Here is a 121,896-nt window from a genome sequence, read left to right as displayed (position 1 = left end):
TAAAATCTCCAAATCTATTTGCTCAGCATTTCAAAATCAATGTGTCCAGGAAAATATAATCAGTTACATTAGAATTCTGGCATATTAACTTATTTTGCACTCTTAGCTAATTAGTGATATATCAGTGTCACCATGTTGATGCTGGTGAACGTTAACATCGATATGAATTGATAAAATTTGTATCACTTAGCAAATTGTTTCATAGTATAGCAATTTTCAAAGAATAAAGTATGTACTAATATCCTGGATAAATAAGTTTTAGTTCAGAGAGCATTCATTTAAAATATGGTATCTCATCAGTCCAAGAATAAAATGGTGAGAACAAAACAATGTAACTCAGGTACCAGAATGGTAAGCCAAACAGTAGGACATATTTTTGCAATTAAGTCCTCATACAATTACCAGATAACCTACTGGATCATCTCGTTTTTTTTTTTAAAGATACTGTGGTTTCTGCCTCTCTCTCTCTCTCCCTTTTCTTTTCTTAAAATTTATTTATTTTTTGGCTGCGTTGGGCCTTCGTTGCTGTGTACGGGCTTTCTCTAGTTGCGGTGAGCAGGGGCTACTCTTCATTGTGGTGAATGGGCTTCTCATTGCGGTGCATGGGCTTCTCATTGCGGTGGCTTCTCTTGTTTCAGAGCACAAGCTCTAGGCACGCGGGTTTCAGTAGTTGTGGCTTGCGAGCTCTAGAGCTCAGGCTCAGTAGTTGTGGCGCCCGGGCTTAGTTGCTCTGCGGCATGTGGGATCTTTCTGGACCAGGGCTCAAAACTGTGTCCCCTGCATTGGCAGGTGGATTCTTAACCACTGCGCCACCAGGGAAGCCCTGGATCATCTTGATTTGAAGATAATTTCAGGAGCAGCATTTTAAGGAAAATCCCAGCTAAAACATTTTAGCAATAACAAAGCTTTGGCTCAACATGATAATGCAACATTCAGTTATAATAGAAATATGTTTTATTATGGACAGTGAAACAGAAATAAACAGAGAGTAGAGGTATCAACCATGTATTTCATGTCCTTTTCTAGAATAAACAATGTTTATTAGGAAGCTGTACCCCCATTTACAATAAGTATCAACAATATCATGAAATAGTGGAACAATTACTGTCCAAATACTGAACTCCTGTAACCAAAACACATTTTATGTTCAAGAAAACACAGTATCACACACCAAAAATCACCCCATACACACCAAAACCAAAAATCAGCTCCAGTTTAGGACTGTACTGGCTGGAAAACACTTATTGTGTTACTGCTTTAAGAACCCCACGGAGCACCTTGTAACTCATCAACTGCACATTTTCCTTCGTAGGGAAACAAGGTCCTCTCTCAGTCACGTAGGCATATGGAAATCTCAAAACCCAGAGGCCATCAGGTGGGAGAGTGATTTCTTGTTTTTCTGGGTAGAATACTGGACATGGTGGTGGGCCTGGCTGAACCTGAAAAACACAGGTTATATGATTAATATATTTCAATAAGAAACACCTGAAAGATAAGTGCCTAAACAAAGGATAAGTTCACAGAGCACATAAGATTAAGCAGGTAATATGTACATTCTTAACTCCAATCATATCTGATATTACATTAAATAATCTCAAATACTATCCTGCTTTTCTACAGATTTTTAACTTCAAGTTCTGCCTCTAACCAGATGACGTGAATTGATGGTGTGAACTGATTAACACACCTACAATCTATTTTTCAAGAAACACAATGTTAGGTATAAGAGGTATTTAAAATTAAGACCTGTTTAATTAGTTTGACACCCTGTACTTTTTTCATATAATCAAAACAAGCATCGGCATTTTTTGTTTGTCTGAGGACAAAAAGGGTTATATTTCTTACCTGAGGCATTAGTATTATCTGCAAAGGAGCATCAGGAACCACAACGAAAAGCCTCATAAGTTGAGCATAATGTGGTTTTAGCCCTCTACCCTGAGATGATGACAGAATATATAAGGGCATATCACTATTCAGGGCTTTTAAAGCTGATTCCTTGGGCCCACTTCCCATTACTTTCATTACTTTGTCAGGTCCTGAGCACATAAATCTTCGTCCTCGAGAGTCTTCATATTCAAAGCCCACAAATGCTCGCGCTATGTCATCTCGCCGTCTTCCTCTTCCCATTACAACTGCACTTCTCTTTCCAGGAACAGCTTTATTTGGAGCAGGCCAAGAATTTGTGTCTAAGTCTCCTTCATCTTCAGCCCTAGTCCTGATGACAATGTCCCAAGGCATAAGATAGTTTGTTCCTGGAATGAAGCCCTGTTGGTCCAAACCAGTATGAAAGTTATAAGACTTAGCAGGGCCTAGTTTAATCAAAGACCAGCTGGAGAATTTAGGTAGGAGACCTTTGGGGCAATTTGAGTGTAGCATGCCCGGGAGATATTCAACTGTGGATGCCTGCCGATCAACCAAGTTTGGTCTCTTCTCAGTTTTTACTTCTCCTTGACCATGAACTTCTGGATTATCTCCTCCTGCTTGTGGGTCAGCTGGATAGGTACCTAAGCTATCTGTGGATTGGCCTAAGCTCAAAGCTAAACTCAGGCTTGTGCTCTCTCCTTGGGTTTGAGGTTCTTTTTCTTTAAGTTTATCAGCATCTGCATCTGGAGGGGCAGGAGATGATTCGTTTTTGGCAGGAGCAGGATCTGGAGTACTTGGTTCAAATACTGGGAAATTGATGTGATCCAATTTTCCACAACATTTTTCTTCCAGAAGCTATGGAGGAAGGAAAAAAACAAACAAACTAATCCTGTGAACCTTTCACTGAAAACAACACATGCTTCACTTTAAAAAGCAAGATCAACAGTTAATGGGTAAGCAAATAAGTACATATAAAGAAATTTCCCTTGTTAGATATCACACTGCAAGTCACATTTACTTATCTAGATATTTTGCTCCTGAAAAAGTATATTTTTACTCAGATGGTCGTTAGCAAAAAAAAAAAAAAAAAAAAGAGAGAGAGAGAGAAGAGGAGGAAAAAATGTAGAGTCTACCTGATAAAAGTCATAGTTAGCTGCCTTGATATCAAAGGGATCATCTCGAGGTGCCTGTTTCCTTCCACAGTTACAGGCACCAGTGGATCGAGCTCGGCTATTGTGATACAGCACAGGAGGATTTCTATCAGGCTCTGGTTTTTCTCCTGGAAAATATAAGTCACTATTAATTTTACACACAATGCAGACCCAAATTTATTTTGCATTCAATTGCACCTTAACCCCCAAATTTCTCCAACCAGTTCTTTGGAAATGAGAAGTAAAAAACCACCCAAAACACAAAAACTTGACTAAACACATCTAACAGAAGCAAGTGAAAATACATGACATAATACATATTTTTAATCTAAACTTTTAGGGTCTCTAAGTAAATTTTATCATCATCATAGTGCCCATACATTTCACTATATTCATTTCAGTTAAACAAAAGGTAAAAATGTTAATATGAAATTCCTGAAACTTTGTATTATTTAATAGTTCTCATTTACTAATCCCCTAGGGTTCATTCTTTAAATACAAGAACATAATTAGTAGTCATAGCTGATTTTTCTTTTTACAGCAGGAGAAAAAACTTAAATCTGATGTACCTAAATTTCTGCAGGGCCCTCTTTTTAAAAACATAATGAACAAACTCTCTTAAAACAAGAATAAAAACACAGCTCAAAGTTTTGATTTCAAAATACTGAGAAAATTTTGGCCACCTGATTTAGGTAAGGAGTGAAATTTATGTACACAGTGTTGATCAGTTAAACTCCTCTCCTCACAGAGCTGATGGCCATTGCTCCAAAACTTGTAGCAGTCCTCGTGTAACTGCATGGCATATTTGTGAAAGGCTGGACCCCTAGCATGTTGACTGTACACTCGAAGAGCCTGGGCAAGCTGATTCTTATGGACAGTCATTGTGTAATTATGAGGCAAATTTGACTGGTAGGCACTATGGGCCATGGGTAAAGCTTTTTGGCACCGGTTCTCTGAGAATTTTGTGTCAATATCCAAAAACCCTTCCAAGACTTTAATACTGCTTAAAATCTTAGACGTTAGCTCCCCAGTGGGAGAGCCCGGGTCCTCCTCTTTCCCATCGATAGCTACTTCATACAGTTTTGAAGCTGCTGAGATCCACTTCTGATAAGTAGGAAGTTCAAAATGCGAAGGCTGTGGGTTCCTGCCCACACTGTCATCAAAACCTTTCTTGCTTAGTACTAGCTCTACATGCTGCCATAGGAATTCCCGAAGAGTGAAATCCACTAGCTGCCCAGAAGAACTGGAACTGCTAGTGTCAGTGTGGAAAGACAGCTGTTGTCGGCTGTGCTGCCTCATCACCTGGTATCGCCTGGACCCAGAAAGGGGTGCAGGGACCAGCAAAGATTCAGGGTCTTTCACAGTACAATGACTCCTAAGTTGGTCCAGCAACATGCCTACTGGGTCCTCCTCCTGGCTTCCAGGAACTATGTACACAAACGCCTGATTGGCCGGCACAGTAAAGAGGCAGTTGATACTCTGATTAGTCAAGACACGACTCTTCCGGAAGATTCTATAAATCTGGTCTTCCAGGGCATGCTGCAGTCTCCTTTTGGGAGAATGCTTCTTGGGCTTCTCTGGATGAGCTGGGTCTTGATTCCGAGGGGGTTCCACTTTGAGTGCTCCATTGAGTTGAAAGAGGAAAAGGAGTCTAGGTGGGCAAGGTCTGCAGTTTAGCTTCCAGTCTTTGCCAACTGGACAATCCTTAATGGCTGTTTTGAGGAGGGGCAGTACTTTCTGTCTCAGTCCATCCAGGGCTCTGAATACTCGATCATAAGTGATGTCAAAGGAACAAGTGGGATGGACCAGAAGCAAGATGTGACAGACGGAGAAAAGGTAAAGGAGACTGAGGCACTGCAGTTTCTCTTGATGCTTCCAGAACTCGTGCGCTTCCGCATGAGGTAAAGGGAGGCCACCTCCAGCTTCCCCGCTCTGAAGGGCCCGACAAGCCCGGAGAAGCTGGGAATTGTCACAGATGGAAGTTAAAAGAAGATACAGAACTTTGCTTTCCTGGTTGTAATAGGCTTGCAGAAGGCTGTAGTCCTGGGAACCTGGCTCAGTTCGGTTCCCTTCCGCGACAGCTACACCTCCCCGAACTGGATCCCCGGACCCGGCGCCAGGGACCCCGGCTCCACCAGCCTCCCCGATGACCGCAGCCTCGGTCCTGATTCCAGGCCCCGAGTCTCCAGGATCTTGGCGGCGAAATAGGGGAAAAACCTGTCGGTCGCACACTGTGTTCACAAGTGAAAACTTCTCGGAATTCAGGCGCAGAGCCGTCTTGCCGAAGATTCCCACCACGCAGATCTCATCCTCCCGCCAAGGAGGCTCCGGTCCGCCAGCCGCGCTCCCACCACCCTCTGTAGGGGACCCCTCGGGACTTTCAGAGCCTGTCCAGGCTGAAGCGCCCATTAAAAGCTCTCTCAAACTGACAGGACCCGCCATGGTGCGGAGACTACTCTAGCGTTCTTCCGGTCCCTCCGGTAAACAGAACCGGCTCTCGTCCAAGTTTGAAATCCCTCCTCCGCTTCTTCAGTTCCTGCTTTCCTCTCACTTTAGGTTCCGCCTCTCGCTTCTCCTGTCATAGTTTTTCACCAAGGTTTTACCTAGTCCTACAGCACAGCTGATTTAAGATTTTCCTTAACCGGAGACTGTAGGAATTGAAATATCAGAAAGACATTTAGAAGCAGTTAGGGTTTTTTTTGTTTGTTCTTCTTGATAGACAAAACGTTTAATGAATGTTAAAAGTTACAAAATCATTTTAGTGAAAAGGAGAGCTGTGTTTGTGACAATCTAAAATGACATTACATGCAAGATAAAGGCAGAAGTAAGTAGTTTTGAAAAGGAATTATATTCACACTATGCTAGATTTAATTCTTGTCAAATATTTATAGAGCATCTACAACAGGTTTATTGTCCTCACCACATTAACCTCTTAATCCTTTCTACATCGTATTTTCTTTCTGACAACTACTCACCCACCCACTCATCTCACCTCCAACTTTTTTTTCACTACCAGTAGTGATTTTATTTTATTTTTATTGAAGTATAGTTGATTTACAATGTTGCGTTAGTTTCAGGTGTACATCAAAGTGATTCAGTTATACATATTTTTTCCTGATGCTTTTCCATAATAGGTTATTACAAGATATTGAGTATAGTTCTCTGTGCTATACAGTAAATCCTTGTTATTTATCTATCTTATATATATTGCTGTGTATCTCTTAATCCCATACTCCTAATTTACCCCCCCTCCTTTTTCCCCTTTGGTAATCATAAGTTTGTTGTCTATGTCTGAGAGTCTATTTCTGTTTTCTAAATAAGTTCATTTGTGGTTTTTTTTTGGATTCCACATATAAGTGATATAATATTTGTCTTTCTCTATGTGGCTTACTTCACTCAGTATGATAATCTCTAGGTCCATCCATGTTGCTGCAAATGGCAATATTTTATTCTTTTTTATAGCCAAGTAATATTCCATTATGTGTGTATGTGTATGTCATATATATGTCACATATATATGATATTATATATGCCTCATCTTCTTTATTCATTCATCTGTTGATGGACACTTAGGTTGCTTTCATGTCCTGGCTATTGTAAATAGTGCAATTGGGGTGCATGTATCTTTTCAAATTAGAGTTTTCGTCTTTTCTGGGTATGTGCCCAGGAGTGGGATTGCTGGATCATATGGTAACTCTATTTTTAGTTTTTTTTAAGGAACCTCCATACTATTTTCCATAATGGCTGCACCAATTTACATTTCGACCAACAGTGTAGGAGTGTTTCCTTTTCCCCACATCCTCTGTAGCATTTATTATTTGTAGACTTTTTGATGATGGCCATTCTGACCGGTGAGAGGTGATAACCTCATTGTAGTTTTGGGTTTGCATTTCTCTAATAATTAGCAATGTCGAGCATCTTGGAAGCAGTTAGTTTGCAGTTCAAGGAATAAAAAAATTCCACAAAAAAGAGTGTCAAATCACTCTTCTAAAAGTAGGAAACTGTTTCACTTTAAGCTCCAGAACCTTGCTGTAGAAGGATTAGTCTGCAGCCCAAAGAAGGAGCTTGTTAGAAATGCAGAATCTTAGTCCCCACCCCAGACCTACTAATCAGAACATGAATTTCAATAAATCCTAATGATTTGTACACACTTTATAGTTTGAGAAGCACCACTTTAAAAACATCTTTCAAAGCAAGGTGAACAGATTTCTTTCTTGACTCGTATCAATGGAAAAAAAAAGGCAGGGATTTTGAAAGGTTTATGGAATACAACAACAATAAAATATTATCAAACTCAGAAGAATATATACCAAAATGTTTAAAACGTGTTAGGATTTGTTTAGTTTTTTTTCTTTACTCCTTTTTTCCCTGCTTTTTAAAAAAATGGATTTTTTTTAGAGCAGTTTTAGGGTCATAGTGAGATTGAGCACAAAGTACAGAGTTCCCATATACCCTTTGCCCCTACACAGTCATAGGTCCCTTTACTATCAACACTGGGCTGCAGAGTGGTACATCTGTTACAATCTCTGAAACTACTTTGACAAATGATTATCACTCCCAAATTCATAGTTTCCATTAGGGTTTATTCTTGGTGCTGTGCATTCTGGGTTTGGATATGTATCCACCATTAACGTGTCATATAGAATAGTTTCACTGCGCTAAAAATCCTATGCATTCTACCTATTCATTTCTCCCTTCCCCCAAACTCCTGGCTACCACTGATCTTTTACTGTCTCCACAGTTTTGTCTTTACCAGAACGTCATACAGTTGGAATCATACATACAGTGCATAGCCTTTTCAGATTGGCTCCCTTCACTTGGTAATATGCATTTAAGTTTCTTCCGTGTATTTTATGATTTGCTAGCTCATTTCTTTTTTGTGCTGAATAATATTCCATTATCTGGATGTACCACAGTTTATTTACCTATTCACCTACTGAAAGACATCTTAATTGCTTTCAAGTTTTGGAAATTATGAATAAAGCTCCTATAAATGTCTGTAGGCAGGTTTTTGGGTGGACATACTCTTATTTTTATATCTCTATTTTCTAATTTTTCTACAATGAACACTTTCTTCAATGTGTAATATTAAAAAAATTCTTCCTTGAAGAAATGTGGAAAGCCTTAATTCAATGTTTGATTTGGCTGGCTGGAAGTTCAAATAGTTAAGATTTATTACTTTAAGAAAAATACTCTGGCTTTAAAGTAGAGATGAGATTAATTTGTGTTTAATGAGCCCTTACTTGGATGTCAAAAAATGATCACAATAAAAATCAAACAGATTAGTTACTCTGTGTATGGCTCTGTGCTAAGTCCTTACCAAGAATTATCTCATTTATGCATGATCTCACTTATCTGTGGAATCTAAAAAAAAAAAACCTAACAGAAACAGAGAACAAAGTGGTGGTTGTCAGATGAGGAGGTGGGTGGGGTAGTGGGGTGGATGATGGGTAGGAGGGGAATGGATGAAGGTGGTCAAAAAGTACATACTTCCAGTTATAAGGTAAATAAGTTCTGGGGATGTGATGTACTTCGTGGTGACTCTACACAGTGAACAATATTGTATATTTGAAAGTTGCTAAGAGATACATCTTAAAAGTTCTCACCACAGGAAAAATATTATAACTATATAAGGTGACCAAGGTTAACTAAATTTATTGTGGAAATCAGTTTGTAATAGATACATATATCAAACCATTATGTTGTATACCTTAAACAAATACATTATATGTCAATTATATCGCAAGAAAAGTGGTTAGGGAGAAGAATTATCATTTAATTCTCAAAGGAAGGGAGGGGCCCTAAGTCCTGGTGATGGTGTTTTTAATATATTAAGCTGTGTTGGGCTTCCATAAATTCTTCTCAATCAACACTTATTTACTAACAAGAATTTAGAAAGGAGTAGAGGTGGGCTTTCAAATGTATTTTTAAAAATTTTGTTTGTCTATTTGGTTTTTACTTGTTCGCTTCTCTACTTCTATATGTCCAGATTCTATCTCTCTTCTAAAAGCCAACTAAGATAAGAAATTGTACATGTTTATCCACATAAATTATATTGTGATCCTCATCATGTAGATTATTTGCTATGTTTAGTATGTGACGTTGCTACTATAATTTTAACAATTCTTTGACTTACAAATCCAGGAAAAAGTGTATATTAACCACATCCATTTGTATAGATTTCCCAAGTAAACAAAATGTTGAGAAACCAAATTGAAAATACTCTCTATGCAGCTGCTTCCCACTAGCTATCTATTTTACATTTGGTAGTATATATATGTCAATGCTACTCTCTCACTTCGTCCCAGCTTACCCCTCCCCCCTCCCCGTATCCTCAAGTCCATTCTGTAGTGGGTCTGTGTCTCCAATAGATGTAAAAAAAAAAAAAAAAAGAATCTCTAGAAGAAAACAAGAGTAACAACTCTCATACTTTGCTGAAGGGACCACAGATTGATTGGTACAACCACTTGGAAAACCAGTTTGACAGTATCTAGAAAATAGGCACGCTTTATAACCTAGCAGTTCCACTCCTAGATATACACACTAAAGTAACACTTGCATAAATGTACATGTTCAAGAATGTTCAAAATGGCATGCATAGCTCATGATAGCCAAAAACTAGAAACAACCTTAATGTCCATTGACAACAAAATCAATTAATAACTATATTCATACATCAAAAATAAATTATCTATAGCATTGCACAATAATATGGTTGTGCAATCTAAATGTAGATTGAAAGAAGCTAAAAACAAAAGAATATATAATGTATGATTCTATTTATAGAGTTCAAAAGTGAGCAAAATAAACCATAGCATTTAGGGGTGCATACTTAGAGGGCAAAGCAAAAAAAAAAGCAAGCAGATCAGTAGTTACTGGGTTTTTGTTTGTTTTTTAATTAATTATTTAATTTTTGGCCGCATTGGGTCTTCATTGCTGCTTACGGGCTTTCTCTAGTTGCGGCAAGCTGGGGCTACTCTTCCTTGCCGTACGCAGACTTCTCATTGTGGTGGGCTCTAGGCGTGTGGGCTTCAGTAGTTGTGAGCTCAGTAGTTGTGGCTCGCGGGCTCTAGAGCACAGGCTCAGTAGTTGTGGCACACAAGCTTAGTTGCTCCACAGCATGTGAGATCTTCCCAGGCCAGGGCTTGAACCCGTGTGCCCTGAGTTGGCGGGTGGATTCTTAACCACTGCGCCACCAGGGAAGTCCTTCATAGTTACTTCTTAAGGAAAGGTATTAAGATAAGGGAGGGACACAGGCAGGATTTCTAGGCACTTAAAATGTCCCTTTTTTGGTGTTTATATGAGTGTTTTATGATTTAATTTATATATTTATATTTTATGCACTTTTCTGTATGTGTAATATTTCTAGTAAAAAAATGTTAAAGAAGAGAAAGACCAAAGGCTCAGTCTCAAAATAAACACTGAAAGCATATGATCAGCAACAATTTAATGAGGCCATAGCAGTTACAGGATTCTCAAATGGGTACAGTATAAAACCTGTCATAAAATTAGTAAGAGATGTAAGACAGAACACACTTCAATACTGGTACAACGGTAATAGCAGCTTTACAAATGTTTATCTATAGGATTTCTATAGTTTTTTTTTTAAATGAACCTTTATCTCACAAGAATGATCAAATCATTTAAAATAAATTGATACAGTACACAGTGGTTTATTAATATTATAAACATTATAAATGTCCCAGAAAATATTTACAAATACTCACTGGCTTTATTCTCAGTGATTATTCCCTTTAATTTCACTTAATATAAACATAGTAGCAGGTTTAAAAAAATTATTAGAAACAGACATTTTTTTAATATAAATTTATTTTTGGCTGCATTGGGTCTTCGTTGCTGTGCACAGGCTTTCTCTAGTTGTGGCGAGTGGGGGCTACTCTTCATTGCACTGCGTGGCTTCTCGCTGCGGAGCACGGGCTCTAGGCACGCGGGCTTCAGTAGTTGTGGCTCGCGGGCTCTAGAGCGCAGGCTCAGTAGTTGTGGCACATGGGCTTAGTTGCTCCGTGGCATGTGGGATCTTCCCGGACCAGGGCTCGAACCCGTGACCCTTGCATTGGCAGGCGGATTCTTAACCACTGAACCACCAGGGAATCCCAGAAACAGATATATTTCTTAACTTCCATTATCTGTTTAATTTGCATCCATAAATGTAAATATAAATGTGGGTCTCATGAAAAAAAGAACACTGTCCCCACGTCTGCCTTCCAGTTTGGTGACTTTCCACAACACTGTATTTGGCATCTCAAAGCTATATTTTTCTGAGGAAATATAGGCATTTTGGGGAAATTGCTAAAATATCTTTCTAGCCTGAGATAACCAGGGGATATTTCAGAGATATCATCTTATGTAGCTGTTTCCTGTTGGGCTAGAAAGTTCAGTGAAAAACTGCCACTCCTTGTTTCCCCTCCATGAGGAGCTGCTATCCTTATTCTTGGAACTGCAGCAGAAGTTATCAGCATCAAAGCTGATCCTGTGCCTTCAGAGTCACACTTACCCTAATGAGAGCTCCTCTTCTTCCATATTTATCGCATCAGTGATTAGGGGTCCTGGCTGAAGCTAGAGTAGTGTCTACTGCTAAGTAGACATGTCTGACAAACTGGGGGCTCCCAGAAATTGGCAACTTTGTAGAAGACTGACTGATAGGGTTGCCAAATAAAATATAGGATGTTCAGTTGAATTTGAATTTCAGATAAACAACGAATAATTTTTTAGTATAAATATGTCCTATGCAATATTGGGGACATATTTAAACTTCAAAAAATTATTCATTGTTTAATGGGACATATTTATACTTAAAAGTTATTTGTTGTTTATCTGAAATTAGACTTTGATGGGGTGTCATGTGTTTATATTTGCTAAATCTGTCAACCCTGTACTGTCAGGAAAAAGCAAAATCCAGTGAGGTGCGCATGATCACTGTTATTGAATCAATAGGTGGCTGAGGACAGGGAATCAGATCTCACAGTGAACCTGCTATGGACTTCAGAGAATCCTTGGTGGGGCACTGTGGAAAACACAAGGTTCCTGTTGAGGTCTTCATGAAATTTATATTTAGCGTCATGAATGTGGATAGCAGATATCAAAGTGAGGAATATCTCAGACTTCAGTAAGCCAAATATAACTACCTACCTAAGATGCTAGAAATGATATTCTAATTTTTTAAAAAACCATTTATTTATTGTTTTGGTTACACTGGGTCTTAGTTGCAGCAGGCAGGCTCCTTAGCTGTGGCTCCAGGGCTCCTTAGTCGCAGCTTGCCAGCTCCTTAGTTACAGCATGTAGGCTCCTTAGTTGCAGTATGCAAACTCTCAGTTGCAGCATGTATGCAGGATCTAGTTCCCTGACCAGGGATTGAACCCAGGCCCCCTGCATTGGGAGAGCGGAGTCCCATCCACTGCACCACCAGGGAAGTCCCATGATATTCTAATTTTTAAGGTCACACTGGAGTTTTTGTTTCAAATTCTTTTGGAACAGTTAGGTTTGAATGGGGGATGGTTTTACTTCTTAATTGATTATAGGGAACAGAAATAAAATCTAGAGGGTCTGTTTTTTATGGTTAAGTTTGTAGCACTTAATGAATGCATGAACTTTACAGGCTGAAATACTTTGCTTTTCAATTACCTGAGACTACCCAAGATGAATGGGCACCAGGTTATTTTCTTAATGTCATAACTGCACCTATAGAGTAAAAATTAGAGTTATCCAGTTAAACTTGAATAACCTCCCCAACCTAAATTTGGTAATTCCAGGATAAACATCACTTTGGGGATTGCATTTTCCCATCTGTTCTATTATTGATCATGTAAACTAGAAAATATCCTAATACTTGCTTTATACTACAGTATGTATGGGCTCCATACATATTTTAATTCTTCGAATGAATGATATATTAATATAATTATTTATACATACTACATTAAAAAAAGGATTGGGATAATATTATCTGTATATTTTATGGATCATCGTATGGAGTCAGGCAGAGGTGGCATCATTTTGTTCATCAAAGCTGCTTGTAGAAAGTGGCAGAGTTTGAGTTGGGCTTCTAGGGTGAGCCAGCTATGAAAAAAAACAAAGGTCCCAAGTATAATATGAATGATGTTCTTGTGGCCAGCACAGCTCTTCTTCTTCCTCACTAACAAAACCCAGATTTTATGCAAGGCAGCAATGCATCTGGTTTCTAAAAACCACTTTTTCCCAGCTTCCCTGATATTATCAGAAGTTCCTGGATATCCCCTGTTTAAAGAGGTGAAGAGCAGCTTAGCTAGCACACCCTTTTGCCCTTTGCCCTTCTTATCTTGCCTACAGTGTGGACGTGAGGCTTCAGGAAGTGTTGATATTCTGCACCGTAAGGATAAAAGCCACATATTAAGGATGGAAGAGAGGTGATTACATGGGCAAGCTGCTGTACCCGTTATGCACTGCCTATTTCCCAAGGCAATATGCAGAAAAGAAAAATAAGGCCTTATTTGGTTAAGTCATTATAGTCAGATTTCTATTACGAGTAGGCAAACGCAAAGCCTAACTAATACAGTTGCTTCAGAATTAAACGAAAAAGGAAGTCTAAGGAGTGGGAAAAGTCATTCCATGTCTAATAACAGTTTTTACTAGATATCTTCTAGTAAGTGGATTTTGAGGAGCACAACATATGGCATAGGTCTTATGTGTGATTTTTGATGTCATTGCTCAATATATGGGTTTATCGTTCATTATATTTTTAATTGTTTCCACATTACGCAACCCACTATAGTAGTTATGGGGTAGGGCAGGGACAAAAAGGATCCTAGAGCTAAACAAAGAAAGGAAGTGAGGGTTCTTCCCTCTGCCCATCACAATTTGTGGTATTACCAAGGATCTGGGGGTGGACTCCTATTGGATGCTCCAAAAGGAGGAAAGAGGAATCCAGTCACACCTCCAAAGAAGGTCATATAGTGCCCAGGAGGACCAAGTTGATCGGCAAGAGGGAAACAAAGCTGTCCTGCAAAAGGCACTGATTCTCTCTTTTTTAAACGGTAGTTGATTTACAATGTTGTATTAGTTTCAGGTGTACAGCTTCAGATTCTTTTCCACTATAGGTTATTACAAGATAGTGAATATAGTTCCCTGAACTATACAGTAAATCCTTGTTGTTTACCTATTTTATATATAGTAGTGTGTATCTGTTAATCCCATGCTCCCAATTTATCCCTCCCCCACCCCCCCTTTGGTAACTGTAAGTTTATTTTCTATGTCTGTGAGTCTATTTCAGTTTTGTAAATAAGTTCATTTGCATTATTTTTTTTAGATTCCATATAAGTGATATATAATATTTGTCTTTCTCTGCCTAACTTCACTTAGTATGACAATCTCTAGGTCCATCTGTGTTGCTGCAAATGGCAGTATTTCATTCCTTCTTATGACTGAGTACTATTCCATTGTGTCTGTGTGTTTGCGTGTGTGTGTTTGCGTGTGTGTGTGTGTACCACATCTTCTTTATCCATTCATCTGTTGATGGACATTTAGGTTGCTTCCATGTCTTGGCTATTTATAAATAGTCCTGCTATGAACATTGGTGTACATATATCTCTTTTAATTAGAGTTTTTGTCTTTTCTGGATATATGCCCAGTAGTGGGATTGCTGGATAATATGGTAACTCTATTTTTAGTTTTTTAAGTAATCTCCATCCTGTTTTCCATAGTGGCTACACCAATTTACATTTCCACCGACAGTGTAGGAGTGTTCCCTTTTACCCACACCCTCTCTAGCATTTATTATTTGTAGACTTTTTGATGATGGCCATTCTGACCAGTGCATTTCTCCAATAATTAGCAATGTGGAGCATCTTTTCATGTTCCTGTTGCCCATCTGTATGTCTTCTTTGGAGAAATGTCTATTTAGGTCTTCTGCCCATTTTTTTGGATTGGGTTGTTTGTTTTTCTTGTTATTGAGTTGCATGAGCTGTCTGTATATTTTGGAAATTAAGCCCTTGTCAGTCACATTGTTTGCAAATATTTTCTCCCAGTCTGTATGTTGCCTTTTTTTTTTTTTTTAAAAATTCAGGTTGTATTCTGCTGTCTTTTTTGTTTTTTTAAGATTTTTTTGATGTGGACCATTTTTAAAGTCTTTATTGAATTTGTTACATTATTGCTTCTGTTTTATGTTTTGGTTTTTTGGTCTAGAGGCATGTGGGATCTTAGCTCCCTGACCAGGAATCGAACCCACACCCCCTGCATTGGTCGGTGAAGTATTAACCACTGTACTGCCAGGGAAGTCCCTGTAGGCTGTCTTTTTGTTTTGTTTATGGTTTCCTTTGCTGTGTATAAGCTTATAAGTTTGATTAGTTGTCATTTGTTTATTTTTGCTTTTATTTCTTTTGCAAAAGGCACTGATTCTTAACAAGGGGATGAAGGAAGGGAGGACAGTGCTGGGGTGGGAAGAGTGTCTGCAGTGGAGTTTGTGGTGTGTCTCTTGGCCCAGAGGGAGGTGGAAATATAAGCTTCATAGCCAAAGAGGCCAGCAGCCCTGTGCCCCAGCACTCTAGCAGGGGTGGTGGAAGGATGGCTCCTTCTCACAGATCTGATGATAGAGGTGATCAGGGAGATGAGACAAATAGGGTTTGGAAGAAATCACACAAGGGCCAGCTGATGCACTGGATTTTGGTGTATGGGTCATACATGTAGATGACAAAGAAGAAAGCTGGCAAGACCTTTTCTTATCAGCTCTGCATGATCTGACTCCTATCCCCATCTCTATTCCTATCTTTCTGTTACAGCCACACCGGCCACTTTTCAATTCCTCAGATAGACTGTGATCCCTCCCACCATGAGACCCTTGCACCTGCTGTTCTTTTTCCCTAGAGCTCTCCTTCCTGACATCCAAGGTGGGCTCACTCCACAGGTACCCTCTCCAGTTAATGCCTATTCATCTTTCAAGTCTTACCTCATTCCTCCCTAAGGGAATCTTTCCTAGATCATCCAGGCTAGATCAAGTTCCCCCCAAAAGAATCTTGTTCCTTTCCTTCACAGAAGTTACTTCAGTGCAAAATTATACAAATTGTGATCATATGATTAATATCTACTTTCCCCACTAGACCGAAAGATCCAAGACAGCAGATCTGTGTCTGTTTTTGCTTACCACTATACCCCTGGTACTCCAGCACAGTGCCTGGCATATAGGAAGTGCTTAATAAATACTTATTAATGAAATTAATAAAGCAGACATTCATTGCTAAAGTAGAGATGATAATCCTAGCTATCTCATACAATTTCTTGAAGCCTAAATATGGAAGTGCTTTATAAAGCATAAGGAACTGTTTTAAAATTACTATTATTAAGAAAGATGCTTTAGATTATGATTCTAAATAAATACATTTGAAGAAAAGGATCCAAAGTCTTTTTTTCCCTAAAGGCTTACCTGAAACTTTCTCTTCAAGGCCTGGGTCATTACTGGGGTCAGCCCAGTTCCTGTTTCCATATTTTCTTTATTGGTAAGTGGGGTTCCACCTGGGCTCCTGCAAAGGTATTGAAAATATTAGGAGCTGTGTTTTATGCTGAATTTTCAAATGAATTTAGAAAGCATAAAGAAAGGAGAGTGGATTACCTCTCTACATCGACTTTTCTGAGTAGTTTTCGCAGATCTAACTGGCTTTTACCAGGAGTACTGATAAAATACAGAAACAAAAGTTAGAGCTTGCCAGATTTTATAATTTTTCCAAAGCAAAGCAGTCATTTCTATAGGCAACATCCTAGAAAGTAGTTTGTTGCATTTGTTACATTTATTACATTTAAAAATAGCAGTAGATGCAGATAGGAGCATAAAGTGATATAGTGATTCTAATAAGTAATAGTTTTTGACTCAGTAATTACACATGTAAGAATCCATCTTAGGGCAAAACTCAGCTATGCATACAGATGATGGACAAGGATGTTTATTGAAGAGTTATAGAAAAAAAAAATCACAAACAACCTAAATGTCTCAAAACAGGATTTTTATCTATGAAATTCACATATTAAAAAACTGCATCTATTGAAGAAGTCAAAATGATGGTTTAAACTAATTTTTAATGAGATATGGGAAAGTTCATGACATATTAATGGGAAAATCCATATCTGTATGTATAATGATTATACACAGGTACACACATAAACATATCATATTTCATTGATTCCAAAACATAAACATATCATGTTTCATTAATTCCAAGAAAACTAGTTTTCTTATTTTATTATTTCTGAAATTGTGCTGCTTTGAAAATTCCTGATAATATTTCCCCCCCAAATCTGTTATTAAATCAATGGTGTATTTTGTAATAAACAGCATCATGAAATGGAAATAATAGAGTATATGTCCAGAGAAAGACTAGAATGATAAACAACAGTATGTTAACAGTATGTGGCTATCTCCAATGATAGGATTATTTGCATGATTTTTGTTTTCTTCTTGAAACGTTTCTGTAGATTTCAATTTTCAATGATCACATGTAACTTTTAAAGTTAGAAATAAGCAAAAAATCATTATTTTAAGTAGCAGTAGAGTGTAGTACTGTGTATTTCCTTACATTAAGACATTTGTAACTCGAGTTGATAACACTTTGGACTTCGGTTTCAGGGAAACGCACCGCAGGTCAGAGACAGTAACTAGTGGATTCTGTGCCTTTGGTGATGGTACAAGCTTTAATCACAAAATGAGACACTATTAAAAACACATTTAAAAATAGCATTCAAAATGTAAACATACTAAAACAATAAATATTTGAGTGCTGAATATGTGTAAGATATATCTATTCAATTTTTATTCCAAAGCTTCAAAGTATATCTCTACCTCTTCAAACTAATGGTTGGTAGATAAAACTGCCTAATTAAATAATTTGGGGATTTACCTATTTTGTTGAGGAGATCCAAAATTACTCAAGAAAAAAAAAATCAAATACTTACCTCAGAATGGTTTCTATATTTAAGACTTATGCTTATTTTCCATTAAGGGACAACCAGGTTAAAAGCCGAAAGACCACATGTTTGGTCAATGACATCTTACCTTCCTCCTTTCATCAAAACTCTGTGTCTTCTTTAATTTCACAGTCAGTAGATCTTTAACTGTTATATGCATGGGTACATTTTTTTTTAATGGTCCAGCCTTAAAATACATGGAGAGGTTAGAATTCAAATTGGAACCAGGACATCTAGTCAAATGCAAATCCAAATCTAATTTTTAAAGACTCTTTAAAAATTAACTTAAAAATTAACTCTTATTTCCCCTAGGAGCCTATCAAATTCTTTCCATTCAACCAAGAACAATTCTGTTTTCAGTATCCATGGATGCTAAGGCTATTGAAAAGTATTCACCAAAATGTAAGGCTTTGATAGTAAGAGATGGACTAGTTCCTTGTAACTATGCATCTTCCTTAGGAGTCATTGTAATAGGACAGGAGATGAAGGAGTTCCTTAAATCAAAGTGAAATTTTGGGGACTTCCCTGGTGGCTCAGTGGTTAAGAATCCACCTGCCAATGCAGGGGACATGGGTTCGAGCCCTGGTTCGGGAAGATCTCACATGCCATGGAGCAACGAAACCCGTGCGCCACAACTTCTGAGCCTGCGCTCTAGAGCCCGCGAGCCACAACTACTAAACCCGTGCGCCACAACTACTGAAGCCCGCGCGCCTAGAGCCCGTGCTGCGCAACAAGAGAAGCCACTGCAATGAGAAGCCCGTGCACCGCAACAAAGAGTAGCCCCCGCTCGCCACAACTAGAGGGAGCCCGCGCGCGGTAACGAAGACCCAACGTAGCCAAAAATAAAAATAAGTTAATTAATTTAAAAAAATTTTTTAAAGAGCAAGTTAAAAAAAAAAAAACAAAGTGAAGTTTTGCCTGATCTCCCTAAAAGGATGACTCAGTTCCCATAGAGGAAGGACGTATATTCAAAGAGGTATATATTAGGGCAAATATAACAATAGGCTCTGCATTTAATTCAGCCATTTTCAACCAAATATATCTGTAGTGAAAATTCAGCAGATTTTTAAATAGGGCAGGGCCAATCTTAGTGATTCACAAATACTCTGGTCCCCTTGGAAGATAAGTAACTCTAATGGAGACTGGTTCTCCAGCCTAATGGCATTATACTTTAGGATCCACAAATTCTTTTTATTCTGACTTCACTCACTAAGCTATCTTTGTTTTTAATTTGGTTTCCCAGAGAGATTTCCATTTTTGTAAAGAATCCAACAGGAATCTCCCACCTTGCTGGATTTCATTCATTTATCCTTGAAAAAAAATCACTTTCATTTCCAAATCCCACTTTCGTGATCTCTCAGAGGACTGTGTCTTTTTGTTTGTTTGTTTGTTTTTTTTTTTTGCTGTACGCGGGCCTCTCACTGTTGTGGCCTCTCCCGTTGTGGAGCACAGGCTCCGGACGCGCAGGCTCAGCGGCCATGGCTCACGGGCCCAGCCGCTCCGCGGCATGTGGGATCTTCCCGGACCGGGGCACGAACCCGTGTCCCCTGCATCGGCAGGCAGACTCTCAACCACTGCGCCACCAGGGAAGCCCAGGACTGTGTCTTTAAAAACAATAATTGACATAATTAAGATATGGAAACAGAACAAAATGCAGCCCTTCCTGTCAAAGCCCTTAGCCCAGCCTTAAAAGGACACCTGGCTGTACTCCTTCATTACACACTGACCAAAACACACCTTTACTAGATTGTTTTTTACCTGATGTGCCTTAGTGAGATCAGATTTTCTGAGCAGCAAAGGTGCTGTCAGTGGTGGAGGCGGAGGGAGCGGGGGCGGAGGGGGCGGGGGCGGGGGCGGGGGCGGAGGATGACGACTGGCTGGCTGTGGCAGTGAGGTGGGCAGTACAGCCTCGGAGTCTCCAGGGGTGGTTAGAGCACATGCAGGCACATTTGTAAGTTTACCACGCATGTGACACATCTGACCACAGCTTGGACAGGAAGAATTTTCTGAGACGGCCTGGAAGAAAACGTTACAGTTGGCAACTGAAGAACAGGTTTATTTGGTTCTTATGGTTGAGAGTCATCAAAACCATACCTACCATGTATTGAATGCTTTCTCAGTATACCATATGCTCCGTAATATTTTCTCATTTATCACAAGCTCATTCATTCATTCATATATTTGTTTTGTGTGTGCTATATGCCAGGCACTGTGGGTACAATATGAGCCCTGTCTGTCACCTCATCGAGCTGACGGTCCGGCGAGGAAGACAAGACATTAAACATACACAAAACACATTCAAAACAAACCAAAATGATACTTCAATAAGAGCCATGAAGTGTGCTGTGAGCATGAATAGTCAGAGGTCTGGGGAGTGATATTTAGCCATGATCTCAAAGATGAATTTAGCTTTAGCAGGTGAAGAAGGGAGAGAAAAACTGGGGGAAGAGTTCCTGGCAGAGGGAAAAACAATGCAACCAAGAATATAGTATGTTCAAGGAGCTGATAAAAAAGTTCAAGGGCCTGGAACATGACTGTTATGGGCTGAATTGTCCTCCCCCATTACAACTCATATATTGAACCCTCAACCCCCAGTACCTCAGAATGTGATTGTATTTGGAGATAGGGCCTTTAAAGAAGTGATTAAATTAAAAGGAGCCATTAGGGTGGGCTCTAATCCAATGTGACTGGTGTCCTTATATAAAGACGAAACTTGAACAAACAGGAGACACCAGGGATGCACGTGCACAGAGAAAAGACAATCTGAGGACATAGAAGGCAAGTCGAGGAGAAAGTCATTAGAAGAAGCCAACCCTACCAACACCTTGAGCCTAGACTTCTGGCCTCCAAAATTGTGAGAAAATAAATTTTTATTGTATAAGTCACCCAGTCTGTGCTACTTTGTCATGGCAGCCCTAGCAGATGAATACAACAACCCTAAGAAGTAAGGGGGCATACTACAGGCTGCTGTAACAAAGTATCACAAACTTGGTGGCTTAAAACAAAATTCATTCTCTCACAGTCCTGGAGGTTAGAAGACTGAAATCAAGGTGTCAGTAGGACTGCACTCCCTATGAAGGCTCCAGGGAAGAATCTGTTTCTTGTCTCTTCCAGCTTCTGGAATCTACTGGCATCCTTTGGTTTGAGGCCCCATGACTCCACTCTCTGCCTCTGTGGTCCCACTGCTTCTCCTCTTCTCTGTATGTTCTACTCTGCGTGTCTTTTATAAGGACACTTGTCACTGGATTGAGGGTCCACCCAGATAATAAAGTATGATCTCCTCACCTCAAAATCCTTAACTCAATTATGTATCTGCAAAGACCCTTTTCCCAAAAAAGGTAATATTTACAGGTTCCAGGGATTAGGACTTGGACATGTCTTTTGGGGGGCCATCATTCAGCTCACTACAGATGGCATCTTCCCACTTTATAGATGAAGAAACTGAGGTCCAGGTTGTGAAGTCCAGGTAATGAGGTGATTTGCCTTTCCTCCTCTGGTTAGCTCATCTTGAGGCACAAATTCTGGAAGTAGGGGTGTAATCCCAGAAGTGTCTCTCCAAACCAATGAGCACAATGTTTATTCTTTAGGTTTTAGACACTGAGAATAGGGGTCCTGCTTAGGGGAGTTCGGAGAGAGTGGATATTTATAGTTTTTTCCTGCCTACATCAGTCAAGAAAATAGAAACCACCCTGAGTATTTAGAAGAGGGGACATGTAATATAGTGAGTTGGTTATACTGCTGATGGAAGAGCTGAGAAGCATGCAGGGGACAGTGAGGCATCCCAGAGATTAGCAACGGCATAAAGCCATGAACACCCTGACACTGCATGGCCAAAGAGAAGGACAGTATAACCAGATCTCTGGAGCTGGGTTAACCCAGAGAATCTAGAAACATGGTTGACTTACCTAGTGGGAGCTGGAGTTAGGGAGGCAACAACTACAATTGCTGGAGAAATTGCCCAACACAGAGAACAAAGGGGAAAAATACCCCATCCTCTCTCTCCTTCTAATCTCTCATCAGTGTCTCCCATTAGTCCAGCACACCAGGAGCCAGATGACATGGAGCTTGGGAAATGTAGCCTGCAGGGGTGAGCCCCCCTCCAGCAGAGCCTCTGAAGTTTAAGGACTAGACCTGAGAGCAGACATGCCCAGAACTAGCACTAGCCTGTAGCCACTCCTCCTTCTAGTAAAAGCACACTGGGGTTCCAATGGGGGACAACCCCTTCCCTCCTTACCTAATTCTGGATTTGTTTTTCATTTGATAATACTAACCTTCAATGCTTCCTGGAGCTTGTGTAATTCACTTTCCAAAATGCGAAACCGTTGTTTTAGACTATGAAGTTCTTGGTGGCAGAAACGGGATGGAAAGATGGTGTCTTTCAATACTTCCAAACTCTGAAATTAAAAAATAATCAAGCCTGAATCCAATGAGCAATATGATAAGGACAAGAAAGTGGTTTGATGTATGTTTTATAGAAGTGAAGGCAATAACAAGGACCTACTGTATAGCACAGGAAACTATATTCAATATCTTATAATAATTTATAATGGAAAATACTATGAAAATATGTGCGTATGTGTGTGTGTAACTGAATCACTTTGCAGTATACCTGAAACTAACACATTGTAAATCAACTATATTTCAATTAAAAAATTTTTTTTATTGAAAAAAAACTTGGGCTTCCCTGGTGGCACAGTGGTTGAGAGTCTGCCTGCCGATGCAGGGGACACGGGTTCGTGCCCCGGTCCGGGAAGATCCCACATGTCGCGGAGTGGCTGGGCCCGTGAGCGATGACCGCTGAGCCTGCGCTCCGCAATGGGAGAGGCCACAACAGTGAGAGGCCTGCGTACAGCCAAAAAAAAAAAAAAAAAATTGAGGGCAGACATGACCACAAAATTTCATCTCATCTGAGTTTAGCCTGAGTGTCTGCTGACCTGAGCACACACACACATGAACACACACACCCAGTATGCAGAAAAACCGAAATGCTGAAAATATGTATGTCAAACCCATACCCAGGCCATGCAGTTCTGAAACCAGTTGTATATAGACCATACTCTATTTGTCCAAAGCTTTACTGCATCTTTAAAATTGGGAAATTTGAAGTTCCAGGACGGTCTTAGCCAGCTTCTGCTAAGGGGTGTATCTGTTGAAGGAATAACCACTCTGTAGGAAAAACAAAACCAAACAAAGCAAAAACTCCTAAGTTGGAATTAGAATTAACTCCTAAGTCTAATTAAATAACAAGCTAGTTTTATAGTATGACTCAGGAGCAGAGACTATCTAAAGCCAAATTCTTCATTTACTTCTAGAATTCCCAGATTAACTTATGCAACAAATATTTATTGAGTAAATAAATAGTAATAAATAAAACAACATATTAAACAAATAGGTATCTGAGATTTAGTAATGAACAAAATAGATAAAAATCCTGCCCTTATAGAATTTACAGTTTCATGGAGGAAAGGTAAAAATAACTAAATGAATAATATATGTGGGTTGTTAGGTAGTGAACAAATGCTAAGGAGCAAAAGATAAAGCAAGAGAGGGAATGTGAAACGTTGGGTGGAGGTGAAAATTTAGATAGGGTAGCAAGGGAATGTCTCACCGAAAAGGTGACTTTTGAGAACAAACGTCAAGGAAGTGAAGAAACTAGCAGAGCAAATATTGGGGATAAGAGCATTCCTGGCAAGAGCAATAGTAAGTGCAAAGGCCCTGAGGTGGGAGTTTGTCTGAGGTGTTTGAGGAATAGCAAGGAGGCCAGATGACTAGGGTGGAAAGATTGAAGGAAGAGGATTAACAGATAATGTGAGTCAGACCATAAAGGTCTTGTTGGTCATACAAAGGATTTTCATTTTTACTCTGATAGAGGAAGACCTTGGAGAATTTAAGCAGAGGAGCAATATGAAATGATTTTAACAGGCTCACTTTGGCTGTTATGTTGAAATACACTGCAGAGGCAGCAAGGGCAGAGCAGGAAGACCAGTTAGAAGGCTTTTGCAACATTCGGGAGAGAGAGGAGTCAAGGATGGTATCATGGTTACTGCTTTTTGAGGGTCTGTTTGTTTTAAATTTTTTTCTGTAAAGAGACCTTTAACAAAAAATGTATAAATATGTTATTGTGAAACCTACTGCCTTAGAGTTCTTAGATTTTAGAGTCTCTTTTAATAACACATTTAAGCCCTGAGTCCCAGAGAATAAATGATCAAACTTTACCAAAATAAAGATTTAAGTTTTAGTCATATACACCTCTTTCATCACTTAGTTACCAGGTTTATACAATTAAATCGACTAGGAAAGTAGAAAATAGTTACTGTGCACCTCAAACACAATTCCTTGTGATTTTTACTTCATTTGAACTCTTAAGCTATGATCGCTACATAAAATCAGGACGCTCAGTTAAAATTTAATTTCAGATAAAGAGTGAATAACTTTTTAGTATAAGTATGTTAGAAATGTTGCATGGGACAATACAAAAAACTCATTCATTGTTCATCTGAAATTCAAATTTAACTGGGTGTTCTGTATCTTTATTTGCTAAATCTGGTAACTTGTTCCTAAAATGATCAGATTTTTAATATTTTCTCTGTTCCATATTACGCCTTACCTTTCTGGTGAGGGTGGTGGAGCGGGAGGTGTAACTAGCTTAGACTGAAAGTGAGAGGCCTCTTTTCTTTTGAAAAATCTTTTCGCTTTGGCTTTTAGCTTTCTTCTTCGTTGCTTGAACTTGGGCATGGTTTCTGTAGAGAAAATTTGTTTTTACATTTTTTATTGAGGAATAATACATATACATAGAAAATACACAAGTTTTAACTACAGTTCAATGAATTATCAGAAAGTGAACACATCCTTGTAACCGCCACCTTGGTTAGGAAATAGGTCACCACCAGCAACCCAGAATCCCCTTGAGGCAGGAGATAGATGGGCCCCAGGCTGAGCAGCTGGAATCTGTCCCCTGTAGACAGATATTTCAAGATGAAGATAATGGCAGGAGCAAGAAGGAGATGAGTTCTGTTTGGATAAAAAGCTATAGAGACCACATATTTCTCATTCTTGAGGTCAAGGAGACCCCCAAGCGACACATGTGCAAAAAGGATCCTTGGGGAGGGGGAGCCAGACCATAATATGTTCTGCTAACTCCTCAGAGACCAAAGATGGAATCCATCTCGGCTAAAAGATGTGCATGCACACAGGGGAGGGCCCTGTACCAGACCAAACATGGACTCAAAGTCAGACAAAGCAAGATGATTGGCCAGAGGTAACCCAGAACTGCCCCCATATAAGTAACATAATCCACCCCAAAAGTGTGTGCCGCTCTCTCTCTTGCTCTCTGAGTTCACCCGTGCTTTCTCTGCATGTATCTTCTCTCCTAATAAGCATGTTACTTGCCTCACTACTTTTTGTCTCTTTGCTGAATTCTTTCTTCAAAGCAGACAAGCACCAGGGCAGTGCTGTGGTCAGGGTTCAATCCCTGGTCAGGGAACTGAGGTCCCACTTCAAGCCACCGCAGGCTGGAGCCACCTCACAGCCACCCAAGATCACCCTAAACTGGAGGAAAATTTAAACCCAGATTTAAACTATCTCTAGAGATACCTTGGCTTTGGCATTATATTACTCTCTAATTTTGTTTTTGTTTTGCTTGTTTTGCTTTTCTTCATTAAGTCAAGTGAATTTCCCTTTCTTTATAATGAAATCAAGCAGGACCTTTCAGGGCCTTCCCAGTACAAAAGCCCTTTTTGTTCCCTTTCTCTTGTTTGTAGAAAAAAGACTTCAGTCTCCTAAGCCTTCCTCAAGTTCCAAAGAGCAGACTCAAGCAGTTACTAATTAGAGAAGTGAGGGAATGCAGAAACAATGATAGGTTAAACAATAGTTCAGAGATAAAACAGAGTCACAGGACTCCTGGTTCCTCCTCAAGGGATATATATAATGATCTGATGCATATCTTTGTGTTGTCCTGCAGAATCTAAGACCACACCCCCCAGGTAAAAGATGGTTACCACATGCTGACCACCAGCACTTAGACCCCAGACTGGTTAGAACCATAAATGTTGATGATTAAGATTCCCCAGATATCACCCTGTTACCTTACCACCAACCAAAAAGTTGAAAGTCCGCCAGCTGATCAGGCATCCTATTACCCTCACCCCTAATGCTGCCTTTAAAAATCCTTGCCTGGGCTTCCCTGGTGGCTCAGTGGTTAAGAGTCCACGCTTCCACTGCAGGGGGTGTGGGTTCGATCCCTGTTCTGGGAACTCCCGCATGCTGTGTGATGCAGCCAAAAAAAATCCTTGCCTGAAAGCCATCTAGGACTTTGGCGCTTTTCAGCATCAGCTGCCCTTTCTCCTTGTTTGGTGCCCTGCAATAAACACTGTACTTTCCTTCACCACAACCTGGTGTCAGTTGATCAGCTTTGCTCTGAGTTGGGTAAGTGGACCTGAGTTTGGTTCGGTAACAATAACAGAGAAGATGGCTATAGTTGGGTTATGTCAGTTATTAAAAGGAAGTAAATTTCTTTGCTGGTAACATTTACTGAGATTCCAATGTACAAAGTTGAGTTGGTAGTGAAAGAAAAACAAAACTAACCATTTATATAATGCCCATTTACTTTTAGACACCTTCACATACATTTTTTCAGTGAACCTTCATTACCGTGCAAGGTATTTTTCCTGAGGAAGAGGATTTTTATTCCCATTTTTACATAAGAATAAATTGAGGCTTAGAAAGATGAGATGATTTATCCAATGTAATGCAATAAAGCATTAAGTCCAAAGACCACTTTCTTCCTAATATGCTGTGATGCAATAGTAGAATAGGTGATATACAACAACATAACAATTACCCCAAATCTAAGACATGGGTGTTTCAAAACATTTATTTTAAAGCACTTTTAAACACTAACTAGTATATTTAGATTTTAACCCAGAATCCTTTTCTGAAGAAAATTAAGTCAGAGCTGGTGTGATGTGAAGAAGTGCTTTTTGCCGGTTTCAGTTTTTGCTACCTGAGGAACAAAGATGTCCTTATTCAAGTAGCAGAACTAAAAATGGTCTCAAAGGCTGGGCCTCCTTCTCTTCAAACTTACATTTGAATAGGAACAATTGGTCTTTAAAATACACATTCATTCCACTTTTGTTCACCCTGTAACCCTCCAGCACTTGGTATGTAGCTTTATGCTTGCTCAGCTCTCAGATTCCAAGGGCTGAAGAACCTCCCCCAGCTCCAATGTGGATAGTAAAAACTAAGAAATGTTTTAGTTCCAAGAGCACTGGACTCGCAGAGGGCACCCTCCATGGCAATGGGTGACAGAACGTATGTCAACAACTGGTCTAGGAGTAAAGTTTCTTGATAGCATCTTATTTAACAAATTGCCAGACCTCAGATTAACAGCGTATTTCTTAACTCTTCTTACAGGCTTGGGAGACATACCCCAAGACACCTGATTTCACCTTTATTGCATCACTTTTCCTTTTTACTGAAATAATGAATAAAGGCTAAGTGGGGATTATTAAACACAAGGGATATCTACAGGATTAAAAAAAAACCCACAAAACAAAAATACTATGAATGAAGATATTTAGGAAAGCCTCAGGAAGCAACAAAAAACTTATGGTTGCTTGGAAAAGAAATTAAACCTCATCAAATCCATGGCCAAGACTACCTGTCAAGAAATGTCACTGGAAACCTCTATCCAAGGCCCAGAGTTCACTGGTTGGGATCCCCAGAATCTGAGATTTCCCCAGTAACCTCCCCTTCCTGTCTTCCATCTGCTCCTTCACAGCCCTCCCCCATTCTGTTCCTGTTCCCTCTCTCACCTGCCTTGATGTCTTTTGTTAGAGAGCAAACTGACACAGAGAACTGGCCTCCGGCCTCCCTTTTTCCTACATTCACCAATCAATCCCTCAGTTATGAAAACAGACTTTAGAAAGGAGCTGGATGTTCTGGTTAAACTCAGTGGATTGACTCTATACCTTAACCTCCACTCCAGTGGTGTGTTGGGATTAGCCCTGACTTTTACATTTTTAGGAAGTCTGTGAGCCAGTTGTTTAACAAATCTACCATTTAAATTAAGTTATATAAACTTACAATTAGGTAATTTATATTTTAAAAGATAATCAATACACAAAACTCACCACTCCCTAATGATCTTACTATTATGTATGCTCTTGAGGTTTTGGTTTGTTTTTTTTTTACCTGATTGTATCTATACAGTGAAAATGCTTTAGAATGGTGTATTATTGCTCATTTTTTCCCAACTGCACATTCAGTGACTTCATATTGGAAACTTGAAATTGCCCATGATGGGAGAATTTACACCACGGCTATTATAAAACACTACAAATTAAGGCTTGGTTTATTATTTTGTTGATTGTTAAGAAAGTGATGAAAAGAATGTTAATAGTGCAGATTAAACTTAAAAGTGTATCTTGTCTGTAGTTACATTGCGAATAGCACAAAAAAATTGAGGAGTATTATTCCAGTATTTGAAAATGATTATCTGATTCATCAGAGGTTGCTTACTGAAGTGAAGTTCCAAAATAAATCTTTGTGTTTTGCTTTTGTCTTACTTCACAGAGTAAATGAAAATATAAACCAACATTCATATCGGGACTAAGCTTGTTCATAAATTGCAACCACAGGTTGGTTACAAATAAAAGAAGTCTATAAAAATCAATAATAGCATTTTGTGAGAATCAATTGGCTATGAAATATATGAGTATTATATATTTTACCATTGCTTATAATAATTATGTTATATATCATAACACTATATAATATCAGTAATTTATAATAAAATTATGTATATATATTTATAAATATTTATTAGCACACCACTGGTGGAGCATCATGAAAACATCATGAAAAAGGCAGTAAAGGAATAAAAAAGGCATAAACCCACAGGACGAAGAATGGGAGTAGACCCTATAATAGATGATAGATGTGAACTAAATCATCTACAAGTAGTAGTAACTGACTTGGCAAAGCAGAGGAAAGCTGAGGCTTGCCTGCCTGGTAGGGAAGCCAACAGGAAGCAAGACCATTCCCAGAACTCTGAGAAGATTCGGGACTTGAAAGCACCTAGCTCCTTTGAAGGTTTGGGGTAGGGCTTAAATTGGATTGATTAAAAGTCTTTATAAGAATTGGATAGGCCTTTGACTTCTGCCCTCCCATCCTTACAGCCAGGCAGTGTCCTGGCTTTCATTTTATGGACAGGTTTATTCTCTGGAGAAGTTGAACCTAGAGGTGCTGAATTTGGGTCACCAAGCATAGCAGGGTCATGTCTCTGTCACTATACAGAAGATAGGGGATGATCCTAACTGAAAAGTGAGACTTTCAATCCCCTTCCTCAGCTCCGCTCCCAAAATACAGGCCACCAAGTTTTTTTTGTTTTTTTATTTTGGGCTGCGTTGGGTCTTCGTTGCTGCGCGCGGGCTTTCTCTAGTTGTGGCGAGTGGGGGCTCGCCACTTGTTGTGGTGCGCGGACTTCTTATTACAGTGGCTTCTCTTTGTTGTGGAGCACAGGCTCTAGCCGTGCAGGCTTCAGTAGTTGTGGCACATGGGCTTCAGTAGTTGTGGCTCACGGGTTCTAGGGCACAGGCTCAGTAGTTGTGGCGCAGGGGCTTAGTTGCTCCGCAGCATGTGGGATCCTACCAGACCAGGGTTTGATCCCGTGTCCCCTGCATTGGCAGGTGGATTCTTAACGACTGCGCCACCAGGGAAGTCCTACAGGCCACCAAGCTTAATTCTCAGCCTCAAACCCCCACATCTCTCATTCCTCCTGGAGGAGACTAGAAGATTCTTCTCCAGGGAAATTGACTGGCCCAAAAAAAAAAGACCTACAGATATTGACATTTGGGGTTCTAGCCAAAGTGGCCAAGTCCTTGATGATCAATTACCCACTGTGGTGCCCACAGGTTGACAATATCCACCTCCACTACTTTGAGCTGCCAATCAATTATCTTTTTTGTGTATTCCTTTGATAAATAACAGCCAAGGATCACCAATCATTTTAGGAAAAGTCTTTACCATGAAGAGCAGAGACCAAAATAAACAGGGAGAGAAAAAAAAGAAATGGATAAATTACCTAGAGTGTTTGATCATTCTGAGCAGAATTTGCTGTTTTTCTGTAAAGTTAGGGCCAAGTTACTGATAAGAGCTTGAAAAAGTAAGCATATTAAAAATGTCTGGGAGGGGGTGGGACTTCCCTGGTGGTCCAGTGGTGAAGAATCCGTCTTCCAATGCAGGGGATGCGGGTTCGATCCCTGGTCAGGGAACTAAGATCCCACATGCCGCGGGGCAACTAAGCCCACGCACCACTAGAGAGCCTGCCTGTTGCAACTACTGAACCCACGCCACAACTAGAGAGAAGCCTGTGTGCTGCAATGAAAGATACTGTGCGCCGCAACTGAGACCCAATGCAGACAAATAAATATTTTTAAACATTTGTGTTTAAAAATAATTAAATAAAAAAATAAAATATTAAGAAAAAAAAGTCTAGGAGGGGGAATTGCCTGGAGGTCCAGTGGTTAGGACCTGGTGCTTTCACTGCCATAGCCTGGGTTTGATCCCTGGCTGGGGAACTAAGAGTCCACAAGCTGCAGGGCGTGGCAAAAAAAAAAAAAAGTCTAGGAAAAAAGTTCTACAAGAAAAGAAGTGAAATCATAGTAATACTGTATGTTCAGCTGTTACACAATATTTTATAAAATATTTAATAAATATTTTATAGCATAAACACTGAATGTTTATTTAACTAAAAATTATGATATATTGGGAAGACAGAAGGAAAGAAGGCACGTGGCATGTGGGATCTTCCTGGACCAGGGATCGAACCCATGTCCCATGCACTGGCAGGCAGGTTCTTAACCACTGGACCACTAGGGAAGTCCAGAAATTATTTTTTAAATGAAAAAAAATCTGGGAACTAAATCATATTTTCTCCTCTTTCTTCTGTGTGTGTGTGTGTGGGGGGGGATGTCCTGGGCCCTGGGTCATTATTACTATTTAATAACCTTCTAATTCAATACAGTAATTGACACATGCAGAGAATTAAGAAAATATGTCAAATCTGTCAGGATAGAAAGATGCAGTCTGAGATAATTCCTAGATTAACGTTATATTAAAAAATAATCATAGCTCTTCCAAAAGTGAAAGATAATGAATTCCTACCTCAAACAGGACAGAGGACACAGCAAGCTAAGGTTTGTTCTATTATCACTGCTTTACAGTATCTAAAAGTACAGTATCTAAAAGCTTTAGATACTCTGCAGAGGATAACTGTCCAATTATAAAAAGAGTACAGAGCAATCTTTATCTAGGTGAGCCATGTAAAGTCCCCTTTCCAAAAGAGTAATGAGACATACAAATTCTTTTTGCTAGATTAGGTGGGATTCCAATTGCTAACACTAGACAGAAGCTCATTCTTTCATGATTACTCAAAGCATTTTTCCTATCTCTTAAATTGAAAAATATACTTCCTTTCTTTTTACTTGCCTTGTTTTGAAAAGAATCTAAGGCCAATTAAAAACAAAAACAAACCTGTACCACAACATTAAAAAAAAAAAAAGAAAAAGTGAGGAAATTAGAATACTCCATTATAGAATAGACTATACGGGCTTCCCTGGTGGTGCAGTGGTTGAGAATCTGCCTGCCAATGCAGGGGACACAGGTTCGAGCCCTGGTCTGGGAAGATCCCACATGCCACAGAGCAACTAGGCCCGTGAGCCACAACTACTGAGTCTGCGCATCTGGAGCGTGTGCTCTGCAACAAGAGAGGGCGCAATAGTGAGAGGCCCGCGCACCACGATGAAGAGTGGCCCCCGCTTGCTGCAACTAGAGAAAGCCCTTGCACAGAAACGAAGACCCAACACAGCCAAAAATAAATAAATAAATTAGAATAGACTATATTAAAATTATATATTATTCATAAACATGAATCAGAAATAATTCTCTGATTAATTCATCCTGTCCCTTCTCCTTACCATCCCTCCCCTTTCTGTCTTGTATCTTCAGTTGCCTTCACCATCTTTCCCTGGGCTCTCCCTAGTTTTCCATCTTTTTTTAATTTTTATTTTTTATTTTTTTTTATTTTTGGCCGCGTTGGGTCTTCATTGCTGTGCATGGGCTTTTTCTAGTTGCAGTGAGCGGGGGCTATTCTTCCTTGTGGTGCACGGGCTTCTCATTGCAGTGGCTTCTCTTGTTGCAGAGCACAGGCTCTAGGCACACAGGCTTCAGTAGTTGTGGCATGTGGGCTCAGTAGTTGTGACCTGCGGGCTCTAGAGTGCAGGCTCAGTAGTTGTGGCACATGGGCTTAGTTGCTCTGCGGCATGTGGGATTTGGACCAGGGCTCGAACTTGTGTCCCTTGCATCAGCAGGCGGATTCTTAACCACTGTGCCACCAGGGAAGCCCTGTCTTTTGATATAGTCTATTTTCCCCTACTCTTTTAATTTTGAAAAATTTCAAACCTTGAGAAAATTTATAAGAATAGTATAATTAACACTCATATATCATTTGCCTAGGTTCACCAACTGTTATCTGTTAATTATCTCTCTTCATAGGGGTATATATATATGTGTGTGCAATGTACAATATATATTATACATGATAATGTATAAAATATATAGCCACGTATTTATGTAATTTATATAATTTTTACATATCATATTACACAGACACACCCCTATACAGAAAGTTAACAGTTGGTGAATCTAGGTGCATGATATATGACTATTTATTATACTATTCCTGTAAATTTTCTCAAGGTTTGAAACTTTTCAAAGTAAAAAATATAATATATAATAAACGTACATAAATATAAAAAATACTTACACATGCATAAAAGTTTTTAGTTTTTGACTGAGCAGAGTTAGCTGCAGACATCATACTTCACTCCGAGATACTTTAGCTTCAGTTTCCTTACATGAACATGGACATTATTCTACAAAACCACAATCAGGAAATTTTACTTTTGAATATAGTCCATATTCAATTACTATTCAATAGCCTGAACAATATCCTTTACAGCTGCTTCCTTTCCCTCTCCACATTGCATTTATTTATTTATTTGTTTTTAAAGATTTAATTTTATTTATTTTTGGCTGCATTGGGTCTTCGTTGCTGCACGCGGGCTTTCTCTAATTGTGGTGAGCAGGGGGCTACTCTTCGTTCCACTGTGTGGACTTCTCCTTGTGGTGGTGTCTCTTGTTGCGTTGCACTGGCTCTAGGCATGCAGGCTTCAGTAGCTGTGGCTCATGTGCTCTAGAGCACAGGCACAGTAGTTGTGGCACAGGGGCTTAGTTGCTCTGCAGCATGTGGGATCTTCCTGGACCAGGAATCAAACCCATGTCCCCCGCACTGGCATGTGGATTTTTATCTACCACTCCACCAGGGAAGTCCCTCTCCACATTGCATTTAACTGTAGTATCTCTTCAGTCTCCTTTAATTTATAACAGTTCCTCAGCCTTTTTATATAAGTATTTGCCTTTCTTCATGTTTATATTCTTGAAGAATTCCAGCTAGTTGTTTTGGAAAATGTTCCTCAGTTTGGATTTGAGTGTTCCTCCAGTGATCTTCCTACCTTCAGTCCTTCTCCTTGCCAGTTTATTTTCTACAGTGTTCTGGAGTTAGTCTTTTTTTTTTAAATTATTTTTTAAATTGATGTATAGTTGATTTACAATGTTGTGTTAATCTCTGCTGTACAGCACAGTGATTCAGTTATACACATATATACATTCTTTTTCTTTTTAATATTCTTTTTCATTATGGTTTATCACAGGATATTGAATATAGTTCCCTGTGCTATACATTAGGATCTTGTTGTTTATCCATTCTAAATGTAATAGTTTGCATCTACCAACCCCAAACTCCCAGTCCATCACCCCCCCACCCCAACTCCCGCTCCACCACCCTTGGCAACCACAACTCTGTTCTCTATGTCTTTGAGTCTTGTTTCTGTTTTGTAGATAGGTTCATGTGTGCCATATTTTAGATTCCACATATAAGTGATATCATATGGTATTTGTCTTTCTCTTTCCGACTTACTTCACTTAGTATGATAATCTCTAGTTGCATCTGGAGTTAGTCTTTTAAAACAAAAATATGACCCTGATATTCCCTGTTTAAAAGCATTTGAAGGATACTTATCACCCACTGGATAAACCAAATTCCTTAACATACCTTTCAAAGTTTTTCACAATTTAGCTCTAACAGCCCTTTGCAGGCTCATCTCTTCTAATGATTAACAGTTTGTACTTCAGGCATACCAAACACCAGATACTTTCTATAGTGTTATCAGTCTTTCCCCCTGCTTGGGGTATCTTCCTTCAGGTCAATTTATGTAGCCTTCCAGATTCAGTTACTTATTTTTTTTGCCACGCCTTGCGACATGCAGGATCTTAGTCCCCCAGCCAGGGATTGAACCAGTGCCCTTGGCAAAGGAAGGGCAGAGTCTTAACCACTGGACTGCCAGGGAGGTCTCTCTTTGTCTTTTTTGGTGAGTGCTTATAATCCTCCAGGTACTATGGTAGGTGCTAGGATACAATATAGTCTCTGTCCTTATGGAATGTTTACTGGCTGATACGTCATCTCTTTTGTGCTTCTATAGCACTTTATACACACCCTTATTGTGACATTTATTATATTGCATTGTAATTTTTGTTTGCATGTTTGTCACCCCACTGGATTTGAGTTTTTCAAGGGTAGGATAAATTTTATTCATCTGTTTCCCCAGGACCTAGAGTATAGCAGGCATTAAATACCATTTCATTCAATAAATGAATGAAAGAATAGCAAGTGTTCTCTATTTTGATTAAGGAATATGCTTTAATACCATTCCAGAAAATCTCTTGGTGAGGGAGATTTTTAATTCTTCAAATCATACTGCACCTTCATATGGTTAAAGGATGGGTCCAAAACTATGTCCAGTAGGAAGATGCAATAAATAATAGAGTAAGAATTACACTCCTCTGCATGAGTTGGCACTGCTGCTTCTATTAAAACTCCACCCTGTGATACAAAAAAATGCTTTTGGTCAGGGGGTACTTACAAAGCTGTGGCAGCAACAGAAATTGAAACCAAGTCCTATGTCTAATTTATAATGAAAACTAATGCCCGGGTTTTTGTTCTTTTTCTTCTTCCTCTTTTGTTCCCTTTTGGCCTAGCCCATACCTGTTGGATCACGTTTGCATAATCAACAATAAGTAATGAAAGTCAGGTGCCTTAAGGCACAACTTTCAGATAAACATCACTGTTTATCTGCTGTTCTGAATTATCTTCCAGGGTAAGATGACCTTTATAGATTATGTTGACATAGATCCCGGGGGCCACAGACCACTGGACTAAAGACAGGGTAGACCGCAGATGACTAAGATGATTAACCTCAGCTCCTTTGTTCTTCCCTTTTAAAAACCCCTAACTCAGAGACCAAGTTGGAGTGACTTGTCTCCCACTTCCTCGCCTGGCTCCCTGCAATAAAATCTTTGCTGCAAGCTCCCGCTGTCAGTTTGGCTTTCTGCACTGCGGGCACAGGAGCCCTTTGTTCGGTTTAAAAACGACAATTGGATTTCTTTAATATTGTCCTAAAACACATTTTTATGGAAAAAATGTGTTTACACTCCCACAAACAGCTTTCTGTCAATTAATCACTTTCCATTACCAGTTCAACTGATTCCTCTTGAACATCCATAGGGCTATTGCTGGTACTTGCTTATATCTAAATTACATTTTATGTTGTGCAGCATTATTTTGTTAGCTCCTGTCTTGTTTCTCTAGAGATTGCGGTTCCCTAAAGCTTAATCCAGCACAGTAATAGTCACATAGAAAAAAGGACACACTTTTTAAACTGATACTCTCACAGAAAGTCGGACGATATTAAGACTATATTAAGGAACATAGTACTACTCCCTATCAAAAAGTGTATGTTCTCAAACTTAAAGTGCATAAGAATCACGGGGCGGGGGGAGGTCTTGTTAAAATGCATATTCTGATTCAGTAGGTCTGGGTGGAGCCAGATAATCTGTATTTTAAACAAGCAGCCAAGTAATGCCGATGCTGTTGGCCCGCGAACCACGTTTGGAACAGCAAATATGTAAAGGACTGTGCAAAAGGAAGGCGACTTTGCTCCAAAACATATTTTTGAAGAGGGTTAATTAAATAGAAGTATGATTAAAGTGGAGCCAGGCGGAGCACTTCTTACCCAGCCTTAAACCTCCTCTTTTCCGATCCGTCTCCCCTCCGAGTCCAGCGAAACTTCCCACCTCTGTAAACCGTAAGACCACAAGCAGCAACAGGCCCAGCTACGGAAGATGCGAGCCAAGGTAACGTAGAAAGATACCCCTGCACTTACTAGGCTAAGAGTCCGGGGATTCGATGGGGTCCCGGCAGTGGCCTCTCCCTCGCCATAAAGAAAAATTCAAAATTAAAACCTTATCGTGGAGGGACCAATCGTAGCCTTGGTCTTTCCACAATTCGCTCTGCGTGTAGTGTAGGATCACAGCTTGGCTTGTGATTGGCTGAGGTAGAGCCACACTCCGGCCAATCAGAGCTGAGGCGCTTCTTGTATGAATATGGAGGAAGGCGGGAGCGAAGTGGAGGGGAAGCTGGAGAGGAAAGGTGTGTCACGTCTTCTTTGCTGTTTCTGGAAGCTTTTGTGTAATTGGTTGGCTCTTCTTCCGATTACACCAATCGCAAGCTCTTCTCTGCTGAATTCTAACTGTGAAATTGAAAGTAGAGATGAGGGTGCAGCCAATGGAAAAAAAAAAGGGTACAGGAGCCAATCCTCCTGCGGCGTTTTGTGTCCTTGCCCAACAGGAAAAGGTGTTTCATGCGGAGGGGCGTTTCCCAGTCGCCAATGGGCGGGCGCCGGTGAAGCGGAGGAACCAATGAGCGCGAGACGTTGAATGACAGCTGTCCAATAGGGACCCTCAGTGCTAGTACGGTTTGCGGCTTAAGCGCCGCCGCGGTCTGAGGAATGTCAACTATTCAACATGGAGGCGGAGGTCGATAAGCTGGAACTGATGGTGAGTGTAAAATGAAGGAGATCTACTGGGTAGTTTATTCTTCCCCGATGGCCTCCAATGTGGAACGCAATTTGGAGTCGCCGGAAACCCTGGGCGGAGGAGGCTGGACTAGACTCGAGCTCCTCCTCCTGCACCAAAGGGAGTCGCCGCCGCCTGGTCTCTTAACCGCCGCGGGGGGGGAAGGGTTTACATCCGGGAAACTCGTGAAGGAAATGGCGGGAGATGTTGGGGGTCCGGGGCCTTTGGAATTCCTTGTTCCTCGCCCTCACCTTTCGCCTCTCAAGGAACTGTGGCTGGTGCAAACAGCGTTCTGTGTATTGCCACTAAAAAGACCTGACTGTAATGGTCTCTAAACGCCCCAAGAAGGGGAGAGGTTGTTCACAGTCCGAGAAAGGGGGATGGAGGGTGGGGAATAAACAGAGAAGGGGGGAGAGAAATCCCTTTAGGGCTGAAGCGTTCATATTCAGCCCAGGGCAGGCTGAGAAAGGATGCGAGAGTTGCGTGCACAACTTCCTAGCGGCCAAGGAAGCCCCTAGACCAGTTTGGCCCATCGGTGGGGGAGACGTGTGAGCCTTTGGAATCTCAACCACGAGCTTCTTTTCCTGGAGCGCGGGCGGGACCTGGGACGTAGGAGGCTCCGCTGCTCTGGAGTTGCCTAGTTTCATTCATTGTGAAAGTAGGGGGCGGGGGCGAATAATTGGGAAGGACTCCCGCGGCTGCTTGGCCTGCTCTAGGGCGCCAAACTGGAGGGCCGTACTAGTTTTTTCTTTGGATTCTTCCCTCACTTGTCCTCTTTATTCTCTCCCTCCCATCCCTAGACTACCGGCTGGATCGCCCGCGCTTTTTTCTTAGTTCCCTTGTTTTATCTTCAGTCCCTTTACCCCCAACGCATTACGAGTGTTTGGATTGGGCTGGCTTCCTTTAAAATGGGGAAGTTGGAGAACGCACCCATCATTGAACTCGTGTCCGTTTTTTTGTTAAAGAAAAACAACAAGATTAAGTAAAAAAGCCAAAATCTCCATCACAATCCTCTCCTCCCTGCCATTCCTTGGCGTTACTCCTTAAGTACCATTTGTGCCTGTGCTACTCTTCTCCAAGCGGAACCTTGGGTCTCTTTAATATCTGCAACATGTAGTGATCTTGGAAGACCCTCACCCCCAGAAAATGCGAGACCTTGATATATCTTATTACTGTTTTCTTCTGATGTATTAATGAATTGTAGTGGCTCTCATATACAAAATTGACTTTCATTTGCTTCTAACGTTTTGAATTTTGATTTTCTTTGTGGGGTGTGTGTGTGGGAATTGGGAAGGTGAGAAATGGCAGCAAAGAAGGAAGAATTTCCTGCAGCTTTCCAAACCCTAAATAATGAACTTTTAGTTCAAAGTTTTGTTATTCTTATCATTAACTGTCTTTCAAAAAACAAAACAAAAAAACAGTATTAAGTATTGTAATTTGATTCTACCAACAGGCACAGATACTAACATTGTCTTGCCCATCTCCTCCATTATGAATTCCTCCCTCCAGATGGATATTTCTGCCTAATTGTAAGATGCTAAATGATACTAATTCTGCTTTTAACAGTTTTTTTTTTTCCCTCTCAAGTTGGCTTTTAATTTTGAGGTACCAATGAAGCCTTTTTTGGAGTTTGCATTAGAGTCAATAGTCTCACAGGACATGTTTAAGATTGAACACATTTTATTTTAAGGGGAAAGCAATTACGTGTACATCTTGAAAAAAAAGTAGGTTTTAGAAAATTATGAGGTAGCCAGACTCGAACTTTTAGGTGTTTGAATGATGGGGTAGTTTTTAAAAATTCTTTTTATGAGAGGAAGAGAAGAAAACAGATCTTCTTAAATTCCTTTTAACTAACTTAGTCATAACTTTTTTTCTTCCTGTTCAAATTATTAGTTTCTTTCCATAATCATTAGGGTTTAAAAATTGTATTTGAACAATTACACTTTTATTATTACTGCTTTGTACTGGCTGGGTAGTATAAGACCATACATCTCACCTTTATATTTGCCATGTGCTTTTAGAAAAAAATGTTATATCTGTGAACTGGTTTATTTTCTAAGATTCCAAAGGTAAATGATTTCCTGTACAATCCTCTGAGTTTTGGTTTTATATTACTTGAATAAAGGATTTGTTGAGGAACCAATGTTGAATATTTAATAAGTGAAATAGAATACCTATTATCTAACTTTGAAAAGAAAGTACTTATCTTAATTTTTTAAGATATCAAATATCCTGATCCTCTTAAGTTTAAAATTTTCATATATTTTTCTAGTTTTAACCCGATTCAGAAAATTAAACATTTGTTTTTTTAAATTTTATTTATTTATTTTTCTTATTACTTATCTGTTTTATACATATTAGTATATATATGTCAATCCCAATCTGCCAATTTATCCCACCCCCCATTTTCCCCCTTGGTGTCCATATGTTTGTTCTCTACATGTGTCTCTATTTCTGCCTTGCAAACAGGTTCATCTGTACCATTTTTCTCGATTCCACATATATGCTTTAATGTATGATATTTTAAACAATGGAAAGTGTTTTTGCATCAGTCAACATTATTAATGGAGGAATAAACTCATTGTAGGGTAATCTTTGTTCTATAACTTTTTTCCCTTCACTTATTGACTGAGTGGTATTTGGCTAGTGTCTTTCTTTTGTGATACAGGTAGAGATTGTACACAAAAGGTAGTGCAATGTGATACTATGATACTATTTCTATTTCTGTGTTGACATCTGACTTCACAATGGTTTCTTACCAGTTAAAAGGTTAGAATGTTAATTGGCTTGAATCCAAGGAAACCTCTTAAATCTCAGAGCCGTCTCCTCCTCCCATTATTATTTTCTCTGATTTTTCTGCGCTTGAAGGAAATGGAGATGTTCCTCTTATATTTAAGATGTTTTAGGGGTTATCTGAAATTTTAAAATCCCCTTTCATAGCATTCAGTTAAGTAGCTCTAATGGTATCCTGTTTACGAGACATTGATTCCCTGGAAGTCTGTGAACTCTTGATATAAGATGGTAAGTGCTTTTTATATTGTAGTTTAGATTCGAGAGAGATAGGGTTTATAGAAATTGGGAAATATTATTTCACTTTTCATTTATTTTCTTTGGTAATCTTACTCAAAAGGCTAGTTTTATATGGCAGTTAATCGGTCAATTGCTATGGAGGAGCTAACCAACACATCTCAGCAGAACAGAAATATTTTCACAACTTTGCCTTAAGTAGTAATTATAACCTGTTAATACCAGTCCTGAGGTATTAACAATACCCATGTGAATAACTTATACAGCTTATAACATATTTACAAAATTCCTTTCTACATCTATGCATGTTTTCAGTTTGCATATTAATCATAGGTTAGTCGTCAAAAACCAATACCACTTTGATATTTAAATCCTAGTCTTCTTTTTTTTTTCTTTAACATTGATATAAATGTTCTTAGGTTTTGGATGTCTTCTGTTCAAAGAGGCAACCCTTCTTTGTATTCTTTTCACTCTGAAGCTTCAACTGATGCAAGATGCTCTTGTGTGTCTTTCCTACCTATTACTGCTAACGAATGCTCTGACTTTATTGCACTACTGTACTTTACAGCTAGCAGTGCAATAGTATTGTCAAAGCATCTGAAAGCAGAATGTACACCAGAATTTTGGTTCTTGCCTTACATCTTTCTTCAGTGTCTGTGAGTAATTTACCACAACCTTTGTTGCTGAAAGCTATATAATTTTATTACAAAGTATATGTTTTAGAAAGTTATAATTTGAAAAAAAAATGTTTTCAACTAATTAAAAATTCACCACTGTAATGCATTATGAAACACATTGAGAGGATACATTTTATAGCTAAAGTTGTTATGGCTTGTCTAAACAAGTAGTACTTTGTCATTTGCTTCTTTCTGTTACAGATTTGGATAGGTTCTGACAAATCTCAGGTTTTCTTTAATTGAGTTTGAAGATGAATTAGTATGTGATGAATACAATCTTTGCTGTATATTTCCTGTGGTAACCTGCCTCAAATCTTAAGTGGTGTTAATTTTGTGTATTGTATAGTAAATGCTTGAGTTTAAAACTTTAGAATGCATGTCTTAATATTCTTTTTGTAATTATGAGATATAATAAAATGTGACTCCATCACTTGTTTTTTTGTAATCAGTTTGAGATAATTTGCATAGAGTAAAACTCAACAGTTTTAGTTGTACAATTTCATGAGTTTTGATAAATGTGTACAGTCATGTAACCACCACCACCAGTCATGATATAGAACATTTCCCTCACCATAAAAAGTTCCCTTATGACCCTTTGCAGTAAACCTCCCAAACTCCCTGGCAGCCACAGACCTCTAGTTTTGCCTTTCCTAGAAGTTCATAAAAATGAAATCATATACAGAAACCTTCTAGTCTTTCGTGTCTGGCTTCTTGCACTTAGCATAATGCTTTTAAGATTCACCCATGTTGGGCTTCCCTGGTGGCGCAGTTGTTGAGGGTCCATCTGCCGATGCAGGGAACACGGGTTCGTGCCCCAGTCTGGGAAAATCCCACATGCCGTGGAGCAGCTGGGCCCGTGAGCCATGGCCGCTGAGCCTGCGCATCTGGAGCCTGTGCTCCGCAGCGGGAGAGGTCACAGCAGTGAGAGACCCGCGTACCGCAAAAAAAAAAAAAAAAAAGATTCACCCATGTTGTTGCATGTATTAGGAGTTGGACCATTTTTATTGACGAGTAGTATTCCATTGTCTAGAATATCACAAATTGTTGATCTTTTCACCAGATTATGGACATTGTTAATTCCAGATTTTGCCTATTATGAATAGTTGTTCTAAACATTATAATACAAGTCTTTATGTGGACATAATGTTTTCATTTCTCTTGGGCAGCATGATAAAAGTATGATTGATCTTAAAAGAAACTGCTAAAATCTTTTTCAAAGCTCTGTATTAGGGTTCCAGTTTCTCTAAGTCCTCACCAACACTTGGTACTATTGTCAGTCTTCTTCATTTTAGCCATTCTAGTAGGTGTGTAGTGGTATCTCATTATAGTTTCAATTTGCATTTCCTTAATGGCTAATGGTATTGAACATCTTTTCATGTGCTTATTTGAAGTTGGTATATCTTCTTTAGTGAATATCTGTTAAAATCTTTTGCCTATTTTCAAATTGAGTTGTCTGTCTTTTTATTATTACAGGAGTCCTTTAATTTTATCTATTTGCCTTCTCCCTTAAAATTTTTTGATGGAGTCCAGTTTATACATTTTATTCTTCTATGGTTTATGCCTTCTGTGTTCTATCTAAGAATTCTTTGCTTAACTCGAGGTCACAAATGTTTTCTTCTAGAAGATTTATAGTTTTAGTTTTTACATTTAGATCTCAGTCCATTTTGAGTTAACTTTTGTTAGGAAGCCTTGAAATCATCTAGTATAAGGCTTCACCCATTGCTCTTGTTTTCTAAAACTTTTAAATTAATTTACATTTCCACATAATTTTTCTGTCAATTTCTATAAAAAAAAGAGGTGTACTGGGATTTTGGTTGGGATTATGTTGACTCTAAAGAACAATTTGGGGAGAATCGCTATCTTAACAATATTGAGCCTTCTGATATGTGAACATTATCTCTCCATTAATTAGGTCTTTTAAAATTTCTCTCAACAGTGTTTTGCAGTTTTCAGTTTATAGGTCTTACTTACTTTTTTTTATAACCTGCTTAGTGTGATTTTTTTTTAATTAATTAATTAATTTTTGGCTGTGTTGGGTCTTCGTTGCTGCATGCGGGCTTTCTCTAGTTGCAGCAAGCTGGGGCTACTCTTCGTTGTGGTGCTCGGGCTTCTCATTGCAGTGGCTTCTCTTGTTGTGGAGCACGGGCTATGGGGGCACGGGCTTCAGTAGTTGTTGTTCCCTGGCTCAGTAGTTGTGGCACACGGGCTTAGTTGCTCCGCGGTATGTGGGATCTTCCTGGACCAGGGCTTGAACCTGTGTCCCCTGCATTGGCAGGCGGATTCTTAACCACTGCACCACCAGGGAAGTCCTAAATAAGTCAATTCTTGATTCTTTAATTCATTGTTTTTGTTCTCATTTTATAAATGAGGAAATAATCTCAGTTTTCACTTAAGATTTTCATGTAGTGATTAGTGACTGTAAAATAAATTTAGCTTTTCAGAACAATTTATTTTTGTTAGGAGATGTGAGAGTTGTAGTAGTTCTTATTAATTCCTCCTCTCCTCTCTTTAATTTCTCCAATTTTAGATGATAGTACTTCATACTTTCTTTTGGTAAGTGTTACTAGGGCAGGCTGGTACCAGAGGCTAGAGATATTAAGGAACTTATCTGGGAGACACGGCTAAATACATTGAGACAGATGCCATGATGGGATAAGTAAATGTCAGTTGTTGTGGGGGCACATTGGAAAGAGGCACCTAACCTGGGGAAGGATTCTTGTTAGAGGTGAGAGGTAATCTGAGACTGGAAGGATGAGTAGGGATTAGCCAGTGAAGGAAACAGAAAACTTTCCAGGCAAAGGAAACAGTGCGTGTGAAAGTCCAGAGGTGTTACACAAGTGGGGGAAACCGCAAGTTGTTCAGTACAGTTTTGAGATGGGGGGCCGGGGGGTTGAGATGAAGAACCAGTAAAATCAATTCTAGCTATTAAGTTGAAAACCTCCACCACACTTTTCCTTTATTACATTGTAAACGTTTAAAATTATTGTAAATATTCATGTTCTGTAGTAATTATGAACCTATGTTCCTTAATTAAAAAAAAAATCTTATAAACACCCAGTTAAGGTTTTGGATAAAATACAGGGAAATTTAATGACTTCTGATAAAATTATATATTGATTTCTGTGTTCAGAATATAAACACCCAGTTAAGGTTTTGGATAAAATATAAACATATTACATATAAACACCCAGTTAAGGTTTTAGATAAAATATAGGGAAATTTAATGACTTCTGATAAAATTATATATTGATTTCTGTGTTCTACACTCTTTATTGCCCTATTTATTTATAAGGCATAGGATACCATAAATAACAGAGAAGTCTTTAAAAAAAAATATTGAAAAGGTGGACTTCCCTGGTGGCACAGTGGTTAAGAATCCACCTGCCAACGCAGGAGACAAAGAGTTCGATCCCTGGTCCGGGAAGATCCCACATGCCATGGAGCAACTAAGCCTGTGTGCCACAACTACTGAGCCTGCGCTCTAGAGCCTGCAAGCCACAACTACTGAGCCCGCGTGCCACAACTACTGAAGCCTGCACGCCTAGAGCCCGTGCTCCGCAACAAGAGAAGCCACTGCAATGAGAAGCCTGCGCACTGCAACGAAGAGAAGTCCCCACTCAGCAATACAGCCCCAACGATGAAGACCCAAAGCAGCCAAAAATAAAATTTTTAATTAATTAAAAAAAAAAAGACTACGTTGTATAGTCTAGATTCTTTTTAAAAAAATGTATTTATTATTTATTTATTTAGTTTTGGCTGCGTTGGGTCTATGTTGCTGCGTGTGGGCTTTCTCTAGTTGTGGCGAGCAGGGGCTACTCTTCGTTGCGGTGCGCGGGCTTCTCGTGGCGGTGGCTTCTCTTGTGGAGCACGGGCTCTAGGTGTGTGGGCTTCAGTAGTTGTGGCACATGGGCTCAGTAGTTGTGGCTCGTGGACTCTAGAGCGCAGGCTCAGTAGTTGTGGCGCACGGGCTTAGTTGCTCTGCAACATGTGGGATCTTCCTGGACCAGGGATCGAGCCCTTTGTCCCCTGTGTTGGCAGGTGGATTCTTAACCACTGTGCCACCAGGGAAGTCCCTATTCTAGATTCTTTTGTAGGTATATTTTTATTTTTTCTAAACCAGGTTCATTCTATATATTATGAAAATCAAAATCTGTCCCTGTAGTCTAGTATGTGTCCATAGCACAGTTAACATAAATAACCTAAGATCCTGAAAGCTTAAAAAAAGTTAAGTAGACTACTTTAACTGATAAAGTCAGGCTCATGTGTACTACTCTCTTAATTGTTACATAAAAGTCTGCAGATTAGGAACTGATGAACCTGAAACTTCACACTTTCTTCTGCTTTGATGTTGTTACTTGCCTGAAATAACATGTCTGTAACTGGGTGCTTGTGCATATTGCTGCTTATCTGTTTCAGACAAGCGTAGACATGTGTTTGTTCTCTCTGGAAGAGAGTGGATAATAGTCAACTCTCTGGCAGAAATATACAAAAAGCCAATTTTGATTGTGTAGACATTAGAGGTGGCGCTCAACTGGTTAAGAGCTTGAAATATTTATTAAAACAGGCTTTAGAATGTTGTTGGATTCCCAGGCTGTTCTTTCAAATGAATAAATGTTCTTTAATCTATTCCCTTTTTTCACTGCATATTAAAAACCAGGGATATAGAAGTGAAAAGACAAGTCTCTTGCCAGCAAGAAACTTGAAATCAAATGGTGACACTACCATGCAAACAAATGATTGTAATATAAGACATGACTTGGTAAACTTTATCCATGAAAAAAATAAAATGAGAGTAGATAAAGGTGTTTCTAAACCTGTATTGGAGAGATGGGAATGTAAGGAAAGGGGTGCTTTAAGTAGTTTCTTTGGTTGATAATACAGCTAACCTAGATCTAGGAGTGTTAAGATACCAAATTTGCCCTTAAAACAATGTTTCTATGGAAAATGTATTTCTAAGCCTAGCCACTGAGTCCAGAACATACCTCTACCAACTCCTCTCACCAGAGGCAAGGCTGCCATATTTTCCCCCTTCATTTCCCTGTGTTTTGATGTTGAGACAGGCTCTCTCAGAAGACGATGTGTTTGGAGCTGGTCCTTTTGAAAGGGAGCATTTTTGTGGCAGTGGGAATCTATGGGTTTTTGTAAAGAGGAAATGTTTTTTTAAACTGTACTGCAATTATGTTCTTTTCTCCTTGCTGCCAAATACTTGAGTGGTATGTCATACAGTGTGCCTTTTATCTAAAGCCTTAAGCTTATCATAATAAAAACTAGTATGACGGAATGTTGTGTTTGTGAAATATGTGGCATGCTCTCTAAAACTCTAAATTATTTCCTGAAGTATTTTTTTCCCATTTGTATAGTATCGTCCTTACAATCCCAGTCTTCTTCCAAGGATGCCCAATTGGCAGAATGTAATTTGGTGGTCTTTGGGGCTTTAACTTTGATTTCCATGGACTTTTCCCAGCTAGCATATTTTATTTACCACTCTTAGGATTGATATAAAACTTTTCCCATTTATTTTTATTACTGATGTAGAGAAAAACTGTGAATATGAATGTCTTGGGCTTTAAAAAATTCACTAGTTTTATTTTAGATATTCTAATATGCCTAAAAATAAGACAGGTAGCTAAAACTAATTAAACAGCAACCTCATTGTTTACAAGGCTTCCAATGTGAATGAAGTTTAGCAATATCATTTTGTTCCATTAATCAGACACTAATGAGTTTTGGAGACTGTCATAATTGGTCAGTAAATTTCCTACCGTGTAACTAAAAATTTTCCTGTTTATCACCAGATCCTAGAACCCTATCGATATTGTCTCTGCTGTGTAAATAGTTCTGAGTAGTGCAATATTGCTTATAGGGTTTTGGTGTTTGGGAAGAACAATGGGCAGGTTGCAGAAATGATGCAGCTGAAACTGAAGCAACAGTCATCTTTGTTTAGGAAGAAAACAAATAGTGGAAGCTACTTTTCAATACATACATTAAAATCTGAAACTCAAAGGTCAGATTTTTTTTTTTTTAATTTATTTTTGGCTGCATTGGGTCTTCGTTGCTGCGCGCGGGCTTTCTCTAGCTGTGGCCAGTGGGGGCTACTCTTTGTTGTGGTGCACAGGCTTCTCATTGCGGTGGCTTCTCTTGTTGCAGAGCACGGGCTCGAGGCACGCAGCTTCAGTAGTTGTGGCACGCGGGCTTCAGTAGTTGTGGCTCGCAGGCTCTAGAGCGCAGGCTCAGTAGTTGTGGCGCACGGGCTTAGTTGCTCTGAGGCATGTGAGATCTTCCCAGACTAGGCCTCCAACCCATGTCCCCTGGATTGGCAGGCGGATTCTTAACTACTGCACCACCAGGGAAGCCCCAAGTTCTTATATATTAGAAAAAAGAAACACTTTCATTAATTTTAACATTTTGACAAATTAAACTTTGGTTTATTTGTGGTATAATGATATACTAGAAGTTTAGTGTTGAAAGGGACTAGATTTCCATCTCTCTCATTTAATAGGAGAGACTCAGAGGGAAGGTACTGGAGGCCACATAGCTGGTTAGTGAGACCAGAACTAGAACTTCTGCCACATATCTGAATCCTCTTATTTTTTTTTCTTCTGTACCAGACTACCAGGTTATATTCAGAGAGAATTTTTTAATGGACTAACTGCAGAGATATTAGATTTAAAACTTAAAAAAAAAACTGTTTAAATTTAATATTAGGTAAAGTCTTTACATTTTTCCCCCATCTATGTTATTCTTATTGGATTTAATGTCATGTATAACTTTGGTCTAACTACATAAAAACAGAGTAATGAAAATAGAACTAGAGGGAAGTCACTTAGACTATTTCTTCATTTATAAAATGAGGGGTTCAGATCAGAGAATCTTCATTGTTTTTCTCTTTCTCAACATTGCATTGGCACCCTTTTTCCTTTTTTGTCCCCTGCTTAATCCACAGCCCACTGACTTCGCTAATAAGTAAATACTTCCCCTAGGTTTTATCACAAAATGTTCTGTTCAGTTCTTCAAGGAGGATAACATTCTACTCTCAAACTGTTTTTCCTCTTTTAAAAATGTTTTAAAATTGTGGTTAAATACACATAAAATTTACCACTTTAGGCATTTAAAATGTAAAGAACTCAGCAGTATTAAGTACATTCTCATCATTGTGCAACCATCACCACCATCCATCCCCAGAACTTCATCTTTCCAAACTGAAACTCCACATGTTAAACAATAACTCCCTATTCCCTGTACCCCCTGTCTTTTAAAATCTGTTTAAAATTCTATTTGTTCTCTGAAATATTTTCCAAATAGAAGTGTGGGTATATTACTTAAAGGGGGGATGGAAATTTTTTTAAAAACCTTTTGAAAGCAGTGGTATACATATAAGTGCAGCTGTGGTGGGAAAGTGGGAAGTCCTGAATTTTAGCATTTGCCAGTTTCCCTGGTGTATGTATTTCCATCCTAGCCGAGTTTAAGCTATCAGCATGATGTCACTGAAAATGGAGTTGGAAAGACATGCAATAGTAGCATGTGATATATTTCTACTGTATAGATATGATAGACCTCAAGAGCATAGATAAGAGTAAAATATAGTAAAATAACTAGGAAGTTATGGTTTTTGTGTATATATTTGTTTTTAATTATTTAGTTGTAAATTTAATAATTTAATTTTTAGTGATGGCTGTGTTTAACAATTGGCTTGCAAAAATTCCTAAAAATTTAGCCGGCTCCATCATGCCATTGATTGGAAGCACACTCTTTGGTATCATTTATTTATTCATTCATTCATTCATTCATTCATTTAGCTGTGCTGGGTCTTAGTTGCAGAACGCGGGATTTTAGTTGCGGCATGTGGGATCTTGTAGTTGTGCAATGTGGGATCTAGTTCCCTAACCAGGGATTGAACATGGGCCCCCTGCACTGGGAGCGCAGAGTGATAACCACTGGACCACCAGGGAAGCCCCTGGTGTCTTATTAAAATATAAATTACTTAAGGGAAGGAACCACTTCTTTTTGGTACTATTGGTGATTTTAGTACGTTGTGGACCCCCAGGTATTACGTGAAGCCATAGCTGAAACCACTCTCTTGAAGAGAAGACATTGTTAAATGGACTGTGGGATTATACTAGATAAATTTAAGCAGAACTAAAATATCAAGTTAAAAAACATTGGGCTTCCTTGGTGGCGCAGTGGTTGAGAGTCCGCCTGCCGATGCAGGGGACACGGGTTCGTTCCCTGGTCAGGAAGATCCCACATGCCGCGGAGCGGCTGGGTCTGTGAGCCATGGCCGCTGAGCCTGTGTGTCCGGAGCCTGTGCTCCGCAACGGGAGAGGCCACAACAGTGAGAGGCCCGCATACCGCAAACAAACAAACAAACAAAAATATATAGGCTTGGGCCTTCCCTGGTGGCACAGTGTTAAGAATCCGCCTGCCAATGCAGGGGACATGGGTTCGAGCCCTGGTCCTGGAAGATCCCACATGCCGCAGAGCAACTAAGCCCGTGTGCCACAACTACTGAGCCTGCGCTCTAGAGCTCGTGAGGCACAACTACTTAGCCTGTGTGCCACAACTACTGAAGCCTGCTGCGCCTAGAGCCGGTGCTCCAAAACAGGAGAAACCACCGCAATGAGACACCCGCGCACCACAACGAAGAGTAGCCCCCGCTCACCGCAGCTAGAGAAAGCCCACGCGTAACGAAGACCCAACACAGCCAAAAATAAATAAATTAATTAAAAAACACAAAAACATAGGCTTAAGGATATCTGTTCCATAAACAAGGACTCCTAGAATAGAGATTCTATTTTAAGGTAACCCTGGAGCAACAAATCCCATAATCCTAAGAATTTTGTGGTAACTTATAAGTTTTAAAAACTTTGATTTAAAATTATGCTTTAGCATGTTATACAGGCCTTGAATTATACATAAAGCTACAGAATTGTGGTCTACTTCAATAATTAAAACAAATCAGGTCTTCAATGTGTGGAGCCTTTGCTTTATTTGATTTGTTCTACCCCATCCCCTCCCCCTACTTTCCATCCACATGTCATACAGGTTAGTGTACTTTTTTATATAAAAGGAAAAGACAATTCTTGAGCATATTTTAATGTGGGAATTATGCCAACAGGAATTTCTTTATATATACACACATACATATATAGTAATTACTAATATGCTTAAAGAAGTCTAATTATTGATAGATTTAATCATGGCAGCTAATAGAACAAGTATATATGACAAATGAAATGCCTCCGTTTTTGGAAAACATTATAAACACTTTTTAAATAGAGAACTTCTAGATTTGTTTTTCTGGCTCATAGCAACTCCTTGTTGTTAGAGATGCAAATCAGATACTGATTATTGGAAAATTTTTAAAAACAAAGACTGACTCTTTTCTTCAATTTCTACTCTAGAAGTTTTTGGTTATAAAGATAGAATTTTATTAATTGCAAAGTTTTCCAATCAAATTTAGGCCAATGATGAGAGAAATTATTAGTGATGGAAGCTTTAGTTTATCTCTTTCTGAAATTCTGTTCAATAGTGACAGCTTCTGACTTCAGAAGCATTTTAACTTCTGAGAGCCATTTTTTCTTCCTCACTCTACCTTCCAAAGTAGAATCCTTGGTTTACTTTTTGTATAATAAAAATATCTGTATACTGCTTCTCATTGGATCTGAGAACTACTTTTAACAGTTTTTGTTGGTTTATACTTTTTCCATTAAGGCTCCAAATTTTCAAGAAGCAATCTTTAGTCCAGAGCTTAAGTTGACAGAAAGGTCAGAAAATCTTCTCAGCTGTGGGCTATGAACAGGAGACCTTCCCTGAGGAAATCATGTTTTGCCTTTCACAGTAAACTCTAAGGATGGTGGTTGTTTCCCTGACAAATTCAAGGCAGTACATGCTTTAAGATCTAGTAAAAGATGTAGAATTCCCCCAAATTAAGAATAATTTGTAGATTATATCACATTCAGAAATAAACCACTTTTAACACCCTGATCTATATCCTTCCCAACGTTTCTCTGTGTACGCACAAGTATTTTACAGCCTATGGCAGTTTTCTGCTTTTTCTCTCTTAGAAGTTTACTGCAGATCAAGGTCTCACGCTAGGACCCAGGTTAAATAAATTGGAGTTATTCGGACTGCTACTCCTGTATTAATGTAGCTTTTTTTGTGTAATTTATGACTCTTTAAGCCTTCCAATTTTGGTCTGTGTGGCACATATTTGTAGTTCTTTGGTTAATGGGGTTGCAAATTATGTTAACAGCCGGAGTATCCCTGAAAATAAGTTTGTTCAGTGTTTTAATTTGAAACCACATATCCTACCAGAGGTAGAAAAACTGCCTATTTGATGAGAGTGTTAGTAACCTTAGGGAATTCTTGAAGCCATTGCTAGTTCTTAATAGAGCATGGGTATTCTAGATCAGGGGTCCCCAACCCCCTGTTAGGAACCAGGCTGCACAGTAGGTGAGCACAGTAGGAGGTGTGCGGTGGGCGAGCGAAGCTTCATCTGCGGATCCCTTGCATTACAGCCTGAACCATCCCCTATCCCCACCCCCGCCCACTCCCCCATTCCGTGGAAAAATCATCTTCCACAAAACCGGTCCCTGTGTCAAAAAGGTTGGGGACCAATGTTCTAGATGATGGAGGTTCTGTATACTTTTCTATTTCCATATTTTCAAAATCAGTGTATATCATATTAAAATATGTGAAAATATAAAGAAAAAAGAATACAGTATCATGTTTAGTAATACATCTTTTAATTCATGAAATAATTATTTCTGCTGATCTTTAGTTCCAGAAGGCTGACTCTGATCTGGATTACATTCAGTACAGGCTGGAATATGAAATCAAGACTAATTATCCTGATTCAGCAGGCAAGGTAATCTGAAAAAGAAATGTCTTTTTAACAGAATATTTTATTAAAAGATTTTCTGATAGTATTTCTAATAGTAGTAGATTATAACAATTACATTATTAAATTTATAGAATCTTTTTTGTGTTGGAAACTTGGTCACAGAATATTGGAGAGATTATACCCATAGTCAAGGAAATTTGTGGCTCCTCTTTTTTTTTTTAACCCATAAATAAGAATTATTGAGTCCAGAGGTGTAAACCACTATGGAAGCCTCTGAAATTCTGAGAGAATATAGATACCTCTAGGGCAGTGGTTAAATAAGAGGGGAGAAATCCTAGCAGTGATGATATTCTCTGAGGAAGATGATGATATACTATTAAATTCGTTACATGAACTGTGATTTTTGCATAAAATTATGTACTTAGTTATTTCTAAGTTTAGGTTGATTAGAAATATTATCTGTTTATATGCCATAAATTATAACTACATGTATACACGCCTATCTATAGAGATAAAGCAGACAATTTTTAAGCATTGTCTGCTAAAATTAATTTAGCATTTAAAATATTAATTTACCACTTAAATCATTAATGTTTATCTTTTATAGCATTTGCTAGCAGACAAGAAATATCGTATTTTACTGTTTCTCAAAAAATTTATACAATTAAAATTTGGGAGGAATTGAGTGGAAGTGCAAATTAAAATAACATTTTATATAAAATTGGGAAAGCATTGTGAATGTTCAGTTTTTACTGCTTTACATGAAATAATGGAATGCCAGGGTTCTATGGGAGTAGTTTTAACTGTTCCACCTCCTTAACTGACTTGACTTTTTCTTTGTCTTTTCCTCTTTTCTCTTTTACTGAAGAACAACCAACCAATTCTGGTCCAGTGGTACCACCTAATTGACTGGCCAAAGCACTCATCTGAGTCAGTATCTTTCGAGTACCATGTGGAAAACATTTCATGTGGGGCTTCCCCTTTTCTTCCACCTTCCATCTCTCATTTTAGTTACACTTCCAGTTGTTTTGCTCTTCTACAACTTTTTTTTTAAACAGCTTTATTGACCTATGATTCACATACCATGAAATTCACCCTTTTAAAGTATACAGTTCAGTGGTTTTTAGTATATTTAGTTCATTGGAATTTTTAGTAATTTAGTATACTGTACAGCCATCATCACAATAAATATTTGAATATTTTCATCACCTCAAAAAGAAACCCATACCCATTAGCTGTTTCTCCCCATTAACAACCACTTCTCCTGCCCCTGGCCAGCTCCCAACAACTACTAATCCACTTTCTGTCTCTGAAAACTCTACAGATTTGCTGTCTGAACATTTCATATAAATGGAATCATACAATATGTGGCCTTTTATGTCTGGTTTCTTTCACTTAGCATGTTATTTTTTTAAATTGACATACAGTTGATTTACAGTGTTTCAGGTGTACAGCAAAGTGATTCAGTTTTACATACACACACATATATATATATTCTTTTTCAGATTCTTTTCCATTATAGGTTATTACAAGATATTGAGTATAGTTCCCTGTGCTATACAGTAGGTCGTTGTTATCTATTTTATATACAGTAGTATATATCCGTTAATCCCAAATTTCCAATTTATCCCTCCCCTGCCTCTTCCCCTTTGGTAACCATAAGTTTGTTTCCCATGACTGTGAGTCTGTTTCTGTTTTGTAAATAAGTTGATTTGTATCATTTTTTCTTAGATTCCACATATAACTGGTATCATGATATGTCTTTCTCTTTCTGACTTCACTTAGTATGATAATCTCTAGATCCATCCATGTTGCTGCAAATGGCATTATTTCATTCTATTTTATGGATGAGTAGTATTCCATTGTATACATATACCACATCTTCTTTATCCATTCATCTGTCGATGGACATTTAGGTTGCTTTCATGTCGTGGCTATTGTAAATAGTCCTGCTATGAACATTGGGGTCCATGTATCTTATATATATATTTTTTGTGTGGTTCGCGGGCCTCTCACTGCCGTGGCCTCTCCCCTTGCGGAGCACAGGCTCCTGACGCGCAGGCTCAGCGGCCATGGCTTACGGGCCCAGCAGCTCCACGGCATGTGGGATCTTCCCGGACCGGGGCACGAACCCGTGTCCCCTGCATCGGCAGGTGGACTCTCAACCACTGTGCCACCAGGGAAGCCCTTTTTTTTTTTTTTAAAGAAGATGTTGGGGGTAGGAGTTTATTAATTAATTAATTAATTATTGCTATGTTGCGTCTTCGTTTCTGTGCGAGGGCTTTCTCGAGTTGTGGCAAGCGGGGGCCACTCTTCATCGCGGTGCGTGGGCCTCTTACTATCACGGCCTCTCTTGTTGCGGAGCACAAGGCTCCAGACATGCAGCCTTAGTAGTTGTGGCTCACGGGCCTAGTTGCTCTGCGGCATGTGGGATCTTCCTGGATCAGGGCACGAACCCGTGTCCCCTGCATCGGCAGGCGGACTCTCAACCACTGCGCCACCAGGGAAGCCCTCTTTTTTTTTTTTTTAAATTAATTAATTTATTTTTGGCTGTATTGGGTCTTTGTTGCTGCACGCGGGCTTTCTCTAGTTGTGGCGAGCAGGGGCTAGTCTTTGTTGCAGTGTGCGGGCTTCTCGTTGCAGTGACTTCTCTTGTTGCAGAGGGAGCATGGGCTCTAGGCGTGTGTGCTTCAGTAGTTGTGGCACGTGGGCTTAGTAGTTGTGGCACACGGGCTTATTGGCTCTGCGGCATGTGGGATCTTCCTGGACCAGGGCTCGAACCCGTGTCCCCCGCATTGGCAGGCGGATTCTTAACCACTGTGCCACCAGGGAAGTCCTGTAGGTTCTTTTAAATTTAGTAACACAATTAATGGCATGTTTCCTTTTGTTTCTTTCAAAAGACTTAGTTTTTTGCTCACATATTGGCTTTTCTTCTTCCTCATCACTAGCACTGTCATAACCAGAACACTTCTTGTATATTTTTGTGAGCTACCAAAAGTGATCACCCACTTATAATAAATAAAACCCTAAAACGAATTGAAATGTTATAGGCACAAAATTAAATAAAGTGCAGAATAGTTTGCAAACACTAATAAAAGAACACGGTGGCTCCCAAAAAGCCAGTCACTCAAAACAGGCTGTGTGCACAATAATGTTTTCCTCTGTGGTGTGGTGCTAAGTCCTAAAATCACGTTTCCTGAGTTAATCATTGCCATCTCAATTTTACTAGACCCAGTTACTGTCACAAAATACGTAGTATGGGTAATTGACTAACTACCCTACGTTAACTCTTAGCTCTATGGCTGTTTATTCCTTATACCTTATTCACCAATTCCTTCTTTTTTCCTAGTTTGGGAGATCATCAGGATTAGTTCTTAACACATTTCTTTCCCCTATAAATTTGTATCAATATTTGGGGAATTCGTTATTCTCATGGTTTATATGTACAGTTCTCTGATCAATTCACTACTGAGCTCCATTCTAAAGATCATTTATAATTGCTTGATCCCCTGCCATCTCACCGTTGATGTCCTCTACCCTCAAATCAATTTTCCTCCCAACCTGAAACTTTTATTTTTGTCAAATTAATTTTTATAAATAATTAGAAAAGTCACAGAAGTACATAGTTACAAATAGTAATTCCTTGTTTCACACTTTTATTTCAGCATCTTCTTGTATTTACCTCTATATTTCTAAGTAGTATGCTTGTATTGCTATTTTTCCTCTGATCTGAAAAATCGACTGATTTCCTGGATACAAACTATTCTAGTTCAAATCCCAGCTCTGCATTGTGATCTTAGGCAAGTCACTTAACCTCTCTGTACTTAGTTTCCTCATCTATAAAATGGTTTATTACTGCCTACTTTGTAGGTTAAGAGAGAATAAAATTATCTATATACATAATGTGTTTAGAACTGTTTGGTCCAGAATATGCGATATATTTTAGCTGTTATTATTAATAACTTCCTGTTATTGAAGATAAAGATTAAATACTTTACTATCCATAAGTATCCTCATCTTCACAATTTCTGGATATATCATTCAGTATTTGTTTATATTATTATGTCTTAGTCTGTTTTGGGGGCTGCTATAACAAAATAGTAGACTGGGTACTTTTTTTTTTTTTTTTTTTTTTTTTGCGGTACGCGGGCCTCTCACTGTTGTGGTCTCCCCCGTTGCGGAGCACAGGCTCCGGACGCGCAGGCCCAGCGGCCATGGCTCACGGGCCCAGCCACTCCGCGGCATCTTCCCAGACTGGGGCACGAACCCGTGTCCCCTGCATAGGCAGGCGGACTCTCACCACTGCGCCACCAGGGAAGCCCTGGGGCCTTCTTTTGGGTTGCAGACTTTTGGTTGTATCCTTAAATGGCAGAAGGGGAAGATCTCTCTGAGGCCTCTTCTATCAGAGCACTAATCCCATTCGTGATAGCTGTACCCTCATAACATAATCACCTCTCAAAGATCCCACCTCTTAATTCCATCACCTTGGGGGTTAGGTTTCAACAAATGAATTTTGCAGGGACACATTCAGATCACAGTAATTATGGCTCTGCAAACATTGCTTTTATCCAAGTCGCGCAATATACTATGTTTGCTTTTCCTTTCTTACACAACTTGTTTTTCTGGAGCTAATAATTGTTTTCTTTTTTTCCCCTTCAATTTTCTTAGTTTTTCTATGCATTTATCATTAATTCAGCCTCAGACTTTTCTACCAGAACTGTTAAACTCCTGTCAACATTGTCAGACACATCACATGATCCCTAAGTTTCATTTTCTACCACATCCCTTGTGTGCTGTCTGTCCTCTTGCTCCAATCTAACCTTCGGCTCTACAGGCTTCCTGCATGGCTGGGAATTTCTTTACCATAATTTTGGTAATTCCCTTTGTTTTACTCCCTTTAGTTTGGATCATATATTTCACTCTTTGAGATGTCAGATGTTTGAAAATGTATTTACTTAACCCTTATTTAATCCTTTAGTTGATGAATGGTTTGGTTGAGTATGGAATTCTAGGTTAGAAATTATTTTCTCTTAATTTTAAAATCATGGTTTTGTGGTTTCCTAGCTTCCAGTGTTCTTGTTGAGAAATAGATGCCATTCTAATTCCTGATCAGTTGTATTTGTCTTCCTTCTTATTTTATACCTTCCATCCCCCCCCACCCCGCCCCCAAATCCTGCAGCACACCTATCTGTCTTGGAACTTTAAGAATATTTTATCTATGCTGTGAAATTTTATAATTATTTTATGATTATGATATAGGTCTTTTCATTAACTGTGCTGTCACTTGGTGGGGCTCTTTAAATATGAAACACGTGAATCTAAAGTCATATCACTTTTCTTACCCATATATTCATAAGAAAAGAAATCCTCTTTTGTGGCCTTTCCCATTACTGAAATATTGGACTTACTGAATCTATCCTCTATTTTTCTTATCTTTCAATTTTGTCTATTTCCCCCCTCCTTTTTAGGATATTTTTTTGACTGTATTTTCCAGTTTTTCTACTGGCAATCTCTTAGAATGTCTAGATACATTATGAGAAATGAAGGGTTAGGGTACAGGTCTCAGTGTCATTGGGGTGTTTACTGAGTAGATATCCCAAAAGGCATCTTAATATACAGTATTTGCCAGACTATACATTTGGTGTCATCTATATTTCTTTGCCCATATCAAACATACTGTAAGTTTTCTTAACTTTTTTATGGTGTCTCTTTTGTCCTTTTCCTGCTTCTACTCTTCATGCCATAGGTCTTGGTCACTCTCTGCAGAGTTATTTTAACAGTCTTTAAGTTAGATTTTCTGTTCTTATTCATTCCTGTTAGAATCATCTTTATTTATCAATCTCCAAAGAAGAGGGGAGTAGAGGGCCATGAACTGAGCCTCTGACTATAGCCATGAGGTAGGGTCCACAAAGGAGATACTTGAAGAGTGGGAAGATAACCAAGATACTATAGTTTTGTGGAAATCAAGAGTTCATTTTAAGAAGATTAGAATAGGAAAGAAATAAGGAGAGGCAAAAAAGAGGGATATCAAAATTATAGAGCAAGTCTGACTTTTTGATTGTTTAAAATAATTTGGCAAAGGACTCTGGTCTATGGGGTCTTCTATTATTATTATTTATTTATTTATTTTTGGCTGCTTTGGGTCTTTGTTGCTGTGCGCAGAGCTTTCTCTAGTTGCGGCGAGCGGGGGCTACTCTTGGTTGTGGTGCGCAGGCTTCTCATTGCTGTGGCTTCTCTTGTTGCGAGGCACGGGCTCTAGGGGCACAGGCTTCAGTAGTTGCAGCACACAGGCTCAGTAGTTGTGGCTCTCGGGCTCTAGAGCGCAGGCTCAGTAGTTGTGGCGCACAGGCTTAGCTGCTCCACGGCATGTGGGATCTTCCCGGACAAGGGCTTGAACCCGTGTCTCCTGTGTTGGCAGGTGGATTCTTAACCACTGTGCCACCAGGGAAGTCCCAGGGCTATTTATTATTAAAAGGCCTAGGAAATGTATTATTATAGGACCTAGAAGGTTGGTGGCAAATGGAGTAAGAAAAATGAAACTAGTTTTGAATTGCAACAGAGTCAAGAGAAGAGTTAATTTTCCCCTCAGTATAGGGAAAATTTATATATATTTGAGGTCTGTATAGAGGGAGGTATGAAAAGGTTATGAAATATAGGAAATTTAAGGTTCTGGAGGATATGGGGAGGACACAACAATAATAGTGGTAGTGGGACTTCCCTGGTGGCACAGTGGTTGAGAATCCACCTGCCAATGCAGGGTACATGGGTTCAAGCCCTTGTCCGGGAAGATCCCACATGCCGTGGAACAACTAGGCGCATGCGCCACAATTACTGAGCCTGCGCTCTAGAGCCCGAGAGCCACAACTACTGAGCCTGCGTGCTGCAACTACTGAAGCCCGTGTCCCTACAGCCTGTGCCTTGCAACAAGAGAAGCCACGGCAATAAGAAGCCTGCGCACCGCAACCAAGAGTAGCCCCCGCTTGCTGCACCTAGAGAAAGCTCGCGTGCAGCAAAGAAGACCGAATGCAGCCAAAAATAAATAAATAAACTAATTTATTAAAAAAATAGTGGTAGTGTTAGGGGCTAAGTAAGGATCAGAATGTCCATAGTGTTTTCATTTTCAGTGAAAACGCAGGAGTAGAAACTCCTAGATGGTTTCTGTCTTCTCAGTAAAGTAGTTGGGGTGAGGTCTTTTGCCAAGAAGGGGTGGATGGGAACTGGAGGGAGTGGAGAAAGTTTGGAATAGCTAGTATTGGAAGGTTTGCTAAGAAACCACCAGGGAATGAAAAGAATAACCAAGTGGCAGAAAGCACCCAGTTGAAATGTCTTTTATGGAATAGTGGTTTATATTCCAAAATGAATTTGAAAAACTAATGTAATTTATAAATATAGTTGCTTGAGTTGGCATGCATTTTGTATAGTGAGGTCAGGGAATTGGTGCTCATACATACTTTAGCCCCATGACAGTGTATTTAAGAATTTCAGGACTTCCCTGGTGGCGCAGTAGTTAAGAATCTGCCTGCCAATGCAGGGGACACGGGTTCCAGCCCTGGTCCGGGAAGTTCCCACATGCCACGAAGCGTGCGCCACAAATACTGAGCCTGCACTCTAGAGACCGTGAGCCACAACTACTGAACCAGCGCGCCTAGAGCCTGTGCTCTGCAAAAAGAGAAGCCACGCCATGAGAAACCCGCTTACGGCAACGAAGAGTAGCCCCGCTCTCCTCAACTAGAGAAAGCATGTGTGCAGCAATGAAGACCCAATGCAGCCAAAAATAAATAAATTAATTAAAAAAGAATTTCATCCTAAGTGGTTTCAAGTTGTCTTATTCAACAAATCAAAATAGTTCCTTAAATCACCTTCTGTATAATAACATTTAGAACTGTATTTTAGAAGTATGGTGTAATTAATTATTGTGAGCTATATATCAAATATTACATATCTAATGTGACCTTATTTGCTGTTTAATATTGCTGTTTTGTGTGTGTGTGTGTGTGTGTGTGTGCAGGGGAGGGGTTATTTCTGTGCCTAGGCTTTAAATTCCTTGAGAATAGGATGTAGGTCTTATACTTCTTTTTTCCTTCCTTCCATCCTCTGTCCCATAGTTGCGTATTAAATACAGTGTTCTATTAAATGGATGGTAGAATGTGCTGTATATATTTTAATTCTTAAAAGAAGCTTAATTTTTCCTTTCCAGGTTTAATATATATTAATTTCTTTCCTGATGTAGAAAAATCCTGTTACACTCTTAAAGGAATTGTCAGCAATAAAGTCTCGATATCAAACTTTGCATGCACGCTTTAAACCAATTGCTGTCGAGCATAAAGAGACTAAGAGCCGCATTTGTGCTACTTTCAATAAGACTATGACCTTGATACAAGAACTACAAAAGCAAACAGACCTGAAGGTAATGCTTTCAATTGACCAGTTGGATTTGTAGAATTTTAATTCTGAATTTCTCTTTGAAAGATAAATCCCCAGTAACTCTCATTTTGAAATTCAGCAGTTGGAACTGTTGATAGAAATGAGATTTTCCTGATTCCCTGAAGTATAATAGCGCTCGTCTTCTTTATTTTATAAATTTAATTTATTTTTGGCTGTGTTGGGTCTTCTTTGCTGTGCGCGGGCTTTCTCTAGATGTGGTGAGCGGGGCTACTCTTCGTTGTGGTGTGCAGGCTTGTTGCAGAGCACGGGCTCTAGGCACCTGGGCTTCAGTAGTTATGGCACGTGGGCTTAGTTGCTCTGCAGCATGGGAATCTTCCCGGACCAGGGATCGAACCCGTGTCCCCTGCATTGGCAGGTGGATTCTTAGCCACTGCACCACCAGGGAAGTCTCCCTCCTTTTATTTTAAAATGAGCAGGTGGACTTGACATGGTTAATGAAGAGGTATGCTGTCTTGGATTATGTAGCCATGGCAGAAGAGAAATCTTCCTAATACTTATTAAATCTACCAGTTCTGCTGGTTCCTGTAAGAACTAGTGAGACTGAGAAATCTAGAAAGCATCTATACCAGTGACTTTTTTTTAGTTCTCCTTTTCTTCAGTTGGGTTGGTGGACTTGGGTAAGCCTGACCTTCATCCTCTTCCTCCATTCTGCACCCCCTTCTCATTTACTGTAAGAATCTCATTTAGTGTAATCCTCTATCACTGATGTGTAAAACTCTTTAGATATGTTGGAGTAGGAAAAAGAATATGAACTGCTGACCTAGGCACTGAGATCTCGAACAGCCAGTTGAAGAGTTTGCTCGCATTTTCATTTACAATGCAAAGGTGAGGGCTTTTGAAAGAAAAGATAGCCTAATGTAGATGGAATCATAGAGTTGAATTTAATTATCTGGACAAAAGATGTCCAATAGGTTTTAATTTCTGGTGCTAACTCCAATCAGTTAACTGGTAACACCTGCTTAGAATGCTGTATTAAGGAGCTGTATCTGGGCATGGCAAAAAAGCTATCTGCTGTGGCATGCTGCTAGGGGCAGCATACATGGTAATATTTGCCAAGTCTGAACTAAATTATGGCTTAAGTTACTTGAATTATAGGCTTGCAGCAAGAGTAGATCTCAAAGGTTGATTACCCAGGTTAATTTGATCAAGAATTCTTTATGTTACCAATGGAGGAAAAGAGAACAGTGCCTGGGTAAAAATCGTAAAATGACACCTTAAATGTATGTCATGGAGAAATGAATAGTGGAAGAGGGGAGGGCAATTAAAAAGGGCACAGAGGGAATAGGGAGCAGGAATTTAAACAGTATGGGTGGCGTCACCTGCTAATAAATAAAATGCAAAAAAGATGTAATAACCTTTATAAATAAAATCAAGTCACATATTCTGCATTGTACATGTGATCAGAGCCTGACAACAGAAGCACATAAACTTGTTCTAAGGAAACAAATCTTGAAGGAGAGACTAAGAGTAGTTCTGGATGTATATATCAACATATATGTATAGAAATCCATGAATTTATTGAAGCACAATAAATTTGGGTGAGTAAAGAGAAAAATGAAAGAAAAATGATTTTTTGAATATTTACTAAAAATTGTCTCCATTAGATACAATAAATAAATGGCATATTTCTGAGATTAAAAAAGTGGTACAGAAAAGTAGTTATGATAGTGATAGGGGATGTCAAATCATTTAAATATCTATAAAAGTCTTCATTTAGTTAAAAGAAGTATCTGAAATGAGGAATAATTATATCAAAGGTAGGAAGCTAAGGGTTTTCACTTTGGATCAGATGATGACAAATAAGGAGAAATGACTGAAAGGCAGGTTATAAACCTTGAAAAAGGAGATCATATTTTAGAATCAATGATAGCCAAGTTGGGAAATGTTGAATATAGTGGGTCTTATACCCACTAGTTTAAAAATGAGATAGTAGTAGAAAATTAAGGGAATTTTTTTTTTTTTTTTTTTTTTTTGCAGTACGCGGGCCTCTCACTGCTGTGGCCTCTCCCGTTGCGGAGCACAGGCTCCGGACGCGCAGGCCCACCGGCCTTGGCTCACGGGGCCAGCCGCTCCGCGGTGTGTGGGATCCTCCCGGACCGGGGCACGAACCCGCATCCCCCGCATCGGCAGGCGGACTCTCAACCACTGCACCACCAGCGAAGCCCAAGAGAAAATCTTTATGATTAAAATGTGGAAGAAAAGGGAATGGCATCTATAGAGAGTTATATAACCAAAAATAGTTGTATGAGCCCAGAGCGTAAAGGACGTGTAAAGGAATTTCAAGTATAAAAAGAGGTATATTAGACATATGGTCAGAACTGTGAGAATAGTTAAGAAAGCCAAAGGCTAGATTGAGCTGAGGATTCTGAAAACTTCTAAAATAACCAAAAGGGCTTTTAAAATTATTTTGGGAACATGAAGAACAAGAAAGGGATCTCTACTTAGGGCAAATGGTCCTTTGTTCAGAAACAAAAGAAAGCAAACAAAGTAAAACGGTTCAGTTATTATCTTGCTATGATTTTTATCAAGTTGAGTGGTTTTTCATTTGGAAGGACAGAAAATGTATATTTGAATTAAAAAAACTTGAATTGGTAATAGTAAATAATAAATAGGGAGGTAAGAACAGAAAAGGAGGTGGAAGGAAGGGAATACATATTAATTTCCTGATCTTTTTAGTTGCTGTTAAGACACTGAGGTTTAAATATAGTTAATTGTAAAGGTGACCATCAAAAGAAAAAAAAGGACTAAACTTGTTCCAAATAGAAGATAGCAAAACAACCCCTCCCAAACAAAAGTATAGCAATAAACAGAAAATTAAAAAGGCATTAAAGATAGAATGTATGGTATTCCATCGATGCTCTGAAACATTTGTATTAAAGAAGAAAAATTTCTACACATTTTAGACTAGTTAACTCCTGGAAAACCTCTTTGAAGTTTTATTTTATAAACAGATGGTCTGAAATCTCTCTGAATTTCAGAGATCACAATGAGAAACATGGATTCATGGAGAAAAAAGTCTTGCCAGAATAATGCCATTTCCTGTTTTTGAGACAGAAGAGGGAAATTCTCTTACTATTTGGGCTGCAGTAAGGCCTATGATTGTTTTTCATTTTATCCATGTGAACATTTTGGGCAGATGATGGCTTGATAAACGAAACCAGGTGGGGTGTCCAATGGCCTCATGTGGCTATATAAATTAAAATTAAAATTAATTAAATAAAATTAAAAATTCAGTCCTTCATCTACTGATTGGACCGTGCAGATACAGAATATTTCCAGCATCACAGCAAGTTCTATTCGACAGCGTTGCCCTAGAGCTTCTGATTCTGTAGGTACGAGGTGTTCCAGATTTGGCAGTCTCTCTAGAGATGACCTATATAGTTAAGCAGATTTGTAACTATTTGAGTGATTCTTCAGGTCCTACCTCCTATTATTTCCTCATTAACCCTATGTTTCAGCTAGCCTGTTTGTTGGTGCTCCGTGAAAGCCCCTTACAACTTGCCTTCGGCTTTTCTTTGTTTTTTGTTTTTTAATATATAAATTTATATACTTATTTATTTTGGGCTGCGTTGGGTCTTCGTTGCTGAGCGTGGGCTTTCTCTAGTTGCGGCGAGCAGGGGCTACTCTTCGTTGCGGTGCGCAGACTTCTCATTGCGGTGGCTTCTCTTGTAGCAGGGTGGGCTTCAGTAGTTGTGGGTCGTGGGCTTTAGGCGCAGGCTCAGTAGTTGTGGCGCATGGGCTTAGTTGCTCTGCGGCATGTGAAAATCTTCCCAGACCAGGGCTTGAACCCGTGTCCCCTGAATTGGCAGGCAGATTTTTAACCACTGCGCCACCAGGGAAGTCCCCTTCCCTTTTGCTATTTAGTAGTCCTTCTACCTGCTTTTGTGAATTCTGTTTGCTGGTTGTTTTCTCAGCATCTGTTCTCTCTTCCTGCCTAAAAGATAACTGACTCTCTTGAGATGTGTGCCATTCCTCAGACTCAGGCCTGAGGTAAAGTTGCTGCTATCCTCAGCTTCAGGGGTGTGCCTGATTTGCAAGGGGAATGGATTTTCCTTTAACTAACATTGGTTCAGGAATAGGTTTGTAACGCAAATGACATATGAGGAGGGAAAGTCTGAAAGTAGGAAATTAGGAAGAGTTTCCCCACTGCTGAGAGAACTCTGGGAAGAGAAAGCTTTACTTCTTCTAAACATTGTGTACAGATGTGATACCTAGCACCGCTAGAGCCATTTTCCTGTCAGCTTGAGGATAAAGCCACCATCAAGGATATCAGAGCTGTTAGATGGAAAAAACTGAGTCCTTACATTGTTGAGCATAAACCAGCCCTGAAACCTGCCCTTCTGTATTTATTGTGCAATGATAATACATTTTCTTATTTATCCATTTTCAAATGTGTCTCTGTTACTTGCAGATAAAAGCATCTTAATTATCCTTCAAAATTTAACCCAAATCTCTACTTCTGAAGAAACTTCCAGACTATTTTTGTTCCCACTTCTTTTTCAAAGTACTTTTAGAATATGCTGTTCAAATGTGACTTCCTTGGTTCTGTTAAATTACTGTCCTTAAATTGTTTGATTTCTTGGTCTTGTTTCTTCAATTTAATTGCAAGTTCTTTGGAAACTCAAACATCAAAGTAGCTTGTATATAGATAGCCAATATGTATTTTTTCCTTGCCTTCCTAAATTTGTGATTACATACATAGTATGAACTTATGGAAACATTTATTGGTGTAACAAAGCAGAAATTAATTTAGCAGTGTTTAAAGATTTTTTTAATTAAAAAAAATTTTATTGAAGTATAGTTGATTTACAATATGTTAATTTCTGCTCTTCAGCATAGTGATTCAGTTATATACATATATACATTCTTTTTCATATTCTTTTCCATCCTGATTTATCACAGGATATTGAATATAGTTCCCTGTGGTATACAGTAGGACCTTGTTGTTTTAAGGGATTTTGAAATAAAGATTTTGTCATTTGTTTTGTAGCTGTTACCACTGACTGAAGAAGAGAAAACTGCGGCAGAGCAATTAAGAGCTCACATGTCAGACTTATGATGAAGAAATGGACTTGCAAAAGGGAACTCTAATGGGGAAGAGATCAATTCCAGAGAGATTTAGGAAGCTGTCTTGTTAGCATTTGATGACTGTTGGTGGGGGGATGACAAAGGAGATTTGGCTTGGGTTACTGGATAGTGATGCCTTCCACGAGAGAGGGGAATACAAGAAGAAGAGCAGATATTGTACTCATAATGTTCAGCCAAAGGGATGGAATGGAAATAAAGAGATTTAAAAATACATATGCGTATACACTTAGTCTTGTAATTTCAGGCAAGTCTCAACATCATTTTGTATCTGTTTTTGTATAATCAGGATAACACAGATGTCCTGGCCTATTGTAAAAGAAAATTATGTACCACCAGTCAGTCAAATGTGAATGAACATGCTTTGGAAATTAAAGGATAGAAAAAAAATTTGTATTATGTTATATATATGTATATAATTTTATTATTGAAAATTCTGATTGCAGATGTGGTCACATTATTGGTGAGACTGCTAATGTGTGACTTAACAGTCTCCCATAAAACCTAACTTAGTAATAAGCTGGCTTTTCTGTGACAGCCTCACTTTTATTTTTGTCCTATTCCTTCTTCCTGCTAATGTTGAGCAGCATGAGCTCTGCTTTCAAACGCTGTTTTAGATTGTCCCTGTTATACTTCAATACTACCTTTGTTCTCCTCTGGTCTATATTACTGTAATTGTTCATTCTACTGTATATGAAAGCTAAGAAACTGAAATGAGAGGATCACTGGCAACCGCTACTTGCCAGTTTGTTTTGTGTGTGCGCGCGCGCGTCAACTTCCCTATTAAAAAAAAGAAAAAAACTAATGGCAAGTAAATATGAAAGTAAATCATGGTATATCTATACAACAGAAGGTCAGGTTGCCAGTAAATTATTACTGTTAATGTTCTGGGAAATGTTAAAGCTATGCTAAATAGGTAAGAGGAGAAGCAGATATTGTAGCTTTGTCGTCAAGATTGGGCTTTGGACTCATACCGGATATGTAAACACAGGTTTTAAATTCTAGCTGTACGACCCTGAGCAAACCACTTGACTTGTGTGTGTCAGGATGGCTGGAAGCACAATAAGATGGTAAAGTATTAGGGTTTGATATTTAGTAGTCCTTCAATAAATATTTCTATATATGTCATAAAAACAAGGCATTGAAAGATTAGGAAAAGTGTATCACATGTTAGTTTTACAGGTTATGGAATTATACTTTAATGTAATTTTAAAAGAATTTTTTCTGTTATGTTATTAACAAACTTATAATAGCTGACAGACAGGGCTGGAAGAGTAGCTTCAGTTAAAATTGTCTTGTCTCTTCTGAATATCTGGAGAACAGAAAGTAACCCCCCCCTTTTAAATTACAGATAAATAAGTCACACCTTAGTAACAGATAATATTTTTCTTCAGTACTCAGGCAATGAATATTGAGGAAGTTCCTGTCATGGTATGGCTCTGGGATGTGATGGTGATGGTGATATTGAAAAATGGTGGTTATCATGAAGAGGTCTTAACAAGTTACTGGTGTTAAAGGGTTTTGCTTTCAATCAGAAAAAAATCTAGATTGTACTGTTTTTCCTGTATGACTTCCTTCACAAGTTACCTTCTAAATGTTGGTTCTTCCCCTCATCCCTCTTAAAATTGCTCTTGTTTATATATTCATTTATTTCCCAAGGTTCATTTATTGCCCTTTTGGGGAATGATTCCCAAGTATAACTTATTTCACTAGACCTAGATCCAAATTTCCAATAAAAACCTCTACCTGAATATTCAAATTGAACATGTCCAGAATACTTAACAGATTTTCTTATTTTGTTAACAGCAACTATTCTGTTAGCTGGCATTAAAGTTTGCATCCCTTTATCTTCTTAGTTAATAAAATCTATAATTCTATAATCTATAATTCTTTGAAATCTATAATTCTTTGAAATGTTTGTTGTATCCAACCTTCACTTTACCTTCACTCTTACTACCTAATTTAGACCTTTTTTATTTCTCATCTGGATAATTGTTTTCTCCTATGTGACTACTAGTGTTTTTATGTCTTAAGTTGTGATACAAATTAATTTTAATTAGGTTGTATTTTAAACACTTTAATTTTAAGAAATTAAAAAAATATAAGTATGCTTATTCTCCCAAATAACTGCAACTTTTTCAGATGTTTCTACATGTATACAAATTAAAAAACATTTTAAACAAAAATAGGCTGATACTATATACTGTACTGCAGCTGCACCCTTTTTTTATCTTAAAAATATTTTTGGTATCTTCATATCATTCTTTTGAACAGCTGTATATATAAATTTACCATAATTTTTACCAGTTCCTCTTTTATAGGCGTTTAAGCTGTATAATACACAAGTTAGGAGATTTGGAGGGTGGGTAAAGGAGGATGGCAAGGTCAGCCTTTCCTTAAGGAATTCTAATAGAGCACATGACAGGTTTCTCAACGACACACAGCAGTTTAGCATCCTGCCAACTAAATTCCTTTTTTGCTTAGTTAGCCAGAATCTGACAGTGCTTGCAAGCAATGACCCCTAATTAGTTGTACGGGTTTTCTAATTTTCCACTGTTATGAACTATGGCAATAAATCTTTAAACATTTTGGGGCTCTTGGGCAAATATATCTATTAGTACAAGAACCTATTTTAATATTTATCATACACTGTAATTTTACCTATTTGCTTTCTGCTATGCTGGGTTGCAAAGACCACTTCTCATTACCCTTTGAGTCCCAAGTAGTATAGTACCGTGTTTCCCAAGTAACTTTTTAAATTGGGGTAAAATTCACATACCATAAAATTAACCATTTGCCATTATTAAAATGTACAACTGAGGGCATTTTAGTATAAAAGATGTGCAACTGTCACCTCTATGTAGTTCCAAGACCATAAATAATTTTTGCTGAGAATTTTTTCAGGCACAATATTCCTAAATTATATCTTTGTACATGGCTCATGGAGTTAAAAAAATTGTTATGCCCACTACTTATAAGAAAGTCCAAATGCTTTGATATTTAAGAAATTCTTCCTAGATAATTGTTGATTCTTTTCAGGTGCATTCACTTTCCGTTAAGTGTAACAGTTGTTTGCAATAAACTGGAAAGGAAAAATTAAACTCAAGAATTTGATGTACATCCTTTGCCTCACACCTTCAATTTCTGCAATCTTTAAACATTTCTTACGCTAGAAAACTGTAGAAAGCAGACGCCAATATGGGAAAGCTGAATACAGCTGATACTCTTGCACTTTCCACAGTCTCAGGGCGATAGCTCACCTCGAGCCCCAAGCAATGCAGGGCGAGAGTGGTTGGGTGTGGGTCTGACGTCTACACCGTCCGTGGTCCCGTCCTCCCACTCCCGACTCTGAAATTACCGCTCTAAGCTTCACAATCTGGAGCTTTGCTTCCGTACGTGGGGCGGAAGTCTTAAAAACCTGAGAATCTGGGCTTGCTCCCCGAGAAAGCAGCACTAGCCACGAATCCTCTGCACCACAGTTTCTCAAGGTGCGGACCACAAGCCACCTGCAGCCAAATCACCGAGAGAATTTGTTGAAAACGATTTCGTGGAGCCCCACCCTAGAATCACGGAGTCCGAATACCTAGGGGTGTGACTCCGGAGTCTGCATTTCCCACAAACCCTCCAGGTGCCTCCAGCCTTTGGCGCGCGAAAGTTTGAGACGGGTAGAGCGCCGCCCCTCCCCTGAGGGAGACGGGGCGCGGTCAAGCGCCGCGCCCTCCTCCGCCTGCGCTAACACGGGCCGAAGGCACGCAACTCTGCAGCAGCCAGCGGCCAAATCTCGTGTGCTCCCCTGCACCGCGGGAACTAGGCGCCCGCCGCTGGTCCGCTCCCTTAGCGCCGCGGCCTGCGCGCATGCGTGCACGCGGGCCGCGCCTTTTCTCACACCGCACCTTCCGCTACCGTGGTTACCGTTGGTGTTTGCGAATTCCCAGCGGCAACTGAGTCGCGGAAGACCAGCGCCGCCGGGTTTCAGCTGTGGTTTGATAGGCGCGCGCCCGCGTCACGTGGGCAAGGCTCCTGCTCGGTCGCTGGCGGGCCGCTCAGCCGGGAGGAAAGAAGCTTGTGGCTACCGCTCACCCTCCCACTGCGCCCTAGGGCTGGCGCGCGGATAAAAATGGCGAAGTGTGGTTAGCTGGCGCCGAGCCCGAAGCGATGGGGCACGCAGGTGGGGCGGTGGTCGGAGACCCCTGATGTAGGCGCCCGGCTGTTCTCCGCGGCGATTTGACTTGGTGACCTCAGGCCGGCGCCTAACAGGTCAGACCACGGACTCCGCGGGTCGCCGAGCGCCCCGCCGAGAGCCGGAGGCAATGGATGAACAGAGTGTGGAGGTGAGGGGGCTTGAGGAAGGTGGTGCTTAGTCTCCCTCGCCACCCGCTGAGCGTTCTTTATTCGAGGCGCTTTGCCCTAGTCCACCCTCTCGTAGGACGTCTTGCCCTAGTCCCCCCACTCCGCCGCTGCCTTTGTGGAGGGGGCTGGCCCAGTGCAGAGGACGCCGTGCTCGTTCTGCAGCCCTCCGGCTGCCCTGTGCTCTGACCCGCAGTCAGGTGGTGCGTATCCTGGCGTTTTCAGGATGTCTTGGCACGGGTACTCATCCCCACAGGGTTTCTGCAAACTACAGCCTGTGCAGAGCAGAACTGCAGATTCTTTAGACGGACGTGCGCTGCGACTCGCCACCAGTTCTTACGAGTTTTTGCGCGGATCCAAATCTCCCTCCGAATGGATAATCATTCCCTCCCAGCGGTACATTTTGTAGACATCTGCCCTTCCTAGATTGATTGAGGATATAATTTTACTATCCTGTTTGACTGTAGTTTTCCAGAGCAACCTATTCTTTTTATATATGACTCTTGTAAACGATGATTTCAAACGTTTGGGGTATTTACGTTAATGCTAGGAACTTAAAAAAGATTGCTTATTGGACATAATTGTATAATAATAATAATTGTCAAGACTTGAACCTTGCAATTACTAAAATACTAAATCGTTGATAAGGAACAGCTATATTACCTGGGCACTCCACTTGAAACTAGTTCATCCAATGGTCGTATTTTCCCCCGCCGTACCCCCCATCCCCCAACGTCTGCATCTCACAGATTCTTTCTGGTCCTGCAGAGTCATGGTTAGACTCGTGAGTAATTTTCTCCTTAATTCCTCATGTAAAAGTATTATAAAAGTTTTGTAACCTTACCTTGGTTTTAGAAGAGTTTAATTCCTCTGGAATGGAGTAAAAATAAATGTGAGTACTGTAAAAATAAACTTAAAATATATAATAACCTACATTTAATTATATCTGTTTTCTTGTCAGATACTGCCTAAATGGATTCATCTGAGGCTGGCAAAGATAATACTGCTTCTTCTGTTTACGTATTTTTTTTCTTCCCAAAGCCTTCATAGAGCTACCACCAAAATTCTCCATACGGACAGAATTTCAGGCTCAAATAAGTAGCTAGTTGGTTGCAGCAGCATGGCAGAAATTCAGAGCAGAAATTCAGATTTCTGGATTCTGAATTACATTGTTTCTCTCTTGATCAAAGTATGCTGCCATTAATGTATCTTTTTATACTTAAATTATAAAAGCAGTGCATCCCCCTTGGGGAAATTGCAGAAAAAGTCACAAGTTCATAGTGTTCATACAGTCACAGTTTGCCTTTTTTTTCCTTACTGTTACACATCATAAGGGTTTTTTTTGATCATTAAACAATTCAAAAATATTTCTGTGACTATCATAGTCTATGTTAACTCCTGTAACTTAATATTTTGACGTTTGGGCTATAGCCAGATTCTTGCCATTATAATTGATGTTTCCGTGAAAATATTTGTGCATGTCTGTGTTTGCATTCCATATTCTTTTCTTAGACTAGAACCACTGTGAAGCTTAGAAAAAAGGAAGCATTTTTTTCCCAGGAGATGTTCTGAGGTACCCTGGACCTTGACTAACCAAGTCCTGATATGGAATATAGTTAAAACTGGGATGTTATCAACCCAAAATAAATGTAATTGTCAGGTGAATTATTGCAAGCATGCCTTTTACTCATGATTCAGTAGCGTAATCTGGTGAACCTTATATCTTTTATTATTTTCAGAGCATTGCTGATGTTTTCCGATGTTTCATTTGTATGGAGAAATTGCGGGATGCACGCCTGTGTCCTCATTGCTCCAAGCTTTGTTGTTTCAGCTGTATCAGGGTAAGTTGTATCTCTTTTTACATACATTTAGTATATATAGGGTGTATTGTAAAAACCATTTTCTTTATCTTGTTTTAATTTTACATTTTATGTCCTTTTAAAAATGTCTTAAATGATTGTTTCTTAATAGGGAGACCATCAATGTGTATTGTTTAGTACTATGGAGATGAATAATCATCAAGTCATAGTTGCCATGAAGTGTCTGGAAACCAAAGCCCAGTGTAATTTTAGTATATTTACATTATTAAATCACTGTACATTTAACAAGTACTTACTAAGTGCTTACCTGCGTTGTGTTTGGGGTTGAGGATACTAAGATAAGTGATGGAAGTGCCTGCCCTGCAGAAGCTTAAATCTAATTGAGAGAATGGTCTTTGTGTTTCTATTGAAGAATGTGCAGTGTCCTAAAGAGGCACTCACAAAGTGCTATGAGACTCAGGAGGGAGAGTTTATACTTGTTTGATGGGTAAAATAGAGAAAAAGCTAGTAATGGGTTAAAAGGCACATAATAAAATCATATAATCTTATAGTTAAAAGAGACCTTAAAGATGAATATAATCCAATGGCTTTAAAAATTGAATGTAGGTGAACCCCAGAAACAAAATTCTTAGGACGCTTAAGATGTAAAGCAGAAGAGCTTATTTTGGTTGTGTGTGGGGATTCAGTCACACATCTGCAGGCCATAGCTGAAAACTGCCTGGCCCACATGACTCTTAGTAGATTATTTCCTTTATTGAGAAAGTCAAAGTCATCTAACATGCTCATCATCTCAAAATTTCTCTGTGGTTCCTTATTCCTGCCTGAGGAAGATAAATATCCCTTTGTCAAGAGTAATATCTGTAACACTTAAATCATTTGCTTCCAGTCACACATTTAGCAAATGATGGAGCTGGATTTGAACCCAGGAAGCCTGGGTCAAGAGTCTGTGTTCTTTGACACTACACATCTACAGAGGGCCTAAGTTACATACCATGCTGGTTCTCCCACTCATAAACTGAGAGACTTGATCTTAGCATTGTTTTCTCAAACAATAGAATGTGGATAACAAGATCTGTCTCACAGGATGGTTGTGGCGTTAAATGAGATAAGCTAAAAGGTAATTTAGAAACTAAAATGTAGTTAAGACTTCACCTTCCAATGCAGGGGGTGGGAGTTTCGATTCCTGGTTGGGGAGCTAAGATCCCACATGCCTCTCCACCAAAAAACCAAAACATAAAACAGAAGTAATATTGTAACAAATTCAATAAAGACTTTAAAAATGGCCCACATCGGGACTTCACTGGTGGCGCAGTGGTTAGGAATCTGCCTGCCAGTGCAGGGGACACGGGTTCGAGCCCTGGTCCGGGATGATCCCACATGCCATGGAGCAATGAAGCCCTTGCGCCACAGATACTGAGCCTGTGCTCTAGAGCCCGCGAGCCACAACTACTGAAGCCTGCACGCTTGGAGCCCGTGTTCTGCAATGGGAGAGGCCACTGCAGTGAGAAGCCTGCACACTGTAGCGAAGAGTGGCCCCTACCCTCTGCAACTAGGGGGGGCACGTGTGCAGCAATGAAGACCCAACGCAGCCAAAAATTAAAAAAAAAAAAAAGGTCCACAACAACAAAAAAAAAGAAGAAGGCTGATGGTGGACACTTGTTTAAAAAAAAAACTAAAATGTACTCTCCATTTGTAAGGTGTTGTATTATTCTATTGTAAAAATAGCAACTCATGCATATCATTATGTTTTATAAATGGTAAAGCTGAATGAAGCTAGAGAAATTAAGTAATTGGCCTCTATCACTGTAGTTAATTTGTTGGTAGAGTAGATCTGGACTCAGCTCTTTTGATGAAGGTTCAGCATACATATGATCTCTGGTTATTACCTTATACCTCACTGATTCTTTTTTTTGTTAAGTTTTTTTTTTTTTTTTTTACGTGGACCATTTTTAAAGTCTTTATTAAATTTGTTACAATATTGCTTCTGTTTTATGTGTTTTGGTTTTTTGGCCCTGATGCATGTGGGATCTTAACTCCTGGACCAGGGATCAAACCCACACCCCATGCATTGGAAGGCAAAGTCTTAACCACTGGACTGCCAGGGAAGTCCATTCATTGATTCTTTATTTCTTCACTTTTCCTCTTCCTCCTCCTGTTCCTTACAAGTATTTATTTCTTAAATATTGCGCTGGCATTCTCTATTATGAAGTTTCTGGGAAATTTTTATCTACTTTGAGAAATTTGATTTACTGTTGCAGGTTTAACTATCATCTGTGTGCATGGCTCCTAAATCTACTCCTTCAGCACTGACCTATAAATGTCTTATCTGATTGTCCTTCCAGCATCTTGAACTTTGTTCTAGATCAAATTCTTCCTATTATTTTCTCAAATTGACTCTTTTTGAATTTTTTTTGTTTGTTTGTTCTTTTCTACTAATCAAACTTGAAACCTCTGACACCAATAATTTTTGTCTTGTCAGTTATCTCCTAGTGTCATATATATCTGTCCTACCTTTCTGTTCTTATTATTACCATCCTAATAGAGAAATACAGACATCTATTACCTTATGCTTAGATAATTATAGTTACTATCTAACTGATCTCTCTGTCTTGAGTCTTTTCTTCTCTCGTCCATTTTGTATCCTGCTGCCATATTGATATTTTCCAGTAATGTCATTCTTTTTCCCTCCCAGAAGCCTCAGAGATTTATTGCCTGAAGGATAAAGTCCAAGAACATTAGCCTTATATTCAGACTGTCTGAATAATATGGTTCTAACCTTCCTTTTTCAGAGTTGTTCTGGTTCCTGAATTCACCATTCATTTGTTCATTCATTGAACAAATATTAATTGTGGACTTGGAGTTAGGCACTGACTTCTCAAGGAATTGACTTGTTTTCTAGTTGGGATATAGGCAAAAACGTAAATGGCTCTATGTTAGATATTCTTCATAGCATAAAGAAAAATGAAACTGGTTGAGGGTATAGAGTAGGGACTTTGAGAGGTAACTGGCAGGTTGGTAGCTATTTTAGTTAGAGTAATCTGGGAAGGTCTCTCTGAGTAGATGGCATTTGAGCAGAGACCAGGATGAGAGTGATGGGAATATGTAGGGAAGGAAAGTCCCAGGCACAGAAATCAAAAGGGGCAAACACCGTGAGAAAGAAATATGTTTAGTGTGTTGAGAAATACCAAAGAAGCAGCGTGTTTAGAGCAAAGTGGACAGAGGGAGAGAGGGAAAGGAAATGAGTTTGAAGATGTAGCTAGAGGCCTTGGTCAAGACCTTGGATTTTATTTTAAGTGTGCTGCTAGCTATTGAAAGCTTTTGAGTGATTTGAAGTAATTAATGTTTTGAAAGCTATCACTCTGGCTACTGTGTGGAAAGTGGACTGTAGGCAGATGGGGAGAGAGTGAAGAGAGCAGTTAGGATGTGTTTTATTAGTGAAAGATGAATGGTAGTTTAGACCAGAATGGTAACAGTGAAGGTGGTGAAAAATAGGGCAATTCTGGGTATGTTTTGAAGGTAGAATCAATGGATTTTCATACAGATGGGATGTGAGGAAAGTTTTTTACAGCATTTGGGTGAATTAATGGTTTCCCATTCTGAAATAGAAAAAACTGAGGGAGAACAGATTTGGGTAGGTTATAGATGTAAAAGTGTTTTTTTTTTTTTTTTACTTTTAAATTACATTTTACTTAGTAACTACAGAAAACCATTGTTTTTGCTAGTGAGAGCAATATGATTTTTTATTATTAATTTATTATTGGCTGCGTTGGGTCTTCGTTGCTGCACGTGGGCTTTCTTTAGTTGTGGTGATTGGGGGCTACTCTTTGTTGTGGCGCGCTGGCTTCTCATTGCGGTGACTTCTCTTGTTGCGGAGCATGGGCTGTAGGCACGAGGGCTTCAGTAGTGGCTTGCGGGCTCGGTAGTTGTGGCACATGGGTTTAGTTGCTCCGCAGCATGTTGGATCTTCCTGGACCAGGGCTCAAACCCATGTCCCCTGCATTGGCAGGCTGATTCTTAACCACTGTGCCACCAGGGAAGCCCGCGGTATGATTAAATATAGTTCTTTCTTTAAAAAAAAAAGAAACAAAAAACCAATTTGTGACTCTGTGATACTCCAGTTCAAAATTTTGGACTAGTTCACTTTATTATAATACTTGTAATTTTTAAAATCTTAAAAAAATTTAGATATAATTCACATAACATAAAATTCACCCTTTTAATGTATAAAGTTTTTTTGTTTTAATATGTAAAGTTTGAGATGTTTATTATACATCTAATTGGAGAGGTTGACAGTTGGAAATATGAACCTGGATTTGAGGAAGGGGAATGAACCTGGATTTGAGGAAGGGGACATTAGAGAGATTGAATAATACTATCTAGCATATAGATAGTATTTAAAGGCAGGGGACTAGATGAGACCACCAGATTACCTCCTGTGGGAAGAGATTTTTAGGTCTGAACTCTGGGTCACTCAGTGTTTAGATGTTAGGAGAAGGATTCAGCAGGATAATAAGAAGGAGCCAGGAGTAGTGAGGCATCACAGAATTCAACTGAAAAACATGTTTCAAAAAGGAGTAGTTTAGGACTTCCCTGGTGGCATAGTGGTTAAGAATCTGCCTGCCTATGCAGGGGACACGGGTTCGATCCCTGGCCCAGGAAGATCCCACATGCCGTGGAGCAACTAAGCCTGTGTGCCACAACTACTGAGCCTGTGCTCTAGAGCCCGCGAGCCACAACTACTGAGCCTGCGTGCCACAACTACTGAAGCCTGCGTGCCTAGAGTCCTCAACAAGAGAAGCCACCACAATGAGAAGCTCGTGTACCACAACAAAGAGTAGCCTCCGCTTGCTGCAGCTAGAGAAAGCCCACACACAGCAACGAAGACCCAACACAGTCAAAAATAAATAAATAAATAAAATAAACTAAAAAAAAAAGAGAGTAGTTGCTGTGTCATATGGTTCTAGCCTGGGAATTGACCATTGGATCTGATTTTTTCTTTCTTTTTTTTTTTTTGGCTGCACTGCGCAGCACGCGGGATCTTAGTTCCCTGACCAGGAAGTGCAGTGTCTTAACTACTGGACCACCAGGGAAATCCCTTGGATTTGAGAATATGTAGGTTATTGGTGACCCCGATAAGTAGTTTCAGTGGAACAGTGGGGGCAAAAACTTGATGTCAGAGAGTGGGAGGAGAATGAGACAGCAAGTATAAAAACTGTCACAGAATCTTGTTGTAAAGGAGAGAAACAAGGTAATGGGTTGAAGGGGGATGTTGAGAGTCATCTTTTAGGAGAAGGTTTACACCTTCCTGGGACTGAACCAGTCGAGAATAATTGGAGAGAGGAGGGGTAATTACAGGAGCAAAGTCCTTGAGACGCTGAGCACTCCACACAATCATACTGTAATATTGTTTATTTGAATGCTTTCCCTTCTCTTCCATCTCATCTCTGTTCATTTGTCCACAGAAATTGAACTATCTTTGGCAGTCCAGATACTTGTGTCATTTTAACAAACTAAGGCCCAGACGCATGAATAGACTTGTCCAAAGTCACGTAGTAGTTGGTGACAGACCAAGACTAAACTTATCCCCAGGCCAGCACTCTACCCATGACTCCCTGATGCCTCCACAGGCATACCCAAAAGCAGGAACATTGGCTGTGTTTTCAGGCCAGGTCTTCATTTATCTAGCTGTACTCAGCTGATTTTCTCTCAATACCTGTTGCTGTTTTGTATTTTTTCCCGTTATTTTGCCACATCTTTCTCATCAGTTTTTTCTTACCCCCTCTTGATTTTTAACATTGGTAGCAATTTGCCAATAATTATTCACTTTGTTCTTAATTTTTCAGCCTTTTAAAATTAGGTATATTTGACATATAATAAACTGCACGTATTTAAAGTACACAGTTTGATAAGTTTTGACAAATGCATACACTTGAAAAACCATCCCTACAGTCAAGATAATGAACATATCTCTAATCCACAGAAGTTTCTTTGTGCCTCTTGGTAGTCCCTGCCTCCTCTTGTCTTGTTCTCAAGCAACCAGTGATCTGCTTTCTATCACTATAAATAAGTTTGCATTTTCTAGAATTTTATACAAATGGAATCTTATAGTATGTACTCTTAAGGGTCTGGCTTTTTTCTCTCAGCAAAATTATTTTGAGATTCATCTATGTTGTTGTATCAATAGTATTCCTTTTTAAAATGGTACAGATGAACCGGTTTGCAGGGCAGAAATAGAGATACAGACACAGAGAACAAATGTATGGACTCCAAGGGGGGAAAGTGGCAGGGGGAGGTGGTGGTGGTGATGGCATAAATTGGGAGATTGGGATTGACGTACATATACCAATATGTATAAAATAGATAACTAATAAGAACCTGCTATATAAAAAAATAAATAAAATTAAAAAATAGTATTTCTTTTTATTGCTGCATAGTAGCATTCCGTTGTATGCATATGCCGTAATTTGTTTATCCATTCACTTGCTGATGGACATATAGGTTGCTTCTAGTTTTGGGTATTTACAAAGAAAACTGCTATGAATGTTTGTATACAAGTCTTTCAATGGACTTAAACTTTCATTTCTCTTGGGTAAATAGGAGTGGAATGGCTATATCATATCGTAGGTGTATGTTTAACTGCTTAACAAATTGTCAAACTGTTTTCTAAAATAATTGTATCATTTTACATTCTCAACAGCAGTGTATGAGAGTTCCCATTCTTCCATGTTAATGCCAACACTTGGTATTGGTATGTTCAGTCTTGAATTTTAGCCATTCTTATAGGTATGTAGTAGTACATACCTCCCCCTTAAGATCAGGAAAAAGACAAGGATGTGTAGTTTTATTACTTTGGTCCATTACCCTCCCCCAACCCCTGGTAACCACTGTTCCTTTATGAATTTGACTACCTCGTATAAATGGAATCATAGAATATTTGTCCCTTTCTGTTTATTTCTGGGCTCTCTATTCTATTTCATTGTCCTTATGCCAGTACCAAACTTTTAATTTACTGTAGCTTCGTAGTAAACTTTGAAATCGGGAAATATGAGTCCTCTAACTTTGTGACAAGTTTCCAGTCTTTCACCATTGAGTATGATGTTTGCTGTGGGTTTTTTATATATGAACTTTTATCAAGTTGAGGAAGTTCCCTTCTTTTCCTGTTTCTTGAGTGTTTCTTTGTTTGTTTGTTTTTGTTTTTTTTGTGGTACTCGGGCCTCTCACTGTTGTGGCCTCTACTGTTGCGGAGCACAGGCTCCGGACACGCAGGTTCAGCGGCCATGGCTCACGGGCCCAGCCACTCCGCGGCATGTGGGATCTTCCCAGACCGGGGCACGAACCCGTGTCCCCTGCATTGGCAGGAGGACTCTCAACCACTGCGCCACCAGGGAAGCCCTCTTGAGTGTTTTTTTTTTTTTTTTTTTTTGTGGTACGTGGGCCTCTCACTGTTGTGGCCTCTCCCGTTGCGGAGCACAGGCTCCGGACGCGCAGGCTCAGCGGCCATGGCTCACGGGCCCAGCCACTCCGCGGCATGTGGGATCTTCCCGGACAGGGGCACGAACCCGTGCCCCCTGCATCAGCAGGCGGACTCTCAACCACTGCGCCACCAGGGAAGACTGAGTGTTTTTATTATGAAAGGATATTAGTTTTTGTCAGATGCCTTTTCTGTATGCATTGAGATGATCATGTGGGTTTTTCCTTCATTTTCTTAATGTGATTATTATATTGATATATTATAATTGATATATATAATATATATATAATATATATAGATATATTATAATTGATATATATATAATTGATATATATAATTGATATATTGATATATATTGATATATTATATCAATTTAATTGATAGATATATCAATATATATTGATATATATTGATATATTATATCAGTTATATTATATATATATTTTATATGATATAATTGATATATTATATTGATATAATTGATATATTGATATATATAATTGATATATCAATTATATATAATATATATAATTGATATATTGATATAATTGATATATTGATATATTATAATTGATATATTGATATAATTGATATAATTGATATATTATATTGATATAATTGATATATTAATATAATATTATCTTTCTTAATGTGATGTATTATATTGAATGATTTTTGTAGGTTGAACTATCCTTGTATCCCAGGAATAAATCCCACCTGGTCAAGGTGTATACTCTTTTTGAATTTGGTTTGCTAGGTTTTTGTTGAGGATTTCCCTTAAACGGCTTTGCAGAGTAGGAATGCTGATTCTCTTGTTGCATATGAGGAAATTTGAGATCAGTCACATGTCTGGTGTTGCACAGTAAGTGCCAGAGCTAGGAATAAGACTCAGGTTTGAATAATGTCTCAAGCTTGTGATTCTTCCATTTAATGAAGGAGAGAAATTAATTCTTGTTTTTTAAATTTTATTTATTTATTTATTTTTGGCTGTGTTGGGTCTTCTTTGCTGCGTGCGGGCTTTCTCTAGTTGCAGCGAGCGGGAGCTACTCTTTGTTGCTGTGCGTGGGCTTCTCACTGCAGTGGCTTCTCTTGTTGGGAGCACGAGCTCTAGGTGCGCGGGCTTCAGTAGTTGTGGCTTGCGGGCTCTAGAGTGCAGGCTCAGTAGTTGTGGCGCATGGACTTAGTTGCCCCGCAGCATGTGGGATCTTCCCAGACCAGGGCTAGAACCTGTGTCCCCTGCACTGGCAGGCAGATTCTTAACCACTGCGCCACCAGGGAAGCCCGAGAAATTAATTCTTAAATTGAATGTGAGGGAATTGCTACAAAGGTGTTTCTTTAATATTATTTGAGTACTAATATTGTATCACTGGTTCTTACCTTTGGTTTTGGTTTGGTAGAAACATTGTTTTTCCTCAAAGTATTAAAATTGCCATATATGTTTTGTGATTAAATTAGATTATAGAATACAAGGTAAAAATGCCACAAATAGTAAGAGAAGGGAAAGATCACTAGCCTGGGATAGGCAGGAAAGTATTATGGACATAATCAGTGGACATTCCCATGGGACAGCACGTGGATAGAGGGACAGTATAAGCAAATACACAAATAGGATGCCAAGAGTGGTATATATTATAGGAAGAAGCCTGTTTTGACTGGAAGGGACGGGCATAATAAAAAATATAGACTGTGTTATTCCTTACCATGGTCCCAACCTTTATAGGGCTTTTACTTTAGTAGGGCAGGGGAGACAAACAAGTCAGTATACCAAGTGTTATAGGTAAAATGAAAGGGGAAGTATAGGTTACTGTGGTAAAGCATGACAGTGGTATTTAAATAGTCTATAGTCAGTCAGGGAGTTTTCTGGAGGAAGTGACATGTAATCTGAAATCTAAAGGATGAGCCGGAATAATCTAGTTAAAGAGAGTTGTTGAATATCCTGGGCAGAGAGGGGAAACATATTTAAAGACTTAATCTTGCTGGATCCCCTAGGGTGAGGTAGAGGATGAGGCTAGAGAGGTGTGGGCTGGGACCAGTTCTGGAGGAGTGCTATGACTTTAGCAGAGCATTGTTTGAGGGAAAGAAACCTGACCTAAATCTTGTTTTGCTCAGGGACCAAAGAAATGATGTTCAGGGTTTGTTAATGGAATCCTTTCCCATCTATTTTTTTTCTTACAGCTTTATTTTCTGTGGTATGAAGTACACTTCCCCCTATTTAATCTTCTATTGTTCTTTAAGGATTCCTTGGGAATTTTATTTCTGAGTTAATTATTTGACTTTAGGTAAAAGCTTAGGTTCTTTCATAGAAATAGGAAGGGATAAACAGAAATAACAGATATTGAGAGTACATAGCTATTGGATTATATATTTATTTACCTCAAAACCTGTTTACCAGACAATTAAAACAAAATATTTAACCATGGAGCTATTGTTTTTGGAAAGGTATTAGCATCTCCTTTGTATATGGTGTAAAACTGCTCCCTATCCAATAATAACTAAAATGGTTAAATTAATAGAATTTGAGGTTTAGTAGAGATATTATTCTCTTGTAAAACTTTTTATAATTACGAGGAAACCAGGTTATATAGATGTTTAAATGACTGAACTGTAGAACTCTTTTAAGACAAAGTTTTGCTGTATTGCTTATTTATGTTTTTCTGTCTAATTTATATATCCATAATGTATATACCTTACAATTAGATTGCTTTTCAAAAAGGAATTTAGTAGTACCTTAAAATTCCTCAGAGATTTTATGGTGGTGGGTTAGTTAGAAGAAAATCATCATAGTGGCTTATTTTGGGGGCGGGTAGTAACAATATCATTATTATTTTTGTGAAGATTATTCACACCTTCCCTGTGAGATCCAGAGTCCTAGGATCACTTTCTTCCCTGTGAGAGAATAGCTTCTTAGTAATTATTTTGGAATGAGTTCTGTGCCTTTGAAAATTTATTCCTGTCGCGATGATAATGAGACAGATTGCCTGCTATTCTATATGTATCTCTATAATTAATGCAGGCACTAGAGAGTTAAACTCATTAAATTTGGTATGTAAGGTTTCAGTATGTACAAATTAATGGTGTTATCTGCAATCAAAATCTAATTTTTTTGCCTCCTTAGCGCTGGCTGACAGAGCAGAGAGCTCAATGTCCTCATTGCCGGTAAGTGTTTTACTATGATTATTTGTGAATTTGGGAAGTAGTAAGGTGATGGGGTCAGCGTGTGTCCTAATACTCATAACATTCTTTCTGCAACCTGCCACATTTCTACTCCTTGCAAATACAGTTGAAAAGAAAATAAGCAATCTATCTCGATAAAGAAATGCAGACTGATTTACCTGACTTAGAATTATGTAGAACACATTACATTGTTTACTTTCTTTTGGAAAATCATTGTGTAACTTCTTAACTTACCTTTTATAACTAAAAAGAAAATAAAGTTTCTGTTAAAAAAAAATCCAGATAGTAATAAAAAGGTTTCTGATTCTGATACCTGACTTGATTTTTTCATGATTTAACTTTCAGAAGCAATTGTTAGTGTTAGGTTTGGATACCTGTTCTTCTAGACATTTTTCTATATATGTACTGATGTATACATATAAATGTTTTCTTAAAAAGTACAAATGATATATTGTTTTGCTTTGCTTTTTTTTCCATGTAACATATGGTGATGCCTTTATTGATCATATGTACATATATGTCATTTAAAATCAGTGTTTCAATAATAATCCACTGTAAGATTATACATTGATTTTTTTTTTTTTATGCTTATATTGAGACACATATAGGTTGTTTCCATTTTTGGTTATTTCAAATGATGCCAGATTGCATTGAAGGGAAAGGTCTTTTTACCATTTTATGTTCCTAATAATAGATATTGAAAATGCTTCTTCCTCACATTCTTGCCAACACTGGGTATTACCAGTCATTTATTTTTTTGTCATTCTGCTAAGTGAAAAATGGTATCTCGTTTTTAATCTGCTTTTTAAAAAAATGATTGAAACTGAGCATCTATTAAAACATTTTTAGCCATTTATAATTTATTTTTTTCTTAAACTACTTCATATCTTTTGCCCATTTTTCTTCATGTACTGTTCACTTTTTTCACACTAACTTTTAAGAAGATCAGCAGTATCAAATAGAACTTTCTGTATGATGGAAATGTTCTATAGCCTTGCTGTCAACTGTGGCAGTAGAGCACTTGAAGTAAGCCTAGTGTAACTGTGTAAAGAAATTTTCTTTTTTTTTTAACTAATTTGAATTTTTAATTTAAATAGTCACATATGAGTAGTGGCTGTCATTTTGGAGAGTATAGCTTTAGACTAAGGAATTAAGAATTCAGTTTGGGGCTTCCCTGGTGGCACAGTGGTTGAGAGTCCGCCTGCTGATGTAGGGGACACGGGTTCATGCCCCGGTCTGGGGAGATCCCACATGCCGCGGAGCGGCTGGGCCCGTGAGCCATGGCCGCTGAGCCTGCATGTCCGGAGCCTGTGCTCTGCAACGGGAGAAGCCACAGCAGTGAGAGGCCCGCGTACTGGGGAAAAAAAAAAAAAGAATTCAGTTTGTAATCTGAATTGCTAATTTTTTTATTCAGTTTTTTTTGTAAATGATACATTATTGTAAAAATAAGTTACAAACCATACTTTTCATTGTGTCTTTGTTACTATTTTGATAGTAATATGGTATGAATATGATTGTGAGCCCTATTTTGAAGAGTGTTTATTTTTTCTTGATTTATAATTTCCTTTTTTTTTCCAGCTTTGTTGAGGTATAATTGACAAAATTGTAAGGTATTTAAAGTATAAAATGTGATTGTTTGATACACATATACATTGTGAAAGGATTCCCCCCATTGAGTTAACACATTTGTCACCTCAGTATTTACCTTTGAAATGTGTTTTAGAAAATGATCTCAAATTCCTGACTGAGAGTACATGTATGTATATTTTCTCTCCAGTGCTCCACTCCAGCTACGAGAACTAGTCAACTGTCGTTGGGCAGAAGAAGTAACACAGCAGCTTGATACTCTTCAACTCTGCAGTCTCACCAAACATGAAGAAAATGAAAAGGACAAGTATGTCCTTAGTTTCTTTGTTCAAGTGTTTCATAGATTGTGCCACATAGTATTTTAATGACATTATTGAAAGTTTAAGCTTCCTAGGTGAACACTAAGACAGTTTTCTTCTGGCATGGTGTGGGTGTCTCTATTTGGAAAGACCCTTCTAACTCTGACTTCTTTTATTAAAGCCTCTCATAAAGGATTAGAACTGCCACAATTTGCTAATTACTAATCTCTCTTCTTTGCTTCTTGATGCCTACTGGCCCCCCCTTGGGTTTGCTAAAGGTGCCTATATATAAGCCATTGATTAATAATGGTTCTGATAAATTTCCTATATTGTAAAAGCTATATTCTAAATTCGGTAGTGTGGAAATCATGCTAAATGAGATAGTATCCAATATGCTGTTTCTTCATGCTTTTATTAATTTCCTATTGGATATTCAGATTACTTATAAATGAGAAATACAAATTGTCGACCTATTTAGGTATTTTCTGTAAGCTCAGTGTGATTTATCAGTGAAAAGCTTTTTAAAATTGCAACAGTGTGTCCCCTTTATAGGCAAGAGAAACAATTTTTTAAATTGTGGCAAAAGAAACAATATAATATTTACTATCTTAACCATTTTTAAGTATACAGTTCATAGTGTTAAGTGTATGCACGTTGTTGTACAGCAAATCTCCAGAATTTTTTCATTTTGCAAATCTGAAGCTCTCAATTCATTAAACAATAATTTCCTATTTCCCACCATTTTACTTTCTGTTCCTATTTTCTCCCATTCCATAGATTGCCCTTTTTCTCTGTTTATTGTGTCTTTTAATGTACAGAAGTTGTTAATTTTGATATAGTCCAATTTATCTATTTTTACTTTTGTTGTGTGTGCTTTTGGTGTCATATCCAAGAAATCATTGCCAAATCCTGTATCATGAAGCTTTTCCCCTGTGTTTTCTTTTAAGAGTTTTATCATTTTAGGTCTTATGTTCAGGTCTTTGATCTATTTTAAGTTACTTTTTTAATATGGTATAAGTTAAAGGTATTTAACTTAAAGGTATTTAACTACTAGGGCTGCCATAACAGAATACCACAGGCTGGGTGGCTTAAACAACAAAATTTATTTTCTCATGGTTTCAGAGGCTGGTAGTCCAAGGTCAAGGTATTGTCAGGGTTGGTATCTGGTGAGGCCTCTCTCCTTGACTAGGATATAGCTACTTCTCACTCCATCCTCACGTGGCGTTTTCTCTGTGAGTGCACACTCCTGCTGTCTCATTCTCTTCTTGTAAGGACACCAGTCCTATTGGGTAGGCCTCCACCCCTGTGATTTCATTTAACCATCATTACCTCCTTAAAGGCCCTAACTCCCAACACAATTACATTAGGGCTTCAGTGTAGGAATTTGGGGGCACACAGTTCAATTAATAACCATGTCCAACTTTATTCTTCTGCTTGTTGTTATTCAGTTTAAGGGAAAACTTTTTTAAATTGAATTGTTCATTTATAATGAGGATCTGGTATTGTGCAATTAATCACCTGTGTCTTGGTTATTGTTGACTTTGGTCACATGTAGAAAAAGTGTGCATGCATACATGCTCATGTAGGCATGGACACATAATCTGATTTGCCCAAAATGTAGTAATAGGATAGAATTTATCATCTATACAGTTTCTCAGAAATGATGTTATCTTTGTACTTTAAATAGAAACTAGTCTGCATTTTTCATGTAATTTTAAAGTCCTTATAGATGGATGAAAACAATACTTAAAAAAAATTGTCTCTACATGTAATTGTTCAGCTTAATTCACAGAAGCCAAGGAGTACATTTTATATTTCCTGAGATATAGTCATTTAAAATTGACTGACCTGTTTGCCCAAACTTAGGAATTTGTTGCAGTAACTATGTTCCAGTTTTTAAATTTATTTAATTTATAACTGTACTTTTTTTTCATAATGTATAGGTGTGAAAATCACCATGAAAAACTTAGTGTATTTTGCTGGACTTGTAAGAAGTGTATCTGCCATCAGTGTGCACTTTGGGGAGGAATGGTAAGCGGAACAAATTCAGCATATTATTTTTAATTAGAGTGTAGAAAGCACTGAAATATTTGTTTGATTTAGATAGAAAGTAATATCATTTTACTCTGTTTATAGAATGAAAATTAAATGTATCTGCTTTATAGCGGAAAGTATTGTACCTTCTCTTATTCCAGAGAAACTTCTTTTGTTGGGAGATTTTGATGTATGATGTGCAACTCTTACATAAATATTTTATTTTAATTAAAAACCTGTAAAATGTCTACTCATATCAGTTGATCTGATATCCTGGCTGTGATTTCCAATTTTAGTTTCTTTAAAATGGAACAAAAACTTTATAGACATTTGTGAAACAATATGAATGCAGATATCTAGTTCTTATGATTTTTCTTTTAATCTTTTTTCCTCAAGTACCTTTCTAATTTATTCATTTGTGCTAGAGACTAGGGGTTCAGAGATGAACATGGCAGATATCAAACTAGTTCTGTACTTAATTACTGTTGTGATAAATATTAGGAATAAGTATACAGTGCTGATGAGAGTGAATAACCATGGGACCTGACCCTGAGTTAAGCTCCAAAGGATTGAGTAGGAGTTAAGTGGGTGGAGAATTTGGACAGGGTGGATGAAAGAGAATTATTTTTGAATAAGACGTTTCTTTTGCAATGGGCTGTGGGAAGAGGTTTGAGGTCATGGAAGAAGGCTAGTACTGACCAAAAGAAGAGTGACAAATAAGGTTGTGTCAGGTGGTTTGGGCCATTGTTAAGGATTTTGCTTCTTTCTAATGAGTGAAAACTTCTAGATAAGTAAACATTTTGCTAAAGTCCATTATCTAAAATCTTGAAGGATTTCCTATATGGGCCAAGTGATTTTAAGCAAACTCTGGCCTGTTTTAACAAAGTGAAGGCAGCCAAAAGATAAAATTCATTTGAAATTATTTACCAGTTTATTAGTATCCATAGAGTGTTAAGGAAGGAATGTAAATGCAGATGAGATATATGGAAATGTTCAAAAACTACTCATTACTTTAAATAGCATGGTGGACATACCTTTAAACCTTTGGCGGAAATTTATGAGCAGCATGTTACTAAAGTGAATGAAGAGGTAGCCAAACTTCGTCGGCGTCTCATGGAACTGATCAGCTTAGTTCAAGAAGTGGTAAGACTACTACTGAAAGATCATTATCCCTTTTATAGTCTATAATATATATTTTTCATAATATAAACCAATCAGATGTTGAACTCAAGATTTGAAATTTTGATAAGATATACTTATAGTTCTCACCAACTTCAAACTAGCTGAGGAATTTGCATCCAAACCCCTTGCCTGTTCTGAAGTTGGAGCCAGAGAATTGCCTCCTCTTATGCAGAAATAGCGAATCAGTGAATGAATTAAATAAACCTGTTTGTTACATAGTCAGTAATTGACTCCTAAACAGAATCAGTATTGACTTTTACAGTCATTAAATCATTCATTCTTTGGGAGAGTTTCTGCTACCAGGGAATGAACTATTTCTGATGTCCTGAATTAAAACTGAAGAATTCAAAGAGTAATATTTAACACTACTCTTTAGATACTGAATGGGTCAAAGAGCTCTGGTGAGCTATTTACCATTTGTAATATTATTTCTATGGGAAAATGTAATAAGCATCAAACATTTAAGTACTAAATATACTTTTGGAATATATTTTGTTTAAAGTTACCAGAATGACAGTTATTCCTGAGGTTTGCAGACCATTCCTAACTCAAGATGTTGTCTTTATTGTACTCATGTAGGAATCAAGATCGAGATCATCATTTATAACATTCTTTATACAGAAAATAATGTTTTTGAGTTACATGTATGCTACACAAAGTCATTTTGGAATATAAACAAGTTGGATGGCTTCTATTTGGCCTTCGTTTAGTTACCTTTTTTTCTATTATTTTCTCTTGACAGCATTTTAATTTGGGCATTAGGGAGGTTGTTCTAGTTTGAGATTTTCACTGCTTGTGCTTATAATAATACTAAGTATAGGAAAGATTGCTTTTTATTTTTGGTAGTATGCTATTAAAAAAACTATGTGCTCTGCAATCTTTAAAAACCCTATTATTTTCTTTGTTTGTTTCGTTCTGAAAAAAATTTAAAACTTTGTAAATTGGAGTAGATGTGGTTTTTCAAATTTTTCATTTGTTTTAGAGTTTTGTGTGATGTGAACTGGCTTTAGTATAATTTTTTGGTTTTGAACAGTGGTTTCCTATATGATTGGGGCTTTGAGTATGTGTTTTGTATGTGTTACCCAAAGCAGTTTTTTTTGTAATTACATATCTTTCTGTTTAACTGTTAAAATATTGTGTACTTTGTTATGCTTTAATTGTTTAAGAATTTTTTTCTGAGTTTCAGGAATTCAACTGACTTTAAGAATAATTGCAGTGATTGCATTAATGTCTGTTTACTTCTATTTAAAAAAATTCTTCAATTAAAATTTTTTTATAAATTTATTTATTTATTTATTTTTGGCTGCGTTGGGTCTTTGTTGCTGTGCACGGGCCGTCTCGAGTTGTGGCGAGCGGCTGCTCTTCGTTGCGGTGTGCGGGCTTCTCATTGCAGTGGCTTCTCTTGTTGTGGAGCATGGGCTCTAGGTGCACGAGCTTCACTAGTTGTGGCACGAAGGCTCAGTAGTTGTGGCTCGCGGGCTCTATCTAGCGCACAGGCTCAGTAGTTGTGGCGCACGGGCTTAGTTGCTCCGTGGCATGTGGGATCTTCCCGGATTAGGAATCGAACCCGTGTCCCCTGCATTGGCAGGTGGATTCATAATCACTGCGCCACCAGAGGAGTCCTAAAATTTTTTTACCTGCTTATCTTCTAGGAAAGAAATGTCGAAGCTGTCAGAAGTGCAAAAGATGAGCGTGTTCGGGAAATTAGAAATGCGGTGGAGATGATGATTGCACGGTTAGACACACAGCTGAAGAATAAGCTTATAACACTGATGGGTGAGTTTTTCTATGCTGCTTGTGTACATGGTGCTTTGAACCTCCTTGAGGTTCAGTGGTTGGTGAGTTATTATAGGCTAGGAAAAGATTGCTTTAAAAAATAGAAGTTCTACCTGTTAATTGTTCCTCTGTATCAATTAACATTACACCAAATTGATACAACTTCTGCTAACTTCATGGGATATGCTTCCAGCTCTTCAGACTTTGTGATTTACAAAGTAGGTGGTCTGATTTGGCAAGCTTGCCTATCGTTTTTTTGTTTTGTTTTGTTTTTGTGTCATGTAAAGCAGTTTCTTTCTTGCTTCTCTATAATAATAATTTCTGTAACAATAATTCCTTTATCCTTCTGTGTTTCCAGCTTCTTTGAGACTGTTTTCCTCTCTGGACATTCTTTTTTACAGGTTCCTATTATGTTCAAAGCACATACCTCTTGCTGACATTTAATATAAACAAATGGCCCACTTAACTACATTCTTCTTTTTAGGCTGCATTTAAATTTGGGGGGAGGAATTATTTTAGAATAGTTGATTGATTAAAAATGTTAGTTTTCTATAGCTTTATATTCCTTTAGAAGAAGCAATAATGTTAATTTCATTACAAAGTATACTGTCACTGTATATTTCTTAGAAGTATTTAATAGACCCTGCATTGTCCTTTGTAACTGTAGTTAGGGTTGGTTCTGAAATCCTCTTGTCAAAGCTACTATAATTAAAACTCTGGAAAAAATTTTTAGGGTAGCTGTAATGAAGAAGTTTTGCTTACTTGAGATTGATTCCTTGTTATTGAACATGTTCAATGAAATTTAACTTTATTCTTGAACCATAAGAAGCCTGAGTGTTGGTCTTCTCCTGTTTTTTAAATAGGTCAGAAGACATCTCTGACACAAGAAACAGAACTGTTGGAATCCTTACTTCAGGAAGTAGAGCACCAGGTGATGAAATATTAAATGAAATGAGATAAAGTCTTTATCCTTTTTCTGTTCATGTACTTTAAAAGTTTTTTGACAGATTATGTAAGATCAAAAGATCTGGGGATCTGTGTGCTATAGTAGGGATTTTTATGAAATAGGAATCAGCTGATTCAAGGTTTCTCCATCATGTATGGGAACTAGATAAAATAATACTAATTTTGTTTTTGAAAAAAACAGAATTATTTTTACTGGGAATAATAGCCAATAGGAATCTTTAAAACATTAAAATCTTCCGACATTGTGACTTAAGTGGTGACTTCGAGATAGAATATTATTGCCAATTACTTACACATAATGATTCTTAGGGTAAAATTAGCATTTTTATTTATTAAGGAAATTTTTATTACATACCAAATAGATAGCAGGCATTGCTTTAGGTGCTTTAGAACACAACAGTGGACACAATGGCAAAATAATCCTCAGAGAGTTTATAATTTAGATTCAGGGTAGGTGGGGATAAAGTACATAGTGAATGAATAAATAAAATGTATAGTGTCACATAAATATTTGATAATTTTATCTGTCTTGAATTTGGTTTTTGGAATTCTCGAATTCCTCTCTATGCGTGATACACAGCTGTCTCATGCAGTTGTTCTCTTACTTATCATCCTGGGGATCCCCTTCATTTCTTTCTTGGAATTCAACCCAAGAATCCTGATTCCTGATTTTCATGGCTTCCATGCTCTTGATTTACACATTTGTTTTGGTATCACATTTCCTCTGTGGCTTTCATGAAAGGGTAATCAGAATAAATTTTTTGAGACTGCATGTCTGAAAATATTTTTATTCAATCTTTACATTTGGTTGATAGTTTGGCTGGTAGAGTTCAGTACATAACTATTTATATATTGTTTTTCTCTTCAGTATTTTTTTTGACCGTGCTGCACGGCTTGCGGAATCTCATTTCCCCAACCAGAGCCCTCGGTGGTGAAAGCTCGGAGTCCTAACCACTGGACTGCCAGGGAATTCCCCAGTATTCCCATTCTTAATTGTGCATGTTGTTCTCCTAGTCCAGAGATTTTATTTTATCCCTTCCAGAGAATAAACTAGCAGCCTTCTGCTGGAGTGATAGGACAAATTTAAACCAGCTATAAGTGGAGTAGGGGTGGGATCTGGGGATCTGTGCACTTTTTTTCTTTTAACAGCTTTATTGAAGGATAATTGACAAAAAATAAGCTGCATGTATTTAAAGTGTATAATTTGATAAGGTTTGACAAATGTATACACCTGCGAAACCATCACCATAGTCAAAGTAGTAACTTTTTTCCTCCAGAATTTTTTGTGCCTCTGTATAAATTCTCCTGTTTCTCCCAACACTTCCCTCTCCAGGCAACCCCCTATCTCCTTTCTGTCATTATAGATAATTTTGCCTTTTCTAGCATTTTATGTAGTTAGAATCATACACATTATATACTTGTTTTATGTCTGACTTCCTTTACTTAGCAGAATTATTTTGCAGTTCATTCATATATCAATAGCTGTTTCCTTTTTAATTGCTGAGTAGTATTCCATTGTATGTATATACCACAATTTGTTTTTCCATTCAACTGTTTATGGTCATTTGGTTTGCTTTCTGGTTTTGGGTTTTACAAATAAAGTGGCAGTGAACATTCATTTACAAATCTATAGATGGACATATATTTCCTTTTCTCCTGGGTCCTCCTAAGATAGAGTGGTAGATACATGATTAGGTTTTTAATAAATGCTGTCTGTTTTCCCAAAGAGATTGTACCATTTATATTTCCATCAGTAGTCTTTGAGAGTGCCAGTTCCTCCACATCCTTGCTAACACATGATATAGTCAATCTTTAATTTTAGCTGTTCTCATAGGAGTGTAATAGTATTTCATTATGGTTTTAATTTGCATTTGCCTTATACCTAATGATGCTAAGCATCCTTTCTTGAACTTATTTGCCATCCATATAGCTTCTTTGTTGAGGTGTCTGTTCAGATCTTCTTCTTTGTTGTTTGAAGTTCAGATCTTTTGCCCATCATTTTATTGACTTGTTTGTTTTCTTACTGAGTTTTGAGAGTTCTTTATAAAAAAACTGGATAGAAGTCCTTTATTAGATATGTACTTTGCAAAGATTTTCTTCAAGTCTATGGCTTGTCTTTTCATTCTCTTGAAAGTGTCTTTTAAAGGGAAGTTTTAAAATTTTGATGAAGTGTAAGTTACCGATTTGTTCTTTTGCTGTCATAGCTAAGAAGTCTTTACCTAACCCAAGGTGACAAAGATTTTCTCCTGTGTTTTCTTCTAGAAGTTTTGTAGTGTTAGGTTTTATATTTAGGCATATGATCCATTTTGATCCTTTTTTTTAAAAATTTTATTTATTTAGCTGCACCAGGTCTTAGTTGCAGTATTCAGGATATTTTAGTTGTGGCATGAAGGATCTAGTTCCCTGACCAGGGATTGAACCCAGGCTCCCTGCATTGGGAGCGTGGAGTCTTAACCACTGGACCACCAGGGAAGTCCCTGGTCCATATTTGTATGTGAGGTATGGATCCAAGGTAGTCTTTTTGTTTTTGTTTTTTATATATGGCTATCCAGTTTTTCCAGCACTATTTGTTGAAGACTAGCCTTTCTTCACTGAATTGCCTTTGCATCTTTTTCAAAACTTAGTCCATATACACATTGTCTATTGATTTATTTTATGTCACTACTGCACTGTTTTGATCATTGTTGCTTTATAATAAAAGGCAGTGTTAGCTCTCCAACTTTGCTCTTCCTTTTTTTTTTTTAGAGTTGTTTTTTGTTATTCCAGATCCTTTGCATCTTCATCTGAACTTTAGAATCAGCTTATTAATTTCTGCCAAAAAAAGTTCTGGGGTTTTGATTAGAATTACATTGTATCTATAGATCAATTTAGGGAGATGTGATATTTTAGCAATACTGAGTCTTCATTTCATGAAGACTTTATTTCAGCAGTGTTTTGTAGCTTTCAAGGTACAAGTTTTTCACATCTTTTGTCAGATTTATTCAGTATTTCAGAATTTTTGATATGATAAAAGATGTTTTTTAAAAATTCCAATTTCTGACTTGTATCTATACAATTGATTTTTGTATATTGATCTTGTATCCTGTGATTTTGCTAAATTCATTTATTAGTTCTAGTGGCTATCTTGTAGATTCATTGGATTGCCTGCAGATAGTCATGTAATCTCTGAATAAAGACAGATTTCCTTCCTTCCTTCCTTCCTTCCTTCCTTCCTTCCTTCATTCCTTCCTCCCTCCCTCCCTCCCTCCCTCCCTCCTTCCCTACCTCTCCCTTTCCCCCCTTCCCCCTTCCTTTCCTGTCTTTCTGTGTTTCTATTTATTTATTTACTTGGCTGCTAGGTCTTAGTTGCGGCACATGGGATCTTCAGTTGCAGCATGTGAACTCTTAGTTGCAGCATATGGGATTTAGTTCCCTGACCAGGAATTGAACCCGGGCCGCCTGCATTTGGAGTGCAGAGTCTTAGCCAGTGGACCACCATGGAAGTCCAAGACAGATTTTTTTCTGATCTGGCTGCCTTTTATTTCTTGTTAGGTGTTACTGCCCAGAACTTCTCGTATAATGTTGATTCAAGTATGATGTTAGCTGTGGGTTTATTGTAGATGTCCTTCATCAGGTTTAGGAATTCGTTTCTATTCCGTTTGATGAGAGTTTTCATTAGGATTGAATGTTGGATTTTGTCAAATTCTTTTTCTGCATATATTGAGATGATCATATGGTTTTTCTTTTTAGTTCTTAAAATAGATGAACATTTAAGAAAAATATTAAACCAACTTTTATCCTGGGATAAAAACCCTAAGTTGATTGATGTATTGTTGTTTTAATATATTACTGGATTTGATTAACTAAAATTTTGTTTAAGATTTTTGCACTTCTGTGCATGAAGGATATTAGACTGTAGTTTTCTTTTCTTAAAGAATTGTTGTCTGGCTTTGTTATCAAAGTAATGCTGGCCTTAAAGAATGAGCTTTAAATTATGCCCGCTTCAGTATTTTGGAAGAAGTTGTATAGAACTGATAATGTTTCTTCCTTAGTTGTTTGATAGAATACACCAATGAAGCCATTTGGGCCTTGTTTTCTTTGTGGAAAGAAAGAAGGAAAACAAAAAGTTTTCAGTTTCTTTAATAGATACAGGGCAGTTCTTGGGACTTTCCTGTTAGTCCAGTGGTTAAGACTCTGTGCTTCCTCTGCAGAGGGCACAGGTTCATTCCCTGATCAGGGAACTGAGATCTTACATGCTGCGCAGTGCAACCAAAAAAAAAAAAAAAAAATTTTAGATATAGGGCAGTTCATATTGCCTACTACTTCTTTTTTTCATTCATTCATTCATTCATTCATTCATTTTTGGCTGCATTGGGTCTTCTTTGCTGCGTGTGGGCTTTCTCTAGTTGTGGCAAGCAGGGGCTACTCTTTGTTGTGGTGGAGGGCTTCTCATTGCGGTAGCTTCTCTTGTTGCGGAGCATGGGCTCTAGGCGCACGAGCTTCAGTAGTTGTGGCTCTCGGGCTGTAGAGTCCAGGCTCAGTAGTTGTGGCACAGGAACTTAGTTGCTCCGCGGCATGTGGGATCTTCCCGGACCAGGGCTCGAACCCGTGTCCTCTGCATTGGCAGGCAGATTCTTAACCACTGTGCCACCAGGGACGTCCCTGCCTACTTCTTCTTGAGTGAGCTTTGGTAGTTTGTGTCTTTCAAGTAATTATTCCATTTTATTTGAATTTGCTAAATTTATTGGCATAAAATTAATAATATTCCCTTATTATCCTTTTAACATTTGTAGAATGAAATGTCACTTCTCTCTTGACATTGGTAATTTGTATCTTCTATCTTTTTTCCCTGCTCAGTCTGGCTAGAGGATATTGATTTTTGTTGATCTTCTCAACTAGGTTTTGGTTTTCGTTTTGGTTTTTTTCTGTTGTTTTTCTTTCTTTTTTATTGAGTTTTATTTTGATTTAACTATTTTCTTTCTTTTGCTTAGCTTGAGTTTCATTTGCTCTTTTTTTCCTAAAATCTTAGGGTGGAAGCTGGGGTTATTGATTTGAGACCTTTCTGTTTGAAATACATTCTTATATCCCCTGTGACTTCTTTGACTCAAGTAGTTTCCAAATATTTGGGGATTTTTCTGATAGTCTATAATGTCAGGTCAAGTTGGTTGATGATGATATTCAAGTCTACTATATCCTTGCGAATTTTCTGTCTCCTTGTTTTATCAATTATTGAGAGAGGGGTATTGAAATTTTCAGCAATAATTATGGATTTGTCTGTTTCTTGCAGTTCTTTTGGTTTTTGCTTCATATATTTTGGGTTTTGTTTGTTTGGTTTTTGTTTTTTAAAAAATATTTATTTATTTATTTGGCTGAGCCAGGTCTTAGTTGTGGCACATGGGATCTTTTAGTTGCAGCATGCGGGATCTAGTTCCCTGACCAGGCATCAAATCCAGGCCCCCTGCATTGGGAGTGTGGAGTCTTAACCACTGAACCACCCGGGAAGTCCCCAATTTCATAAATTTTGAAGCCATACTAGTAGGGGCATAAACATCTAGGACTGTTATATTCTTTTTTTTTAACTTTCTTTTTTAAAATTTATTTATTTTACTTATTTTTGGCTGCATTGGATCGTTGTTGCACGTGGGCTTTCTCTTCTTGTGGCGCGTGGGGGCTACTCTTCGTTGCGGTGGGCGTGCTTCTCATTGCGTTGGCTTCTCTTGTTGTGGAGCATGGGCTCTAGGTGTGCGGGCTTCAGTAGTTGTGGCACGAGGGTTCAGTAGTTGTGGCACACGGGCTTAGTTGCTCCACAGTATGTGGGATCTTCCCTGACCAGGGCTGAAACCCATGTCCCCTGCATTGGCAAGCAGATTCTTTTTTTTTTTTTCCCCCGGTACGCGGGCCTCCCACTGTTGTGGCCTCTCCCGTTACGGAGCACAGGATCCGGACGTGCAGGCTCAGCGGCCATGGCTCACGGGCCCAGCTGCTTCGCGGCATGTGGGATCTTCCCGGACCGGGGCACGAGCCCGTGTCCCCTGCATTGGCAGGCGGACTCTCAACCACTGCGCCACCAGGGAAGCCCGCAAGCGGATTCTTAACCACTGTGCTACCAGGGAAGTCCAAGGACTGTTATATTCTCTTGATGAATTGTTTCCGTTATCAGTGTGAAAGACCTGTTTGCTTTGAAATCTAGTTTATTTGATGTCAAAAAGCCATTTTAGCTTTCTTTTAACTAGTATTACTATGTCATATCTTACTCTGTCATTTTATTTTTAATGTATTTTTTCTTAAATATTTAAAGTGTGTGTGTCTTGTAGGCAGCATACAATTGGCTCTAGTTTTTTTAATTCAGTCTGACAGTCTTTGACTTTTAACTGGGATGTTTAGCGTGCTCACTTATAGGGTGAAGTTTGAGTCTAATATCTTGCTGTTTGTTCCACCTGCTCTTTGTTCCTTTTTTTTTTTTTTTGGTTATTTTTAGGTTGAGTATTTTTTTTGGATTTTGTGTATTGTCATTAGTGGATGACACTGACATCAGTAATAAAAATAAATGTAAATGGATTAAGTCGAAGTTTTAAAAATCCCATGGTGAACTTCTTAAGACAGATCTAGAGAATGATGAGAAATTTAAAGTGAAAATATTACGAGTGATAAAAAGCGAACAGTCTACCTTAGGAAGATAGGATAGTTATGATTTTGTGTTCCCAAAACATAAATTCATTATATATAATGCAGATGCTGACAGAATTATAAGATTTTCATAAAATTACTATCTGTAGTGAGTGATTAAAAATAAATTATTTTATTTTATTTAAATCTGATAAACTAATAGTTCCAACTAACAAAAGATTGTAAGAATAGAAGATCTTTGAAAAAGAAAATTGAGAGCTTTATTTAAAAGGTATATGTGGAATTCTGAATCCCAAACTGAAGAATATATATTCTTTTTAAGTCCACATGGAACAGTTTCAACATTTTGTCACATACTAAGGTATATAGAATTCTGAAGAAATTTAATAAATTTATATAAACAACATGTTCTGTGACCACAGTATAATTACGATAGATATCAAAAACACAGTTTAAAAATTTACATATATGTATGTAAGTACGCATTTAAATATATGTTAAATATCTCCATAGTTCTTAAGTGAAGGAGGACATTGCCATTGGAATGATAAATTATTAAAATAGATGTAGCTACAGGATATTTAGAAGGAAACTTTTAGTCTAAAATGAAGTTTAAGAAATTATGAATAAGTGAAAAAAGACAGAAAAAAGAACAATGGTATAGAAGCATAAAATGGAAGGAAATCACAGAGGCAGTGATGAAATAACAAGAGAGTGCCATGAAATAGTTGAGAGGATCAACATACCCAGTATTGGATCTTTGAATAAATTAATTTAATGGAAGATACTCTAACAAGGTTGATTAGGAAAAATGAAGAAAATGTCCAACAGTATATTGGGAAGAAAAATGGGACGTGACTACAAATATAGTAGAAATTTAAATAATAAAAATATTTTACAAAGTAATTATGGATATAGCATTTACTATATACCAGGCACTATTCTATGTGCTTTACAAAAATGAGCAACTTTATTCAGGTAGAATCTACATGAAGAAGATAGTTTTCCAGGAAATTGTAATTACCAAAAATGACCTAAGAAAGAGTATAATTTAAAATAAGAAACATTACGTAAATTATATTGGAAGTATATAGTCAAAAGACATCAAAAACCATCAGATCCAGACTAATGGAAAATTTTTACCAGATCTTTAAATATCTGTTGTCTATCATAAGCACTTTTTTTTCCTAAAAGAATACAAAATGTACCAAAGCTAACATCTCAGTCTTTGAGATTGATATAATGTTAATAACGAGTCAGCATAAGAACACTGTAAGAAAACAAAATTAAAGCCCAACTCTATTGTAAACATAAATACCATAATGTTAAAATACTGACAAATCAAAATTAGTAGGATACTTACTAAAACAAAACAAGAAAGCAAGACTTGGTAGGGTTAATAAAAGGAATGAAAGGAATGTTTCATTATCAGAAAAATCTCTTGATTGTAACTCAAGAGTTTAAAGGGCAAAACCACATGAACATATAAGTAGAAATGAATAGAATAATATTAATTTTTAAAATAACATTCAATTATATTCGATCTTCATTCATGGCCAAATTATTCAGCAAACTAAGAGTAAAAGGAACTACCTTAACTTTATTAAAGGTATCTATTTAAAAGTCTACCTTTGGAGGAAATAAGGTCAAGGAAGGATGCACATAGTATGCATTCAATAAATATTTTAATGAAAGCTATAAATTTTGGTATTTATCATATGATACCAGTTATGTTATATCGTTATTCTTGGTGAGCTGTAAGCAACTATCTTTTAAAAGACATAAACCCAGTTGTCGTGGGTTTTTGAATATCATTTGTATGGCACTTGATAGTGTATTAGTTTGTTAGGGCTTCCGTAACAAAACACCACAGACTAAGAGGCTTAAACAACAGAGATTTATTTTCTCAGTGTTCTGGAGGCTGGTAGTCCAAGATCAAGGTATTGGCAGTTTGGTTTTCCCTGAGACCTCTCTCTCTGCCTTGCAGATGGCTGCCTTCTCGTTTTGTCCTCTGAAGGGCTTATCTCCAAATATAGTTACACTATGAGGTACTGGTGGTTGGGACTGGAACAAATGAGTTTGGGGTGGGGACACGATTCAGCCCATAGCAGTTTACAAAGCTGTCTCACATACAGCTTCATGCTTGATCTAACAAACCAGCACAGCAAGCAGCGGTAGATATTATTCCAGTTTTACACATTAACAGACTCTGAGCCACATAATTGGTGTGTGGCAGGACTAGGACTTCAAACTGGTTGTCTTGAGTACAAAATCAGTAGTCTTTTAACTACCATGCTTATTTTGCTAAAGTTGGATTTCTCACTTTTTACCTTTGGTATAACTTAATGTTTCCTAGATTGATAGAGGTTAAGACTTTTTTCTGTGTGTTAGGTCGTAACATTTCTCTGTTCCCTGGAGTGCAATTTGAGAAATCCTTGTTTGAAGGTCGTTGACTTTTAGGGGTTTGTTCATTTATATACATAATGGCTTCACTGTACCAGTCTAAAATACATTTGTAGTTGCTTAGAATTGGATTTATGCTAATATACAATGAGAGAAAAATACATTAAAATCAAATACATTTACTCAATAACTTTACTGTTATAATGGAAATTAATAAACCTAGATTCTTAACTTTCAAACCCACTTTGAAAGAAACTATTGTGTTGGCCAAAAAGTGCCTTCGGTTTTTAAGTAAAAATAAAAGACACATTTTTCATTTTCACCTAGAACTTTATTGAACAACGTATTCACCCTTTTGTTCCACTACCTTCTGCCATATTTCAGACAACTTCATAATTCCGTCTTCTGAAAACTTTTTATCTTTTTGAGCAAAGAACTGTTCCAGGTACCTTTTGCAGTTTTCCAGGGAATTGAAATTTTTTCCATTAAAAGAATTTTGTAAAGACCTAAATACATGGAAATCTGAAGGTACAGTGTCTGTTGAATACAGCAGATGAATCAGAACGTCCCAGCCAAGCTGTAACAGTTTTTACCTGGTCATCAAAAAAACATGCGGACTTGCGTTGTCCTGATGGAATATTACGCGTTTTCTGTTGACGCTTTTTGTTGAGTGCTGCTTTCAGTTGGTCTGATTGGGAGCAGTACTTCTTGGAATTAATTGTTTGGTTTTCCGGAAGGAGCTCATAATAGAGGACTCCCTGCCAGTCCCACCATATCACCTTCTTTGGATGAAGACCGGCCTTTGGTGTGGTTGGTAGTGGTTCATTTTGCTCGTCCCATGATCTGTTCTGTTCCACATTATTGTTCAGTATCCACTTTTCATCGCCTGTTATAACTTTTTTTTTTTTTTTTTTTTTTTGCGGTACACGGGCCTCTCACTGTTGTGGCCTCTCCCGTTGCGGAGCACAGGCTCCGGACGCACAGGCTCAGCGGCCATGGCTCACGGGCCCAGCCGCTCCGCGGCATGTGGGATCTTCCCGGACCGGAGCATGAACCCGTGTCCCCTGCATCGGCAGGCGGACTCAACCACTGCGCCACCAGGGAAACCCTGTCATAACTTGTTTTAAAAACGGAATATTTTCATTACGTTTAAGTAGAGAATCGCATGCGGAAATATGGTCAAGAAGGTTTTTTTCACTTATGTGGAACCCAAACATCAAAGCAATGAACATAACCAAGCTGTTGCAAAGGATTTTCAACACTTGATTTGGATATTTTGAGTATGTCAGCTATGTCCCGCATGGTATAACGTCAATTGTTCTCAATTAATGTCTCAATTTGACCGCTCTCAACTTCAACTTGTCTACCCGACTGTGGAGCATTGTCCAGGGAGAAATCTCTAGCACGAAACTTTGCAAAACACTTTTGACATGTTCAATCAGTCACAACACCTTCTCCATTCGCTGCACAAATATTTTTTTTTCATTTTGGTTGCGTTTTTATCTTTCTTGAAATAATAAAGCATAATATGCCGAAAATGTTGCTTTTTTTGTTCCATCTTCAGTGTTAAAATGGCTACACAAAAATTCACCAATCTTGAGAAGTCTTTCTTTAAATGCACCCTGATATGACAGCTGTCACATACAATCTAACAAAACTTTTGAATGAAGTTAAAGACAACTAAGTGCTACTACAGCCAGCTTACAGAAAAAACCGAACAAAACTTTTAGCCAACCCAATATTTTTCTTTATCTCAGTTTTTTCAGTATATAACCAGAATAATTTCCATTTTCCTTCTTTATTAAGGATTTTGGGGGTGCCAATGCATAGTAATTTTTTTATTCAGACAGTTCTTTTCCTCAAACAGTTGCGATCTTGTAGTAAGAGTGAGTTGATATCTAAGAGCTCAGAGATCCTCATGATGTTTCAGCAAGTTCATCGAAAGCCCATGGCGTCCTTTGTTACCACTCCTGTTCCACCAGACTTTACCAGGTATGACACATTTTTTTTTACTTTATTTTCTTTTGAAGTTTATGTGCAAATGCATATACTTGTTTCAAAAGAAAGCTGTTGCTAACAACTAGAACTCAGGTAGTTCTCCCTGACCAATAAGGTAAGTCTTCATTTCTTTGTGAACTAACAAGCCAGATAAAATATTTATATTTTATTCAAGCACTGAATATTAATAAAAGGGCTGGGTATTTGCTCTTGTTAAATAGATTTGAGTCAGCTAGGGATATTCATTAATATTCCAAGGCTGCCTCTTTGATAGTGTGGTCAGCCATTTCAGTTTTGAAGATACCTTTTCTGAATTACTCTATCCGTCATCAGTGGAATGAAATGAGTTTTGATATAAATACCATATATGAAGATAAGGGTTTTACAATTCAGAATAGGGTACATGGATCTCCTGTATCAGAGCCAGCAGGAGTGTTGTTCCAAAATGAAAATTCTCAGGCCTGTTCCCTGACAGTCTTTGGAGATGGTATCTAGAAAATGAATGTTGAGCACCTCAAGTAACTCTGCAGTAAAGTTTGGGTACCATTGATAGCGGTAAACTCCTATACTGATACTACTTGCAACAGGTTATCAGGCAAGCAACTCTGCTTGACTGCTTTTTTTAAAAAAAATATTTATTTATTTATTTGACTGCACCAGGGCTTAGTTGCAGCACGTGGGATCTTCAGTTGCGGCATATGGGGGTCTAGTTCCCTGACCAGGGAACAAACCTGGACACCCTGCATTGGGAGTGAGGAGTCTTAGCCATTGGACCACCAGGGAAGTCCCTCTGCTTGACTTCTTGAGTGTCAGTTTCTGTCACATCCAGTGATTATTTTGATTTCTTTTTTTTAAAATTTATTTATTTACTTATTATTATTTTTTTGGGCTGTGTTGGGTCTTTGTTGCTGTGTGCGGGCTTTCTCTAATTGCGGCGAGCAGGGACTACTCTTCGTTGCAGTGCGTGGGCTTCTCATTGTGGTAGCTTCTCTTGTGGAGCTTGGGTTCTAGGTGTGCGGGCTTCAGTCGTCATGGCACGTGGGCTCAGTAGTTGTGGCTCATGGGCTGTAGAACGCAGGCTCAGTAGTTGTGGTGCACGGGCTTAGTTGCTCCACGGCATGTGGGATCTTCCCAGACCAGGGCTCGAATCATGTCCCCTGCATTGGCAGGCCGATTCTTAACCACTGCGCCACCAGGGAAGTCCCTATTTTGATTTCTTTTTCCTTTCTAATTGCACAAGGGACGCAGAACCCCAATAATACCTTCCTTTCACTACCTTCTTTTTTGGATATAGATGGAAGGGACTGAAACTGGGGTTGGGATGGGGGAGGTAGGAGGCACATCAATAAAGAAAAAACCACCAAAAAGTAAAAAATAAAACTGATAATTAAGGAGATTTCCCTGGGAAAAGGTCACCTTAGGGCCCTCTCCCTCTCTAGTAAACCTTACTGTCTTACTGGAAAACTTGCCTTATAACTTAACTGTAATTTTTATTAGAAACTTAGTTTATGATTTGCATTATAGAGGAAGCAGGTGTTCCATCTGTTGATTCATTGATCAACAAAGAAAAGAGGGCCAAATAAGAAAGGCTAGGGGCTTCCCTGGTGGTGCAGTGGTTAAGAATCTGCCTGCCAGTACAGGGGACACAGGTTCGAGCCCTGGTCCGGGAAGATCCCACGTGCCGCGGAGCAACTAAGCCCGTGCGCCACAACTACTGAGCTTGGGAGCCACAACTACTGAAGCCCGTGCACCTAGATCCCACGCTCCACAACAGGAGAAGCCACTGCAATGAGAAGCCCGTGCACCGCAATGAAGAGTAGCCCCCGCTTGTGGCAACTAGAGAAAGCCTGCGTGAAGTAAGGAAGACCCAACGCAGTCTTTTTTTTATTATTAAATAAATAAAAACATACATACATACATATGTAAAAAGAAGAAAGAAAGGCTAGCATTTATGGACATTAAGTTACAGACCAAAGTTTAGATGTTCAAAGCAGCAGTGATTGTTTCTAAGCTTTGAGATCATGGAACTGAGTACCTTATATTCCATCGGTTGATGATTTGTGATAGAGCCACAATGGCGAATAAAAGGTCATTAAACAAAGTTATGTTATTTATTAAAGGTCATCTATGTGCGCAGCACTGTTGTAAGTCCTGCATAGGAGCCATGGAAGAGGAAGTAATCTTACTGGATATATATTCCACATGAAATGGTAGAGAATTGTATATTAAAATTGAATATTTGTTACTTAGTTACATCAGAAATTCTGAGAAGTCAGGGTAGACTGCTGTGGTAAAGATGACTTCATAGCCTAGAAAGGAATTGTGGAAGACCTTGAAAGATACTTAGAATTTCATTAGGCGGATGAGAACAGGATATGTATACATGAACAAAAATATGGGGATGTGATAAGAGCTGCTATATTTGGAAGTCAGCAGAGAAATCATTTCAACCAGAATTTGAAGGGCTGTATTGTTGGGGCATTTAAGTCTCTCAGGGAGGACTTAAATAGCAGAAAAGTACAGTTCTCAGTCCATAAAGAGTTTTGGTTTCTGGGAGAATGGTCAAGTTGGGATGGAAAACCAGTTTTTATGTAGCTGACCAGTCTGTTTTCTCAAGGGAACAATGGATACTTATCCTGTTTTTCTTCCGTTCATCCCTTAAGTCATGATGAAGTCTCTGGTCTAAAGATTTGCAAATCAGTATTTTTCAGAATACTGGGCTAGAGATGTTTCGAGGCTAGCCTCTCCATATTCCATGAAGCTTCACTGACACCATCGTGAGATGAGTCCAGTCATCATAAAGACCAGAGTAGAAGAGGTACAGAAATAAAAGTTTGAGAACATAAAGCTGTGCCTTATTTGCAGACAGAGTGGTAACACCAGTATGATTATAGATAACCTCTGAACAAGTGAGCATAATGTGGAGATGTTAATAAATACTTAAGGATGGTAGAATTGATAGAATTAGGTGGCTTAGCGGTCGTTGTGGCTTTGTGTATATATGTAAAGAATGCAAAAGAAATTTTGAGTAAATACTTATACCAAATTACAAGAATTTTCCAGCAAATATTTGTAAATATCCATTCATTCAGTGAATATTTGAATGCCAGCTATGTTCCAGGCATGTACCAGATACAAGTAGAGAGCACAATAGAGAGTTCTTGTTCCCTCATATTGTGATTTAGTGAAAAAGATAGGTGATTGAAGCAGTAATAAAATAAAATGTGATGACTGGTGATAGGGGAAGTATATGTATCCTGTTTTAATGCTTCCCCATAGCACTAATTTATTATAATGTTATTTGTGTCTGAAAAGTTTTGGCTAAAAAATTATACATATGTAGGAGTATGTCATAGTAGGATTGATAATTGTTTTCTGTGCTCTGAATGTTAACATTTATTCTCAGCAAGTGAGAGCCATACTGTACCCTCTTGGTTAGTAAGCTTTAGCTACCTGTATGCTTTAACTTGTAAGCTTTCTATCTCGCTGTTCTAAGTTAAACATGTCCTTTTCATCTTCTGTTTATTTTGTGTCTTGGTGAGCTCTTTGACCCTCAAGAGCTGATTAAAAATAGGACAATGATATTCTGGTCTTAGAACAAAAACAACAACAAAGGAAATATATCACACCGAGTATTAAGGACATGGTGGAAGAAACAGTATGAAGATCAGCAGGCAACTGGGGATTGCCTGCATAATGTCTGTAGACATTTTGAAAGATGGTTAGTGGGAGAACTGAACAACGTTTGTGCAGTTGGAAGTTGCACAAAATTATAGCCAAAAGCATATTATAACTTGACCAAATTTGAAGACTATCCTGGAGAGATTCCTTGGAGCTCTGATTAGGTTTTTGGTTCCAGGAAGGCTTCCCAGGCATTAATTGCATTGGTTCTGATCATTGGAGTTTTGTGTATATTGAATGCTAAGAGAGCGTATCGTGGGGAGAGGTTAGAGCAGACCTCCAAAGGTATGTGACTTCTAATTTGTTATCTGAAGGAATTGTAAGGATTAACCAGACAAAAGGATCTAGGAATGAGGAATGTGAGAAAAGGTAACTACTGCCTAGGGCTGTGGTTAGGGGTGCTTGACAATTGGATAATAGCTCTACAGTTAATAGTTGCAAGGCAAACCACATCTACTTGTGAAAAAGATGTGAGCTGTTTAGCTACATATACTTAACCATAAAATAAGACTGATGTATTTTTAATAATGTATACTATATTTCCACTGGCAAACCACTAATTTCTTCAGGTACTGTCACAGTGTGAAAATGCTTTAGATGCATTTTATGTCTTATTTTGGTAATAACACATTTTCATGAATTGAACTTTAGAAAATATAGCTGAATATGTGGTGAAATGGCTTGCAGTTTACCTTTTCGGTAAATTTATAATTTTATATATTAAATATATTACACTGTATTATAACACTATGTATGATAGTGTCTTTATCATAAATGTTTTACTATCTCTGACTTTTGAGGTGTTCTAATGACAGTGCTAGAGACTATTAGCGTGCTGTGGGTGTAGTTTAGTTCTCTTTGAAGATGTAGTTTAGTTCTATGGATGTAGTTTAGTTCTCTTTGGAGAAGACTGTATGGAACTAAAGTTCCCTAGGTAATCTTGCCTTGCCATGAAACTGTTAATGTGCTTATCCTGCTTGACCCCTATGTGATTATGTATTCTTATCCTATATAATTGTATAGATTTATTTGCTAGTAAATAGTCTCAAAGTATTTAGGGTCTGTCAATATTCCTCATAATTTGTTCCGAAGAAGGAAGTTTGGGGATTTATTGTAATATTTTATCCTTTTGTTGTTTCTTTTGATTTTTTAAAATAGTTTATATGTTTTCTATTTCAGGTGTCCAGCCTAAGCACCTAACTTTTTTCTTTTCCTATTTCCATATTAGTTTTTAAATATCTCTTATAGTTATTTTAATACTTAATCATATATTGCCTTTTTTAAAAAAAGCTATATTATAAAAGCTATATTATATTTGTTGAGTCTCCAATTTAATTGCAAACCTTTGATGTCAGCTTTTGATGGTTTTATGAATTCATTTGATTTAATGTTGTTTAATAAAGTTTTAAAAATATTTCTTAAGGCCTTATTTTAGTTTAATAAAATTTGTAAGATGTTACTGAGAGACTTAACTTCGTTTCTTTTTTTTATTAAGATTTATTTATTTTGGGGGGCTGCCTTGGGTCTTCATTGCTGAATGAGGGCTTTCTCTAGTTGTGGCAAGTGGGGGCTACTCTTCGTTGCGGTACGCGGGCTTCTCGTTGCGGAGCATGGGCTCTAGGAGCGCGGGCTTCAGTAGTTGCAGCACGCGGGCTTCAGTAGTTGCGGCGCGTGGGCTCAGTAGTTGCTGCGCAGGCTCTAGGGAACGCGGGCTTCAGTAGTTGTGTCTCATAGGCTTAGTTGCTCCCTGGCATGTGGGATCTTCCCCCACCAGGGATCGAACCCGTGTCTCTTGCATTGGGAGGCAGATTGTTAACCACTGCACCACCAGGGAAGTCTGACTTTGTTTCTTAATTAAATGAAATGTTAAACTTGTATAAGCCAAATAATTTTTTTCTCTTTTGTTTCTTTTTAGTGAGTTGGTACCATCTTATGATTCAGCTACTTTTGTTTTAGAGAATTTCAGGTAAGAGTTTTTGACAACTTTAGTGTTTTTTTGTATGTGTACGTAAGTAAGAGCTAGGTAGGTGTCGTTCCTGGGTAGCATACAGACCTAATGAACTTTGTCACTCAGTTTGTAGTCTTCGAAGAAACAAGTTTTGTATTAGATACATAGAGGTCATTTGTCTGGATTGTTTTATATCTTCTAGATGGATTGCTCCTGTAGGGTGGGGAATGGAACTTTTTTTTTTTTTTTTTAAAGAAGAGGGTCTACTTAGCCTTTGCTAGTAAGGTAAGGTGAATGGGATGATAGAGATCAATGAGCCCTCCTACCCATCCTCAGAAATAAGAGTGGTGGGAAGTAAGAAATTGTGGATGGGAGGGTATTATTGTAAGAAATTTGTAAGCTTTGTAACTTGCATGCTAAGTTTGTTAGCTTTTACAGCTTTTTCTCTAAGATTAGAAGCCAAAATATTAAAACACAAAGGTCCTAAGGGACTTGTCTTAAAGGGCAGCATGGAAATGGGGAATGAAGAATATAAAAGGTCTTGCCTTGGGAAGAGAAAATCCCAAGAGGTGATACCATCAAACTAAGGCCAAACTGAGAACTTATACCACTCCCCATTTAATTTGTTTTTTCTTATGGGATAATTCTGTGGCTAAAATATAAACCGAGGATTACCCCACATTTTTTTTCCATATTAAAAAAGGATAATTATACTATGGGGATGTAAGGAAGAAACTTTTTTTTTTTCCTTTAACGGTGGAAGACTGTTTGTTGAAGTGGTAATTAGATTCAAGGCACTTAGTTATATTTTTCTTTTCCCTTAAATGACAAAATTTTGAGGGTTTTTTTTTAACCTGAAACTTAAAAGATACTGCTGAATATTTCTGTATCATTAAAGTTTCTTTTATTTCAGAATGTTAGTATATATAAATTTATACAGTGGAATCTTGACTTCTTCAGTCACCTTCATTTACTGGTCCAGGACTTCAAATAAGTAACATGAAGTGGTTGGGTTTTGTTTTTGCCTGTTTGCTATTTCCCAACAGTTTTGATCTTGGGATTCAGTTGGTTTTCTTTTACTTTAGTACTTTGCGTCAGAGAGCAGATCCTGTTTACAGTCCACCTCTTCAAGTTTCAGGACTTTGTTGGAGGTTAAAAGTTTACCCAGTAAGTTTTTCATTATTTCTAATAAATTTTGAAACCAAGATCTTCCTTTTAGGGTTCTATAGTACACTGGTTCACTTTTTTAGTGGAGAAAGGAATTAAAGTAATGACAGTTTTGTTTCTTTATAGGATATGTTGCTAAACCTGTGAAAAAATGAGTTAAATATAAACAGTGTAAACACTGGCATATTACTGAACCTTATTTCACTGTCATTTAGAAGAAATGTTTAAAATTCTTATTTTAAAAATCATTAAAAAAAAATACATTTACAGATGGTCATCAGAAACACATGTGTGTTGACTGCATACTCATGGTGCATTCCAGTATGTTTCTTTGACCTGTAGATTTGCTGCATATTGGCAGCTGGACCCAGTGGTATGATGAGCTGCATAGTCAATTCCTATGGCAAGAATATAAGCAGTAGTGTGTGCTTTTATCACATCATATCTAGTTGCATATCTTTTTGTCATATTGATGCACATTGCCTACATCTGTTAATTCACTGGAAGTTGCAGAGTAGTGATTCTCATTTTGTTTCTTTTTTGCTTATTACGTGTAATGCTTTTATGAAGAGATGCTTACCTTTACCTATTGTTTGGTTATCCAGTATTACAGTTCATATAGAATAGGCAAGACTCTTTCCTGTTATTTAGTGATTTTCCTTATTCTCTGAAAGTAATTAACTAGGTTTTAAAAAAAAAATCATTATGAACTCATGGATTTATACATATTTAGTCTCTTTAAGTTGACTTCTGTGTCACTTTGCTCTGACCCTAATAGTCTAGTAGTGACGCTAGTAGTTAGCTTTCTTGTCCTCTTCCGTGGCAAGATGTTCTAGTCTCATCTTGTACATTTCCTACTCTGTACCTGAAATTGGTCATTTTATCCAAAAAGCCCTGATTTCTTTTAGTGGGAAAATTGTATTTCAAGACCAAACTGGGCATTAAGGGTGCTCATTTCTACCAGGTTAGTCACTGTTTCTAGGCTTTCTTCATGAACAGAACTAGGGAATTACATAGGCAAATGTATGTGCGGGTTTGGGAAGGGGGAGGGATTAATATGTATGTATGTATGTATTTAAAAATTTATCTAATAGACTCTATTTTTTAGAGCAGTTTTAGGTTAACAGCAAAATTGAGTGGAAAGTACAGAGAGCTCTATTCGCACCCTCTGCCCCCGCACATGCACAGCCTCTGCCGCTATCAGCATGCCCTGTGCCAGAGTGGTACATTTTTTGCACTTGATGAATTTACATTGACACGTTATCACCCAAAGTCCTAGTTCATTCTTGGTGTTATACATTTTAGAAGTTTTGTTTGTTTGTTTTTAGCCCAAAGACCATACTTTGAGAAAAACTGGGTTAGGAGTGTGCTTAAAATTGAAGTGGAAAAACTCCAGTGATCTTAATAGAGAAAAAATATTTATGAACACTTTACAATTGCTATATAATTGTAGAATATCAGGGTGTCACATGTATGTATGTATTTTTTAGAGATAAAATAACTCCTGAGTTAATGCTCATGTTTACAATTCAAATTAAGGATTATAGAGTTTTTTAAACATAATCTCTTTACATTACACCTGTATCTCCTTTCTTCTATTCTAGAAATCCTACTTTTTGAAGCCATAGGAAGTGATAGAATTATAATCTCATAATCAATCACTTATTTGCCTTATTTCACCTTACAAACACAAAAATCTCAGAAGGGGAACTCTAATTCCATCATTGATTTGATTACTGAGAAATGTTTAAAATTTTATTTGGAAATATACTCTCCACATTTCACTATGCCATGTCTGGGCAACAGTTAGGGTGTTCAAAGCTTGTTCTCTAGTAAATTCTACTGGAAGGGCTAATGAAAGCAATATTTCCTGAATTTTTGTGTGTTGAAAATAGTTTGTATCCTTTATAAGCTAAAGCCAGTATTGCTGGAATGCAAAATTCTTGGCTCATGTTTTCTTTCACTGGGTATCTTAAATATTCAATTCCATTTTCTTTTGGTAAAGTCTGATGATAAACTGATCCTTAAAAGGCATTTGCTAATATTGTCTAGATGCCCAAATAATCTAATTCTTTTTAAGTCCAATAATTTACTACTATATGTTTTGGTTGTTCTCGGTCAGTATTCTCAGTTACATGCTGGGCTCTTTCAATATGTAGTTTTAGACTTTTTAAAGAAAATGTTCCCTGAATTATAGTTTTAAATATTTACTTTGTTTCTGTCTTTGGTTTTCTCTCTTGGGACTTGTATTATCTTCATTTTACATCTTCCTTGCCTGTCTTCAATATTTACCACTTTCTCTCTGAACTTTTCAGCTTTTTCTTCATTTCTTTTTAATATTTAAAATTTTCTTTTGTTTACTTATTTTTTGAAAGATATAAACTGTTGTGCTTATTTGCTCTTGTGTTCCTTTTAGTTCAGTCTTTATTTCTTAAATAATTTTTCCTTTTATTTCTCTTTCCTTAGTCCTATTACCTGATTTCTGAGTTTTTCTAATACTGATTTGTGTTATTCTTTCATATCATATTATTTTCTTATTTTTTCTTTTCTTCCTGTGGGCCGTCATATTATTTTCTTAGAGTCTATTAGGTTCTTTTGAAATGGTTACAATTTTGATCTTTGAGTATGTTTTTCTAGGGTGCTTTCATTGTCTGTAGGGATGTTATTCTCTTTATTTCCTCTTTTTTTAATCTTGGTAAGTGATGCATAACATAAAATTTACCATTTTTATCATTTCTAAGTGTACATTTAGTATTGTTAAGTATATTTACATTGTTTTGTAACCAACTTCCAGAACTCTTTCTACTTGCAAAACTGAAGCTTTCTGCCCGTTAAACAGTAATTCCCCATTTCCCCCTCTTCTCAACCCCTGGCAACCACCATTCTACTTTCTCTATGAATTTGACTACTCTAGGTACTTGATGTATGTGGAATCGTAACACAGTAACATCTTCTTGTTACTGCTTCTTTTACTTAGCATAATGTTTGTAAGGTTCCTCCACTTTGTAGCATGTGTCAGAATTTCCTTCCTTTTTAAGACTGAATAATATTCCATTGTATGTATATACCACATTTTGTTTATTCGTTCATCTGTCAGTGGACACTTGGGTTGTTTCTACCTGTTGGCTATAGTGACTAATGCTGCTGTGAACATGGGTGTGCAAATATCTCTTCAATATCCTGCTTTTGATTCTTTCAGATATATGCCCAGAAATACTATTGCTGGATCATACGGTAATTCTGTTTTTAGTTTTTTGAGGAACCATATTGTTATCTACAATGGTTGCACCATTTTACATTCCCACCAGCAATGCACAAGGGTTCCAGTTTTTCCATATCTTTGTCAATACTTTTTGTTTTCTGTTTCTTTGATAGTAGCCATCCTGATGGGTGTGAGGTAATTCATTGTGGTTTTGATTTGCACTTCCCTAATGATTAATGTTGTTGAGCATCTTTTTATGTGCTTATTCATGGCCATTTGTATATCCTGTTTAGAGAAATGTGTATTCAAGTCCTTTGCCCATTTTTTAATCAAGTTTTTTGTTGTGTTGTAGGAGTTTATATATTCTGGATATTGACCCCCTTATTAGATACCTGATTTACATGTATTTTCTCCTATTCTGTAAGGTTTCTTTTTACTCTGTTGATTGTGTCCTTTGATGCACAGAAGTTCTTAATTTTGTTGTTGTCCAGTTTGTCTATTTTTGCTTTTGGTTTCATATCCAGGAAATCCTTACCAACTCCAATGTCATGGAGCTTTTCCCCTATGTTTTCTTCTAAGGTTTTATAGTTTTAGGACTTATATTTAGATCTTTGATCTATTTTGAATTAATTTTTTTATGATGTAGGGGTCCGACATCATTCTTTTGCATGTGGATAGCCAGCCAGTGTGATAACAATTAGAAATCTGGTGCCTTGCTTTCTGAGAGATTTCCTCGTTCTTCTCCCCTTCTCATCTGGACCTTTTCCTTCCTTTGTTTGTATTATTTCTATGCTGTTTATCTTTTATTTTCCTCCTAGCATTTCCTTTGCAGTCTTTGGACCTGTCCTAAAAGGCCGTACTTATTCGTTTTTAAGAGTTTAGAGTGACTAGACTGCGTTTAGTTTTCAGACTTTTTAATATTAGGCCCCCTTATACTCAGTTGGTATTATATTGAGCAACTCTTCAGTTTCAGCTGTCATATGTGGCTTGTGATGCTTTTCAGTGACTAACTTTTGTCCATTTTGTGGTTTTCCTTCTTTCGGGTCCATTAGATGTCCCATTGCTTCTCTTTCCTTTCTCCCACACTGTTGATATCATGCAGATCTTTGTGGTTATAATTGGTATGTCTTTACCTGCTTGTGTTTTGGGGGTTGTGGAGATAACCTGTCATTTAATTTTGTTATAAATGTTGTTTGTGAGCTTTTGGTTTTGTTGTTCAGTTGTTTTGTTTTGTTTTATGTTTGGATTTAGAGAGTTGTAAAAACTATGCTGCCATTTTGGCAGTCTTTCCAGAATCCTCTGCCTATTGAAATTCTTAAAGCTAGGGACTTCCCTGGTGGTGCAGTGGTTAAGAATCCACCTGCCAATGCAGGGGACATGGGTTCAAGCCCTCGTCCGGGAAGATCCCACATGCCGTGGAGCAACTAAGCCCGTGTGCCATAACTACTGAGCCTGTGCTCCAGAGCCCATGCACCACAACTACTGAGCCCGCGTGCCACAGCTACTGAAACCCGTGCGCCTAGAGCCCGTGCTCCACAGCAAGAGAAGCCACCACAATGAGAAGCCCGCACACTGCAACAAAGAGTAGCCTCCGCCCGCCGCAACTAGAGAAAGCCCACATGCAGCAACGAGGACCCAATGCAGCCAAAAATAAAGAAAGAAAGAAAAGAAAAGAAGATTCTTAAAGCTAGTATTTTGTTAGAGGTACAGATGGCATGTCAATAAAAGTAGTAAAAATTTTGTTCCTTAAAATTATGATAGGGCTTCCCTGATGGCGCAGTGGTTAAGAATCTGCTTGACAGTGCAGGGGACATGGGTTTGAGCCCTGGTCCGGGAAGATCCCACATGCCACGGAGCAACTAAGCCCGTGTGCCACAACTACTGAGGCCCTCGTGCCACAAATACTAGCCCATGCGCCTAGAGCCCATGCTCTGCAACGAGAAGCCACTGCAATGAGAAGCCTGTGCACCGCAATGAAGAGTGGCCCCCACTCGCCGCAACTAGAGAAAGCCTGCGCGCAGCAACGCAGACCCAATGTAGCCGAAAATAAATAAATAAATAAATTTATTTTAAAAATAAAAAGATTATGATAAAAATTAAGTCAAAGAAATTTCTAATCTTATTATCTGTTAAAATTAGGAGTGAAAAATGTTCATTATCTTTTATTAATTGATTTCATTCCAGGGAAATCGTTTTAGGAGCATAATTTAAAAGAAGAAAAAAACCCCAGCTATTTGAACAAGGATATTGGTTGATTTTTAACAATCAGTGTAATTTGCTATATAATTTATGTTCAGTAATATTCACTAATTTTAGCAAGTTTTCACAAATATATATAGTTGTATAATCATTGTCACAATCATGACTTTTATCACCCTCAGAAGTTATGTAATTTATCCTTTTCATATAATCCTTTTTTGTCCTTTCCTGGCCTCTCTGCAACCACTGATCTGTTTTTGTTACTATAGTTTTGCTTTTCCAGAATTTCATATAGTAGGATTATACAACATATAAGCTTTTGTGTCCAGCTTTTTTCACTTAAGTGATGATTGATTTATTCGTAATATTTATTGAGTGATTACCATGTCAAACCCTGAAAGCTGCCTCAGGACCTTTTGGAGCAAAGTAGCCTAGAAATGAAGGGGTTAAGAAGTACATGTACCCCTCTATAGACATATTCCTGCCCTCAGCCCTCGCAGTCTAGTTGGGGAAACAGATCTTTTTACACATAGTTATAACAAATATAATCTTCTCACACAGTACTGGAGAAATACAGAGGGGAATAATTGTACTCATAAAAATCTCTGTAACAGAAATTTAAACAGCTTTTCAATCTCCAGACAGAATCTTATGTGAAATCCTAACATATAAAACATAGAAATTGTGGGTTCGTGCCCCGGTCTGGGAAGATCCCACATGCCGTGGAGCGGCTGGTCCCATGAGACATGGCCGCTGAGCCTGTGCGTCCAGAGCCCGTGCTCCGCAACGGGAGAGGCCGTAGCAGTGAGAGGCCCACATACCGCAAAAAAAAAACATAGAAATTATATTTAATTACTTTCAACATCAATCAAGTGTTACCTTTTTCTGTTTTACTCTCTTTTGATCTTATATATCTTTTTTTTTTTTTGTCTCATTCCTAGTGAAATTGAGGCTTTTCTTTTTTTGGCATTTTTCTTTGGGGTTTTGATTTTTCTTGGAGGCTCATTATTAAGAGTTCTGTATGTGTTAAAACTCTTAACTCTTTTCATAGTAGTTGATATTTTCTTTAGTTTGTATGCTTTAATATTTTTTTTTAATTGCAGAAGTTTTAAATTGTTATAGATTCAGACCTCTTGGTCTTTTTATTATCTTATTGTTTTTAAGCTTAAAACTACTTTGGCATCCAGATATCTCTATTTTGTTTGTTTCATTGTGGCTTAAATTTTTACATTTAAATTGATCTGGAGTTTGTATAACATCTTTTTCTGTTTTTTTTTTAAGGATGGAAATGGAGTTGTTCGTGGTTACTACTTATCTGTGTTTCTGGAACTCTCAGCTGGCTTGCCAGAAACTTCCAAGTAAGACATGCAATTAAGTAACAAACTTTAGTGTGTATTTACATACCTTCTTAGCATTTTTTATTAACTACTTTTGTTAATTACTACATTATGTCTGTTAAGATAAGATGTATACTAGTATGGAATCCCTGGCATAGTATGATGGCATAGACTGACAGTTCTCAAATTATATGGCCTCAGGACTCTTTATACTCTTATTAAATTTTACTGGGAATCCCAAAGAGTGTTTCTTTATGTGGGTTTTATCTATTGATATTTTCTGAATTAGAAATTGAAACAAAAAATTTTAAGTTTTTATTAATTCAGTTTAAAGTAATAATAAACCTATTACATATTAACATAAATAACATTTTCTTGAATAACTGTTTTTCTAAAGCAAAATAATACTTGGTGAGAAAACTTATTGTTTTGTGTTTTTAAAAAAATCTCTTAATGTATGGCTTTTCAATTTACTGTAATAAGTTGTTTTGGTTGACGTATATGTATAAAATCTGGCCTCAGGGATTTTGGATTTCATATGTAGTTGGGAAAAGTTTTTTTTATATGAGATACAATTCACATACCATAAAATTCACCTTATAAATAAGTGTACAATTCAGTAGATTTTAGTATATTCACTGAATTCTACAGCTATCACCAATATCTAATTTCAGAACATTTCATCACCCCACAAAGCAACCCTGTACTCATTAGCAGTCACTTCCCTTTCCCCTCCCCACCCAGTCCCTGACAACCATTAATCTTTTTGTTAGGGAGGAACACTTTAAAAAGCAGTTTTAGATAACTGTGAATTATCTTTGATTTTACCCCCAAATTGAACAAGTGGTTGTTTCTTAAATGTAATTTGCAATATGAAATCTGGAACCGTATCAGTGAATTTATTTCACTCTGTTACATTAAAATCTGTTGGTTTGGTATGAGATGTCTGCTTCCAGTTATGATGGAGTAATGGAAGTAACCATTTCTTCTGCAACAACTGAAAAGTAAAATAACATTTCCTAGACACTGGACATGAGACAACAAATGAAAACAATCCCTAGAGACAATAAATAAATAAATCAGATCTATGATTGCCTCGCTTAACCTTGAGAAAGTTTTCAGGCTGTAACACGTGGAGGCACACTGCAAGAGTCTGGCTGACTCCTTGAGTTGAGGAAACAGTGCTGAGTGTCTAGGAAGACCAGCGCACCTAGAGTGCAGTGGACAGAGCACCAGAGGAGAGAGCTGCACAAAGAACTCCAGAGACTTGCAGAGAGTTCTCTTCAAATATCAGCAGAGTACTGAGTAGGGCATGCACGTGAAGAAACCTACCTGAGGTTGGGAGAATAACCATTTGAAAGGATTAGAGGGAGTGGTGCCTGGTGCCAGTAACTGTGTCAGTTCCTACCGCTATAGTGGAGAAACTTGTAATCCATGGGACACTGGGTGAAGTACTCAGGAAATTTTTGCCTCACTAGTGGGGAACAGTTAGTCCTAGACTGGACACTGCTCCAGACCCATCTAACAAAGGCAAGACCTGAAAGGATCAAATTGTTTCCAAGTAACCTAACTGCATCCCAGAGCAGAGCGCAAGAAAATTTATAAGATTACAAAAATATCCAGCACCCAACAAAGTTAAGTTTACAATGTCTGTTGTTCAGTCAAAGATTAATTGGCGCGCAAAGGGGCAGGAAGATATAACCAATACTGAGGAGAGTAATCAGTTAATTTAAATTGATAAAGAACTGTTTTTTTGTTTGTTTTTTTTTAATGTGGGTTATATCTATTGGTATTTTCTGAATTAGAAATTGAAACAAATTTTAAAAATTAATTCACATATAATAACCTATTGTATATTAACATAAATAACATTTCAATGAATAGTAACTTTCTCTAAAGCAAAATAATATTTGATGAGAAAACTTGTACTGTTTGTGTTTTTGGAAATCTTTGTATGGCTTAAAATAAGACAACTGGATTCTCATGTGAGAATTACGAGAGAATATTTAAGACAGTTTTTATAACCACTCCATTTGTTCAGAAGTTAAATAGAGATATGGAAGATATAAAAGACCCAAATTGAACTTCTTGAGAATGAACTATATTTGAAATGAAAAATACACCGGATGGCATGAACAACAGATTAAACATTGCAGAAGAAAAGATTAATGAACTTGAAGGCATTAGCAGTAGAAACTATTCAAAATATGAACATAGAAAAATGAATTCCTAAACTGAAAAACAGCTTGAAGTAGCTTAATGTACAGATATCTGGAGTCCTCAAAGGAGGGGATGGGAAGAAAAAAGTAAATACTTTCTGAACTTGATGAAAGCATTAAATCCACGGATTGAGGAAGTTCAGTGAACTACAAGCACATGAAACATGAAGAAAACACCAAAGCACATAATAATCAAATTGCTCAAAGCCAGTGATAAAAAAATCTTAAACTGGCAGTGAAAAAAAAGATGTTATATTTAGAGGCACAAAGATAAGGGTGAAATCAGGTTTCTCACTGGAAACAATACAAGTGAAATGATAATACAGCAACACTTTTAAAGGATTGAAAGAAAGAAATATTAACCTAGAATTCTATAATCAGCAAAAATATATCTTAAAAAATATAGAGAAACTAAGACATTTTCAGGCCTGGACTATAAGAAATGTTAAAGTGCATGCTACAGATAGAAAGGAAATAATACCAGTTGGACCTCTGAATCTAAACAAAGAAATGAAGAGCATCAGAAATGGAAATTGCCTGGTTAAATAAAATTTTTTTTCTGTTACCAAAGTAATTTTAAATGATAATTGTTTAATAAAAAATGATAACATTGTATTTTGGGATTTTTAACCTATGTAGAAGCAAAATACATGATAACAACAGCTGTATAAAGGCCAAAAGAGTAGAGCATGGAAGTATAATGTAAGATTCTGACAGTATATGTGAAGTGTTATAATAACAATTAAAGCTAGACTGTGATAAGTTAAAGATATGTACTATCCTATTTCTGTTGCCTGCTATAACAAATTACCACAAGTTAGGCAGCTTAAAACAATAGGAAAAATTTCCCTCACAGTTTTGGAGGCCAGAAATCCAAAAACTATTGCTAGGGCAAAATCGAGGTTTCAGCAGGGTTGTACTAGCTCCAGAGACACTAAGGGAGATCCATTTCTTGCCTCCTTCAGCTTCTGCTCCCTGCCAGCATTTCTGGGCTTGTGACCATGTCACTCCTGTCTCTGCCTTTGGTCACATGGCCTTATCTTTTTTTGTGTCTGTCAAATCTTCATCTTCTTTTCTCTTACAGTGACCATGGATTCATGGTTACATTCTGGGTCCACATGGATGTTCCAGGATAGTCCCCTCATCTCAGGATCCTTGGCTTAATCACAACTGTATATTCCCATTCACACGTTCCAGAGATTAGGATATTGATATCTTGGGGACACTGTTCAGCCTCCCACAACTATAAACTATAAAGCCACTGCTAAAATGACAAAGACATTTAGTTTATAAAGCAACAAAGGGGATAAAATTGAAACAAATCCTAATCTTAAGGAAGGCAGGAAAAGATAACAGGTAACAAAAAACAGATGGGACAGATACCAAGACGTGGTACTATAAATGGTCTACACACCCCAGTTAAAAGGCAGAGATTGTCAGATTGCCTAAAAAAGCAAAACTCAAGTGTATGCTAACCCCAAGAAACATACTTTAAATGTAAAGATATACCATACTAGTACTAATCAAAACCAAGTTGGAACTGTTGTTTTAATATCAAAGTAGATTTCAAAGGAAAGCATATTACCAGAGATAAAGAACTTTATTTCGTAGTGATAAAAGGATCAGTTAATGAAGAGGACATGTAACGACTATAAACATTTCTGTTTATACCCTGATAACAGATCTTCAAAATACTTGAAACAAAAACTAATAGAAGTATAAGGAGAAATAGACAAAAACTAATCTCTCAGTTGATATAACAGGTAGGCAGAAATCATCAAGGTTATAGTACATTTGAATAGCACTGTCAACCAACCTGACCTGATTGACATTTATAGACCATGTGATCCAACAGTAGCAGAATACAAATTATTCTTACGTGTGCACAGAATATTTACCAAGAAAGACCATATTCTGGAACATAGAACATGTCTCAATAAATTCATAAGTATTCAAATCGTTCAGATTGTTTTTTTACCATAATGGAATTAATTTAGATGTTAGTAACAGATATTTTGAAAATCTGACGTATTTTAAAGTTAAATAACACACTTCTAAATAACCCCTGGATCAAAGAGGAGATTATAAGAGTTTCTTTTTAAGTGTTTTAAACTGAATTAAAATGAAAACACAACATACCAGAATTTGTAGAATGCTGCTAAAGCAGTAGGTAGGGGGAAATTTATAGCACTAAATGCCTACGTAAGTGAAAAGCAGAAAGGCCTTAAATCAGTGATGTCAATGTCTACTTTAATAAACTAGAAAGAAGAAGTTAAATGGAAAGTAAACAGAAGAAAGGACATAACAAAGATCAAAGAGTGCAGTGAAATAAACAAATGCTGTAGAGAAAATCATTGAAATCAAAAGGACAACAAAATTTGAGGGCTAATACTATATGACTAAGATTTATAATAAGGCCACAGCATCAGCATAATACAACATAGTATTAGCATAAGAATAGACAGATGAAGAATGGAATATACAGATTTCTTCCACTGTCCAAAAGGAGAGCGGTCCTATGAAACCTTTTGTAGGCTGAAATGGCATAAAGTGAAGGAACAATTACCTTAGGACATATCTTGCTAATGGATGCACAGAATATATCAGGACGAAGCATAGATACTCACAGACACAGTTCAAAGCTATGGCGGCTTGATACTGAGATGCTGGGTATGATTCCCAGGGAAGGAGCTTGGCGGTGCCGCTCTTGCTGCTTGGAGCATGCCTTTATAATGACTTTCTACAAAATAAGCACTGAATGCTGTTTTCACTTTTCAGCTTTTTTTGTAAAAACAAAATTTCTCTTCAGATTTCTTTTGGTTAGCAAAAACAGGTACTAGTGTAGGTTCTTTTGTAAAAGTTAAGTGGCATAAAGAGAATGTTCAAAAATGGGGGATACCTGTACTATGATTCTAGAAATAAACACGCTTTCATTAGGAAACTATTTTTTGACAAAGATGCAAAGACAGTGCTATGGGGAAAGTGTAGTCTTTTCAACAAATTGTGCTTGAACATTTGGCTATACATATGCAAAAAAATTGAACTTGGATCCATACCTCACACTATATACTTAAACTTACTGAAAATTGATCATAGACCTAGATTTAAGTCCTAAAACAATAAAACTTACTGGACACAACATAGGAGAAAATTTTCCTTTGGGTTGGGCAATGATAGTTCAGTTACAATGGAAAAACACAATCCATAAAGAAACACATTTGTAAATTAGGCATCTTGAGAATTGTAAAGTTCTCTTCTTCAAATTATGTGGATTTGTATCAAGAATATATAAGGAATTTGAAATTCAACAATAAAAAAATAAACAAGGTCTCTTTTCCGTAAGGGCAAATAGTTTGTCAGACACCCCACTAAAGAAGATTTATGGATGGCAAAATAATCCTGTGTAAGATGTTTAATAGTATAAGTCATTAGGGAAACAAATTTATCTACAGAACTTCCCTGGTGGCGCAGTAGTTAAGAATCTGCCTGCCAATGCACGGGTCATGGGTTCGATCCCTGGTTCAGGAGGATCCCACATGCCACGGAGCATCCAAGCCCGTGCACCATAACTACTGAGCCTGCACTCTAGAGCCCGCGAGCCACAGCTACTGAAGCCCACGCTCCTAGAGCCCGTGCACCGCAACGAAGAGTAGCCCCCGCTCTCCACAACTAGAGAAGGCCTACACGCAGCAATGAAGACCCAACGCAGCCAAAAACAAATAAATAAAATAAAGAAATTTTTAAAAAAATAGTAAATTAAAAAAAAAGAGAAATTTGTCTACAATACCACTGTGTCCTATTAGAGTGGCTCTAATTACAGAGATCATACCACGTGTTGGCAAGAATATAGAGAAATTTGAAGTCTTATACGTTTCTGGTGGGAATGTAAAATGATACAACCACTTTTGTAAACCATTTGGTGATTTGTTAAAAAGTTAGACATATGGGCTTCCCTGGTGGTGCAGTGGTTGAGAGTCCACCTGCCGATTCAGGGGACACGGGTTCGTGCCCCGGTCCGGGAAGATCCCACATGCTGCCGAGCGGCTGGGCCCGTGAGCCATGGCCGCTGAGCCTGCGCGTCCGGAGCCTGTGCTCCGCAACGGGAGAGGCCACAACAGTGAGAGGCCCGCATACCGCGCAAAAAAAAAAAAAAAAAAAGTTAAACATACACTTACTGTGTGACTCAGCTAAACGACTCCTAGATATTCACCCCAGAGAAAAGGAACTAGATGTCCATTCAGAGACTTCCAGAAATGTTCATGGTAACTTTATTTGGAATAGCCAAATAAAATCAACCCTAACTGCCACCAACAGATGACTAGATAAGCAAATTTTGTTATGTCTATACAGTGGAATAACACTCAGCAATAAAAAGTAATGAACGGTTGATACGTGCAACAATGAGAATGACTTACTTTTTTATTTCTTTTAATATTTACTTATTTATTTTGGCTGTGCCAGGTCTTAGTTATAGGATCTTTTAGTCGTAGCATGCAGACTCTTAGTTGCGGCATGCCTGTGGGGTCTAGTTCCCCGACCAGGGATCGAACCCAGGCCCCCTGCGTTGGAAGCACGCAGTCTTACCCACCACCAGGGAAGTCCCTAGGAATGACTTTTAAATTAATTATTCTTAGTGAAAGCAGCCAGATAAAAAAGAGATATATATGATTCCACTTATATAAACCTCTAGAAAAATGCAAACTAATCTATAGTGACAGAATGCAGGTGTGCGGTTGCTTAGAGATCAGACAGGCTGGGCTAAGGTTGGGTGGAAGGTGGAGGGAGAAGGTAAGAGGGAAGAATTATAAAAGGCAGAGGAAACTTTGGGGATGATGGATATGTTTAGTATCTTGATTGTCATAATGGGGTTGGTTTTATGGGTATATATAAATATGTGTGAAACTTACCAAATTATACATTTCAGTTACACTTCATTAAAGCTGTTTTACTCATTGGTAAAATGTCATTGGTCTGTCTTATACTTTGCATGGATCTTTTACTCATGCGTGATTTTGTAACAACATGGAATAATCATTTGGAAAATAACAACTTACTAAGTAGTGTTGACACATTTCATTATGCAGTATCAGTCACATTCATGGATATCACCGTTTTCACAACGAAAGTCTTGAAGTATTGGAAAGCTTTTAAGCTCATGTGGTACATACAAATTTTCCAGGATTATGTTTTTTCACTTGAAAGTGTGTTTTATCATTGGCAACAAACACTGACAGTTCTTTTCCTTAGTTGTTTTGGCACAGAAAATGTCTGCTGGGTATCCACAACCAAATAACCATTGTTTGTCAGTTCTCTGAATTTGAGGTTTCACAAAAAAAGTGACTGATGATATTGGAACTCAGCTGAACAAAGTGATTTTTCCAAGGCAACCATTGCATATCACAATGCAGCATAAGTAC

At 38.0% G+C, this 121,896-nt stretch overlaps 4 protein-coding genes across 18 annotated transcripts in view; 2 read left to right on the top strand and 2 right to left on the bottom strand.

Moving 5' to 3' along the window:
• Positions 1 to 967: 967 nt before the first annotated feature.
• On the bottom strand, positions 968 to 5,480 carry SMG8 (SMG8 nonsense mediated mRNA decay factor). The gene is made up of 4 exons (XM_060134463.1): positions 3,698 to 5,480; positions 2,997 to 3,142; positions 1,846 to 2,718; positions 968 to 1,439 (listed from the first exon to the last, which is right to left on the bottom strand). Exons 1-4 carry the CDS (start codon positions 5,454 to 5,456, stop codon positions 1,242 to 1,244), a joined length of 2,976 nt encoding a protein of 991 aa, XP_059990446.1. The 5' UTR covers positions 5,457 to 5,480; the 3' UTR covers positions 968 to 1,241.
• A 5,032-nt stretch (positions 5,481 to 10,512) lies between these two features.
• Positions 10,513 to 36,431, bottom strand: PRR11 (proline rich 11). Of its 2 annotated transcripts, none has more exons than XM_060134464.1 (10): positions 36,296 to 36,431; positions 24,565 to 24,697; positions 22,973 to 23,123; positions 22,229 to 22,351; positions 19,716 to 19,973; positions 18,046 to 18,144; positions 17,570 to 17,682; positions 16,612 to 16,671; positions 16,426 to 16,522; positions 10,513 to 13,091 (listed from the first exon to the last, which is right to left on the bottom strand). In XM_060134464.1, exons 2-10 carry the CDS (start codon positions 24,690 to 24,692, stop codon positions 13,008 to 13,010), a joined length of 1,113 nt encoding a protein of 370 aa, XP_059990447.1. In that variant the 5' UTR covers positions 24,693 to 24,697; positions 36,296 to 36,431; the 3' UTR covers positions 10,513 to 13,007. The 2 variants fall into 2 exon arrangements, with proteins under 2 accessions (XP_059990447.1, XP_059990449.1); XM_060134466.1 differs by lacking the exon at positions 36,296 to 36,431 and adding an exon at positions 36,146 to 36,235.
• A 584-nt stretch (positions 36,432 to 37,015) lies between these two features.
• Positions 37,016 to 65,277, top strand: SKA2 (spindle and kinetochore associated complex subunit 2). The gene is given in 4 exon segments (XM_060135103.1): positions 37,016 to 37,085; positions 37,088 to 37,138; positions 51,467 to 51,557; positions 64,969 to 65,277. Coding segments are annotated over 4 exon segments (225 nt in total). The 3' UTR covers positions 64,982 to 65,277.
• A 3,733-nt stretch (positions 65,278 to 69,010) lies between these two features.
• The window catches only part of TRIM37 (tripartite motif containing 37), a 151,156-nt gene continuing 98,270 nt past the window's right edge, over positions 69,011 to 121,896 (top strand). For 10 of the 14 annotated variants that reach the window (XR_009537529.1, XM_060133961.1, XM_060133967.1 and 7 more), the window contains exons 1-12: positions 69,011 to 69,394; positions 71,150 to 71,251; positions 81,817 to 81,857; positions 83,653 to 83,769; positions 85,705 to 85,792; positions 86,816 to 86,938; positions 88,630 to 88,753; positions 89,617 to 89,684; positions 100,575 to 100,720; positions 106,323 to 106,373; positions 107,441 to 107,522; positions 114,205 to 114,281. Coding sequence is in view for 13 of the 14 variants with exons in the window: in XM_060133961.1 (XP_059989944.1) it covers positions 69,374 to 69,394; positions 71,150 to 71,251; positions 81,817 to 81,857; positions 83,653 to 83,769; positions 85,705 to 85,792; positions 86,816 to 86,938; positions 88,630 to 88,753; positions 89,617 to 89,684; positions 100,575 to 100,720; positions 106,323 to 106,373; positions 107,441 to 107,522; positions 114,205 to 114,281 (1,040 nt within the window). In the remaining variant the exon portion in view is untranslated. The remainder of the gene's footprint in view (positions 69,395 to 71,149; positions 71,252 to 81,816; positions 81,858 to 83,652; positions 83,770 to 85,704; positions 85,793 to 86,815; positions 86,939 to 88,629; positions 88,754 to 89,616; positions 89,685 to 100,574; positions 100,721 to 106,322; positions 106,374 to 107,440; positions 107,523 to 114,204; positions 114,282 to 121,896) is intronic. The other 4 variants (XM_060133971.1, XM_060133969.1, XM_060133963.1 and 1 more) reach the window with 1 other exon arrangement.

Source organism: Lagenorhynchus albirostris, chromosome 20, assembly GCF_949774975.1.
Source record: "Lagenorhynchus albirostris chromosome 20, mLagAlb1.1, whole genome shotgun sequence".
Lineage (NCBI taxonomy): Eukaryota > Metazoa > Chordata > Mammalia > Artiodactyla > Delphinidae > Lagenorhynchus > Lagenorhynchus albirostris.
This window is presented reverse-complemented; position numbering and strand designations above follow the sequence as displayed.

Excerpts from the sequence above, each read along its gene's own strand:
- PRR11 (XM_060134464.1), bottom strand. The coding sequence starts at position 24,692 with ATGCCCAAGTTCAAGCAACGAAGAAGAAAGCTAAAAGCCAAAGCGAAA. Across the intron at positions 18,145-19,715 it reads ATCTCACTAAGGCACATCAG|GCTGGACCATTAAAAAAAAA; the intron begins GTAAAAAACAAT and ends ATGTATTTTAAG. Across the intron at positions 16,523-16,611 it reads AGAAAAGTCGATGTAGAGAG|GAGCCCAGGTGGAACCCCAC; the intron begins GTAATCCACTCT and ends ATACCTTTGCAG.
- SMG8 (XM_060134463.1), bottom strand. The coding sequence starts at position 5,456 with ATGGCGGGTCCTGTCAGTTTGAGAGAGCTTTTAATGGGCGCTTCAGCC. Across the intron at positions 3,143-3,697 it reads TCACTCCTTACCTAAATCAG|GAGAAAAACCAGAGCCTGAT; the intron begins GTGGCCAAAATT and ends TATATTTTCCAG. Across the intron at positions 2,719-2,996 it reads CTAACTATGACTTTTATCAG|CTTCTGGAAGAAAAATGTTG; the intron begins GTAGACTCTACA and ends CTTCCTCCATAG.